The sequence below is a fragment of the Melanotaenia boesemani genome, chromosome 15, assembly GCF_017639745.1.
Source record: "Melanotaenia boesemani isolate fMelBoe1 chromosome 15, fMelBoe1.pri, whole genome shotgun sequence".
Classification (NCBI taxonomy): domain Eukaryota; kingdom Metazoa; phylum Chordata; class Actinopteri; order Atheriniformes; family Melanotaeniidae; genus Melanotaenia; species Melanotaenia boesemani.
Genome location: NC_055696.1, coordinates 5,236,608 through 5,380,786, shown reverse-complemented (window position 1 = coordinate 5,380,786; position 144,179 = coordinate 5,236,608). Strand labels below are relative to the sequence as shown.

The 144,179-nt window shown below is 37.5% G+C and overlaps 1 protein-coding gene across 4 annotated transcripts; it reads right to left on the bottom strand.

Moving 5' to 3' along the window:
* Positions 1–41,440: 41,440 nt before the first annotated feature.
* pcdh1a (protocadherin 1a) lies at positions 41,441–122,034 on the bottom strand. 4 transcript variants are annotated; one of them, XM_042009219.1, is made up of 6 exons: positions 121,994–122,034; positions 121,229–121,441; positions 113,002–113,816; positions 110,024–112,210; positions 63,429–63,648; positions 41,441–45,419 (listed from the first exon to the last, which is right to left on the bottom strand). In XM_042009219.1, the coding sequence occupies exons 3-6, from the start codon at positions 113,794–113,796 to the stop codon at positions 45,049–45,051; spliced, it is 3,573 nt and encodes a 1,190-aa protein (XP_041865153.1). In that variant the 5' UTR covers positions 113,797–113,816; positions 121,229–121,441; positions 121,994–122,034; the 3' UTR covers positions 41,441–45,048. The 4 variants fall into 4 exon arrangements, with proteins under 4 accessions (XP_041865153.1, XP_041865152.1, XP_041865154.1 ...); XM_042009218.1 differs by lacking the exon at positions 121,994–122,034 and having other exon boundaries at positions 121,229–121,748; XM_042009220.1 differs by lacking the exons at positions 41,441–45,419; positions 63,429–63,648; positions 121,994–122,034 and adding an exon at positions 89,210–89,288 and having other exon boundaries at positions 121,229–121,748.
* Positions 122,035–144,179: the final 22,145 nt, after the last annotated feature.

The following is a 144,179-nucleotide window of genomic DNA, read 5'->3' as shown; positions in this document are numbered from 1 at the left end:
GGCAGGGTACACCCTGGACAGATCGCCAGTCTATCGCAGGGCCGGATGGTAAAGTCATGGTTGACTCTGCCATTCTTGCAACAAAGGCAATAACTTCTCAAAGTACTTGCTTATTATTTCATTGGCTCTTTGCAGCTGTACAAATCTCAAACAGAAAGTAGTTCCTCCAATCTGGGCTGTCTGGCTTCACTTTTTTTTCTGACTGCAGAGGGTTCTGTGAACATTCACAGAGGATATTGCATGCAGTAACACTGATGGGCTCATGAAATGTGAAAATATATAAACATTTTGACAAGAATGAAAATGAAAATATTATCAAAAACAATCATTTGTATCAGAAGGGGTTTGTAACATCCAATTTGTAAGTGTCACAACTCTGATTGTGTCAACTTAAACTCCTTTTACATCCTCCTTAACTTCATCGGGAAGAACATATTCATATCATGGCAGTTCTTTTTGCCCCTCTGTTTCCCTTTAAGCTTGTCTAAAATGTGATGCGTGTCATTTTCATTGAGCAATGTGGTTAGATTTCAACATTGATGTGCCATGTTTTGTAATCCTGACATCACAATTCAAGCATACAAATGACACTGCTGAGAGATTACCTCAGAGTAAAATCTGAAATTCATAGGCAGTGGTTTTATAAATAAAAAAAAAAAAGCAAGAAGGTTGCAGAAATGGTTTTCTTGGTTAAAATAGCCCAGGTCCTTTTTTGCAGAGTGACTTCACTTCAGTTAAATGTGGAATAGATATATCTCAATTATGCCACTTATTTTATCTGTGCAATCGTTCAAGAGGTTTCACATTTGAATGTCTTCTTGGTGATGCTTGAATGCCTAGTTGAAAATCATTCAGTGTTTTCAAGACACACTGAATAAAGTTCTTTCAAATACAATGTGCTTCTTTCAATTACTATACGTGTGTGTGTGTGTGTGTGTAGTGTCTAAGTGATCAGTAATGCACTGATTAATAACATTCATTCAGCGATATTGTTAATTTATCTTTCAAACTAAATAAATAAATTAATAAAAAGTGTGAGATGTTATTGCCATGTCTGCTGGAGTTGAACTAATTGTGCTATAGCTATGCTTACACTACAGCCACATAAAAAAAAGAAAAAGAAAATTACTTGTTACCTCTCTAAGGACACACTTCGGTCATGTAAAGTTCACACACAGTTCATTTTTAAGGAGATAAAGGAGTCCTTAGACGGGGTGTAACTACTCTTTACGATCACCCTCAACCCTATGAAAACATCAGGCACTGATATGGGGAATTGACTGTGAATATGGTGGGATTGGAAATTACATATCTAGTTTACTTTAGCTGAAAGGATTTAAATAAGATTTACTTCTACTGTTATTTTTCCAGCTTTACACTTTAATACAATTGAACTGAACTGGAAATGGTGTCTTTGGAAGAGTCCATGGGACAAAACTCATAATGTTTAACTGGAAATGTAGCTTAAATTTTTGGGAAAAGCACCAAAAAGCTGTCACATATGTCATTTTTAAAATATGAACAACATTTTAAAACTACTTTTTTTTTTTGTTTGACCTGTATTGATCTTGTTAAATTGATCAGTCCCATCTCTTTAAAATATGGGGCTATTTCATGTTTCTGGAAACCAGAAATATGTGCAGCATGCACATATTTCACATGAGTTTATTGTGGTTTGTTTTAAATTAATAGTTCAAATTATGGAGGGGCCCAAGGGGAAAATCAGATAGCTCCCCAGAAATAAAACATCTGAGAATTTTCCACTTTTAGGTTCCAATTATTTAATTTTCCATAAAGTTCCTGTGTTTCTTAAAGTAAAAGAACATTAATTAGTTCACGCTGTGTGTTTTTTCATTTATTACATTAAATTTCCTGAACATATTTCTTGATTATTTCAGACGATTTTGCAATAATTCATTCTTTGGTCATCCTTGCGTGGTGACACTGCACTCTAATTACTGAATTTATGAAGCCACACAACACAACACGTATTACTCTGGAAAACTAGAAATGAATAAATGAATGAATGAATAAATGAATAAATAAAGTTTTACAGCCCGGGCCATTGTGGCTGCTACTAACTTAGGGTAGACAAATAAATAGGACTGAGCTTAGTCCTGTTTAACATTCCTGTATTTTAAGATTTTTATGGTGATGTGATTCTCACTGCAGAATTGTTGGTTCATTGTGTGCAGTGACCACTTAATTTGTTTACTTTTCATGGTTTTGAAAATAACTTTCCGACCCCTTATTCAATTTTTAATTTTGTTGCAATGGAGTGGGTAAAAATGAAATTTTCGGAAAATGAAGGGATGATGACATTAAACAGCAAAGCAACAGAGGATAGTGATGGACAAAGAAGGCTGCTAACTGCAGCTGCTTTAGTTAATAATTGTTCAGACATTTAAGAGATGTGCTGTTCATGAAGACCTGCAAGGCAGAAAATGTTAGACTACATGTGTATTTGCTCTGTGGCTTTATATTTGCTTCAGTTAAACTATTGACATTTTAGAACATTTTTTATCAGATGATTCCTTGGAACTTTTGTTTTTATTCTTTATCCCTTATATAATATTTGGGTCAAATTTGACCTGTTTTGACATCTGACAACAGTTAAATGACCATAAACATCATATAAATAGCAACCTAAAAACATAGCCATGGGGAAAAAAATGCTTTTGGACATTGAGGCTGCTTTGGGTCAAATTTGACCCATATCTATTTAGATGGATTTTAGATGTGCCAGCGTGGGTCACATCAAGGAAAATGATGGTTTTAGGGAGTCTTCAAACTGTGAAACACTACAGGTCATGTGTGCCATGGTTTGCTCTGGCAGTGTGTTTTGGTGTTTTTTCTCCTGAGATTCCAGGTGAGGCTAAGCAGGTTGCCATGGAAGCTCAGGGTGGAGTCTGGAGTGTTGATTACACTCACCTGCAGCTCATTTACTCTGCTACTTAAGGATCTGCAGGAGTTCCTGTCTTCGCCAGATTGTCTCTCTTTACACCGTGCTTCTCTGTGTAGCCTCAAGGATCCCTTGGATTACCTACAAGCTAACTTGGGATCAGGACTTCCCCCATTTGCCAGCCTTGCCTCCAGCTGTTTGCTACCTGCCTGCTCACCCTGCCTACTGCCAGAAACGTACCTACCACAGCCGGAGACCATTCTCTGACCATTCCCCTCCGTTATCTGACTTCATCCAGATTTAACTTCTTAAGGCCCAAGCAGTTTTTTACATGCATTTTTTATTTCTCTTTGCTATTTGGGTTTGTTTTAACCCAATTAGAATAAAAACCAAGTGTCATGTTATGTACTTTTAGAGGAAAAATTATGTCCACGTATGTGGACTAATGTTCTGAATTTCCATAAAGTGCTGTCCACGTATGTGGCTGCTTAGCCCTAAGAGGTTAAATAAGCCACAGACCTTGCTCCTTGACTCTGCCTATCATTTCTTCCCAGATCCATGTTAATCCTCTTCCCTTTTCTTAGGAAGCACTTCCTGGACCAAGAGCCAGCTGACTCAAATTATCATTTGAATAAAACTGTTATTCCTTCCTTAGTCCTTTAGTGTCCTCTGCTTTGGTATCTGCATTCTTGCTATGGTTCTTACAACTGTGACAGAATTATTATTATTTTTTTTCATGGAACAATGGTGACAGTTCAAAGGGGACCTGGACATTCACACAAGAACTGCCTTTGTGCATATACAAAGGCAGACCTGTTGGTCTTTGTTAATTGCAGGTTGGTGTTTAGCTCAACCGGTTGTTCATGTACTGAGGCCAGTTCTTCCACAAAGTAGCCATTAACTGCATGTCTAACCCTCTCTCTTACACCCTCCTTTATTTCCACTAAGCTTGTAATAAAGGCCATTAGAGCCAAGAAAATCATTGGAAAAAAGATACTTATGATTTCTTATAGACAGCGTTCAGTAAATTCTGTTTCGGGAAAGTTTGTACCATTTTAAAGTTATTTCTAATTTGTTATGGCTTTTTTTTTTTTTTTTTCTGTATTATGTAAAATGGTGCATGATACTGTGTACTAATGTTTCTTTCCAACAATGACTGTTATAAAACCTAAGAAATCTCTCCCTGCTCTCAATCATTTATTCAGGATAAATCATGCATTTATTAATGTGAGAAAGGCTACTTAGAGATTCTAAATAGATCTGCCGTTTAAAATTTGATATAGACACCTTCTATAAGGGAATTCTTGGTCTATAAAGGCACAAAATATGAACAGTTTATAAGGGGTTCCAATACAAGTTTCCACTTTTATGCAGATGATTATTTATACTCTAGCGTCTACACCTAACCTGGCTCACTTGCAAAGTGCTTTTAATATAGTAGTGATGTTTTTAATTGTTTGAAACTAACTACATCTACTCAAATTTAAAGTCAAAACCACAGAACCTTCCTGAAATCACCACTTCTCACAACAAACACATCTAAGCACTATGAGTACAGATAGGTATTTTAATAGATGTTATAAGATCAGAGTTCACTCCCACGAGCCGATGTCAGTTTCAGACACCGGTTGGCAGTGGTAAATCATTGCTATAAAGTTGTTTCCAACCACCCAACACGCTCTAAACAGCCGCATACAGTCTCTATTCAGAAGCTTGCGCAGTTATTGTCTGCATATACATAAAATGGGTATGGTGCACCATAGGTGGACCACAGCGGATACAGCTATTCACAGATCACACCCTCCCATCCAGGAACTAGTCTTATCATTTACGTTTATTTAATGGCTATTTTACTAAATCAAAATTAATATTAGTTTGTTTTTGCTCTTTTGTCGCTGAGAAAAAAAATCTGAGATATATTAAATCAAATCTAACTTTAAAGCACTTTTCATGGCAAAGGCAACACAAATAATTCCAGCAATGTGACAAGACCTAGCAAGATAGCAACTGCTGCCGCAACCACAGGTGTGCGTCCCTCCTTGTATTTGTCTGCAGCTGGATTAAACTCAGTTTGACTCATCCTTACTAAGTGTTGTAAGTCACAATAACATTGACATATTTTAATATTATTAGGTTTTTGTATGTTGTGGGTGTTTCCTTGATGTAATATAGAGATGAAGTAGGCTAAGTTGCACAGTATTAAACAAGATCACTTTGAGTTCTAGTATCCTTTTTCCTATAACCTGAACTTATGCAGTACCTGTACAGGATAGTTACCAAGCCTTCCTCAACAGTTCCTCTTTGACTGGATGTAGAAGTTTTTTGAGTAGTAAGAGCATAATGAAAACATCTGCACTGAGCGTCTGTGTTGTTCCGTGTGAAATGGTACTGAACGTATCTGTCATAATATTGCGTTTAGGTTGTTTGAACTGATCTCAGCCTCAGACAGTTTGTCGCTTAGTTATAAACTCTAATTGTTGGTCATTGGTTGAGATTACTAGACTAACTTTGCTATTCATCAATGAAATGTTAAATTTCCTGTTATATCTTTTGGTCATAGCTTATTTCAGCTGGACCCAATTTTAGGCTGAGTGTCAACAATTTATTTGTTTGTTTTTTTTTTTTTTTTTTTTTGGATAGAGCATCAGAAATCTATGGAAGCCCATTTCCGTCACTCTGATGAAAAAAAAAAACATAGTATCTCATAATTATGACTTAAGTATCTCATAATAATGAGATACTATCTCATTATTATGAGATAGTATTTCATTATTATGAGATACTATCTCATAATTATGACTTAGTATCTCATAATTATGAGATACTATCTCATTATTATGAGATACTATCTCATAATTATGACTTAGTATCTCATAATTATGAGATACTATCTCATTATTATGAGATACTATCTCATTATTATGAGATACTATCTCATAATAATGAGATAGTTAAGTCATAATTATGAGATACTATCTCATTATTATGAGATACTATCTCATAATAATGAGATACTTAAGTCATAATTATGAGATAGTATCTCATTATTATGAGATACTATCTCATAATAATGAGATAGTATCTCATAATTGTCCTAACAAGATGGCGCCGCGCAAGTGGCAGCCTGCAACAGCAGCTCCTGCTCACCGTTGAGCTTTTTCTTACTTTTCCTACTTTTAAATTATTTCTTTCTCTTTGCTCTTATTTTTGCTCTTGTGTGCTTTTAACTCCTCTTCGTCATGCACACAAAACTTGCGGAGTTAGCGCTGGTGGCTCTTCTGGTTTTTGCCCTTTTCACGGCTGTGTCCGGAGACCGCACGCGGAGTCATGGCTCCATTGTTTACAGCAGGGATCAGCTGTTAGCCCTGCGCAGCGCGCCGGTGCTATCTGTGGAGCGGCCCGATGTTCCCCCCGAACTGAAGAGGAGGAGACGGGGACGCCGGGCCGGAGCCGAGCGCCGCGCTAGGAGGAGACGCCCGTTCTCCCGTCCATCATCATGGGGAACGTAAGATCTCAACCAACAAGATGGACGAGCTGGCGGCGCTGACCCGGCACCGGCGTGAGTACCCGGAGAGCAGCCTCCTGCTGTTTACTGAGACGTGGCTAACTGCGCTGGCTCCGGACACGGCTGTGGAATTGGACGGATTCAAGCTACTACGGGCAGACAGAAGCAAGGAGAGCGGTAAGAGGAAAGGAGGAGGGCTGGCAGTGTTTGCAAATGATAGATGGTGTAACCCTGGGCACATCACTGTTAAGGAGCAGCACTGCTGTAAGGACATTGAACTGTTGGCTGTGAGCATGAGGCCCCACTACCTGCCGAGGGAGTTCACTCATGCCCTCGCTGTGGTGGTGTACATCCCCCCCTCTGCTAACGCAGATGCAGCCTGTGATGTCCTGCTCTCAGCAGTGAGCAGGCTGCAGACACAGCACCCTGATGCCCTCCTTCTCATCTCTGGAGATTTCAATCATGTTACTCCACCCTTCTCCTCACTGCCCAAATTCACCCAGTATGTCACATGCTGCACCAGAGACAATAAAACACTGGACCTGTTTTACGCCAACACCAAGGAGGCATATCATTCACTCCCTCTTCCTCCCCTGGGCCGTGCCGATCACAACCTTGTGCACCTCCTGCCTGTGTATAAACCTTTTGTGCACAGGCAGCCTGCTGTCACCCGCACCGTTAAGAAATGGTCCGAAGAAGCCGAGGAGGCCCTGAAGGACTGTTTTCACACAACGCTGTGGGGTGTCTTCAGTGATGCCCATGGGGAAGACATCGACAGCCTCACCGACTGCCTGACAGACTATATTAATTTCTGTGTAGAAAACACCGTACCAACCAGGACTGTACGGAGCTTCTCCAACAGTAAGCCCTGGATCACCCCAGACATCAAGGCTCTCCTGAAGGAGAAGAAGAGAGCCTTTCAGTCCAGGAACAAAGAGGAGCTGAAATTTGTGCAGAGGGAGTTGAGGAGGACGATCAGGAGGGGGAAGGACAGTTACAGGAGGAAGATGGAGTACCAGCTGCAGCACAACAACATCCGTGATGTCTGGAAGGGACTGAAGACCATCTCGGGCTACAAGGAGCCAAAGTCCCAACGGGTGGGAGACCAGGGCAGGGCAAATGACCTGAACTTATTTTTCAATAGGTTTGATCAGGCACCCGCTCTTCCATCGACCCAGTCTCCTCTGCTGCAAACCCCATCAGCTTCTACTGCCTGCAGCTCCGCCTTACCCCCCTCTCCCTCTCTTACAATCTTTGGCTCACACACCTTCACTTCACACTCTGTCCCGTGTGCCCCTCCCCCATCAACACCCCCCTGCTCTGGTCTGTCCTTCACTACATACCAGGTGAGGGAGGCCCTTAAGAAGACCAGGGCTAGGAAAGCTGCAGGTCCGGACGGCATCAGCTCCAGGCTCCTGAAGTCCTGCACAGACCAGCTGTGTGGGATCTTTGGGTACATGTTCAACCTGAGCCTGAAACTGGGGAAAGTGCCAAAGTTGTGGAAGACATCCTGCATCGTGCCCGTGCCAAAAACATCGCACTCAAAGGAGCTCAACGGCTACAGGCCAGTAGCTCTGACGTCACCTGATGAAGGCGCTGGAGAGACTGGTCCTCGCACATCTGCGTCCGATGGTGAGCTCCTTCATGGACCCGCTGCAGTTCGCCTACCAACCTGACATCGGGGTGGATGATGCCATCCTCTACCTCCTCCACACCTCTCTCTCTCACCTGGAGAAGGCTGGAAGCACTGTGAGGATGATGTTCTTTGATTTCTCCAGTGCATTCAACACCATCCAGCCCAGGTTGTTGGTGGACAAGCTGCAGCTGGCTGGGGTGGACCATCACCTCACCTCCTGGATTCTGGACTACCTTACCCACAGACCACAATTTGTGAGGGTGCAGGGCTCTGAGTCGGACCGGCTTCTCTGCAGCACGGGTGCACCGCAGGGAACGGTTCTGGCTCCTTTCCTGTTCACCCTCTACACCGCGGACTTCGCACATAACACACCATCATGCCATCTGCAAAAGTACTCTGATGACTCTGCTGTTGTTGGCCTCATTACAGATGGAGACGACAGGGAGTACAGAGGACTTATTCAGGACTTTGTGGACTGGAGCCTGCGGAATAACCTCCAGATCAATACCAGCAAAACCAAGGAGCTGGTGGTGGATTTCCGCAGGCATAACAACTCTCCACCTGTACCAGTGAACATCCAGGGAATGGACATCGACCTGGTGAGGTCCTACAAGTACCTGGGTGTTCACCTGAATGACCGTCTGGACTGGTCGGACAACACCAACGCCCTGGTCAAGAAGGGCAACAGCAGACTGTTCCTGCTCAAGAGGCTGAGGTCCTTCGGAGTGCAGCGCCCACTCCTCAGGACCTTTTATGACTCTGTGGTGGCCTCAGCCATCTTCTATGGGATAGTCTGCTGGACCAGCAGCATAATGGACAGAGACAGGAGGAAAATGGACAGACTGGTGAGGAGGGCCAGTTCTGTCCTGGGATGCCCCCTGGACTCAGTAGAGGTAGTGGGAAATGAGAGGATGACTGCTAAGCTGTCATCCATGTTGAACAGCCCATCCCACCCCCTCCAGCACACCCTGACAGCTCTGAGCAGTTCCTTCAGTGAGCGGCTGCTTCATCCTCGCTGCGTGAAGGAGAGGTACCGCAGATCTTTCCTGCCTGCTGCTGTCAGGCTTCACAACAAACTTAATGCCCGCTAGACTGAAGAATATAACGAACTATACGGACTTGTGCAATAACATATCATTTATCTTACTGTCCATTTTTCACTGCTGTTTTTGCACTACCCATTACCTTGTATATACATCCCCAGACACACCCCCTGTACTGTGTACAGGTTTTTTATTACATTTAGTCATTTATTTAACTATTTCACTTAGTTTTATTATGTTTAAGTACTTACATTTCTTTTTATTATCCTCTTAAATTGTACCATTTGTTGTCTATTGCGTGTCTTCTGCTGCTGTTGCGCTGCAATTTCCCCGCTGTGGGACAAATAAAGGTTATCTGAATCTGAATCTGAATCTGATAATAATGAGATAGTATCTCATAATTATGACTTAACTATCTCATTATTATGAGATACTATCTCATAATAATGAGATACTATCTCATAATTATGACTTAACTATCTCATTATTATGAGATAGTATCTCATAATAATGAGATACTATCTCATAATTATGACTTAACTATCTCAATATTATGAGATAGTATCTCATAATAATGAGATAGTATCTCATAATTATGACTTAAGTATCTCATTATTTTGAGATACTATCTCATAATAATGAGATACAATGGGTTTTTTTTTTCGTCAGAGTGACGGAAATGGGCTTCCATAGAAATCTGCTTTGCTATAGGTCAAATATTGAATTATTAATTACTGCAATCAACTGCCCACCCTGCTACTGCGTCCTGGTGCTGTGGCTAAATATATATATGGTATACCATACCATATTGTAAAATTAATTAACAGAACAGCTGAAAACAAAAGAAGAAACACAATAGCTGGATTTGGTCAATCATGTCCGCACTCAGATGCTCAAAACAAATTCAAGATACAAAGATGTTGGTGAATGCCACAATCTTCTTCGTTTAAAGTTCGTAGGTAGGATTTAAGAATAGATTTGTTCGTTAGAATGGTTGAGCCCCACATTGTTTTTTGTAAGATTGTGTTGGCCGGTCTGACATTTTCACAAGAAGACTGAAGCATTGGTATGTTCATATTTGTAAATATTTCCTGGGTCCACTTCCATCATATTTTATGAGTGTAATTATCATGGAATAACTTAACTAGGTATAAAAAAGTCATCACCCTTATCATCAAGACTTAAGTAGGCAGATGAGTGACAGTTCAACAGAAAGTGCATTTTTCATATTACTTCAAGCTGTTGTCATTCCTGACAGTCAATAATAATGCAGATACAAGCACCAACTTAACATTTGAGCAATTATCAATTTAACACTAAGCAAACAGCAGTGCTCTGTATTTATACTTTCTGTAAACTATGCTATAGTTTCAGGAAGAACTATTGATAGGGAGATAACTGTGTTATTCCGCTGGCTGAAGATTACAAATACAACCCAACAGCCATATAACAACATGAATCCAACATGGTTTACTTCATATTTGTATGTCAGGGACTCCGAACCTTATTCACCACTAGCATGTTTATTCCTGGTGTGTCACTCATGCTAGCAAACACTTGTTTTCCAAGATTGTTTTCTTTACGGTGTGCTGGAGGTGTGTCTGTAGACACTTTATATTTATTCTTTCAAACAAGGAAATCCTGCATTCATCACTGTGTGAGACAGTGTAGGACAAATAGTCAGTAAAGCCAGCACATCTGTGTGTGAGCTTCAGAAAATCTTATAGACATACATTCAGAGAACTATGCACAAATAAAAAATGAGAGAAAAATACATTGTCTCACTGCAAGTGATGTAAATTACAGTATAAGCACTAGAAAGTAGATAAGTGCAAGACTTTATCAAAGATATGTATATATATATATATATATATATATATATATATATATATATATATATACATATAAAAACATACCTAAGGCAGTTGAAAACATTAAACAGTAAAACAAATCTTGTGAAAGGTTTCTAAAAGAGAAAATAAGTTTAATTATCTTGTCTTAAAGGTGTGTTATGTTTGCTGAAGGAGCCTAACTTGTGTTGTTATGGATCACAAAGAGGAGGTGGGTATGTGCTGTTTGACAGAACCATGTAATGTTTCATAATTTAACTGTCAGCTGTCAAAAGGTCCTGTTGACATAAAGGCTGCACCACTTTTCACATAAAAGCTGGCTGGCATGTCAGTCAGATGTTTAACATTTCAGCTGGTTGGCTTCCAACCAAAAACAAATTTGAATGTGTAATATTTAATTTTGTATTTATTTGTTACTATTGTTCATATCTGTCCATTCATTTCCAGAATGAATGTAAAAATAATGATTTTCAGGCCTTGAGATTTGAATGTGTGCATATTTTTACAGTGACATATGTATATATAACCTGCAGCAAAATGAAGAAATGAATGTTCACTCTGGGTTTGTGCATATACACAGTTGCTTAGCCTTGAAACAGTGATGCGCATCTTTTCCCAAAGGCTGTAAAGAAATGTGTGCTGCATGAGATGAAGCATTAAAGAGGACAGTGCTATAATAATGTTTACTATATGTTTTAAAAGAACATTAAAATTCTAATCAGCAAGGTTATGAAGAGACTGAATGTATTTCTATATTACTGTATGATGTATGATTATTGGTAAAATATTCAAAGCATTCTCTGAAACGTAACAAAAAGGTATAAAGAAGCATGTATTTATCATGAATTTCTATTTTGTATTCAAATTACAATATGCTCGAATGATGTCTGCTGCCCATTAGCAATCAAATACAACTTAAAAAACAGGCAGTATATTCCACAACTTGCAAAGATCATTTTTTGTTTATCTGACTTCCAGGTCTGGTTCCTTTGTCATCCATCTACATCCCACATTTTCAACAACCCCTATATAAGTCTTAGTAAATAAAATAGTTTATTCCTCATGCTCCTGCAGTCAGCTGGGAGGACGGAAGAGTATGCACTGCCTTTGTTGCCTCAGGATGACATGCACTCATGCAAGTAACTCATATATCAGTGCTCGGTGGTACTGCGGCATGACACTATAAGTGTATTCAAATATCATCATATCAGTAACTGTAGACTTTAACAGGTAATATCTTTATAACTTGAGTTTATTGTCACTTAAACAGCCTCTTAGCTCTCAGGAATGTGGTTGATTGGGATTTTGCACACATACACAAACACACACAAGCACAGAAAAAAAAAATCAGAGAGCAAAAAATAGAGGCACAAAAATAGGACCGAAAGTCACTCAAAGAGACATATTAAAGCACACTGTTTCAAGAATTTGTTTTAGAACATCCACAAATTCAACACTTTGAATACCTGTCAGTGATTCCGAACTTCTGCCTCAGGGAATCAAACTCTCCGTCTCGAGCTGAATCTCTGACTTTAAAGGCCCAGCGTTCAACACTGCACACTGGTAGACAAGTGACAGTAAGGAGTAGTGTTAAAAGAACAGATTGTTTATGGTTGCATGTCATCAACCTTAGGAATGTTTATCAGTTGAAAATAGTAAATTGTTATGACAATGCTTTTTTTTTTTTCTTTTTTTAAATCTCATGCATTCAACCACAGTGCATGCCGATTCTTTACCAGAAATGCACTTTAAAGCATCCTCATACATAATGCTTATTCTGTTATTATGTTTAGATGTTATGAATGAGTTATTAACTATGTTTCAAGCGTTGCCTTTATTTATTATTGAACTTCTCTGTTCCTGTGCATTCTGTGGGGAAGAGAGCATCATGGGGCTGCCTTGACAAGCTCATCCATCAGCACAGCATGCCCAAGTCCCCATCAAATGCCTGCACCATTCCATAAAGTGGAGGAGGAGAGGTGTCACTCCCTAAACAGGATATATAGTCTCTCACTGAGACACAAATTAGACAGTAAATACATTAGAGTGGAAGTAGCCTCTTCCACTGCAACATGTTTGTACTGCTGCTGTGCCAAAAACAACACTGCAGGAATATTAGATGTGGATGCTTGACTGCCAATAGGACGTACACATTTCCATTGGTTTACCTCCAGAATCTCACTCCCATCAGATGGGAGCATCTCCACAGTGACATTCATTACCATCATGCAGTGTCCAACACAAATCAGTGATTCACTTTGTAAGATTAAATCACAAATTTGCTGTTAAACATTATAATTATAACTAAATAATAATGAAACTTTTTTTCCTAATTGTATTTTCACTCATCTTGATGATAATCATCATTTCTGAACACTATATTCCAAGGTACGACCAATTCCCAGCACAGGTGTCTCTGCTGCCACCAGACACATTGATTCTACTATGCACAGTTTTGCTTTTTGCAACTACCAGTGAGAAACTGTAAAATGCACAGTGTGAATTTGACCTCCCACCCCAGCATAGCACCCACAGACCAAGAAATCTACAAAGACACAATCCCCCATTGGTTACCCATCAGTGAACACAGCCAACAATGTTTGGATGCCACAACTGGGGACTGAGCCTACTGGTGTCTGTAGTGGAGTAGGATGTTTTTTTTTTTTTTATATTTTATATTTCTTGTACTACACAGCCTCTAAAGCCTGTGCATTGATGGAGACCATTAAGCATGTAGTCAGCAACAGTATGTGTCACCTGGACAAACCAAAAAGGAAAAAAAAAACTGTGAAGCTGAAAAGGCAGATATATAATTGGACTGGAGCATGCAACAAAGCAGAGCACGGAGATGTTTGATTTGCTGCATGTGGCATGGCTCAGATTCTGTGAGATGTGTGAGGAAATTACCAGTTTCTGGGCCAGGAAGTGAAATGTTGTTATGGAGCTTGAGGATGAAAACCCAGAGAACTTGTCTTTTTTCTGTGTGATGTAACAGTGTATTTCAGTGCCACACACAACTAAATGTGAGACTGGAAAAATTGCATTCGCTGGGAAAGCTATTGTGCGACATGAGTACAAAGTACAAATTTGGGAAAAAGATTTGCAAAACCCCATGCATATAAATATACTTTTGAAAGTTTTACAAAATATATTTGTGGTTGATGTGGAGATTTCCAAAAAAAGTGACACAGAACTGAATTAATTATAGTGGAGCAGGGAACTAAGGGCCAAGTTTGAATCCCTTGAGGCAAAAGAGTTTGCCCCTTTCATCTCCAACACAATGCCACAGCTCCGCCTTTTGGCTGCATGTGTGCTGAATACCTTCAGAAACATCTATTTGTGTAAACAAATGTTCTCCGTGATAAGGTTCAACAATCCTCTCTTAGGAAGACAGACCAGGTATCTTATTTTTTTTTTTTCCAAAGATGTCTCTTGTTTGACAACAATGTATTATTTCGGTAACAGCTTGTACATTTTCATTGCTTTTGTTTTTTGAGAATGTGTGATCACAGTCAAGTCTGTGGAATAAAACTAGAAGGGCAGCAAATGCAGCATGAATAATATCAAACAGAAAAATTGTAGCAGCTCACAACCAAAAGCAGACAGTTTTCTTTTTTTTTTGAGCTGATACAGATAGGGAAATCTGTTTGGCTTAATTTGCAATGAGCGATCCAAAACTATCCGTTTCAACTAAATATTGGCTCTGCCTGTCAGAATGTGTGACATGAGGGAAAGGTCATAAACATGACTTGTGTCTTCTTGTTCGACAAAAGGTTAGTGACTGTGTCAGAATAGTTACAAGCTGTCAGTTTATAATCAAATAACCAGCCCATTTGAAAATGTCACAAGTAGGTTTTTATCAAGCACTGAGACTGAAAAATGTGTGCTTTGTTTATAAAACCTTTCTTTTTCTTAGCATCAAATTGACAGTACATACTCTTTGTGCTGTGACAGTTAAATAGTGAGTTGTTTTCTGCTGTTTCAGTTGTTGTCAAATCTGACAAGAGTATTCAGAATATTCAGAGTAAAAGTTTCTGTCAACACTAAAACAGACAAAAAGAAATGAGCAGAGCCAAGATAAGAAAATCATAAGAACCAAAGTTCAGTGCATGTCAAACAGCAGGTGGACACACCCAATGTGAGACTCTAAGAGCAACATGGGTATAAAATGCCATTTTGCTTGACATATTACTTTATATTATGGAGTTTAAATGTAGAAAAATATTACAAGGAAAATGTACATGCTGCCCATCTAGAAGGAAACACTCCCAAACAATAGCATAAAATCTGAATACAGATTAAAATAATAATTTTCCACGAATACCTCTTTTCATTAAGAGCACCCCATCAATTTTGAATTGCACTCATACAGCATTATTAGGCTCTCAAGAGACAGTTTAATACATTTAGTGGACAGCAGGACTGAGCTTTGATTCTCTTTATCTTCCTTCAGAATTTCAATTTGATTAAACCCATAGTTCTGATCTTAAGAATTACATATCTTGCACACTGAGATAAATCACAGCGACATTCTTTAATGACTTCAATTGGTAGGCAGTAATATGTGATAATAATTCACCATTGCAACCAACTGCTGTACTTCATGATAGTCTGAGACTTAAAGAGTGAAATTTCCTGAAACAGTGAGGCCTTAATAGATCCTCACATTCAAAGCATTTACTGTCATATTATAGCACTGACAGGTCACCAGGGAGACTAAAAAATTAAAGGGACAAGTTGTGCAACAACCTGATCGAAAAGAGAGCAGATTTGAACTTTATTACATTGACCTATCAGTCCATCTGAGTAAAGTTTTGTAGACATCTTTGTGATACAACAGACACCATGGTGTTGGTGATTCATGGAAACAATATAGCTCTGCAAGCAGTAATTTTTTAGAGGAACATGTGTATTTCTGTTTTGGTCTGATAAATGATATTTCAGACCTTGTATTGGATAACTTTTTATTTAGAACATAGAATATTATGAAATACTTTGAAAATCAGAGGAATACACATTAAACCAAAGGAGTTAGGTTGACATGACTGGAGTTCCACTGTCCAGACAAGTCAGATTGTAATATTGAATAATAAAAAATAACTGGGAAATCAGAGATAATGTTCAGATAATGTTCAGATATAAGGGCTAAATGTTTTTAAATTAAAGAGCAGCTCCTCAAGTTCTCTTGCACAAATAGAGGTGGAGCAGCAACTGATATTTTTCCAAGAGAAGGTTGGTCCTCTGAAGAACTAAGACTGTATTTAATCCCACAGGAACATCGCGGCCAGTCTTTGTTTTGTTTTCTCTCATGGTTTGGAATATAGATTTTAAGTTGTTTTTCTTATTGTATAACATATTGGATGTTGGTGTGTAAATAATCAATCTTTTCAATTTTTTTGACAAAGCGGAGAAAGTATCACGTTCTTTCAAAGCATACATGAAACCACAATGCAATATACAAATCATCTTCCAAAATCTTTTACTGATACTATATATATATATATATATATATATATATATATATATATATATATATATAGAGAGAGAGAGAGAGAGAGAGAGAGAGAGAGAATTTATGCCACATAAAGAAAAATATTTTTTGACAGGCTCAAAAAATAATGTATTAATATTACATATTTATACTATATAAAGTTTTGAATGATAATGTGATGCAGATGTGCCAAAAGATTAAGTTTCTCCTGGTTTGTGGAACCTATGCTGAAGTACAATTTCATGAAATGCATGGCTCTAATTTTATCAACGTTCATCTTCTAGAACAACTGGTTAAAATTTTATGACTTTTTTCTCATAATATAATGAGATTTTTCTAGTAAAAGTATGATTTTCCCCGTAATATCACAACTTTTTTGTCATAAAACTACAACTTTATATATATATACTCACAGCAATAATGTTGCTGGTTCGTGCTTTAATGGCTGGATGGAGGTTTGAACAATGGCCTTTCTGTGTGGAGTTTGCATGTTCTCCCTGTGTATGTTTGTGAGTGGTTGTTTGTCTCTCTGTGATGACCCTGCGATGGCCAGGTGATCTGTTCAGGGTGCACCCTGCCTCATGCCTGTTAATTGCTGGGACAGGCTCCAGCTTCCCCACGACCCTTAATTGGACTAAGCAGTACATATCAATATTTTGAGTTGACAAGTGAACTATCTTTCTTTTTGTCTTTAATGTTATGAAAAAAATAGTGTGAAATGATGTTTAAGAAAATATCAAGCATGGCTGGTGCTAGGTTTTGTTAAAAAACTACTTTATCTTGAACTTTCAAGTTAGTAATGCCAAAAAATAAGCTCAATGTGTCGATTATTTTCTGATGGCTTTGTATCTCATTCCAAGCATCACTAAAACAGAAAGTAAGCACTTAAATTGTGTCAGAATTATTTGCTTGAAGCACAGCCATAATATCCTTTACTACTTTCACAGAACATATGAAACTGTTTGCTGGAATACAAAAAATAAACACAGATGGATGATATGAAACCACCTCTTCCTCCTCCGTTCTTCCACTGCATCTCCCCCTTAGCTATACCAACAACATGCCAACACACAGAACAAGAAAGGGGTCATTTTATCTTTAGCCCGCTGACAGAGTCAAAGACCTTGAGGTAGAACATCTCATTATAAAGCTGCACACACTACAGTTCTTCTTTTAAACTATGTGAGCAAAGTGAGCCTTTTAAAAAAAATAGACAGTTATCCCAAAGAAAAAAAAACAAAAACAAAAAACTTAAATTACCTAAATTTAAGTATTAAAATTTTCAATGATACTGATAAGATTTGTTTAGCAAAAAGATAAATACTGTATACTTTAAAGATTTTTTACTCTAAGAAGACTCAGATTTTTCTGCTCTGTGAAATTTTGTTGTGTGAAACCCTGTAATGTATAAAATAGCAACATTTGCTCCTCATGCATCAGTCACATTTTGTTCCCTTGCTGCAGATTTTCTCAATTTGTTTTTAACAGGCCTTTTCTCAGTCTTCTTTTGATCCTAATTATTTGCCGTTTTAGATATTATTTTTAACACTTTAGTGGATATTTTTGTTCTGTTCAGTACTGCTTCTTCAGAAAACAGCCCCTTCACTCCTGATATGCATCTCATTTTGGCAGAGAGGTAGCACAGCTTTGCATGATTGGTTATATTGCTGTCCTCCCACACTCCCACAGACACACATTTGATTTGTCAGCAGCATCCGAAGTCTTATCCAAACACTGCAAAGAATCTCTGAGTAAATGTTCCCTGTTGGCGCATTTCAACAGCACAGAAACGAGCTATTCTTCTAAAGGATCCTCTAAGAACCTCTCTCATGAACGGAGATTAGAATGCACTGCAAAATAAAGAAAATAAAAGAGTTGAAGATGACTTAGCATGTAAAAACATGTGGACTATGGTACGTTATTACCATATGATAAGAAGGCTGTGGAAAGTTTTTATTCAATCCTTTCTTGTGAGAGGAGAATGAAAGAAAACAGGCAAAACTTAAGTAATTGGCTTCAGAAGTTGCAGCTTTGCTGTCTTCCATTGCTGGGCTGAGGCAGAAACCTGCCAAGCTTGTCAAATCTTCTTGTCTCTTAGAGTGATGGCCAGAGAGAGCAAAAATGGCCTCCATCTGTATGAGTACAAGGGGAAATACAGGTTTACTTGAGTGTGGAAGAATGTCTTATTAAGAGAAGTGAAATATGTGATATTGGCAAACACTAAAACCACATTCTTTTTAAAATCACTAGTGTTTTATACTTTCAAAATAACTAATTACACCAACATATATTTGTGAAGGTAATTTACTACCTCATAACAGGAGGTGTTTCAAATAACAGTATATGTGGCAACATATGTGAAACATTTTCCCTCCGGTAATGTGTCATGTGGCATGCATGTAACAAGATCTGATTTATGGTCAGATGACTGCAGAATTAGAGTTAGCACTGATTTGAGACAAGAACACAAATGAGCACAATGACTGAGGAAAGATTACCTGCAGTGTTTCTTTTTTCTTTCATGTTTTTTTTTCTTTCAGTCATGAAAGACTTTAATTGGTCATGCAATCAGATGCAGTGCTGTAGGTAGTTAAAACAAAGGTTGCGCTGTATTGTTTTTCACTTTCTTGTTTTTTTAATTAAATTATAACGTTAAACAATAACACTAGCTGATTTTGATGATATAAAACACACAAAAGAGCCTCCAGAAATAATGTTTGGTTTTGTCTTTTCCCACATCATGATGCTAAATATTGCAGTATAAAAAACTGTGCAAAAGTCTAAGCCCTGATTTCTCTATATTTTTATTCCAAGGACCAGGCTTTTGTGTTGTCTTTTAAAATGTTTTATGTCTTTGGACAATGCCCACTTTTCTTTTTTTAAGTAATGTTTATGTTTAGTCATGTCCTTGTACCTTACCATTCTTCATTTAGTTTTAGAATCCATTTTAAAATTCTTCTTTTAATATATAAATCATTGAATAGTCTAGCTTGAAGTGTCTTACTCTCAGCATTTCATAATTAGAGTTAATTGGAGAGTGCACAGATTGGGATTATACTGGGCTGCAGCTTAAGCAGACTGCAGTTTGCTAAGTGTAGTGAATTTTAGACTCCATGTAAAAACAGGCCGATGTAAGGCACACTCAAGTTTTTACCATATAACGTGCTTAGTGTCTTGGGTGCCGTAAAGACTGGACTTCAGCACACAAACATTACATATCATGTGTCTCCACATGATTGGCTTACTCAGGACTGAGGAATGTCTTTGTCTGAAAGGGATATAAGGGTGCCTCACACACGTGGTTTTGGGTTTCATATTGATCCGCAGACCTTCAGTTTTTTCTGCAGAAATCTGTTTAAGATGTCACTTCTTGTAATAAAACCATTCTTTGTTATTAAACATCAAGCTGACGTCTGGAGCTCTTCTTTTACCTAAAAGTATTTTGCCACACCACTAGCTTAACGTTATTCATTACAAAATAATATGATCCACAGGAGAAGATCTTCATATGATCACAGCACAACCCTATTTATCTGACCTGCTTCAACCCTACACTCTATCACGACTTTTAAGGTCTGCTGACCAGCAGCTCCTGGTCGTTCCTAAGATGACGCTGAAACTCATCAGAGTTTCGCTGTGGCCTCACCGAAGCTGTGGAACCAACTGCCTTCAAACATTACACAGGTTTTAAAACTTTCCCTAAAACCACTTATTATCTTAGACTTTTAACAATGATTGAGGCGATGCTTTGATGATTTTAAAGGTTTCATTGTTTTTGGTCATTTTATAATTTTTTGTCTTGACCTATGTTTTACTGTATTTATATATTTATATATATGTATATATATATAATATATATATATATATTGTGTGTGTGTGTGTGTTTATATTTCTATGCATATATGTGTTTTTTAATTTAGTTGTCATTTTATTGGTCAGCACTTTGGTGTTGTGTTTAAAGTGCTCTATAAATAAATTGGATTGGACTGGATTTGTTTGGTAAGCTCTTTAACACTGAACTCATCAACTCATGAATCATTTAAGCATAAAAAAAAGCACTAATCTCTCACACGGTAATCTCAAAAGATGAATCACTGTTGTATTTACATAGAAACACAACAATTTTAAATTCTATCCTTAGGAACTCTGACAGTAACAAACTGTCTCCAAGACACATCATTTATTCCTATTTCTTTTGGACACAGGACCTTATAGCAAATTAGCCAAGGACAGTCTAGACTGAAAATCAGTGGCAAGTGATGTTATGAAGTGATGAATCCTCCCCAGAGGCCAGACCTCAACATTATTAAAGCTTTGTGGGATCATCTTAACAGGGAACAGAACAAAAGGCTGACAACATCTAACAAAGAGCTTTGAAATGTCCCTCAAGGAGCCTAGAGAACTGTTCCTGAAGACTACTCAAAGAAATTACAGGAAAGCTAGGAGTGTTTTCTTTGTCTTAATGAATAAAGGTAGTCATAACAAACATGTCCATCTATGTTTGCATGTTTCATTAAATTTCTGCATGATTTTTTTCTTATTTTATGGTAATTAATAAAGAAATAAAGGGTGGGTTCAGGCTTTTGGACAAAGCTATCTATCCTTGATCTCTTGAGAAATAACCAGTAATTCTGCATCTTATGGGCTTGTGAATGTTGGAAATTTAACGCCAATATCATGTAACATTAAATATGTCTTTCATTAATTTTTCACTGTGGGAAATTAACTTTCATTGTCTGTGTGTATGATTTTGCCTTTACAGACATAATGTTCTTTCTGCTAACCTGCCCACTTACCAGGCAAACAAATTGAATTCAGACAGCATTCTGCAATCTCAGTATCCATAAGCAGGAATTGTGGTGAAATGACTTAATCTAAATTCACATTATAGCACTGTTTTAAGATTACCTTAATGAGTTATCTTCGCCAGACTGAGCTTTTGCCAGCGCACGTAGGACTTCACATTTTTGGCTTTTATTTCCAATAACTCTTGTAATTAACTGAATCCTCAATTCCAAAAACTGATTAGCTGCTGCCACTCAGTGTTTGGCAAGCAGTTTCCCCAACTGCTCAACTTTCAGAGCACTGGCTCAAGCAAAATATGTTCAGATTTCTTCTTCAGACATAATAATAATGGATTAGATTTGATATAGCGCTTTTCAAGGCACCCAAAGTGCTTTACATTGTGTATCCATTATTCATCCACTCCTCACTCATACCTGGTGATGGTAAGCTATGTGTGTACCCACAGCTGCCCTGGTGCAGGTTGACGGAGACGTGCCGCGGCCTCTCCGACCACCACTGAACATTCATCCACATTCATTCACCAGTGATGCCAACACAAGAGGCAAGGAGGGTTAAGTGTCTTGCCCAAGGACACAACGACAGTTGACTGTGGGAGTGGGAATCGAACCGCCAACCTTCCGGTCATTGGATGACCTGCTCTATCGCCTGAGCCACTGCCGCCCCACATACCATACTCCAAAGTTTTACTCCAAATATTTAAAGAAAGTCTGATTGTATAAAGTTACCCCTGGTGAAAATGCAAAGGTAGCATCTTTATCCTGGGTCGTTAGGCAGCAAAAAGTCTGTATTCCTGAAAATTCCTTTGAGAGGAAACATCAAAGGTAAATGTTTCACTTGATAGCCAAAGAGACTTCATGACTTCTCTGAAATACTTACTACCCTGTAGGAGATATACAGGCAAGCTAGAGAATGTGAGCAGGTGCAACAGCTCAACATTACATTCTGATACCACTATAACCCTCCCCCCCACCACCAGCATCACCATCACACTCTCTTCACCTGCACAAGATGAAGCACAAAGCTCAAGGGAAAGCTCCACAGTAAAGGAAGAAAAAAAACATGAATTAGTTTTGGCACAAGGTCAGAAGAGTGGATGCATTTGGAAAATACCACTAAAAGTACAACATGACTTCTTTTGATACACATTTTTAAAACAAAATGAGACTATCAAATCAAAAACTGTCAAATCAAAGTGTCTTTTGCAACCAAATTCAATATCAAATCAATTGAGACACACTATACTTTAAAATAAAAACAGATTTGTACAACTGTGCACCAGTGGTTTGTAGAATAACACCACTGTTTTTATATGACTATATTAAGTTACATTAATATTTTATTAACAGTCATATTTTAAAGAATACTATGGGATATTACATTGACCATCAAAAAATATGACAGCAGAATCAGTCACTCTGTCAAGCTGAATTCATATGGTCTTTTTTTTAACATTTCAATACATAGATACTACATCAAAAATGAACATGCGTTTCCCTGTCCCCATAATCAGTGGACATGAAAGCCTAAATCAACTCCAGATTTTTACAATTACAGAATTTCACATCATATAACATTGAAAGAAAAATGCATCCTCCATTCACTCTGTTATTGTAGTGAATGCTCGACTGGGGAAAAGCTGGAGAAGATAAGACGCAGTCTCAGCTTTCTTTGTTGAACAGATTTGCGTCCCATATGTGTAGGGCAACAAAAGAGAGACCTCCTGAGAGGCAACCAGAACATTCAGTGGTGATACAGGAAACAGATGAGATGTTGAGATCTTAAACATCTAAAGGAATAGGCTAAATTCAAAAAAATAAATAAAAGAAATAAAAGAAAAGAGAGCTGGGAAATAAACAAGCTAGAAAATCCTACAGGCTAGATGAGAGGTGCATTGAAGAAGCAAGCAGAAAACTGAAGTCCAAAAGAGGGAAATGGTGCTATTCAGTTACTGATTTTCTAATTCACAACCAATGTTATACAGGGGAAAGAAGGGGACGTGGCCTATTTGGTTGGGAGCACAGGGAGGAAAAGTAAGTGAGAGTTTTTTTTTATGTGTATTTGGCATACAATGTGACAGAAAGAAAGAGGCCTTTAATTAGACAAGATCATCAGTGAGAGGTTGTGAAGTCTAATTAGGTAAAATTGAAAAAAAGAGCCGTTTTGAAAGTGAGATCACCCCACTGAATGAGAGTGTCCGTTAAAGAAACCAGAAAGGTGAAAGCTGGATGGCATATTTTCTTTCTTACTTTTACCACTGTGGATAACATTTTCGATAACAAGTGTTTAGCTCTTTAGCTCTTTCATTAGCAACTGAATTCCCAGTGAATGAATTTTTTGTGATTCTTAAGGCCATAGTTTAATGCCCAACAAAATAAGGCTCAGTGACCTTGTAGAGTTAATGGGCAGGTATCTTCCTGGCTGTTAAAATTTGGTAATCTTCTTTGAGACATCAAAAGAAGCCTAATGTTTGAGATGTGCACTTAAGGGAAATGTCGATACAAATTGAGCAATTTGGCATCAAATATTGTCCTCAAAATGCTTTAGCACAAAGACTGCCTTTTTTTCTCTTTCTGCCATGGGAAAAAAAGCTCTCAAAGGGTGTATCTTTGAAAGACTGGTAACAACTCTGAAGATAGTTTACATATATCACTAATACAATGTCATTAAAAAGAAATTTTGTGTTAAGATACCACAGAAATATGTTTAACAAGTCAGATTTTTCCTGACTGTTAAACAGTTTTAGCCAAATTGTCATGAAAATATCAGTGTTTTAAAAACTGATTGATTACATGACATCATTTTTTATTTATTTTTTATTTAAAAGCAGTATGCTGAGCCACACAGGTTTTCTCATAAACCTGAAGAGAACAAAACAGTATAGATACCGTATTTGCAAGATATACATTTAAGTTCCAGGTTCCAATAAATAATTTTTTATTAGCCCGTTTTGTACACTACATCAATATTTTAGAATACCTTTATCTTTTTTAAACAATGAACCTACCGAGTACACTGCTTACACAGAGTACATTTTTAAATGGATACAGTCAGTTTAGCAGTTACAAAATAACATCAAGCCTTCCTCTTTAATGTTTGTTGCATCATGGGAGAATGTATATTAATCTCTCCATTATCTCTGTTTTTGTTCTCCTCCACCTCTATTTAAAGAGCATGTCTGATCATGGATAGCTGTAGTGTTGATCTAAATGGTCACATTTCTGTCATCATTTACTTAAAACAGAGGAAAACAACAAAATCATCAACCAGAAAATTGAAACTAGCAGAGAAAAAGAAAAGCTTCTTACTTAATCACTTAATAGACGTATTGATTATTTCAGGTCTAAACTGATGTTTGCTGACTTCTATATGACCAGTTCTGTCTCTCACTCAAGTAAAGTAGTGGTTATAGGCTACATTACTGTCAATGTTTCATTAAAAAAAAACTATCCTGAACTGTAACTAGAGTCCTACCATGGAGAAAGAGCACACTTTGAAAACTCTTTTAAATGGAGTCTAAAAAGTTTTAAGACAGTTCAGTAAAATGGTTTAATAATTATCAAGTAAAATAAATTAGTTCATGTTTCCCTTGGAACCAATTTGCAATTCAAAATATTTGAACCAATCATTATCTGTGAATAAAACATATCGCCCCATTGTAATTTTAAAGCAGCAGCTTTAATACATTTGTTTTCCTATGAGAGAGAAAGAAATCTCAGCACTGTTTGCTCATTTTTTTTCTCTTTCTGCTGTACAGAAGCAACAATCTGCCTGAACTTGTTGGAAGCTGCAAATTTGGAAATACCACCATCGCTGCAAGCCGTGCAGTTTGTATTCTTGACAGAATTCCTCAAAGGGCCTCAATATATCGCTCACATAGATCTCCAGATCAACACAATTTTCAGTCAATATGTAAGCTACTACTTATTTCTCTCTCTGCGTGTACAGGGCTGACTCATCCTGCCATGATCCCACTGTGCTCCCAGGGCTCCATTCAATATTTCGAATGAGGATGTTCCACTCAGACTCATTTTACAACCACAACTTGCCCATAGCCAAAACTAAAATTAGATAAACACATGGATAGATAAATAAATACAACTGCATAAATGTAATTTTAACAGAAAAAAATATGATTTATTGATAAATAAATAAATAAATAAATAAAAATGTAAATGCTCAGCTTTTCTGTTTACATTACACTTTCATAGTCCCAAATGTCCTCTTCCTTAAAGGGGTTGACTCTGTTGAGGGAGGACACAGACATGCTTTTTGCTGACATGAAAGCAGAAAATGATCCGCACAAATATGTATTTACACACTCTAGTATATCACCCCAATGTATACAACTGTCATCTCTCTTTCTCTCTTTCTCTCTCTGGCTGGAATTTATTGCCAAAACATGTTTCCACTGCATTAAGTCTACAGCCAATTAATAAAATCAGGCAGAAAATGGCTGCAGCAGAAACACATCCACTGCAAAGTCCTTGAAACTAGTCATAAACCACTGACTGCAGCACCAGAAATAAATTTTCTGATCACAGGACCAAGAGTAAACAGCTGACTACACAACTGGAAACAAACAAGCAGCAATGAGACCAGAAATAAATGACTGACCCACGGAGCTGGAACTAAACTGGTGATCACAGGAGGGTGGATAGATGACCAATTATCAAGCAGCGAACAGGCAAAGCTTCAAGGGGTTGACATTCATTTGCAATGTGCTTACCAACAACCCCCACCAACCCCACCCCCACCCCTCGACAAGCCGGTGCCCTTTCAGATGCCTCTTAAAAGACTTGTTCTCTGTGAATTTCCCGTTCACGCTGATTGTTCCGGAGGAGATGGATCAGTTCCTCTTATATTCTGTCACTTTAAGGATGAGGGTCAGCTGTTCATGAAGATTACAGTCATCTGGTGATGCGTGGGGATGGGAGACGATGGATCATTAGATTTTAATTCAAGTCTCCAAAATGGGAATACTCATATTTTCCTTACTCAAAATTAAAGTAGCATCATTAATCCTATAATGCTGCATGTATCATATTTCATACATGAAGTTTCTGAGACATTTTACATCATTTTATGGTAAAAACTTTGTTCAAAACCCTGTTGCACAAAATCTGATACTTCTCTTCTGCATCTATGGTGGATACTAAAAGCCAGAAGACTAGACTATAATTATTTAGACATATTACATAGTAATACATGTTTAATATACATTTTTTTTTTTTTTTAATTCTCCCCCATTTTTTCTTGGGTTAGGCTTTAAAGGGTTAAGTTGTTTGTCAGAGAAAACATGAATAGCAATAAGTATTATTTGTTCTTTTTTAGTATCTAACATTGATGACTACTGAATGAGAACATAATGCCAGTCAAGTCAATAAATTTTGGATTGTATTTGGTAAAACATTCAAATTCTGGAAGATATTTCAACCAGCCCAAAATAAGAGTTCTTTGTTGATGTTTTGACTCAAGGTTTAACAGCCACTCTCAAAGTAGCCATTAAATTACAGACAAAATCAACAGTGTTGCATATTAGTCATGAAACCAGTAAGCACTTTCAAATTAGTCCAACAAAAAGCCCCTGGTGAAATAATGGGTTACTGTAACCAAATAACATTAAGCCTCACACAGAGAAAATATAGCGTTAGGGTAATGAGCCAATCAATTATTTGGATCTGCTGAAGATGACAGTTGGCTCTCACTGCTCAGCAAAGTCAACACACTGCTTGGAAATGCCACTGGGTCTTTCTATTTTGCTCTTGATTCCACCATCACCTAAACCAAAATACCTTGAGAGAAGACGATGCAGAACAAAGATGAGCTAACATCTCCTTCTGAGAAGAAAGTGAACCACAGCCAATTATACCATCACCTAAAGGCCTCTGTAAAAGGTTGACAGATTCTATGAGGCAGGTGATTAGTTTTAAGTGTCAGATGATTGGGCTGTGAACTCTGCACTTAAGGAACTATTACAAGCACTAATGGAAGGAAAGCTAATATTCCCCCCCGAAAAACTCCCTAACAAGCTTTCTCTCACTTTTTTTATTTAAACATAATGAAGCACTTCAAATGTTGGAACCATTATTTTCTGTCAAATACCTAGAAATCCCTTTTTTTTTGCATTGCAGTTGATGCAGCAAGCTTAACAGTAGATGGAGCAACCTCTGTATTTATATTGCCAGAAAAGCTGGATATTGTTAAATCAAATCTACATTAAACTCAGATTCTGCGAACTGCTAACAAAGAAACATACAGCTAATTAGAGTTAATATTTAATTACAAACCATGGCCTGTAAAAAATATAATAGGCCAACACTATCTTCCAACAGCAGCCTGTAATGCCCTCAGGCATTACTGTGTTCTACACATGGCTCTTGGTTAACATTTCATTTGCTGTGAGATTTCTCACATTTTTCAAGGGAGTTCTGATGTTTCATACTGTGACCTATTTGTGTGTGTATATGTTTATATAGCTGCAATGTGCAATCCTGATTTTGACTCTTTTAGTGTATCATTTATCATCATCATCATGTATTCTTCTTCACAACAAACACTTATTTTATTCCATCTTTCTACCCATGCTCTTTTGAAAAGCCTATTCTAGCCACACCAGCTCACATTACACACTTCTCCCAATCAATCTTCTGTTTATTTAAGCTTACCTTCTATTCCAGTCTCTACCTGATTTGTACTGTGTGACATCAGTCTTAAAAATGTTCTTCCTGTAATTTCACTTGACAAACAACCTGCTGGCCCAAGTAACTGTTTATTGACTTGTCTCTCTACAGACCAGTGCAGCTCCTCATGGTGCAGCACCACTGTAGTTGTTAGAGACGCATGTAAGGTGCTGGCTTGCACCCATCCCTATCCAGGTGCCACAATGTGTAAATGCAATGATCGATTTCAAATTTCTTGTGAGCTGCAGGGTATGCCGACGGTAACACAGACTGTTTCATAACAAGAAAATCTGAGCTTATATCCCTTCAGCATTTTCCTTCAGCTCTATTGGGTAATGTTTCTTCTCACTTTGTTCTCATATTCAGTGTCCCTCTGGCAGAAGCAGCAAAAAAAACTGCCAAAAAAGTTGAAGAAAATTTGTGTTTGGAAGCATCTACATATAAATAGTTGTCGTTTAGACATCCAGAATCATCTATGTATGTGGTGAATACATATTATCCACATGCAAACTGCGTTAATTCTGTTTGGACCTGTAGTGGTGGCTTATTAGATTTCTGCATAAATGTCATGTTTATTAGGTTTAGAGATGTAAATGGAAGAATTAAATGGATCTTTTAAAACTACAAAGACTTAGTGAGCAAGTCCTGCCTGGCAGGCAGTGAGCTTCTGCAGAGTTGGGAAGAAAATTTGTGGCTGACTGAAATCCAATGCTGATTTCTACTGGGCCACATGCCTTTGAGTGTGTGGGTGGTTTACATTAAGCTAAGTGAATATTTGGTACAACAGTCAGCCCAGACAGTATTTGGACAATGAAATACTGTTTGAATTTTCAGCTCTGTTCTCTTTCTAATTTAAATGTTCAAACAGATGATGTTAAAGAGGTTAGTTGGTTTTTATTTTAGAGTACATTCACATTCAAATTAATATTCAATGAAGCGCTGGTTCTTTTCTTTTTATTTCAGTGTCGGAGCCATTATGTGAATGCAGTGCCTGGAGACATAAGTGGCACTCCATAAACAAGGGGCTTGTTGTGAGACGAGGCCAGCAGCTCTAAAGCACCGATCACCTGTTCAGCCCAATAGCCAACTCTTCTCCTCTATGCCCTGCCAAGCTACACCACAACCAGCTGGTGGCAATCTTCAATTACAACACCTGAACTGCATTAACTTGTCAGCCTCGACCCTGTAAACCAGCAGGTGTGTGAGGGAGAATTGCAGAGGCTCTCTGGAAAATGTGGATTAGACCTGGCTCATGTCAAAGGAAAGAAGAGATGTTTTCATAATTTTTGGAGGTGTAGACTCCTGCACACTGTATGTGCAAATTTAGAATTAGTTCAAAGAAATGGAACACTTATAGGAAAGGCAGGAGCTTTTCAGCGTAGAATGATGTGTGGAACATACTGTTAACACTGATGATGTTTTAATGTGGCAATAAAATTATAAACCATTACAATTTGCTGCCTCTGGCACAATGATAATGCAAATTTGGATATAATACAAAACCCCATTGATATAATAGATTCCTGCTACTGATGTGGTAAATTTTGACCTAAAAATGGAACATTAATAGATATTATTGCCTAAAGAAATGCATATTTTAACACTTCAAAGCAGTGTTTTATGTTTGTATAGTAATATGATTTGGGGGTTATTTGTTTAGTTTAGTTCTTTGCATTGGGATTTTTTTTTCCCCTAAGAAAATCTTTTGGGGGGATATATTGTACATTTGCACACTCACACAAATTTACTGGCCACTTTATTAGGTACAGCTTGCTAGTACTATGACAGTTCCCCTTTTGCCTTCAGAACTGCCTTAATTCATCATGGCTTAACTCTTTAATAAGGTGTCAGGGATTTAGGTCCATGCTGGCATGATAGCATCACGCAGTTGCAACACATTTAATGCTTGTACATCCATAATTTGAATTTCCCTCTTCCGTCACATCCCAAAAATTCTTTATTGGACTGAGATCTGGTGAAGTGGAGGCCATTAGAGTAAAATGAACTTTATGTTGAGTTCAGTAACCAATATGAAAAAAAAACTGAGCTTGGTGATATGGTGCATTATCCTGCCTGAAGTAGGCGTCAGAAGATGGTACACTGTTGTCATACAGAGATGGACATTGTATGTTAGGTTCTGGTGTTTAAACATTGCTCGGTGTGCCAAGAAAATATCCCCCACACTATTACACCACCAGCACAGCCTAAGCTGTTGAAACAAGGGAGGATGGATCCATGCTTTCATGCAGTTTATGCCAAATTCGGATCCAACCATCTTAATATTGCAGCTAAAAATGGAGACTCATCAGACCAGGCAACATTTTTTTAAGCTATTGTCCAGTTTTGTTTAGCTTGTGTACATTTTAGTTTCAGTTACCTGTTATTAGCTGACTGAAGAAGCACTTGGTGTGGTCTTTTGCTGCCCATCTGCTTCAAGGCTGAATATGTTGTGTGTTCAGAGATGGTATTCTCCAAACCTTGGTTCTAACTATTGATTATATGAGTTACTGTTGCCTTCCTATCAGCTCAGACCAGTCTGCCTATTTTTCTCAGACATCAACAAGACATGCTGGTTCAGACAAGTAACACTCACTGGATATTTTCTCTTTTTTGGACTCTTCCCTGTAAAACCCTAGAGATGGTTGTAAGTGAAAATCCTAGTGGATCAGCAGTGTCTGAAATATTTATAATATTATATCAGCCCGTTTGGCACCAACAACCATGCCATCTTAAAAGTCATTTAAATCCCCTTTCTTCCACATTCTGATGTTCAGTTTGAACTTTAGCAAGTCGTCTTGGCTATGTCTACATGCCTAAATCATAAAAGGGGGGCCTTATAAGAGTAAATTTTTTCACGTTTAATTTGACCTGCTTTAGCTTTGATTACGGCATGTATTCCTTGTGGAAACAATTCAGTAAGGTTCTGCAATGTCATTTCTTTTTGTCCAGAGTTGCATTTACACCAAGAGAAGCTTCCCAAAGATTCTCAATGGAGTTAAGGTCTGGACTCACAAAATCACACAATCCATGTGTGAACATGATGTCTCATGCTTCCGCAATCAATTTTTCACGATTTGAGCCAGATACATTCTAGCACTGTCATCTTGGAAAAGGCTTGCACCACCAGTTTGTTCCACTGATAGAATAACTTCTTCATTCAATACATTCAGGTTGTCAGCTGATCTCATTCTTTGTGTACATAACGTTGCTAATTCTAGACCTGACCAAGAACAGCAACCCCAGAGCACTGCCCACACAGGCTTGTATAGTAGGCACTACGCATGATGGCTGCATCATTTCATCCTTCTCTTTTCTTACCCTAATGCTCCATCACTCTGGAACAGGGTAAAACTAGACTCATCAGACCACATGACCTTCTATTGCGCTATAGTCCAGTCTGTATGCCGCTTAGCAAATGTAACCTTTTTTTCAGATTAATCTCTTCTCTTTTCTTAAGGTTACACAGCTGTTTAGTCCTAATCCTAATCATAGTGTGTGTGGAAATAGCCCTCAATTCTATGATGTTTGTGATTTGATTTCACCAAATGTTTCAGTGATCACTGATTACCATTACTTAAAACTTTTTACACCCATATTTCTTCCTTGAAGATGGTTCCCCACAATCCTTCCAGATTTTAATAATGCCTCGAACAGTTCTTAACCCAAATTCAGTATTTTCTACAATCTTTTCTGTGCTTGATGTCAATAATTTGAACCTTCTCAAACAGATTAACATCTTTTCCACAACCACAGGACATGTCTTCTGAAATGAGAAGCTACTCACCGCATCACTTTGGGAACTTGCTGCCAGCTGAAACACGATCATCCATGCAGGAATTATCCAGTGAAAGGCTCTTACCTATTTGCTAATCCATGTGGGGTGTTTTCTTTTTTTTGGGAGGGGGGGGGGGTATTGTATTTTAGGCTGCTTAAAATTTCACTGCTATGAGTTACACTGCTGCTGTACAATTCATATACCACTGTGAACTGTTTTGGAGATATGACCTGCCATCTGCCCCGTTACTGTTGTCACAATGCAATGAATACTATAAGTTGTTAAAAAGATGTGCTTGTTTAATTCTTATCCCTAATTAAAGTAAACCATCTTCCATAAAACCTTGCCAGCCTTATGGTTTTTCATTATAAAACAAACTATTACAAAAAAATTCTTAATTCAGTCTCTGCAGCATTATAGCAGTTTTCAGTCTCGGTGGCTGTGCGCTTCACTGTTTGAATTCATTTTGAAACAAGCTCAGCCACCAGTTTTAATTAGACAAATTTGCTTAAGTGAGGTTTTGAATCAGTCATTCATTTTCTGATATTTTCACAGAGGGACAGAAAGACAACTAAATATTTGTAGAGTAGATTTGGACAGAAATAAATCTGGCTTCTGTGTGGTATAGATTAAGTTTATCTGTAGCTCCAGCTGGTTTATGTCCTCAAACAACAACAATTGTGAAAATGTGCGTGGACGGTTGTGTCTTGAAGATGTATAGCTTGTACTTTGTGGTTTATGGAAATGTTTAAAAGTCCATATGATTTAAAACATTCATTCAATGGTTATGTTTGATCTGACAGTTGTAGAAATCATTGCATGATTTCAGAGGGTCCATCACTGCAAATTAAACACTTGAATATAATTCAGCAAAATGAGAGCTACAGAACATTTGTGCCAATAAGACCTAAGAGAAATTCTAGAAAGACAGGTAAGATTTTGAGAAAATAGAATTCTATGAATGAATCTGAAATGTAAAACTTGACAATAATTGTGTGCTTTTAAACTTTTGATGATCTGCTGCTTTTTTTTTTTGTTGTTTTTCTGTTAACATGTCCGCCTGTTTGCAGCTCTCTCTGTTTCTCCTTCACTGATCAGGCTTTTCATCTCTCTGTTGGCCTTGCGGTTACACTGCCAGCTCTTTATTTGTGCTGCCTGACCTTGGTTACTGTTCTGACACAAGCTTCTTGAACTGACAAGTTTAGTTTGTTTGTTTTCTGTTCCAGACGTTAAGTCTCATTGGTTGGTAAATTTTTAAGTTTTTGTCTTTTTGGACAAATCAGAAACAACTACACTGCCCCTTGAGCAATGGAACACAGACTAGGTGTACGGGGAGAGGAGCAGAGCATGCAGGTGACCGTGTCACCACCCGAAGCAAATCAGCGTAAATGGTGCAGTAAAACATCACAGAATGGCACAAGCATGACTCACACAGACTAAAACTAAACCCACACAAGCAGGCTGATGGAGGGCTGCATATACCTAGGGAGTCCTATTTTACTATAGGCTAAACAGGAAATGTAACAGGGTTTTGACAGGGTCGACTAATTAGTGTATTATTTCAGTGTTTACATACGTAATTTCTGTACTTTTGTAATATTAATGCCTTTATATAAAAGTGCATGCACTTCCCTGTCATTTAAATGCATAGAACTCTTCCACAGATGTATATATTGGCAATTATCCTTCTGCACCATAAGTAATCCACCATTTTCCACAACAGTGAGCAGCATCAGTAAAAGTTATTCTATAATAATGCCTTATCAAAAAAATAGCGATTAATCCAGAAAGAAGTCTCTAAGGACTGTTATAGAAATCTGACTGCTCACCATAAGACTAATGCTAAAGTCCACCTATGGCTGCTAGTTTTCACTGTCTTTTTTTGAAAGAGTTTGTTTATTTATTTATTTTTTGATTTGTTTTTGTTTTTTTTTTTCTATTGCATCACTTAGGTATGCATTAAAAGTACTTGGTTTAATATTTGACATTAAAATGTTTAGGTTAGGGTGAGACAAAATGTGGTTAAACCTAAAGGATTGAAATAAGCATCAAAACACAATTTGAAAAAGCTTTGAAGACATTCTCCACATTTCCTCCAATTTCAAACAAACTACTCTTATTAATCCAGAATTAATTTCTATTTGAATTAACAAATAATTAACCAAAGAAAAGTGTAGGTTGAATCCACTGCTTATCACACCCTCACTTCTTTACATCTAAATAGTCCAAATGGATGCACGTCGCTGACTAATTTCAACAAAGCAAAAATTAAAAGAAAGAACTCCACAAGTTTACCCTCCAACAAATATACATCTTCTGTTTTATGACTGTCTTGGCCCTTGCCTTCTTAAATAAGTATTTTCCTCTGAGTTCATATTTCTTGTTTCTAATTTCAAACAACCTCTGGATGCAACATGGAAAGAGATTATTTTATGCTTCGTGCATTATCAGTGCTGTACTGAGCTCAACTCAATGATGAAATTTTAAAGCATAAAGTTTGATAAATATTCCATCAGTCTGTTGACTAAAGCTTTCTTCTTTCTTCTTGCCTCTTCAAACCTCCACCCAGTAGCTTATGTATGGAACTATTATGGAGCAATACAACATTTATAATTATTTTTTATTCCATTTATCTTTAATTTTATGTAATATTGCAGTGACTTTTGACTGTCATTTTTTAATGACATTTTATTTTGGACTTCTAACACAATTTAAAATGAATTAGCAAATCTAAGAATGTGGTTTCATACACTCTATTTCAACATAATTTTTTTGTGATTATGACCTTACTTCTTGTCATTTTTCTATTACTAAATATTATGAAATTTGTCAACAAGTAGCGAATGATCAACCTTTTATGTTTGTGTTTTTCAAATCTTCATTAAATTACTAAACTGGGGTTTATGAACCGACTTTACAGATTATATTTTCATGTTTGGTAAATAAATTTTGGGGTGCTTTGGTATTATTAGTATTATATTATATATTTTTTTTACTATAACTATGTATGTTATTCTAAAATGAGAATTTCTGGAGGTAAATTATGTCTTTCATAATTAATGTCCAAGTACTACTCTTAAAAAAAAAAATAAAAAAAAAGAATCATATTGAAAGTAATTTCCTTGGCATTTAAAGAATTAGACCAGCTCTAATCATGACTGCCACTTTAATATGTTTGGGTCATTTCACTCTATTGGAAGCCTGCCAAAGCAAAAATGAATAGATAACTAGATAAAAGAGGGAGACCAGTTGACTCCTGCCCTTGTCTTTCAAAAACTCATAAACCAGTGGGGACAAACATTGAAAAAACTGTCAGAACTTCAAACAAAAAATCAAGAAGCACAACTGATAGAAAAAGTTTCTGTCAGCGAGGTCAAAAGTTTAAATGGTGAAAGAAGCAAAGGGACTTGTAAACAAATTGACATATTACTATGACTGAAGTTTTTAGATTTACTTTTGAGATTACTTTTACTCAACAAAAGTGAGAAACTCAGTGAGTTTCATGTTTCCTCTTGTTTTTGTATTATGTTGACACAAATCTAGTTTCATAAAGCGTGAGCTCAGGTGGGAAGTATTACAGTGGTAAATGATTGATGCACAGTTTCAAAGACTGACGCAACGGTTGCTTCAAGTGCCTGCTTATGTACTTGCAGTGTTTTTATTTCTATATTTTAGTCCCATATGTGTGAGGGCAGCTGATGGGCAAGGTTAAATTAAGGATGATGTTTTACATGAAACGTAACAGGAGCACTTTTCACTCAAAACAAATAGTCACATAATAAAAGCTTCAGTTTACTTAATCAATTTTAATGCAGAAGTAACCAATTTGTTTGAAGTAAAAATGCGGTGAAGAAACACAAAACACTAAAATGGTAATTCATTCAAGCAATGTTTGGTTATCCATCATACATATAGAGATGAATAAATGAGCAGAAATGCCACTTTGTATTCCTTTGTTGTAAATTGTTTAACAGCTAAGGATGTAGACTTTTCCATGTCCTTTTCTTTTCCTCTGAAATAACTATGACAATGTATAGAACATTGTTTTGCTTATTTGAGTAAACAGCTCTTTTCAAAGCCCATCACAAACCTTGCAGTGTTTGATCTGTGTTATATCAGTGCAGTACATTGTAAGACATTTTTTATGTCATTCATTAGTATGGCAACCATACTCCTACTCTTTTAGAGGCATATAGGTCCCAGATGCATGGTTTATTATATAGAGAAAGCTTGTAGCTTAAAGAAACATTGCTATTTGAAAGTGTTTAATTGGAGACTGCATTTCAAGGCAGCCAGCCCAGCCGCTGGTTTTATTCTAATTGCCAGCAGCAAACGCACTTAATGAAGCGAGTGGTGAAGAGTGTGGGTAAAAGAATGAGAGTGACCAGGTTTCCAAGGCAACAGCAGCAGTAGCTGAGTAGTGGTTTCATCTTTAGGAAAAGGCTAAAGTAAAGCAGTGTCTCCCTGCAGTACTTCCTACAGCTCTATATTGCATTTCTGTACAGTAATATATTTGTAAAAGTGTTACAGTGTAAAAATGTATGTAAACCTGTAGAGTAAGGCCTCTACAATCCACCAGAGGAGCATTTTTTTCTCCAAAGCCCAGACTTGCATAGGCCACTTCTGAAGTGCACTAGTGGCCTGGCTTAAAAGAAACTCTGCTGGGACAGAGCTTTGCAATCTTGCTGTCTTAAGGTTTGAACAAAGACACAAGCTAGTTATTTCTTTTTTTTTATTTTCATTGTTATCTTACTGATACATATTTCTCATGGGCGTTGCAACTGTGAGTAATGTGGGTGTTGTAACACTCCCAATTTTGCTGAAACACTGCACTCCTCTTGCCCCAACCCCACTTTTTTTGTGGGATTAAGCAAAACTAGAAAACCAGTCTCATGTAGGAGCACTGTATGGGACACACACATATAAGTCAAGCTAGGCTCAACCATCTGACTCAGACATGTAGAACAAGCCTTACCTCTTAAAATCCTGGGGTAGAGACATGCTGACAAGAAGCAACAAACATCTTCTTCACTGTTACCAGAGCGATGAGTCCCACCCCAGCAACTTCAGCAACTACTAAAATATTTTCACAAACTTAACCCCTTGATGCCTGTTGTCAAAAATTTGAGACAAACCACTTCTATTGTTTGTTTATTTAATTTCTTTTTATCTAACTAATAATTTAATCTATTTATTTTGTTTTCTTCTCAATTGTATTTACTTATCTTTATTAATTGTTGTTAATTAATTTAATATTTAATTATATTTTATGCATTTTTTTTGGTTTGAATTTTATTTTTATGTAACTGCAAATAAATTCAGGCACAAATTGAATTGATTATTTCTGTAAAATGCTTTGAGATGATTTTGTTTGATGAGATGTAAATTGATGCTATACAACTAAAGCTGAATTGAAATATCCAAACATTTGGATTGCAAGTATAAACATGTCCTGAAAATATTATTAAACTAAAATTAAACATGTGAATAAAAAGAATTTAAAGGTCTAATAATAATAATAATAATAATAATAATAATAATAATAATAATAATAATAATAATAATAATAATAATAATGTCTCATGGCTGTAAGTCTTGTGAGTTTCCCCTGACTCCCTTTTACCTGCCTTATAAAAAACTTCTTAAATAAACACTTTAGAATAATGTCAAGAGTATTCACTGTTGGTATCTAATGCTGCTGCAGGTGGTTCATCAGGGCAACCAACCTCATGATGACACCTTGTGCACATAACAGAAATACTAGGGATTTTGACATTCCATCGCATTCAAACAGGTAAAGCTCAAGTGTAGTCCTTTGAAAACATCATGAAGCACTAAACTGTGTTTTCTTTCTTTTTGCCAACAGTCTGCATCCACACAAGTGTTTCAAGTAGGACACACCATGCCCAGCAGCAAGGGAGAAAAGGGGTGAAGTAGTCAGTGTGTTGTATTAGCTTGACAGTCATTAACCGATAAATAAAGCAGAGAAACTGCTTAAGGGAATGAATCAAAATCCACATTGAATAAAGGAAGGCTTCCTCACCAAAGGAACATGATGACCTTGTATAATTTATGATTTTGCCTTTGCAAAGAATTGCAAGTTCTGCAGGGCAAGATGCTAGCATCCAGCCAAGATGGATCCAGTTTGTAGAAAAGGAGTCAAGCTATGGACAAACAAGTTTTCCAACCAGCTTCGCAACCACTAACTATTACATTCAACCTGATTGATCTCTCATCTCTTTAAGAAGTCTACCATGGTTATCGGGAATTTATACTAAAGGCATTTTATTCTGCGCCTTGTAAAAGCTTTATTGGATTTTCAATAAGATTATTTCCTCTCAGAGCTAGTAACAGCATGGAACATTATATACAAATCCTTTGTAAAGAAAGATATAATCATTGTTGGATGATCAAATTTAAGTGATTCACTGTAAGGACAGTTTTATAGCCACATTTTTTTAACATTAAACAAGCTTAAATGCTATTTAAGTTGATGTAAGCCAAGTATACTGTTAAATGAATATGATCTGTAAAGCTGAATTATAAGTCAGACTGCTCATGAGATATGTATGGAATTATTGATTCAATTTAACATCTTCAATTTATCGTCTTCCTGGCCTCATCTTTATAGGGTTGTCAATTATGACATGATCTCCAATCTCACACCCCGTTTCTAGGTGACTCCTCTGAATAGCAAAACACTTCCATGAGTCAAAAAGCAGATAATAACCATAATACTGAGACAGCACATCCTTCAAGTTAGATAGTCTCCAGCAGAACATAGATGCATTAATAATTGATAGACAGAAACTCAACATACAAGACAATGCTGAAAGGCCCCATACCTGTCAGTGGAGAAGTTCCGAGCAGCAAATAGGTCCTGAAAGGTGATTTTTTTTTCCCCCCACAATTCTGAAATGAACAAGTCAAATACATTAAAAAATGTAGCCCCATACCTGAAGGTGAAATTCAGTAAAGAGTAAGTTGTAATTCTTAGGGAAAATCTGTATCAGTATCATTGAGATTACAAAATATCTGTGAGCAATAACATATATCCCTGAGTCAAAATTATTAGAAATTGTTGTTTTAAATGGCCAAGTAGTCTTTTAATTACCATTATTCTATTCTATTGAGAGTAGAGACCCCCCCACCCCCCACCCCACCCCTCACTGTGTTTGAGCTCCTACATGCAACATCAAACATTTCATATTCTATCATAGCAATCCCTGTCCAGTGGTAACATTAAATGCTATCGATAATATTGGCTTTTTCTCACTCCACGGGATGCAAGTAAGGCTAAAATTAGCAGCAAGTTAAAGCTTGGCATCACAGCTGATAAACTCAGTGAAATTACTCATGCAAGTTGTTTCACAAGGAGAGAATTGGAGGTGAACTTGGAAGTGGTCTGTTGGGCCCTTTCAAGCTCTTACAGCACTTTCACCTCTTGAATGCTTAAAGATGCCAATTAGATAAGTTCAGCTAAAGTTATAAGCTAAATTGTCATTGATTTGACGTTTCTGCTTTAACACTGATTTTTGTGAGTGATGCTAACAATTACAATATGTATTTATAGTAGTTTTTGTCAACTTAGGCAGGACATTTTCTATTGTTTTATCTTACTTTTTGCCAAAATCAGATTTTGCCACTGCAACAACACATATACACTGTCTAGTCTGAGTTCTTCTTAAGCTATTTTCTTTTAAAACATCGGAAATAGTTTAGCAAGGCAGACCTTTACTCTTTTGCTCTACAATCATGTAATAAAACTCATTTGACTCAACTGGTGATCTAAACATTACTGTGACAGGACCTATCTTTCACAAACAGAAGCACTGGAGCTATCTCAAGTCCAGGATGGTTTATTTGGATACTTTTAATCCTGCATATCTCTAAGACAAAAACATACATTATGCTTATGCATTGAGCTTGACAAAACATGCAAGATGCCAAGATCTCTCTAAGGGTCTGTTTTCACTCTGGTTGGAGACAGCCCTTCGCCCACATTTGCAGTGTGCATTGTTTTCAATGTTGCACATCTCTCTGCCTCAGCCTGCACTAAGCACCAATGTTAATGCCAGCAGGAGCAAGAGGCCACGAACAATACCCATATCCAAGAGCAGTGCATTCTCGGAAGACCTGGGTGCGCAAAGGTCCTGTGCTATATGAGTAAATGATCATTCAGGCGTATAAAGGCTTTTAAGAATGTGTGTGTGTGTGTGTGTGTGTTTACTGTGAATATTTTCACCCTTAACAGTCATATTTCAGCTCCTCTCTTGTAAAATAAAATAAAATAAAATAAAATAAAAAGAACATTTGCCTGCATTTAAAAACAAGTGGAAATTCTCAGGGTGTCTGGTTGACTTTTGAAGTAAGTATACAGGTGCATTAGTAGATCTACTCTTAAAGGGGTTTGAACATCATTCGCAAAGACATCAGCACTGAATGTCAAAACAAAGGTTTTTAGCAATGCTGGTAAGTGGACAATGATGGTTGTTGGGTCTATTCCTTTGATTAAAACCAGAGTAATTGCTAAATGAACCGAAAAAAAAAAAAAAAAAAAAAAAAAACATAATCTGGAGGTAAAAAATGTATTTCTACCAAATTCTATGTATGGATTAATGTATGTAGTGTAGGATTAATGGTGTGTTTAAAATGAGCTATGCTTTCTATATTAATGCACCATCAGTACCATCACAGATGTTCTGCCATTTTGAACCATGGGATGATAACAAGTGCAAATGTTTCGCTAATATTTAGGAGAAAACCTTCTCATGAACAGTTTTCTGCTCCATCCAGTCAACATTTTTCTCTTTTCTACTGAACATGTTTTAATATTTTGCAAATTGCTGGATTGTACGGATTTTAAAAACATGAAATTTTAGATTATACATTCATGTAAGAAAGATGAATGTTGTAGAAGATGTCAGTGATAATTCAGATAAATTAACAAACTATATCTTGTCATGCTCTTTTTCCTTTGCAAAATCGAGCAAAAGAGTGCAAAATAAAAAAAAAAAAGGAATAATGGCCTGCAGATCTATACTGCCTGATTTTGAGATGGAAATTGCAGCATTCAAGTGTTGGTATTGGATGGCTGTTAAATTGTTTAATCACTCATTTTACATTACTGTGGTTCACACATGATTACATAATGTGGAATCTGTGCAACAAGGATTAGGTCAATTAAGTTCTCAGCTTATGCACCAACAATCAAATATAGCAGGAATACTTCAAGCGTATAAACATCCAGACACTGAGTGAGTTGTCTATGAATGCTTTCAACCAAACACAAACAAAAAAAAAAATCTGTCTTTAAGCGGAAGCACATAAACATCTCAAAATTAACACCACAAGACAGCAGTCTTGTAAGGAAGCCTGTGTAGCACTGCACAGCTCATCAGTCCTTTAAATAAAAGTTGTTTGTTGAGCTAAGAGCATGATGGCATTGTGTGCTTCTGGCAAGTTGTTTTCCTAGATGAAGTGGTGAGCATAGGTCCTGGGACTCTTCTATTTCAATCCCTGAATGGTTCTTTTTCAACATTCTGGCGCTTCCTGACTCAGAAATGAGGCGCTGGTGTCTGCATGACGAGCATACTAGTTTGTTTTAATTAGCACTAGAGCAAAACCCATTTTAAAAAATGTAGCTCCAAGGCTGCTAAATCTCTTAAACAGAATGTAACAACCAACTAGTCAAAAGTAATGAATAATAATAGAAAATGAAAGAAAACACTGACAGCTTTTCTTTTTTTCCCTGAAGTGATTTTATTACAAAGTTCATGAGGACTTACAGTATTACAAGAGAATTTGTCAACATGCGGAAACAGAACAAAGCAGAACACAGGATTTTAACAAACTGGTAAGATAAGACAATCCACTGTTCACAACAAACAAAAAACTGATTAAGTCCTCAGGAGGTGAGAGCCGGTGAATGACTACAGTGCAGGCATAGAACGGCCACATTCACACTGACTCAGCAAAGGTCAATCCAACCAAGGCAAGATGTGCACATCTCAAGAAAACATGTTACAATTTTTATATGCCATCGGCTTTTCTCAGAACTTTTAGAAAGCTTCACTTGTATGTACATAAAACTGTACAAAAACATGGCATCACAAGCATTTTATCCTATATAAATATACCAACGATTAGGATAACAACTAGATTCTCTCTTGCAAAGACATATTTTCAAGGCAATTGTCTTTGTTCTAGATGAACTGTGAAAAAATTGAAATGTTCAGTCAATTTCAGTCCATTTGGGAGCGGGCCTTTTGAATATGAACCAGCACTGACATTTCAGAAAGTAAAATAAAAACAAGTAAACAGTTTCTACCAATCATCTTTGGAATTCATGCTAAAATCACTGCCTGCTCAACAGCAGACAGGGGGTTGTGAAGATCTATGTACACTACACCACCAACAGACTTCTCTATTTTTTCGCACAACCAGTTTGCTGAGAGTCTTTGATCAGTGAGAAAAAAAAAGAATCCCTTGCCAAATTTCATTACGGTTACTTGTCCATCTGTCCACAGAAATGATCACCATACAATACACACTACAGAGGCAAAATATACTCAAGTGAATTCAACATTAAATCAATGTTAAGTACAAATTAAACAATATTCATCACACTTCAGAGCGTATTTAGGTGCTTTGTGACGTCCTCTTACTCTGATCAAGAAGAACAGCTCTGTGTTTGGGAGAGAAGTAAACACAGTTCATTCAGCATGAGTTCAAAAGAAAGGGCAAACACGGTGATATATTCTTCCAGAAGTGAGCAGCAGGAGGTCATTATTGGCCGGAGCAGAAGAGTTCGAGAGACGGGGGAGGGGGAGGGGGGCAGGCCCAGGCTTGTTTTTGTTTTGCAGACTATTTAAATCAACCTCCTGTCATTCTATTTGCATCTAAACACAACAATTATGACTTATCTGCTAAGAATCACCCTGCTTATTTAATGTATTTGCCATCAGACACAAATCAGTAGACGCATTCTGGATTTACTTAAGTGGCACGTAGGCTGGAATTGGGTTAAGATTTAACCCCAGAGTTGAAATGTGGAAGCAAAGCAGTTGTGAATCTGAATCAAGTCAAAGCATTCAAATAGATCAAGCTGTGATTGAGCCTATGTGACACTAGTTTTATCACTCATTGCTATCCTTCTCACTTTGTCATTAATTCCAGGTCAGTGATCTTACCCGCTGCTCTCGGTTGGTGAAGCGGCTATCTGAAGCTCTGAGATGGGTGCTGTGTGGGGGTTGGGTGGGTGGGTGGTGGTTTTGAGTTAATCACAGTGTATCATGGCCTATTGTTGAATTTTATTTCAGTCGCTAAATGGCTTTGAAAATGGCATAATGTGCTTTTGTCCCCCTCAAGGCAGGGTATTTGCCAAGCTTATTTAGTCATGGCCATGTCCAGTAATTTCCATATGGTTTCAGTTTAATTATTCTTAACGTAGGTTTAAATGGCAGCATGATGTGGTAAGTGCTGATAAAAATACCCTTTTTAACTGATTGTAGCTCAGTGGGTGGATTTGCATTATCTGGTGGGTGCCCTGTCCTGAGGGTAAGCTCACACATGCCCCAGCTCAGGACTCATTACTCACCTTAATTAGGAAATGTCCATTCTACGCTCTTTCACCCTCACTCAGAGACACAATCTCACTATGGAAATACTCTGCAGAGGTGAAAGGTATCTACAAATCTAATCAAATCGATGTTTAAATCAAAGACACCTACTAGCGCTACAATGTTGTAATGCAGGCTAGTGGAGTCATCATTAACATCCAATTACTGACTAATACATAGTGTCCTTCATACATATCCTTCAGATTTACTCAGGGAAAATCTTTGTAAAGATAAACGAATCCCCAGGGCATGCCCTATTTTTATTCTCTGTTCAGTAGCCAGAGGAAGAAAGATGCTTAATAACTTATTAAGCATGTTGTCCTCAATACAAAGAACATTTTATTTAATTAACAAGAGCTGCAGAAAACCAAGCCTGAATCTCACTGTCAAACTCTCTGTTCAAGCTCAACACTTGTATTTGCAGGCATCACTTTCTGACATGAAATCAAATATTTATCTAAAATATTCTTGTAATGTATCTTCTTAGGTCCATATTGTTAATTCACTCATTGCAACATATTTTCTATTGAATTAACCACCAAATACTTAAAAAATATATCAATCTGAATGTAGAGCACCTATCCACTTTTATATCGGCATGATCAAAAGTTCCATAAGTACTCACTCTCTCCAGTGGCCCTCAATACTCAAGTGCCTTTCATTTAAACAGTTCCTCGGGCATTTATTAGATCTACATCAGTTCTTATCGGTTGTGAGAGGAAAGGACTACAAGCTGTGAAGGAATGGATCCCATCTGATTGTCACAACAGAGAGGAACTTTCTACACTGGTAAATTTGTATAATCTCATACAAAGTGAGAAGCCAATCAGAATGTGTCTGACGTATACTCTGTGTCTGGTCATCGTGACCCTGAGGTTCTGTGGCCAAGTCAACTGTTTTCATGATGAACGACAGGTCACAGTGCTGCGAGTCAGTGGAACATAATGTCAGTTTAAATGCTGCCACACAGCTCTCTCTGCCAGAGGCAGAGCTCTACAGGGAGCAGAGGTAAAGGCCATTCTACTATGATTAGGGGTCAAAGGTGTGTGTGTTTGTGTGTGTGTGATAGTGTGGAGCAGATAAATGCCTTCCACAATATCGAGCTCCACTCCAGGAGATGGTCTCAATCAAGTTTAAACAGCAGCAGTAAAGAAAAGCTTAAATATGCTAAAAGTCAGAGGCATTTTTTTCAGCTTATGCCAGAGAAAAATATATGTAAAACACACCATTCAAATGTATTTACAGCTCTGTACATTAAGAGTGACCTTTTCGTTTGATTCCTGGTCAAAAGTGTTATGCCCTCTGATATGACTAGCCTGGCTGTCTATTAAATTATATCTAGTAATGGCACAAGAGCACTGATCACAACTTTCAATTTCAAGAGATCACTTCACAGAATGGGACTTGCCTAACTACAACAAGAATTAGTTACTACTGAAGTAGCTGTTTCCATTTACATTTCCTTTTTATCTTTATGAATTGGATCCATCGAGAATTTTAATAAATAAATGAGTGAGTGCATCAACTAACTTTGTGGGATCATTCATAAATATGCTAATGAATTTAATAATTTAGGTCGGAAATGATGAAAACAAGTGTTCATGCCAGTGATTGAATGAGTTATCGCCTATTGTTACCTACAAAACGGCTGTTGGCTTTAGCTCATGGACAGCTTGTTCCTCCTTCTGAAGTGCTTGTATCTTTCCTTCATTTGTGGGCCGATCAGAGGAATTTGTTCCTCACAGGTAAATTTCTCGTTTTGGAGTATGGGCGGAAGGGGATGTGGGGGGGAACTCGGAGGCTACGCTCAGGGGCATTTCCTCTAAGGGGCAGTCCTGATTGGCGTCGTGACCACTGTTGGAATAGGCACTGCGGGAGGGTGGAAGGCGCGGCCGGTGCTCCTCGCCACCCAGCCTGGCGCTCCCGTTTGCCAGGCGTCCCAGGCTCCCTCTCTCCTGGTAAGGCACGAAGGTGGAGAGTTTCGGGGGGTTCCTGGTCTTGCGTATGGGCGAGGGATGGCCAGGCATCCAGCAGGCGTCTGAATGGCCCAATTCGCTGCACTCGGTTGTGCAGTTTCCAGTCATTGCCACATCAGGGAGGGAGCGGACATCTGTGGGCAGGTGAGAGGAAACAGCATCTTCAAAGAAAGCCTCATAGTGATAAACACTTGAACAGAATTCACCAGATAAAAAAATAAAGTTATACAATTGGCATTTTTAAGCAGACATGGTGTCATCTGAAACAACCCATGAAACCCACCCCCCTCCTTGAGGTCTTTGCAGCTGTTGCTAAGCAGTCAGCAGCAGTTGCTATGTAGCTGTCGCTATGCACTGTGTAATGAGTGCTAGTGTGTGTGTCTAGTCCACAAGCTGGTGTGGTAGATGCAAGAGACAGCCTGCTGTGCCTGTGTCATTTAGAAGTATCTGACAGTAGCTTGTCTGACATATTTGTAATAAATCATCTTATTGTTAAAATTTTCCAGAGAAATATATTTTGATTGCGCAAAATTTACATGCTGTAGATGATTCATGAAATGTGTATCCAAAAAAAAAAAAAAAAAAAAAAAAGACTCAACAAAGCACAACAGCCACACACACTAGAGGCATGCAGGGTTAGGATATAAAAGAACTAGCTGGAACCCCCTGGGCAAAAAAACCATTGCTGGATGAGTTATTGATTGACAGTGCTGAAATGAGTTCCCTGCCCTTGATTATTATCCATTTTTTATTCAAGTGTTCCTAATTAAATAAATGGGTCTGTGACCCAGTGACCTCATTTTAACGAACAAGCGGAGAATGCTCCAAAATAACTTTGCTTAACCTATCACTCAAGAATATCATGCTTCTAAAAGCATTAGAGAACTGGTGTTTGTTCACCAGAAATATGCAGCTGGCGGCCACCTGTTGACAAGCTAAACATACAGCCTAGATTAAATGGAAATACCACTCAATTTATCTTGTTATCCCTTCAGACTCATACGAGGACAGCTAGTTTAATGAGAGAGGAGCATAAGACTAAGATCTGCTTCTCTGTAATGTCACTGACATGTAAAGTTCTGATTGCTGTGATGAATGCATTACTGTAATGCTACAAGGCTGTCCACACCATGAGAGAACATGTCCATTACGGATGCTCTATCTTGCTCTGTGGCAGCAGGGTGGTGTGTGAATGAGAGTAAATGTATTCAGAAAGAGGGGCTAAGAGCTCAGTGCTGTACTCACACACACACACACACACACATACATCCAACGAATGGAAAGATGTTGCTGCATGTGAATGATGCTACCACAAGAGATGACGTATCTGAGGCAGTTGTAAGAGTTCACAGTTAATAGAGAGAATGCCAGCTTGACAGTGAGCCTATGAGACATACCATCAGTATTGTGCTCATGACCAGTGGCAAGATAATTAGCCCACAAAATGTCAGACCTTTGAGGGTGAAAAAACTGCATTCAGTTCATGTAGGCTTCAGTCAATCAAAAGGCAAAGTGAGACAGCGTATGCGTTAAGACTTTCAGCTGCTTTACTGTTAAATGAAACAGAATGGAGATTCACTGGTTACCTTTTTCCCTCATGGGTAATCCAAATACAATTGTCCTATTGTTTATTGCAGTAATTAAAATTGGATGGAGAATGCATAGCTTGAGCTATTGTTGCAGTTAATCTCATTGTTCCTGTAATCCTAAATAGCTAGATGTTTAGGCTATTTAATGCATTTATTTCACAACTGAGCAATATTCTGCCTTATTCATGCCTAATTATATCATTATGCTTAAGTAAATTATTCCTTCTATTTACTAGGTCATTGTCATTCGGCAAAGATTCTTTTCAAATGAACGGATGGTACTTTTTCTGCCTAATTTAGAAGAAGAAAACACAAAATAGAGCTACAAGAAAAAGCGGGCAAGAGATACATGTGTGTCTGAGTGTGTGCACGTGTATCATCTCATGGATGACAAGCAGAGCTTTATTTTCTCAGCACTCCTAACAGAGTCGTAGGTGTGCATCACGGCAGCAGAATGGACTCTAGCTGCAATATATGCTCACGGAGAGTCAGAGAGAGGTTTGAGGAGTACGCTTCTAAGCACAAGCACAGCCATGTAGGCATCTACCCCAAAAGGATTTCACACTTGATTAAAACCTCTCCACAGCTTTCAGGAGGTTTACGCCTCACCAAGAGGCATCCTGTTATAATCAGCACAGCTTCACATCTACAGTACAAATCAGAGTACAGGAAACAAAAAAGTACATTTAATGGAGGTTTTTTGAAACATTTCACATGCCACATTTGAGGGTGTTTCTGTCTTTATGAATTAGAAATTGCCATTTAATGTGCGCATGTGATCCGGTATGAATGAATAGAAGCATGCCCCACTCGTACTTAGCTACTGAAAAGCACAAATTTCTCTTTTAATTCTTCAGTTTTGCAAAAGAAACAATGAAAGAATGTGAGGTTAACTGATTGCCATATCTTGACTAACTGTCAGACTGGTAATTTACTTCAGGTTGACTGTTTTAAAAAGGATAACTTGGACTAAATCTAAATGAATGCCAAGTAAAAGAAAACATGTTATGAAAAATGACACCATGCGCCAGTGACAAGAATCCGAATTGCTCATTCTGAACCTTCTTCGTCATCATCAGGGGCCATAAAATCAGCAGTGACAGCTAAATACACATTTAACATGCCAAACCCATGTCATTTTCCTCCATTGGTGCCAAAGCGCATATCCCACGTCATCTAGAGGGAACATACATGCTCTCCTGCCAGCAGTTTTAGTAGGTCATTACCTTGTCTACTTGTTTTCCATCCACATTTCATTTGAGGTTATATAAAATGTTGCTTTAAGAATAAGCCGATAACAGACCATTCCACGGATGAAAAAAAGTCTATCTTTAACTGCAACCTGCCGTGTTGCTGCATCTGTTTATTATCATCCTTTCATCCAGTTATTTCTATTCACAGGTCAGCTCACAGCGGTTTTTCCCAACATGTAATAATGCATTTGTTATTGTGTTGTTCTGACAGCATTTCATGATAGGATGTATCTTTTGTGAAGACACAAGATTTTACATTTGCTTGGGCTGACCTTTCTGTCACGTACAAATCCATTTCCACACAAAGATCAATACTGATAATTATACTTTTGTGTCTGCCTTTTGCTGTGGCCATTAGCCATCTGTAGCTGTAGTGCAGACCACTTACAGTGTAGCAAACTCCTGTCCACTCTGCAAATGAAAACATACTCCCACACCAAGCTGAAATGATCGTTGTTTGAATATGGATGGTGGATGTGATGAAGCAAATCAAACTTGGGCTGAAAGACCAGCCAACAGCACTGTAGGAAAATTGGTATTTTCACATATACTCTACCCTTTATACCTGCTGTACCTATATCTGAAATAAATCTGCTCACACTCTGGAACAAGCCCTTTAGAGTTTATAGTCTTTTATGTCATGGATGGATAGTCAAGGTGGGCAATGGAAAACAGATGGACTAACCACAGGACTATTACGCCAGCGGCTGAAATAGGCTGCCTGGACTTTGAGAGCTTCTCATTTGGTTTTGAAGAGCAGTGACTCAATGACATTTCCTCCTCTGCCCAGCAGAATTCTTCTCCTGTCTACTCGAAAAATGGACTGCACCTGCACCTTTTGTCCTGTTATTAGGGGCAGTCCTATCTACTTGCGTAAAGCAATACTGCTAAAAAGAAAACCAGAAATTTCTGCCTTTTCGCACCTTCAGCACTACAGCAGCAACTCACAGTGGACCTTAGGAAAAAGCTTCTGAAAGTACCTTAGCTGCAGTAGCAAAACATGCACTCCACAGTGCAGTTACAGAGTAGGGGTACACGCAGAGCTTAACCCGCCGGCTGACAGATACATGTGAGGGGTGGGTTTGCATGCTGCTTGCATCAGGGTGCCAGTGGGAGGTGTTGAGTGTCTGAGGCAGGCTTCCTCATCGTCTGATCCCCTGCCCACGGGCATGGGGGAAGCTGCCTCTTCCTGAGATTTCACACTGCTCCTCTCTGTTTGATTGCAAATGCTGCCTCTCCCCACCGGCTGCTTTCCAGTGTGCATGCCACACCACTATGATCGATGGCGAACAAATATGAGAGAGCCACAACTCATGGAGGGATAACAGGGGAAACGGTCACTAATGTTTGGGAGAGGGAGATAGATGCAAATTGTGTATCTGTGGCCCCTGTGAACAGTTTGTGTAGCCAATGACTAGGGAAGTTCCAAAGAACATCAAACAAAAGAAGAAATCTTCCTATCAGAGCAGACAAGTCGTGTCTGTGGTGGCTATCAGTATAATAACTGGGTGTGAATGCATTCTGTGGATGTCATCCTCTGTAAAGAAAAACAAGGGTTTTGTATTTATTTAGCTGTGACATGTCAAGTCTTGTTATTCAAGTAAGCAGCATGCAGAAGCAACCAAAAACATTATTTATTCTCTTCCCCCCTGTGGATGGGTACATGTTTTTTTAAGAAAGAAACTTGCTACATGTGCATAAACATAGTGTTGACATGCACATTTTCCTTGTTCATTGTAACAGAAAACAAAAGAACATTGGGGGGTGTTTGTAGCTGTAGAAATGCACTTTAATATCTCATCAGCAACATCAGAACACGTAGGCGACTTTGTCACCTTATCTAGACAGAAAATGGTGTGTGAGATAAAAAGCAATCAACCATTGCTATACTCTTGTGTTGCTCAATAGATAATTGTTTTATATTTATTCTGAAGGCTGCTTTGTGTTGAAAAGTCTGTCCAAAGCAAGACTTTCTTAAGTCTTATAGGCTCTACAAAGAAAATAAAAACAGGGTGGATCCCTTTATAAGCCATAAAGGGAATTCTTGTCTTCTTGAATTGCAAAAGGTTAAATGTTTTGTTGGACACAGGTTAATCAGTTCTCAGTCAAGCTGTCCACCGAAGGTGATGGCAGGAAAAGAATTGGTTTGAAGCATAAGTGTCAAAGTCTCCATCAGAGACTCAGTGAGATCTAAATTCTTGGCTTCCTGAACAGGCTAGCCTCTTGCTGACAACAGTTGAAGAGTGGACATGTCGGCCAGAGGCACATCAGGAAAAGATGCTGTAGCTGCTTCAGTGGGTGCCGGTGCACCTCCTGTCAGATCTCTTGCCATCCACCATTTTGTATTAGAGTTCTTTTATTTGAAGTCTGCCTTTTGTATCACTGCATTTGACAAAGCCTTAGCACCTGCTGACAGATCACGCTATGCACCAGCTCCTCCAATTGAGAAGCTGATATGCAGTGTGATATGTCAACCAACACTAAGGCTTTGTCAAACTGTGACAAATACACAAGGCTTCTTCAGATAAAAGCAATTCAGAAACATCGGTTGAGGACTGAGAGTCAAGTGAGCTAAATGATGATATAGTATTTGAGTAATGTAATTGTTTTTCAACTGGTGCGCAGAGTTGTTTGTGAAATGCATGAGTGGAAAGCAGCTTCATGCCCCTGACCACGGTTATATGTTTGACTTGTAGGCCAATTACTGAGTGGAAATTGCATTCTGAACCACCACAATACAATATTGATTCAATGTATATACTGATGGAGGAAAGTAAAAATAAAAAATAGTGAATTAATTATTATAAACATTAACCTTTCAGTGTTATAATTTTCATTTTCAAATCCACTTCAAACAATGTGGTAAAGAAAATAGACAATAAATAATCTCATTTTCAACGCATACCTTGGCATACATATAATTTCAAAGTTAAGCTTGTGAAGAAACTCTTCACAATTGCTTTACACAAAGCTTTCCTTGGAACAGCTAAACAACCTTGTTCTTTATGAGAAGACTACAGAGACAGAGTTAAATATGCATATTGAGCATGAATAGCATTGGTTAGCCATCAATGCTTCACTCTAAATGGAGAAATTTGCATTTGTTCTTCGGGCTAATGCAGGTATTTTATTAATGCTTTTCATTTAAATCTTTACTGTGGGCTGCTCTACATTTGATAATGGTTTAATACTAAAAAGAGGGATCTGATTAGTATTAAAATGTAGTATTACACAGAACATCTAATGTTTCATTTATGTTTTAAATTTAATTGAAAATGAAGCTGATCGATTTAAAGACAACACATTTTTCTATCTTCTCGTCACTTGGCATTGTCATGTAACACCACAACAAGGTGAGAGATCTTACAAGGTAAAAATGATAGGAAAGGCAACGTTAAGTGGCTAGTATTCTCTTTTTTTCTCTTTTTTTGGCAAAAGGTTTTCACAGTCTTATAATATATTTACACTTGCCTGTATAATCACATTTAAACCCATTGAGCTTCTTCCTGTCTGTGTTTCTCGCACTCCTGAAATAGGAAACCTTGTATTTCCCCATTCAATTTTCTGTGTAATTTAATTAGAAAAGCTCAAGGAAATGTAGTCTGAATCCCTGTGGTGTGGGATTGTAACTGGACGCTATATAGCTCTTTTTTTTTCTCGCCAGGTTTGTGCTTTTTTTTTTTTTTTTGCACAGGTTAACCCCTTAACGGCTGAAATTTTTACAATGATATAAGAGCATATATATATATATATATATATATATATATATATATATATATATATATATATATATATAAAACAAAATAAAATAAAAGGAAAAAGAGTGTCATGTAATTAATTACAATTAAATATTAAATAATAACAATAATTTGATAAATATACAATATAGAAATAAATAGATAAAAACTGAAAAAAATTATTAAATAGATACAGTAAATAAATTAATAAAATTTAAAAAAAAAATGGAAGTAGTTTGTCGCAAATTTCTGATACTACGTGTAACAGGGTTAAGGAAACATTTTATTTTGAAATAAACATGGTTATTTTGTGGCTCTTTGAAGATTTCTGATGAAAATCAGTTTATGTAAAAGATGCAAGATTAAAGGCAGTGGATGTGGTTGGATGTGAAATATCATTCTAGGTAACTAAACACTAAATATAGTTTTAAGACTGATTTGATAGAATAGAATAGAATAGAATAGAAATACTTTATATAGGAATCTAAACATGATTATTATTCATATTATTATTCATTATTATTCATGATTATTAAAGCAGCTTTTTATCACCCAATCCATTCATTTGATTATTTTGTAACACTTGAAGACCGTCCTTGCCTTTCAAGCTTTCTGCCTGCTTTATATGTAGGACAAAAACACCTAAAATTAAAATAAATACTGAAAACTCCTATTTATTCACTTTTCTATATAATTTTCAGTTTAATTAACTAATTAACTTATTTATTACCAAATATAAAAAATAGCTTAAACAATAGTAATACTTGAAATAACAAAAGCTAAAGCAATGCACTTTTAATTGTAACATTGTTATTGTCCTCATACCTTTTCCATCTTTTTTTTACACTCTTCTTTTAAGAAAACTAGTTCCTTTCAGAGTTATATGCACTAGATAAGGTATATTTCAGTCAATAACATTACTTATTCTTCCACCTACATTGGGTGAATGATTTTTACCTGGAACATTTTCAATACTTAGTCTAAGAGTTGTAGTTTCTTTTTAGCAGAACCTAATGTGGACAAGGTCTCTAAGAAAGCAGTGCAATCAGCTTTTTTAATCTCGGAACTTACGAATCAGAAGCTAACTTCAGCATTGTCACAGGTGCTGCAGTTCGCCCTGTAACATTTTGTGAAACAAACTAGTTCTTTTTATTCACTGAACTGAACTGGATAAAGCGAGTACAGGTAAAGGATGGATGGATAACGCTGCTTTATAGTGGTACTAAATTACCAAAAGTAGAATCCGTTTCAATATGTGCTTTTTTGCATTGAGAAAACTTCTCTCTCGACATATTTGCAAGTCGTGTGTTGTATATTTAATCAATGTGTGCATGTAATCACCTATTCCTGCTATAACTTAAAAAACATAATGCCTCCTTTAAGTTATCGCAATATTTGGAGCAAATTCAATAACTGGAATCAACCACTTCTAGCAGTTTGGATGATTCCAACAAGCTAGAAGTGCATGATGCCTAACTAGATAGTAACCATAGCAACAACAGGTGCATGTGTCCCATCTTCTCATCTCCTGAGGAGGCATCATCTGCAGCTGGATAAAACACAGTCTGACTCGTCCTTACTAAGTGTAGTAAGTCAGTGCCAGTGCCAGTCAAAGTTCTTTTTTTTTTTTTAATTGTATTCTATACCTAATCTGCTTCAACATCTGTCAAATAAGGGCTTATTAAACCAGAATTTGTCCTCTTATAAAGTCAAAATTAATTTAATAAATGGGGCCTGCCCACAGTGATCGATTGCTCACCCTGGTACTCTGAGCTGGTGCCGGAACTGGATTTAGAGCTGAAACAGACTGGAGAAATTTACCAGAACCTCCAGCAGTTCCTTCATTAGTTGTGCATGTCTGCAGCTGGAACATCCTCTCAGTTACTGCATCCACACCAAACAGTAAGCAGCCATCAATGATTGTGGGATTTCTAGCTAAGAGAGCAACATGCTAAAGTTCCTGTTCAATCTCCTGTTGAAAGTCAGCCATTTCTGCAGAGTATGTCCCGTTTAAAACCTCCTTCTCCCTCCCAACTTCAACGTTGAAAGGCCGCCCCCCTAATTTACATAATAAGGCAGAAACATATACACAAATGTGTAAGGAAACACATAAATGAATGCTAGGAGAAATACAGGAAGAAAATGCAAAATTGGAAATAATGAGGATGCAATTATGAATGAATAAATAGAATGTTAGATGGAAATAAGGTACAGAAATAAATAATTTTGGTGATAAAAAGTAAAGTCAAATATTACAGAAATAAACACAGGCATTAAAATAAAGAAAGGAATAAAACCAACAAAACCAAACAAATAAATGAATCTGAAGTTGACATAGAAAAGTAAATAATTAGGCATATTAATACAAAGTTAAATTAAATCACTTGAAAATGACAACAGAAATATCAATTTATGTCACATTTTGTAGGTTTCTTAGTGGAGAAACAATTTTAAACAATTTTTTGTCTAATTTAGTGGCATATCAATTTCTTTTTTATAATTCTGCATTGTTTTTTTTTTGTTTTTTTTTTTTTTTTTTTGTTTGTTTCATTTGGCGGTTTAGGTCCTCCATAGATTTAAGCCCTTTCTGCAGCACTTTAAAAGTCAGACTTTTCAATGTCTTTCTGTTCAAGGTAGAAGATGTTTCATTTAGCAAAAGCTAAAAGAAATCCTGAGGATTCAGTCTCCAGTCTGTTAATGTTTGTTGTATTTAGGTATTTTCTTGAAGTGAATTTTCCTTGAGGCATTTGCAGTTTTGTGCTTTTATCATGTTGCGTACCCAGTATGCCAAAGGGAAATTTAATGACTCTATCACAACAAGGAATTATATTGGAAATTTGATTTTCATCATTTTAAAAAAAAGAAAAACTTCCTCCTAATAGTGATCTCCATCTCGTCTTATCAAAGAGTAAATAATTTTCTTCCCAGGATTTTCCCCAAGAGTATATTCATACACATGCTTTTCATGCTCAATATCTTTCATCGACTGATCTTATTGACATGTTAAATGGACGTCTTCCACGATCCATTTGTTGTTCTTCTTCCCCTTTCGATCGAGACGTTATCTCGTTGCTAATTCTGCCTTTGATCTCCAAAGCCTGCTATGTGCAACACTGGAAGTGCTAACATTAGCTTCTAATTACCCTGAACCTTCTCAGGATTCTGAACAGAACATAGATGTAGTTTCAAAGAGTTGGTCTGCTATAAAGCACCATAATTTCCAACTCTTCTAAGCTACGCAATCTGGCCTGTGGCCGTGGTGTTCCCATGACAGCTTTTATCATTTGGTCATATATCACATCCTTCAGCCAGAAACCAAGTGGTCAGGTTCAGATTTATATCACACCACTGTGCATTCTGGATGTATTACAGCTAAAATGCATGCATCAGCACAACTGATAGCAGGAGATAACTGTGGCTAAATTAATACACACAGTATACATTTAGATAATACTGTCACAGGAGATAGATAATTCCCATGCCCAATATGGACACATATCAACATAATCTCTCAAAATCCAATCTTTAGAGTCATGTAAGCAGCCCATGCAGCGACTAAATAACCACCCTGGAGAGGAAAAGCTTTATTTGACCATTTACTGCAGATAGAGAGTTGCTGCATGACTGACAATTCTCTGGGAAAGTCAGCACACTAACGCGGTCAGATGGAAAGCTCCCTTTCCACAATGCTCTGAACAATACAGCTATGTGTTTGGAGCAGGACAATTCAAATTTACAACATGATGGAATATGAAAATTGCCTTTTTTTGTAGCAGAGAGGCAACAGGAAAAGAAAAGCAGCAATCTATCTATGCTGATGCGTTCACTATGCCCTCTGCCAGGCAATAGCTTTTCTGTCAAGGCTTTGATTAGGGGAAGGGGAAAATAGCACATGGGATCAAAAATATCCTTGAATGTGTAATTTTAAGGGGAACTGTAAATTTTAGCCTTTAAAAAATAAGAATTTAAAAAGAGAAGCACAAAACACAAAAAGCAGCAGGGGGTCATCGAGGCGGCTTTTCAGGCCAGCATGATTCTTCCCGCCTCCTCGTCTTCCTTACCAATCTCTTGCATTTTGTTCTCAGCATTTGGTGGAGAATGGTTAACATTCATGTTCTTTGATGTTGTTTAAATTCTCCAACAGAAAATCATTCAGAACAGTTGTACTATTTACTTAATATTGCACTAATGCGAAAGGAGCGTTGGGGAGAGGTGGGAACACCACTGACCAAGAAAGACCACAACTTCACTTTACATGAGCATTAAGACAGCAATAAATGTTTAATTATAAATGTGATACACTGACAGAAAAAAAACAAACTACATTATAAGATGGTAAAATTAAAATTTTATGTACTTATGTGGAAATTGGGTCAAGCAAACAACAGTTGTCTGGATTGGTTTAAACCTTTGGCTCCTTGTTTGGCAAACTCACAGAGCTTTTGAAATGTTATGCTTTAACAACACTGCTCTTTTTCATTATGTTTTGCTCTGCCATGTGAATATGGTTCGCTGTGAGCTGAACAGTGGTTATCAACTGAGGAGACCAAAGCAAAGCAACAACAGCAACAGAGTTGGAAGCTTATGCACAGCAAGATTAAAGATGGGTGTTGTTTGTTTATTCTTCTTTTCTTTTTTTTTAATTCAAGTGTCTTCTCTTGCCATCTGTTTTTCCAGTGCCTGTGGTGGCAATATGTTTGATGGGTACCCTTTCTCTAGGCTAGACACGTTTCAGTTCACAGCTCATCAGGAAAACTGACAAGTGTTGGGGCCTTGCACATGGCATGACCATCTGAAAGAGGGGCACCCAAAGGGAAAGTGGAAAAATAAAAAAATTAAAATAATAATAATAATAAATTGGTATTTATCAAAAACTTTATTAGACCCCCCCCAAAAAAAAATAATAATAATAATAAAAAAAAATATCTTTCTCAACACAGCAGGCCAGTAAAATGCCCATTATGTCACCTAAATGCATAACATTGTAACATGCTTGGCTGTGAAGAAAAGCAAGACTAATTCAAGTCATTTTTATTTAGCTTAGGGCATGCTGACTATTGACTGAATTATAAACTATGTTAACACAAAACTGCAAATTAACAATTGATTCTTTCACAAACAGGGATGGAGGAAGAGAAAAAAAAGTACTCCTACTTTCCGTTATGTTGTTAAGAGGACATTTAGTTTGACTGGATCTAGTCCTCACTGAGTTTGTAAGGTCCTTAAACTGCAGGGAATTCTCAGATATCTGCAAGAAAGCCTTAAAGCCAGAGCGGCTCCATTCCTCGGAGACTCTGAAAATAAGGAAATGCGTGTCAGACCCATACAGTACAATTCTAGTCCCTCAAGTGCCATCCATCATCGAAGGGCAGAACACTAGTTAGAGGGAGGTTCAGTGGCTCACACTATGATGGAGAGATGACCCCCAGGGCCTTCCTCTGACGCTGGCTCAAGCAGCCTGACCAAGTATGGTTGAAGTGGAACTGGCCCCCAGCCAGCTAGCCTCCCAGATGCACAGTGCTCTACCTGCTCTACGAATCACATCTGGGGTGAGACTGGGTAAGACCCACTGAGAGCAACAGAGCTCTACCTCCACTTCCTATTTCTGCCTCCATAATTATCCTTAAAGTTTCAACCCAAGATCCCTGGACATGCCGGTGCATACTCAGCTAAAAGAAGCATCTCCTGCAGATCTGAGCAGCAGCAGGCTGATAAAAGAAATTTTATTCCATGTGTCTTTATAATCTAGTACTTTCAAGCCCAAATTTACACACACATTACCACCTCCAAACCTGCTGCTTCAGCACGATGCTGCCAAGACTTGCTGGCATGGTAGGAGTAGAGAGGGTACTATCCAATTTTTGCCCAAGTACAGAGAGCCATTCACTTTTGTTAGCCTAATACATGAGCACATCTAAAGCTTAGGGATACTGGCTTAGGCATACCGGCTCACTCATTCATTTTACAGGCTTAGTGTTAACATCGGACATGTTCAGTGGTGGCATGGTGTTAAAAGCATTATTTATGGAGCCTAATGTAAGCTTATATGCATGTACTTTTCTGTCTGTCCACAATTCTAAACCTTTTTTCTGATTTTTCCTCAGTGTTACAGCTGGACAAGGTCTGAGTAGCTTGTGAATGTCTCAATAAAACTGACAATAACAATAAATATGTTGTAAGAAACTATTTAAACATCTTCTGCTTTATTCCTTGTGATTTTTTCTCTAATATTTCTTTTTATTTTCTTCTTAATTCAGATATCTATTTGTGCTTTTATATCTTAATAAATATGTTGTCCTCTTTTCATTTTTTATATATATATTTAAAAAAGTTTGTAAGAAGTCATATCCCAGAAGACAGCAATAAAGAAAAATGGCCAAGCACATGATTCAAAGTGGAAAATATTAATAATTATAAAGCAAAAAAAAAAAAGAAAACACTGACAGATATCAAGACTGCTATAAAGCCCAAAATAAATTTCAAGTTCAGACAAAAGCATCCTTTTATCAGTGATGTTATCACAGTCCTAATGTTAGCTGGACAAAGTGATGAAACTGCAGAGAAATCACTTTTATGTGTAAAAGATGGTATGAAATGAAATGAGAAGGGGAGATTTATTGGGATAATGGGGCTTGTACTCTAGTTCCATTTCAATTTCTCATGTGGCTGCAATCTCTACCACACAATAATTCAGTTCACTGTGAAAGACAATAAGCCAATTCCATACTTTGCTGTAGTTAATGGTCTGAGATGTGATAACATGTCACAAAGCGCCTTTCATAGATCTGGCCCATCTGCTGTCATTTGACAAATACTCTAATGCGTGTGGCCTACGATAGGTTTGAGTGCCTTGGTGTCATTGTTGGTGATCATGCAAGCGAAAAAACACAGTTTCTACTTCAAATTGGGCGAGTGGAGACACATTCAAAACTATGACGAGTTGACACATCATCAGTGCCACTGGATTCAGTGGCTTTGTCCCACAAAGTTATTTGTAAAAGGGCTATAGTTTACCACTGTTTGTGGTGTCAAGCTTTATCCAGGTTAGAGAATTTAATTCTGCTCTAGTTAGGCTCTTCCAGTGACCTATTTGCTCTGAAAAAAAATACAAACAATCGGGTGGTAGCAAACAGCGACAGCTAATGTGAGCAAAGCATAATGCTAGAATAAGCACAGGATTACTGGAGTATTATTCATGGCATTTTGCCTTAGGGACCACTTCTAAGGACCAGCAGAAGCCTCCATAAAACGGCCAGTCGCATGGCCTGTCCCTTCTCTAGGTGGTGGCAGCTTTGGTCATGTCACTGGTTCAAGTTTACATAGACCTATTCATTCCATAGTGCAAACAGCCAGTCACACTGACAAGGTACAATTCCTACTGTTTGAGGAAACCCACTCCCCTGCATCAACATGCTGTAATAGCACCCCGGCAGTGACCCAAGCTGGCAGTCATGGAAAAAAAAAAAAAACAAGGCCGATTAGGTTGGCATTCTGCCACTCAAATTCTACAATACAAATTCTTTCTTTAAGTCTCTGTTTGTCAAAATAACTCCTCATACTTTGAACAAATAAATGTTCACAGGAACTTCATAATTCTAGCAGAGTAATGGCTAGAATAGAACCCTGTCTGATTCTGATAGTGGCAGGGGTTGAAAGCAGAAGAAAACCCCTGATGGGAGTTCAAACGGGACAAATATATGATGCTACAAGCATCATCTGCAGGATCAAGGTAAGGGAAATCAGACAGCATTACTAAAGAACCTCATTATCATGCAAGTGCCATGTATTCCATTTTATCTCACCATTCTCAATAGCCCATATGGCAGTGAGTCCGCACAGAGGAAGAAACAGGGAGAGACCTCATGCTGGGCAAGCAGCCACATCAAAATTCCTCCATCTGTGGTTGATTGAGTTTTATATGTGTGCGAGTGTGAGTGCATGTTAGTACCTCTCTTCAATACACCTGTATCAGTGCTAGGGCTCACATCAGAGCCAGGAAGACTAACCACTAATCCCAGGAAGACTGATTATTGTCAAACTTGAACTGGACTTCTGGTCAAACTTGCCACCCAGGAATAGAGAAGAGGGACATCATAGGGGTCAGATGACTCATATACAAAGTTCTGGGACAGCAGGAGTTTAAACTATGCTATTAATGTTGTGTGTTATGTGACTCCCAATGTGTTCTAATGATCGAAATTCACTCACAAGCCTGGGCTAATGACAGTGTTGTATTAAAGGTGAAAAAAGTGTCATCAGAGTATTCCTTTTAATACATAATTGATAGAGGCAATTAAAAAAACTGCATGGCATTAAATCAAATCACCTCTGGCATTAATGAAAACTGATACTGTCTGATCAACTTGTATAACTGATGCTTTTGATAATCATGTGAATTTTGGGTTTTAAATTCTACATTATATAAAAATAAAATCTGCTAAATAATGCTAAAAAGTATAAACTGCCACAATTTCTAGCCAAAGTCTCACCAGGAATATAGTAGATGGACAGATGGGCCAGAATGGTGTTGTTCTGATTTTCCTGTGCACAACAAGTCATGCATCTTGACAGCAACCAGATATACAGTATAAGATAAGCAGTTTTCATGCTGTGTGAAGCAATCAATTTAAAGGGAATTACAGAGCTCACTGATTATGATGAGAGTCTATTAAAGTAAAATAGCACTGTAATCAAAATGATTTACAGATTTAGGTTGTGATGCAACATCTTCCACTGCAAATAATAAACACGTGAATTCTTGCAGGCTTGCACATAAACACATACAAGCATGCATCCAATGGACATGCAGTTTTGCAAGCTACATGCGTGAAAAAAGGGTGGAAAATAAACACGGAGAGACTGAAATGGAGTGCACTCCAATAGCCTGGAGATAAGAATTAGGAAAAGTGGGAGGAGGGAGCAGCTGCTCAGGCACTCGAAAAAAAAGGAACTCCAGAAATTAATTGCTGCGGATCAGGCAGCACACACGTCATATTTCAGAAATTTTATTACTGTAGTTTGAATTTACTCTTACTTCCAAAGCCAAGAACCATAACTGAAAATGTTGATGTCTACTTCAGTGAAGCTAAGAAACTGTTACAGAGCACACACACACACACACACACACACACACACACACACACACATATGCACGTATTTCTCTTTTAAGTTTACCAAGAAACCAAGGTCATATTATGTAAGTTTGCAAAAGTCTTCAAATGAGAGCAAACACAAGACTACATTTGCCTCAGAAAATCACCATTAGATAAAGATTAACTAATAATGTATTAATAAACCACTTCCAGAAATAATATTTGTCATAAAAGTTTGCCAAAGATTAAGAAGTTGCTCAGACCATTAAGCCCAAGAAACAGCCATAATCTGTAACCACTATCATAAAAAAAATAAATAACCAAACTAAAATGGATTTTGAATCACGTTTTCTTCTTCAGTCAGTGAAAATCTCTAAAAATGTAGATTTGCTAGTGTCAAATTTCCACTGATATGACAAAAGACACATCCATGTCGATATTTCTGGGGCCCAGTGATGCTAACGCTGACAGTCTGGGGTTCATACGTTGCGTTTTATCCAACTTAAATGGAGTGACACATTATGCTCACCTCCCCATTTTTTGCCTGTCAGTCATCTTTACTGCAATGAATAAAGCTGTGCAGCGGTACTACCTGTCACTCTGCCACTCAATTGCTTAAAAAAGACTTCATGTCACTATTCAGGTAGAGCTGGGGAGGAATTCCTCTGTCTCATTTGATTTTTCTGTCTAATCCCTCACTTTATGTGGTCTCACTGTTATTTCCCTGAAGTAGGAATCATATTTTAATGAGGTCTATCCATAGTTAGTAGTTCATCTTTGCACCTCCCTGTCCTACGTGGCCATCATGTGGGCTTTGCTTCTTTGTCAGAGGCTTTGAGTCCCTGCTCCCTGTCACATCTCCCCCATCTTGTGCCATCTTTTCATTCTTTAACTGCTCCATCTCCACTCACAATCTTGATCTCCTGCTGCTGACAACAAAGGGCACCCAGCTTCACAAAAAAAGAAAGAAAGAGAGTACTGTGTTTTGCAGATGGGAATAACACAGTAAACAGCCACAACAACAGGAACAAAGGAGAGGAAAATAAATGTATTTCTCATCCTAAGAGCATGGAGAAAATGGAAATGGTCAGCTAGTGACTCCTTAGTGACCAACAAGCCTGTATATACAATGACTAAATCTATTTAACCGGATGTGAAGCAATCTCTGACCTCTACAGGGCCTGAGGGAAAGGCATTATTGGCAAGACTTATCTTCTCCTGCACACCCACCACTGGTTACATTCTTGAAGCATGGCACCACTAATTGACTCAAACAAACATTTACAATAGAGATGAATAAACTAACTAATGAGACCCAACGCAATCGTCAAGTAAACAGGCGATGCATCACAATGCAAGATGCTATACTAATAATGGAACACTGTCGTCTGCTGTTCTGGCATCATGATTAGACATTTTAGCTTCTCATCCTAAGGAGGCTGTCATTGTTCCTCACTTAAAAATAAAAAAAAAATTGTCTTTGCACTCCCAATATGCAGTAAAAACCCAGTAACGATAGAAAAATGCGTATTCTTTTCAACCACAGTGTGACAACATTAGCGTTGATATTGAGCAGCAACTTTATTGACTCCTTGCTGATATAAGACTGTAAGCCTTATCCTTAAATCTATACCTCCTGCATGAAAAGCTAAGCCCTGCATGCTGTTGAGATAAAGCTACATTAATGCAGCTAATGATATGCAAATATAATGAGAATGGTCAAGACATTCCTAGTGAGCAGCAAAATATCACAGAAGAAAAAAAAAAGTTTAGTTCAGAAAGCAGGTCAATATGAAACTACTTTAATGAATAGACATACACCTTATGCATTACTTATCATAGCGTGTTACAAAACAGGTAATGGATTATGTTTGGCAGCTTAAGGTAGCAAAATTGTTATTATGATACACAGTTCATAGAATAGAAGTTTCGATTATCCTAAAAATGGACCTCTGCTGAGACCATCAGCCTGTGGATGGATTACTTTGGAAGAAATTATGGCATCTGCAGACTAAGCTGCTGTTTAACCTGCGTCCACCTACAGGCAAGGAAATGCTTCGAGCAAACTCAGTGTTGTCTGCACAGATGTCATGGTTCAGATTTATTTAGAGGGCAAATGCTCCATTAGTTAGGCTTTTTAATTAGCGCACTTGTGAAAGAGGGTCATTAAGGATGTCTGACAGAGGACCTGCTGATGAGGGGGATGGAGGCACTGCTTACTCTGGCCCCAATTCCACACACACACGAGTAGATTTGCTTAAAAACCAATAACATTTCACACAGTCATCCACAACCACAGCAAGTCAACGTCGCAGGTGCCACAAAGTCTCTACTGTAAAACAGCCACACTGCACAAATAAATCTCTCCCAAATGACTTTATTACCAACAACACCTCACAAGAGCTTATTAAGGTCATTTACATATAAATGCATATTCATGAAAACAAGCCATAATGGGGATTGTTACGGTACCATTTTCTGGATGTTCGGTTTCTCCAATGCTGCCGTCTGGGGTGGTTCTCTCATAGTGGTCCTCAGGAAGGGTCAGGGGTCCGATGCGAGGACCAGACGATGACTTGCTGCTGGGAGTCTCCGATTCCTCTAAGCCGCTGTCATAGTAGCTGTGCTGAGAGGCATCCTGCAGGTCCTGCACGGGGTTGGTGGTGGAAAAGGTCACTCGACGATGGGGATGCTGAAAAAACAGGGACAGCAAATACATTTAGTCAATGTCAAGAAACTTATTTACCAACTGCATTTTTCAATTACCTTTCTTTTATGTTTGACAGTAAACAGCACAGCATAAAATGTATAAGTTTAAAATTACTGTCTGAATAATGCTGGCCCTCTAAAGTTCACTCTTGAAAAGTCAGAAAATAGAATGAAATATTAAACACCTTGAAATATTGAGTAGTCTTGCACAATTCTGAGGATTACATAAGGTATAAATATATAAGAAGGGAGAGGTTATTGATTTTTATAATATGTATGTGCAAATTGGCAGCAGCAAAAAGAAAAAAAAAATAAAAGTACAAAAAAATTCATGCTGCATCATAAGGTTTATGGATGCTTTATGTATAACAAATTAGATATCTAATAATGCAACAATCCATGTTTAAGAACTCATAAGGTTTTTTTTTTCTCCCCCAAAAATGATTCTGTAAAGTTGTGACATCAAACTATACTACACAATCTTATTTATTATTTATCTTATTGAGATGTTTAGTTAGAAATACAGTCACTGAGAAAAAATGATAATGTCTGAATGCATTATTGTCATTAATTTCAGCAATTTGGCACCTGGACAGAAGCAGTCTATGTGCATACAGCTTGTATAATGAAATTCCTATGTATGGAAACAGTGGCTATTCATATGTATGAATGTGGATGTGAACATGACAAAACAAGCATCCCAGGGGGTCAAAGGCATTGAGAGTGTGAATCAAATTATTATTGTGCTTATTATTATTATTATTAATCAGACAGAAGTTTCATTTTCAAAATCTGTCACCACCAAATGAATTCTGATGACAGTGATTGGTGCACTAATCAGTAGCCCCAGTGAGCTCCTTCCTATCTCCATATTTTAATATTTCTCTTTCCCTAGCATTTGATGTGCAACCCAGCGGAAAGCTAGACAATATTTTTGCAATTTAACTAAAAAGGATTCCCAAGAAGATCTAAATAAGGCTAACAAAAGGAACAAAACAGCTCTGAGGAGATTGTTTGGGACAAGCATCATTTTGCAAGTATTATAATATGCTATTAGATGTGCTTTTGCTGTTTTATGTTAATGAGATCTGATCAAAGAATATTAAAAAAAAAAGTAAACGAACGATTGAAAATGCTGATGGATTCTTGAATTTGATTGCTAGAAGGGAAGCAGAGCAGCATGTAATGAATCACTGGAGATCACACCCTTTATCAAATTGAATGGCTTGTAAATACGGTTAGGAGACCATTAAATTTCCTCATCCAAAGATCAGTTTACTAATGGCTACTTACCACCGATCCACAACAGAAAGATGACTCCTTACAATGTACGTGCTGCCTCACTCCTCACCCCACCCCCACACACCCGCTGCTCCCGTAAAAGTCAGGAAAGCACTGATACAGCAGAACAGGCCTGTCTCTGCAATACTAGTCAGCCCTGATCAATACAACTGGCCTGCGCTTTCTACCATTCAACCACTTTTCTAGCAAACATAAAAGAAAAGATATGCTTTTAGAGCTTAGGTAAGAGCTATCAACACCATAATACTTCACAATGTTTCCAGAAACCTGTTCATCTCCCCATAATCTCAGTCCATCATATTTTTTTTCACCGCAGTAATGCAACTCTCATACTTCCATTCACTTTTGTTATGCTTTCTTTTATTTTTTTCACCCTCCCAGCAGCACAACCAGATTGCTAAATCAATAAGTCTCACATAGTATAAGGTAAAAAAAGAAATAAATAAAAATCTGTGTTGAACTTCTCAGTTATCAACAACATTTAATGGAACTAAAGCAAAATTTTCAAACAACAAGAGTCTTTTACACAAACCAAAACTGTGACTTTTATGATGATTTTGACAGCACAAACTATAAAAACAATTCAATGGCAGATTGTGTTTTCGTTCCATTAAACATGCCCTTTGATTAGTTCATTTAGACATAAAATATGTTCAACTATAAAGTAAGCTTGTTAGTTCTGCAAATAAAACTGAAGAACACACTCTTTAAGATCCCAACGGATAACATGATTACTTCTTATTTATATAAAAATACTACAGTGCAAACTAGAAATAGTCCACTTTAAACTCACCCACCACAGTATATGAAAATAAGTTTCTTTATTATCTCTTCTGTAGTATTTCAGTAAATTTGCAATTGACTTCAGCAACTTCACCAAATTACATATTCCATTGATGCTTTCTTAGAGCGATTGGTTATCTTTGAGGCTCCACTATGTTGTACATGCAAAGGGGGCATTTTAGTTTTCCAAATATGGATTCATGCTTAAACTTTTCCTTAAGGCATAACTCCAAGAGTCAGCATGATATGATAACTAGCTAAAGCTGCAGAGATGGGAAATAGATTCCCCTTTTAGTCAAGCAAAAATCCTTTGCCAGGCCTAGAGGCTGCAGGGATGCAGCAAGACGGAAGGATGGAAGGGGAGGCTAAGCTGGAGTGGGGAGTTGGTCAGGCAGACATGGACGACACTTTGGCTGGAGGGGACAAGCAGACGGATTAGATTCTGGGAGACTGGAGGCGGGCGAGTGAGATTGTTTGGGGATTGTTGTAGGAGTAGGAAGCTATGAGGCTGGGAATGGAAGAAGGGACATTAATTATGACATCTGAATGCATTGCTCCATTTGAAGAGGGCTAAAATGACCTCATTTATTACAAAGCAATCCCAAAGCAGATGGAAAGATACAGCAGGGTTCTGTCTTCACAGGAGGAACAAGACTCATTTTAATACGACAATAAACAGAGTGTATTCACTGTGTACCTACAGCTCTTTGTTTCTTTAAGACTGCCAGAAAAATTATCTATAACTCACGGCCACAGAGTAATTTCAAGCCTATTCAGTTAGAAACAGAAGCTGCCAATTAGATAACAATGTTATTATTCCTTCATTTCATTACCATATGCACAAAACTATGGTCTAATCAAAAGTTTACAGTAATCTAGGGCACATTTTGTTACTTGAAACTTCATATTGGGGAAAGTCAAAGCTAATCCTGCCCAATAGATGCTTTTTTTACACTGGCCCCACAACTGTCTTTATAACACAGTTTGTCCGCCTCCAAGAAAAACTGAAAGGAATCTATTTTAACATTTTACTGAATGCAACCTGCAAGTCCCCCTCCTCCTTCTATAATGCACTTCAACTCTTCTTTCAAAAACTCCTCCCTATGGAGGAAGCTATCATGCTGGTAACCACAGATATGGTAACAAACACCAGGTAGACACCCATCTGGTTGTTTTCATCGGTGGATGAGATATTCTCATATACCACTGTTGATTGTTTTCAATTTTTGATTGAAAATAGTCATGTTTTCTGACAGTGTTCTGCCTCACCTTTGTTTATTTTTGCTGGATTCTCATTTAGTCTAGACTTCTGGAACTTTAGATGACAATATGCTTAATTAAAGGGCTTTAAATGAGGCTTTAAAAGTCATTTAATGTCTTTTAAATTACACACAAAGGGCAAAAAACAGAAAAACCTGCTCAGGAATGAAAAAAAGCTGTTTGCAAAAGAACTATTGATTAACTATTATGTCTTTCATTTATATGCAGAACAGAATACAGTGTAGCGAATGCATTCACAGTAGATGTGGTAGAGTGAGTGATAGAGTTTTAATAGCTTTGTTTTCTAAAAAGTTGTTAAATTTATCAGATAAAGCATATCAGATATCAAATAAATTGGATACAACACTATTATTTCATAATGTAGCTTGAAATGAGGACTGGTTTTGTAAATTGATAAGGAAAAAATAGAATGAAGAAGGTAATTGCAAGTGATGTCCAATGTGAGGTAAATCAAAAGCCTGGGTTTAAGGAGGGAGAAGCCTGTTGGTATAAATGTTGGTATAACATGAAAGTATCTTTCATGTCATTGTGAGACTGGCAACCTAATACATTTTCTGCACACTGAAACTTCAGAGTAAATATGTCACTTACCAAATCAAATTTAAATCCAATTCATGAGAGGTCTGGTATCCAATATAAAAACTGGCTTTTATACTATCCTTTGCATCACTTTCCACTGGACACATGACAATGAGGTTACATTTAGAGAGCTGTTAGCCCTGTTAGCTAGCCGCAAAGGCTGCAAAAAATCATACAGTATATATCAGCCACCTGTATCATTATGTTTGTCTGGTGTGATGGAGGACACTGCACTGGAACTAGATATCACTTTGGTGTGATTTGGGAAATGATGATCTCCAGTTTTTTTTTTTTTTACCAGGTCTTTGGCTTTCTTTATTTTATGTAATATTCAAAATTTTTAAATATAACAAACAGGTATTTTCATGCAGCTTGATTTAGTAAACACAACAACATTATTTTGCAAAAAAAATGTGCCTGAGCAAGAAGGAGAGGATCTTGATGACTGTGCAGCATCTCTATTACAACTGATGATTTGCACTACTGATCCCTGTCGGGACAGCAGGCTCCCACTACTGCTGTGCTCTCTCATTGCATTGAGTTCCCTCTCTATTCAAATTGCCCTGGAGTTACCGGAGACCACTCTGCCATCAGGTGCCCTGTCATCCAGCCAAGCCCCACTGATTGCCAATGTACAGGCCTGCTGGAACTTTTGCAGATGGAGAAGCTTCTCCATTCTCTCAGCCACTTTTGAGAAGAGTCCCAGCAGAATCACAGGCGAGGGATGCAGCGTCTGAGTCTCTGTCTTGTTCCTCCAAATTTGCAATTGCTTTTTCACTGATCTATGAATAAACACTTGGTGATCAAGCTGCTGACTGCATTGTATGGTCTTTTACTACAAGGTACTGTATTAAAGGAGGAAGCTGGTTGATGTTACAAATCCTTAAGGAGTTGGAACACTGTGTAAAATGTAAATGAAAACAACTCAATTATTTGTAAGTCTTATAAATCAATATTTTCTTCACAACAGAACATGGGAAGCATTCAACATGTGGAACAGAAGACATTTTACTATTCCATAAAAATTATTAGCTCATCTCAAATCTGATGGGAGTAACATGTCTAAAAATGGAGTATATAGTACTGCTAAAATAGTATGGTAGATTTATCTTATGGCTGTCATTATTATTAAATAATAGTGGTGCAGCTACACAAGTACTGACAGTTTTTTTATGGATTTTAATGACCACATATCCTTTGACATTTAACCTGAGTTATAAAGCTTAATAAAGCATCCCATCTTTGAATTTTTAGCCAAAGTGGTTACTACATGTTTTGCTATTCTGAGTGCTTGTTAAAACATATCTGGATGGTAGTCAAAAATTGCATCATCCTTTTGAATTTATCTTTAATTAAATCATTTAAATAATCCTTTTTAATCAGTTTAGCAACCCATTTCTGTGTATAACAACGTACCAAACAGAAGTAGAGTAAAAAAATGGATACCACTTGCAGGAAAAACCTAAAGTTGTCCGTATATGTTCCATTATAATATTGAGAACAACTTATTTTTCCAACAGCTGAATAAAGAAGGTCAGGAATTCAACATTTTATGTTTAGGAGAATTTCTTGTTGTTTTTGGTGTGTGATGAGTAATGATGTACCTGACACAGTTAAAGCATTGGCAAATGTTTTCAGTTTAATTTTTCATTACACAAAGGTGTTTTTTGAGATGACTCAGTACGGCCAGTGAAACATGCTGAACCTTCACAATCTCACAGTGAGGAGCAAAAAGTCTGAATTTTATATCTCTGAGGAGGATAAGAACAATACTAAACAATACCACTGCTACTTTCCAACATCTTGGGTGCAATTTGTGAGGTAAAATAAAAACTTTTGCAGAAACAAACACATAATGCTTTCTTCCAATAACGGTAAACTAACAAAATAAGAGGCTTTTGAATATTTCACACCAAGGTGGGTGAAGAGAAATGAATGGTTTTAACCAGTAGCAAAGCCAAATGGCAGTGGCACAACACCTTCTACTTTTCAAACTGCAGGTAACCCATGTGGCCCTGTTTATCAATAACTGAGTTGAGGTATATTGTATGTGTACTGATGCTGGAAGCCAGACTTTTCCTACTGAATCACAGTTATGTGTCTCTGATATTATGAAATGGGTTTTCTGCCCATGTTAAAGGAAGCGGCTGATGTCTCAGTGCCCCTGTGATATGAAAAATTCAATTTAAAAGGATGAGAGAAAGAATGGTGCACGGCCTATTTTCATTCCCTCACACTGCGAGATATGAGAATGATGTTCTATTGTGTGGAGGAAATGATGCCAATCGTACTGCTGAGAAATTCCTTCATAATTCAATTCAATTTCTTCTAAATCCCAATGGCAAGCTCCTTTGCCAAAGAGAAGCTGAGTGACAGAGACAAAAAGGGAGGGCTGCAGACTAAGATGGAAGACGAGGCACTACAGATTGAGACTGAGACAATGGAGAAATGGAAACCAAATCACAGAGAGCAGCCACACTTAGCAAAAGGTAGGAGGAGGACACAGTGAAACAAATCAGAGAAGAGAAGCATGGAAGAAAAATATTTGCAAAGATTCATTTTGATTGTGGTGACATTTTAAGTTTAGCCAACTAATATTCTGCAATTACTTCTAAGCAGCTTCTGAAATGCACAAACAAAATGACTGTTGAGGTCTAACAGGACAGGATTACAATAAACCTATGTGTAATGTGTATGAATTAGCTACACACATATTTAATAGACTAGGTGCCCCCCACCTAATCCCCCTACCTGGTGTAGGACCCAGAATTTCCATTTAGTTAGTGTTTGTGAGTACAACCTGGCTCTGGTATTTTGGCATGTATGCAGGAATCAATGAGCTGCTGCCTCTGAAGGCACAGGAAAAATGAGCTGCACCAACAAATATGACAATGAAGAAGTGCACCTCTCAGTTTATGCAGCGAGCATAAAACCATAAAGACTGAAGCAGTTGCAAAGGAAATGCATGTGAAACTGTTTTTATTTCCCATATCCCCATTACGTCCTCTATTCTCATCCCATATACTGTTCTTTCTCTTTTTACACACACACCCACACACACACACAGTTGTTTTTGTAGGTGCAATAGCTCCGAGGCAAGCAGCGTGGAATTGGAGTCTTCAAAGAGTCTTGGATTATCAAAGAGACACAGCTACCAGAAAACTAGGGGACACGCTGGAGAGGGGGAGGGATGAACATAAGCGTGAGGTGGGGAGGGGGAAAGTGCATTGGAGTCAGCATGGGTTTGGGTGGAGGATGAAGTGATCAGACAGGGGAGGGGCGGGGGTAAGGGGTGGATAAAGACCAGAAGTCCCTTTGTGCACATACTGTAAATGGAGAGAAAAAAGGCTAGAGTGAGCGCATTAAAAAACAATCACATAGACCTTAATGGTCTTGATAGGCAAGACTGGATTTGCATTTTTCACTGTAGTTTTTTTTTTTTTTTTTTTTTTTTTACCCAACATGGAGAATTTCATTATAATGGGAGCACTAGCCTTGAAATACCATAATGTTGTCACAGTAAAACCAAGCATTACTGCATAAGGACCTACCAAGTGTGAATATAGCTGCCACATCTAATGACAAATATGACTGTTCATGCAATTCCATGAGACAGGATGTGGGAGTGTTGGGGTGAATGTATCACCCGTTGACAAAAAGCTTGCAGTCAGCCTCTATGTCCCACAATGAGTTATGAATGCCTTCTTTTTTTTCCTTTTTTTCATTATAAGAACACTTCTCGCCATAGAGCACCTTTCAAGTCAGTGTATTAAACTGATTCTGGTTGGTTCACTGCTGTCAGCTGCAGGGCATTCTCCAGGAATTATCCTGTCCCATTGCCACAGCTAGCACACATCCACCTTCACTGACCTGGTTTGAACCAAATTTTGTTCCGTTTGCTTCTTATGAGGGTATAAAATGCTTTGAACACATAATTTCAAAAGCAAATCATAGTCTTAAAAGTAATCTCCGTCCCTGCACAACTCATCCTGGCAAACTTTAATCTTGTGCGAACAAAAATTCCCCCTGCCTGCAACCATTTGGTAATTTTGGGACGTGCCAAGACTGTGCTGGTGGTGCAGTCATTTGTTCTGACAAAGGAGGAGGTGTGCAAAGAAGAGTTGTGTCTACGGAGAACAAATTGTTGAACTCCACACATACATGTGAAGATGTGCTGTGCGGTTTTAAAGTTCATGTAATATTTCGGGGTTTTTTTTTTTTGTATGTGTGTGTGTGTGTGTGTGTGTGTGTGTTCCTTCTCCATCATTGTGTATTATAGCTTTTAGGGACTGCAAAGCCATCGTGGCCAAAGTCTACACAAAAAGTGGTTATCTCTCACAGGACCTGCTTTCAGTTTTCTGAAATTTTTCTTTCCAAGTTTTTTTTTTTTTTTTTTTGTACTTTCATATAAGTACAATTCAACATGCATCATTTAAATAATAACTCACTAGTCTGGAAAGCCTGAAACACACAGTGAACAGATCATTCCCAATTTGTAAGAAATTGACTGACAATAAGAGCAGTAGGGACAATAACAAGCCTTGAATAGAACAGTTTCAAACAGAAGGCAACAAAAGGTGCCGCAGAAACGATTATGGCCCTGATTTACAAAGATTCCTGATAAAGAGCACAAAATTACCTGCACAAGCAAAGGAATTGTACATGTTGTCTGTTTATGGTCTACGGTTGATTAACTACAAACGTCGGCACAATTGATAACAGGTGCAAACAGCAATATTCAAATGAGGCTTTCGCGTGTGTTATGGTTTCGCCATGGAGAGTTTAGAAGCAGAGTGCGAGGGTCACAATACAAAATGAAATTGGACCCAATAGAGATACAGATACTAGTAGCCGAGGCAAAAAAAAAAAAAAAAAAGAATTGCTGAGCTCAAGTAAAGAAATCAAAATGTCACCAGAATTATTTGGAAGAGTATTTGCTAAACAGTAAATGAAGTTGGCAAAACCCCAAGAATACCAGATGAGGTTAAGAGGTGGTGACAGGATATAAGACGAAGTTCCTTATAACAAAACCCTGGCAAATAAGACGTATGTTTGAGGGGGGCGGCAGGAGATGCCCCTGACCAAATTTAGCAACTGGTTCAGCTCCCTTACTGTGAGGAGCAGATGACTGGAATACTGTGTTTGACACACTAGAGATGGTTGCGGAACAAGGTATGTGACAAAAATAAATAAAAATAAATAAATATTAAAATAAATAAATAAATAAATTAAAAAATGTGACAAAACAATAGTTTTTATTGACAAAATTAAACTTTCAGCCCAAGACATACTGATCAAATAAACGTGCCTCCTGTGTGCGTTAATGGCGGCGCATTGCTCATTCTGCAGCTGGTCAGTGCTGTATCTGGACTCACGATTATCATTAATGCCCTTAAGAGAGGGATGGAAGATGGGGTACAGACAGTGTTGACGGCTCCGAATGCCAGCAGACCCAGAGCGCAGCAGCAACAACCCATCCTGTGTAACACAACATTCAACATACCAACACAGCCATATGTTTAAATAATCTTTGCCTCTGGCATTCCAAAAATATTTACACAATCAGAACAGATATGGTCTCTCCGTCACCTTTGAGGCATTGCCTCCACCTTGCAACAACAACTGCAGCCATTTCTGCGTAAAGTTGTGCTGGTTAATACCTGCCTTTCAGACGAGTTAAATATAGATGCAAAATTAGCCAGTGCAATCAGTTTCATAATAATAATCATAATAATATTTTGCACGTTCAGTAGAAACGCCTATGCTGCACATTAAATGCAAACACGTTAAATAGATTGTATGCATTATTTTGCCCATTTAACAGACTGGTTAAATGCAACAACGTTTTACATTTGCTATCGAGTTTGCACATGATTTTATACACACAAACCCTTAGTAGATCAGGCCCTATGGGTTTAAGAAATATTAAAGCATTAAAATATATTCTAGAAGACATCTAATACAAAATAATAAACCTATAAATGTGCATATAATGGGCTCTTAAATGGTATATGCTAACTGTGGCAGGCATGTATTGCACACAGACACAGATAAACTCACTGCTAAGCCACACTTTGCGATGTAACAAAGCTATTTCTATCATTATAAGTATAGCGACTACATGGCGGTATTTGTTTTAACTGTGCTTTTAATCTTTCTCACATAATCAAATACTTCTTTTGTTTGTGCTTCTGGTAGATACAATCAGTAACAACCCATTATTTGAGCTTCTGTGGGTGTTAATAATAGATTCATAACATGCACATAAAGTCGGAGCTGGGTTATAATGCACATAATGACATAATAAAATAACAGGCAGGATTGAGAAACAGAAATGTAATATTCTTTGGTGTCAGGAGAGATTTGGAGGCAAGGGATAAGCTTTGGGGAAGCCAGAGAAGGGATCAATGGTGAAACTTAATTGGGAAGGGCAGAGGATTAAAGTTTTGATTGGTTTAGGGTTTAAAGGGTAAAGTCTTTGTATTGACACTCTCATTGTCTTAGACTGCACAGACTACATGTGCTAATATTAATCAGCTAATAGGGCAAAAGGCAATTTTTAGAGTTATGAGTTTGCAAACAAAGTGCTATTGGACAGTTTAGAAATTAATCCATGCCTACAAATACAAGTAGCGCAAAGTAAGTAGATTAATTGGATGACACAGTTCAGAGAAAGGAGGGCAGAAAACATAAAGGTAGAAACGGTGCTACTGTTCATCATACATGTAATTTTGAAAATAAGGCTTTGAATAAATACAAAAGTGCCCATATTAAGAAATCCTGTAAATCATTTCCCATTTCTCATTCATAACATCATAGCTGATCCACTGACTGAAGATAACACTGGTTTGGAGGCTAAAGAACATTTGCAGACTAAATAATGTACAGAAACCACAAAAAAAAAAAAAAAACATTGCATTTGAAAGAAAATTGCTCTGAGTTGGAGTGGCCACACTATACCTTGGGAACAGGCCAACAGTAAATGAGATGTAGGGGAGGCTCTAAGAAGCAGAGAAATGTTTAAAAACCTGCACTATTTGGAGTAGAAAGGTTCGTCCTCATTAGGACGAAGGCTATATATATATATATATATATATATATATATATATATATATATACGCTTGTCTTTGCTTGTTTTTCTTTTATGTACAAATATAGTATATTCTTTGCTACCATTGTGTCTCTACCTGTGTATTTGAAAGGAAAAATCATGCTTGAGAGTCTTGAAAGTATCCCAACTTCATGTCTACAGGTTCACATCAGTGCACATGAAAAACACTGAAGATGATTTTAATGCTCACAGGAATTTAGCTTCAGCTTAAAACCTGACAACATCTGACCTCAGCAGGATATTTTGGGAGGCATATATTTGCACTGTGCTACTCTACACCTCTGAAACAAGAACATCACTTGGTTCTTTTGTGAAGCTTGACTGGAGAATCACTGAGTGCTCTAGTGCTGAAGAGTTCACTGCTTTTCATAAGAGTGAGAGTAGCTGCTTTCAGCATTGAATATGATCTGCAATTTATCCTAATTAGGCCCTTGATAGTGTACTGCAGGGTAAAAAATGTTTGCACCACTGGTTATTTAATGTTACAAACTCACGCCAGCACCTGGATTCAAACTGTGGAGTTTCTAATTTTCAATGCCAAAGGCAAGGGAAAACAAATTTTACATAACTGTCAGAACTTGGCCCCAAAGTTTGTCAGATCACATCTGGTCATACTGGTAATGATGCTGAGCAGACGCTTTGGCAGCTTTGCAAATTGCACTGGCTGTGTATGTTTGGCCTATGGGTTCAGAGCCCTCTTATGGTCAACTAAAGCTATATTTCTTTTCTGGAGAAATGTTCCAAGGTTAAGTTCTAATTTTAATATTAAGAGAAGAGGTGCTAAATAAAACAGAATTAAGCAAACACAATTTAGAGGCACTATTTTAACAGAAAGATGTGAAAAGAACTAAAGCCAGCGGACACATTTTCCAGCATACTAATTATAAGGAGAAACAGGTCATAGCAAGCAGCTCATTTGGAGTGTTGGCATGTATGCTGCTGAAATAAATATCTCAGCTTTTCAGTCCAAGAAATGTGGACTTTTTTCAGTAGCAAATCACAGCCTTGTCTGACATGGATTATGACTGATTCTTGCACTTTACAATACATTTTCTGTTTTTCTAACCTTGCAAGAAGTTGCTTTAAGCTCTGAAAAACTAATCAATATTTACTGTTTTTAAGCCTGGAGCAAAAGCTGCACAGTCACCACACCTTAATAGCTGCCTGTGGGCCAGTATTAACTTTTGTCATTGTATCCATGTCAGCAAGGACTGTTATGCTCAATTGCAAGTGGTTTATATCAAGAACTCAATTGATAGAAGTTTAAGTACACACTCACGGTAAATTATAAATGACTTGTTGTGCTACTTTAGATATCTAATTTCTCCATTTGATAAAATGGGCTATACTTCAAAATACAGATAGTTCAAACTGTCACTCTAAGAAACATCAGGAGTTGTTAATGCCAGAGGGGAGAGACAGAGAAGAAGATTGGCTGATTCGGAAGTACAAAATCAAACATGAGAGAAATTAATCCTCAATATCCACTTCCTGCTGGGCACCTTATATCCTCTCAGACTTCCCATCTCCAGAGTTAATATCTCTATTGCTGCAGCATCTGACTGAAGAGCATGCATATACTTCTATTTGTCTGACATGGAGCATAATTGGATTGGGGACAGGGATGAAAAAGCTTTCAACCATACTTAAAACTTCCTCTAATATGTACACAAGAGTGTGCAATTCGGTATTTAGGCATGTGTGTGTGTGCATGGACATGTATACTCTGCTATTAATAGCAACTCTCATGGTCTCGCTTGTCTCGATTTGTTACCTCACATTGGAGATGTCCCGATTGGCAAGACATTCAAAGCGCTGGATGATTTCGGAAGAGTGTCTGCATCTCATCCTTGCACTCCTAGTAATCTTTTCGATGCAACTGTATGAGGAGTGCTCAGGAGCCGCCATCTTATCAAGGAACTGAAAAAAATCATGCTTAATTAGATTCATAGTGACCTTTTTCATCTCTGGCTACAAGCGCCCAGTCACTGCCAAAGCAAAATGTGTTCTCAACATTGATCTTTCTGCAGACCGGGGGATTGAGAAGACCACAGCGCAGTGAAACAAGGCAGAAAAACAACATATCAAAAACCATCAGATGAAGAGATTACTCTGTTTGAGAGAGCTCCTCTGTGTGTTGAGGCCTTCAGGAGTTGGAACGTTTTTTTTTTTGTTTTTTTTTGTTTTTTTTTGCAAGAAGCACTCTGTAATCCACCTACTGAATCACAATCATAGCGCAAACAAACTCTCACACAAGCATCCAGTCTTGCCCTCTCTCTCATCGCTCATTTTGCCAGACATGCACATGTAATCCTGCAGCATTTCTCATTCTCAAATCCTACCTCCTATCCCATCTCCCCATGCATCCTACATTCTACTCCCTGGCCCCCCCACCCATTTCTTTAACAATAGGCTGCCAGTGAGCAGTGATCTTCCTGGAGAGATCAAACTGGGGATGACTTATAGGTTCAACTCAGTAAAAGACAAAACGCATGAGTTGCTTCCAAATTTCCAGCCTGCATTTAACCACATATTTAAGGCATAGATTGCAGCGGCTTGGTGAAGGTTTTACAGATTAAAATGTGAAGCATGTAAGCTAAAAAAATGAAGCATGTTTCATTGAGAAAACATATAACATATATAACAACACTGCAACACTAAATTTCCCCAACGAGGGATGAATAAAGGTCTATCTAATCTAATCTAATCTAATCTAATCTAATCTAATAAAAGAAAAAAAACATGTTTGCATCACAGTCACTCTGCAGCATTGGTGATACTGTGGGACAATACTCAAGACACAGTTGATAGAGATATGGAATGATATTGATGACAGGTTTGATTAATCTACTGATGAAAATTTGGTTGAAAGCTTCACAATGGAGTTTGGACAGGGCCGCGAGCAAAATATCTAGTATGAATACTCTATTGCTATATCCTTTCAGAGCTCATTTGAGTCATATCTGACATATTTATGGCTCATCATGTCATATCGTAGCCATCAAAGAACAAGCACCATGAACCATTTAAATACTTTGGGCAATGCTGTCATCTCCTGTTAGTAACATATTTCTGATAGATGCATAAGAAGAGGCACTCAACTTGATTCTTTCACTGTGCTGCAAAGATACTGGAGCCCAAAGTTGCTGAATTTCCTGGCAGAAACTGTTTCTTTAAGGATGCCTATTTAGTCGAATGAATAATTGACCGCTTTGCTGTATATTGAATGGGAAAAGGTATGGTGGAAGCAGAGGGAAGAGCTACAAACAGATGCTTTATCAGGATACAGAACGCTACAGTGCCTTTTTTTTAAAGAAGTACAAGTTAACAGTTGCACCCAAGAAATCTATAATGATCCTTTGTGTGCTCCTTAACAGAGTTGCCTGGCAACAGAACTAGAGCTCTGCAGTGAATTAAAGTGTCAAACAAAATACATTTGTAATCCAAAGGAAACATGGATTAAATTTTAGACAGTAGGTGCGCCTCTTGGACAAGATTTCAATAGCTAAAATGGACAAAGTGAATTGGAAAAAGGCAAATAATTTTCTCTGCCTTGATAACTGTCTGAACACTGAGTCATACCTGAATATTGATTCTTGAATGAGCACAACATAAGTACAACTAATTAACAGTATAGTTTAAAATGCTCTGCCTTAATAGATGCCGTTATTCATGTGCCTTCAGCTTGAAATCTATGGACTGTCACAAGGCTGGACATAAAGCTTATAAATCATGATGGCACAGCGATTAGAGCCATACCTTTTCCTATGGGGTTGATTAACTCATACACAAGCTGCTGTTTGAATAGTACATTTCCTTGGCGCATTTGGTAACTAAAAGCCGCATGATGAATATATAAAAAACTGGTTCATAAAAAACAATAGTTATAATATCCTTTGTGCATGAACAAGATGAAAAATCTGCAAAACAGTCTGTCAGGCCCCTTATCCCCTCCTCTGTCTGAAATGCCACACACATACACAAATAAGCAGACTGCTTATTTTCTGCTAAACAATGTTAAGCATTTACACAAAGGGACCCAAATGAGCCACTGATTGAAGATAGAATCAGTGCCCGAGCAACCCATCACAGAGCCTCTCAATCCCACATATGCATGATTAATACATCAAACAACATCAATTCTCCTTCCTCTTCTACTTGTCGATGGGCATACATGCGCTTGTACACGCCCACACACACATCGTATACACACACACACATGCTCACACACCGACACAATATAGCCAAATCTTTACAGGACTGCGCATGAACACGCAGACACTGCCCCCTCCATCATGGTTAATACATCAAACAGCATTAGCTTCCTGGATTCCTGAAGCTTAGACAGACACGGTTCTGACAGCCCATGATTCCTCACTGGCTGCTTCCCCCTCCAGCTTCCCCACGTTATTTATTCCCTATGAAGTCTGTTTGGGTGGTTACAGAACATGCTGCCAAAATAGATTCACTTACATATTACCTTTGCTTTTTGTAAGCTTGTATAATGTCATGTTAGAAAGCCATCTTTACAATGAGATGACACTGCTGTGGAGCTTAAGAAGCTTGGTAGATGAAACAATAATCACAGCAAGCCCTGACCACCAAATTCTTTATTTTATATGATTTCTGTATTACTGCTGACATGAGTAGGTATTTATATCTACAGATATCCAAGATCTACTTTTGTACCTGCATCGGTTCATGTAAATAAAATGTTGCCCCAGATCACCATCAGAACAAAGAGGGCATCAAATACATTTAAATCTAAGCTTTACAATTCAAGTAGGTTTTATTCATTTATTTATTTTTTGGCTGGTCATTCGCTAACATCAATGAATCCTCACTGAATGAAGAGAGCAGGTGGCTTACTGGATCACGGTCTAATAAAATGGACATTCATTAGTATATCTTTAGCATAAAGTGCTGTGTAATTACCATAAGAGACCTGCATCTTTGCAGTGCAACCCTGCATACAATTTCCATTTGATTTTATGGTGGGTTCAGCAGGATATTGATTTGAACTGGATTTTAGAGATATGGGCATAAATTAGTAAACAGGGCTCTTTGCATATCCTGTACTGAACCTCAACCACAAAGGAAGCATTAGGAATAGTCTGTCTTTCTAAATGCTATTGACAAACTGTCAGCTTTTGTGATGCTTTCACCCTCAGATAAATAAACATACTGTTCCCTCTTGTCTCCATCTGATTCAAAGACTCTATGGGACTCGTACAATTTCTGAAATGCTTTATTTATTCTAATACAAACTCTGACATGCTGTTATCTTTAAAATGTTATCTAATCTTTTTTTTTCTTCTTTTTCTTTTTGACTGAACAAGTGATTTATAAATGAGCGTCTTGGGTACAAAGACAGATTCGGCCTGGAGATTTTTCCACAATGCTTTCATTGGCTTAAAGTTGTAACATTAAGGCACTTAGCAGATTGCTTCATGAATTTGAACGATATCCAATGTGCATAGCTCCTCAATAAATGCGGAAACAAAATGAAAAGAGGTTGTGTGTGTGTTATGGATAGCCTACTGAGCTGCTGATAGTGTAGCTTAAGTACAGGGAGACTCACATGTGATCCGCTATACTGCAAATCCTCAAAAAGAGGATAAAGAGGCTTTAAAATCACATTTACAGCACTGGGGCAGCATCCCGCTGATAAATACAGATCATGGTGTTTGACCCTGTCCATCAGCATACTGACGGAATCGAGGCTTCCACACTGTAGAGTCACAAACTAACCTCTCACTAACAGAGACATGGCTACACTTCAGTAACTCTAAATAATAGCACCGGATCGTGAGATCCAAAGAGCAACTCGGGACAAGTCAACAAGGAGTCCTGAATTTTCCAGACTTTGGCTCAGCTCTTTGACACTTTTTGATGTATCAATGTGTAAGAATGTTTTTAATTTCAACCCTCAACACAAAAGACAGACTTGGTAAAATATGTTAGTGTGTCACATCAATCAATAAGCTTAGTCAAAGCCTGCATGCTGCAAGCACTCCCTTATTACATTCAGCAACAGCCTTAAATGTCAATACTGATCAACATCTGCTGGCCATTTCCAAAAGTTTCTGAATAAACTTCAGGAGATTACAGGAGTCTAATGGGTGAGGGCATGGATTGTACTCCTCTGGTTCTTGGTAAATTATTATTGCTGGAACTAACAGTATCCAATATGTCCCTGAGACATAATCAGATGAGGAGGAAATATGATCTTTATTGTGATGCTGTGTCAAACTCTTTAGTTGTGTCTGTGGAGAGAAACATAACATGCTGATAGGTGAGTTTGAAATATTTAGTGACTCTGTTCATGAAGAGGGTTTTCTTGGGGTGTGTAGTTGTTTCTCAATTCCCAGCTCTGTTTTGCTGGAAATAAACCATTCAAGGTTGAAACAGATATGATTAATGGATATGGATCTGACATTTGGAGTTTTATAGGCTTCAAAGTGACTTGGATAGAGATTATTTTATTGTCCCCAGAATACACGAGGAGCTAATCTGTGGACTAATTGTCTGTATCCACTTGCTGAGAACATTAATTTATCTGGTTTTGGCTAAACAGCAGGAGGTAAAGTATAGTATGACTCTCAACAAGTTGAAACATAAGACACGTGCTGGATGCTGTTCTTTTATAGTATATGCAGGGACACCATTCCTTAATGTTCATATCATGGAGATTGTCATTGGGGAATTAAATAATTAAAGTAGATGGGAAAACATTATACATGAGCTAACATGACATGTTTATACATTTATGCATTTGACTGAATCACAGAAAAAAAATCACTAACCAGAGTGTCGTCACACTAAAGTAGCATTTACATGATCTAGTTTGCAACTTCACCTTAGATGTGTTTTAAAAATTAATGTAAATGTAGTGCAATAAAAAAAATGAATATTTGATTTTGCAATACAAAAATGTAAATAAAAAACAGTAAGTTAAAAATGTAAAAGAGTTTCAAACTGAAAGAAAGTAGGCTTGAGCCTCAGAGAATCTGTTCTGTTAGTTAATGCATTATTGTATTTATGTTATGTTTCTATATTTTTTATAGTAAGTTACAAATATTGATCATGCAGATTTGAGCTGGAAATCCTGGATGTTACACCTTGCAATATTATAAGTTAATGCATAAATCTATACATTTAGGATACTAAGTTTCCAATTGCAGTATCAATGAAAGTTGTCATGTTTAATGTCCTGGAAACATATGAGTAATTAGATTTTATGGGCTTACTATTCAGAGGCTTGTTTTGTTTTTTGGTATTTTTTTTTCTGTTTCTTACAGATCCCCTGACCACACCAGCTGTTTAGCATAGGTTTAAAGATGCTTTAAAATGCTTAAAAGAACAGCATTTTGTGCTTCCATACTTTGCAACAACTGCTACAGTGCAGCATACCACGACATATTTGCTAATTACAGAAAGCTTCAGCTAAACTGACAAACTATATTCTTCTTGTACTGAATCTGAACTGATTTACTGTCATCAAAATCCAAATACCGTGGATCATCATAACCATGTTATTTGACTGAGATAATGAATAACCACTCTAGGAACTCAGCGGTGTTTTCTTCCTTCAGACATTAGAGGCATATAAGGAAAAAAAAAAAGCTCTATTTCCCCGGTGGCATTTTAGTGACATTTTGATGAGAAGCATCTCTGGTGAGCTGGGCAGAAAGAAATGTACTATATATGTTAAAAGAAAAAAAAAGAAGTTCTGTGCATGATAACCACCAATTGTATCATCTGTCTAAGACTGCATGCATACCCTTAATCAAAACAAGTAAAGTGGGTGTTCTGAATCAAATCTTCTTAGATGTCCAAATAACTACAGCATGTTTCCACACTGTGATGGTGCCTAATGCTGCTCCTAGGCTTATGGAAGCAGTGATGGGAAGGTTAAGTTTTGGAGTAAATGTAGCCGTGTTTTCAAAAAGGTTGGGAGCAGTTTGCTGTGCTGTTCCCCTTTTCGAAAGTGAATGAAAGCAGACCTGGATGACTCATTGGCACTACAGTAGTAGGCTCCTGCTTTATTTATGAGAGCTGGTGGTTTTCTCCTGTGCGTCTCCTAGGCCTAGTGATTCATGAATGGACCAGACAGCCTGAGCCTGCAATTGTGGAGGTGCACTGGGAGCAGTGGATATTGAGGATTAATTTCTTTCGTGTCAGGCTGTTATTCCCAGCCACCATCAAATCCATCTCTCTCATGCGTTCCATCTACAGCCACTTTCTCATTTCTTTAATAGTGTCAAGCACAATTATTTGTCAACTTCCTGATAAATGGTCTAAATATTACTATGGAGCATCCCTCAGATATAGTGTAGTCTATATTATGCTGTTCATTCAAGTAATGATTTAGATACCATTAGTCAAAATCTAGCTTGTTTTTAGATACAAATACTGACGGATTTCATTACATGCACTGGGAACCAAGTCTGATTAAACAGTTGGCCTATTATTCTCCAGGATGATGCAACTGACAGTTCAAAGAGTGAATGAAACCGTATATCTGGCAGTACTAATGCAATAATGCTTCCTTTTGTCCTACAACAAGATCATTTTTTGGCCCCTGACTACATCACTCTGTTCTCTTGGTGATCAAATGGGGAATGCCCTTTCATTTAATTGACCTAAATGCTAAAAATCATGCAATATTCAATCACAGCTGGGAATGCTAGAACATTTGAAATATGCCCTCTGTCTTCAGTTTCAGTGACACAGTAGGTTTCCAGACCCATCTTGGAAATAGATGAATATGTCCTGGTTTCAACACTATGTGTCCCCAGATATTCAGTTTTTGGCAGACTGTTAAATATTCCTTTCTAAGTAATGTTCTTCTGCATTCTGACCCACAAAAATCAAACCATAAAACAAACAGCTTTAACCCCATGTGGGGCTATTTCTGCAGCTGCTGATGGTTGCTAAGCTGCTGGCATTGCCAGTCAATCACAACAGGAATAGCTGAACAGTCTTCTTAACATTGGTTCTGAAGCAACTCCTGCTGTCTGACAGCTGACGTTGCTGACAATCTGCCTTTCACCTCACCAAAGACAAATTGTTTAACAAATTGCTCATACTTAGCAAACAAATACAATTCAAAGGGAAAGGAAAGGGAAGTGGGTTATTGCCTCTTTGAAAGTACACAAGATTTGTGTAATGGCTGCTTAGCTGTTTATTAGTTGTGTCCTACACAGCGGTAAAATGAGATTTTTTTGTAAACATGTGTGTAAAAAAAGTTATCAGTGCAGATGCCCATGGTTAAACTGCAACTCAACCAATGAGATCTACAAGAACAAAAGGGTTATATTGAACCAAAATTGCATTTGCATAAATTATATATAAAAAAGAGCAAGCACAGCAGACTTTAAAAGACTGATGAGACCATTTCCATTGCCCCACTTTGTGTTGTTACTAGATAGCTTCCTAGCTGATCAATGTGTTAATTTGATTTATAAAGAACAAGATGTATTGAACTTGGCAATTACTAAAAGCTGTACAAAATGACAGCAGAGAAGCTCAATGCACACCCACAAAAAGCCATTTTCTGACTCAGTGTAGCTTTGATCTATGAGAAAACACATGCAGATCTGCACTTTACATCCTAATCCCATTTTGTGGTATAATTGGTTCCTGCATAGTTGTATCATAGTTTAGCTGTCACTGCTAAATCTTGCTATTTCAACTTAAGGTTTATCATGAATCCAATGGATCCTAAAGTATAAATGATGAAGGTTGCTTGCCTTGATTAAGCATAGTCCTCTCTGACATTTTCCCGCAAGACTGCATGTCACCGCAACAGGCTTTAGAATGTGAAATGAAGTATTGAAGCTTTCTGATACACCTCTCTGCCACAGTAAATATCACAAGATAAGCTACTGGCTTGTAGCAGGGTGGAGTTAATAACCCTCCAAAATAATGCATTATGGCCTATTTCCTCATGCTATGCTGGTAAAAGTGGAATTTAAAGAGGGCTCTTTTGCTGGCGTGTGTTGCATAAATGTATTTTCTGCCATCACAAATCCTGACCTGGTGTTTACTTCTTTATTACACAGTGAGATTTGACAAGGCAGGTTTAATTTTCATAGAAAAACAAAGGAGCAATAAGATGGCTGGGTTATATATTGCTTAAAGACCAAGAGACTAGAGAAGGGAATTTTTAAGTTTCATCTTCCAAGTTATATATCTTTCATTTAATATGACTATTGTGATTGGTGGATAGAAGCTCTGATGTAGCAGTCCTCTACAGGAAGTTGTTCTCCAACTCTCAACATGTTAGTAAAGTAAATAATGTAATGCTTTAAGAATAAAGAGAATGAGGGCATCGATTTGGGTTCCAGTTAAAGAGAATTAGTTTATTTGCCTCTGTTAATATAGTTTTGTGGTCCCAAAAACATAGCCTGACATTTAGATTGATATAAGTGTAATCCAGATAAAAATGAATGACAGGTTGGCTGCAATACGTTTATCTAAAAAGGAGTTTTTGTTTTGGGTAGATAATTCCCAGCTGAGAGAACATAATGCTTTTCCGGAGTTTCCAGTCAGATTTAACTAAATAGCCAGGGGGGTTATGATGAGAACAAAACCAATAGGACTCAGGTAGCCCTGGAGCCAACAGTGAGTATATTATCAGATAAATATTAGAGGAAAGAAATGGAAAAACTTCACATAGCTCAGTGGTAGAAGAACAACATGACCCATCCACTCTTTTCATCATGGCATCTTCCTCTAAACAGCCAAGCAAATATAAGAAAGTGTTTCCTTTACTTTGCTTTCCATCCTTCACTTTTTTACCCTGGTGCTCCGTCACTCACTGTCTGCGGTCTGCTGGGTGTAAGAGCATGTCTGACACATTTCCATTAGTGGGGAGACTATTCAATTACCATAGCTCAAGATATTTAAACCTTGCCAATTACTGAACATCTCCTCTTTAAATTATGCATACACAGAGCTGATAAGGTTGTGTGTAGTGATTTCTCCTTTTGACACTTGGCAGAATGTTTTGCTATGTCAGACTTGCCTCTTCAGAGTCAATGCAACCTATTTTGTTTATGTCAACACGCCCATAAGAACTTAGATATTACACTCATACTGGAAAAGAGCAACATGAATCAACAAGTGTAGCCTGCATTTGGTAAGTTTGCAATGTAGTTTTTCCTGTGTTGCATGTGAGGATGATGACATTTGCCTTGCTTTACAATATGCTGTCCATGTTTTAGGGTAGTAAGACCCTCATTTCACAGTGGGTTTTGTAATCATAACATTGCTAATGTTTGATATTTTTCTTTTAGAACAAGTACTAATCTTTGCCTCTATTTTCTTCCATGGCCACATCTAGTTGACAAATTGCATGTGCTCTCCAAGCACATCTGATCTTTTCCCTTGTATCCTAGCAACCCCATCCATTTTAAACGCTACGGCAACATTCTCACATGCTCCTACTTAACAATCCCACACACTGCTTCCTGCCTTCTGTTTCTGCCTTTGACCTGACCCCATCCCCAGGTGAGTTGCTAACTCCAATCTCATTCTGGACTTTTTCCAAACCTTTACCCTAACCCCTTTTTGTTCTGCAGAGGAACACACAAAGGAAAATAAAGGGAAACTTGAATTTTCATGTGCTTCTCTCCTTTCTTTCTGTCGTTTGTGCATAAAATATATAGTTCAGATGTCTAAGCTATGTGCACTTTGACACAGAAAGTTCAGAAAGTTATGCAGTTATTTATTACTCACTTCGTGTATAGGCAGCTTTTGTGAAATAGGAAGAAATACAGTTCTTCCTTTTGTGCTGTTGTAATTAGTAGTTTCAATTCTCTCCTTTACCAGAGGATGACGGATAAGATAAGCAAAATTGGTTTATTAGAGAAACTGTCCACAGATTCTAAAAGAATATGTCTTAAAAGTAATGTGTAAAGGAAAGAACTGTTGAAAAGGTATATACTAAAATATGAGGTTTCAAGGAAACATCATATGAGAAAAGTCACATCTTTAGTTTAAATAATGTGTTTTAATGCCTTTATAATTACAAATAAAAATCACATTTAAAATCTAATATTTTCAGTTAAGCATTACTCATTCTTCTAAAAAAAAAAACTATAAAACCGTTGTCTTCTTCTTATTTATCTCTGGAACCATTCAGAGATAAATAAGTTATGTTTAATATTTAATATTTTTATATATACATCTTAATTAACAGCTGTTTAAAGATGATCCTATATATATATATATATATATATATATATATATATATATATATATATATATATATATATATGTATATGCAGGGATGTATAACAATATCGAGAACAATATACAAGCACATTACATGCTGCATTTATTTGCACTTGGGTATCTGATATTTACTCAGGTAAAGGTCAGCTTTCACTGAACAATACTTGGGGTGACACCTGGGGGACCAGTCAGGTTCTAGGGTGGCCCATGTCACACTAGACTATCTCTTTAACATCACCCTTAACACCATTATCTAGGCACCGCTGCATCTACATTTGTTTTAAAAGATGTAAAATTCCCAAATTATAGTTAAAATGTGGCATTCTAGATGCACCTGTATGACTAGTACTTAAAATTTAAGTACATGCAATTGGTTTTGTCTAAAACATGTTTAATTCAAGAAGCACTTAGACAAGACATGAAAGATCAGTTATTTGGTACCAGGAGAAAAAAAAAGAACTTAGTTGGATTACTGCATATCTATTTCTCCCAGAAACTGGTCTCCAAAACGTTTGTCATTTGATTTGTAAATCGTAAGTGTACAACCAATGGTTGGTGAAGCTTGACATTGTTTAACGTGATAGAATGCTGATGTCAGTTATACAATAGTAATGTAACTAAATGCTAATTATATTGAGAAAACCTCATAAATTTTGGTTCCTGCATGTAGCAGTCTTCTTGAGTGTTGCAGGTTTACATCATGTGTTTACGTAGAAGCAAACAGAATGTGTTATGCAATACATTATAAATAAGCTTTCATCATTTTGACATTTTATACACCATAAAAAACACTTTGGTTGCTATATCAATGCACTCGTCTGAATAATTAATAATTAACTATATGAAAATCAAAACTAGATTTCTCATATTTCTATAGCCCCATAGGTCCTGTCACCACAATCACACACACACACACATACACACACACAAACCTTGGCTAGATCATGTGTGTTTAAATAAAGTAACACCAGGACATAGTGGCCAAATGTTTCTGTGAGATCTCCTTAAGCTCTGGCTTTCTGCTGTAACCTAAACTGTTTAATCTTTACAGGAAGCCTTCAACATCAGAGAAAAAGGCAAACTCCTTTAAGTTTTGATAACAGTGCTGAAATGAACTGCCCAAGGCAAGCCAATTTTCCTGGATTCTTACAATGAGAGAACATTTATGGCCAAAACTGCCCGGCATCACAGCAACATCATGTAACCTCTGATTTGATCCTGCAGGACATGACATACCAAAGGACCACTTTGATAAGAGGAAAAGGCTGATTTTCAGGGAGGGAAAAGGCTAAGCTGATGAAATATTTTTACCTTACATCAAATGCTGTCACCCTGAATCCATCATTTTAATCAGCTCTTTAAAAATATTTGATCAGTGTGGGTCTCTTAACATAACAGAAAATATCATCAAGATATAGATTAAAGGTGTTACGATGTCTGCAATGGGGCTGTGGAGTGTTATTTAAAACGTGTCAAATTTAAACTGAACAAGCCAGGCGCATTCTCTTTCCCAACCTATTCAATCATCATTATTGTGACTGGCAGGAGAAAACCACTTAAAAGGGATAGAAGCAAGAAAAAAGACACACACATGATGATATGGAGTGCACTTACTTTGCTGTCTTACTCTTCACCAGACATTTTGATAAACAAAGTGAGGTCTCACTGCAAACTCATGAATCATTTCAAATGATTGAAGAAGATTAAGGAACTATGTTTCCAGGAAAGCAGGAAAACAGAAGCCAGAGGCAATGCTAGTCTCCTGTGAAAACCTTATGTCTTTTATAGGAGTGAGGAAAATGAACTTGGTTATGCATTATTACTTAGGAAATGAAGGAAATTAATTGAATTATTTTCAAGTCATAAGGGTAATTGTTTCTGAGTCAATGGCTGTTTCCGACAGTGAGGCAGACAAGCTGAAAGACACAAACAAGCTTCCAGCTGGAGAGATATATCCACAAAATCATGGAATCAAGCTAATTGCAAATTGTTAGAATCAAATACAAACCAAGCTGTATGAAAAAAAAACATACTGAGCTGAAACTACACACTTATTTTATCTAGAACCATAAACCAAAAAAGGCTGATCATCACAGTCTAACATCATATACATTTGATTTTTAAATTTTACTTAGCTAGAAACAAAAGTATTACATATTAAAAGAGAGAGATAGAAATTATAACCTAAATCATCCTTGATGACTTACAACGGGTTCTGTCTTACCTTGTTGTACTGTTTCAAGTGCAGCTAAGTCCCCTCTCAGTAAAGCCCACAGCCATGATATGAGAAACTGAGCACTCTGCTACAAACAATAATCCATCAGCTTAAAGAAATTTCAGCAGAGTTAGGGACAATATCGCAGCATTACATACACAGAGAACACAGGATCAACGTCATTTACTTTATGGAGGGCTGCAGTCAAACGTAAGGCTTATCACACACTTGCAGCACATTGATTTAATACTGTTGCTTATCCAGCCCATGCAGAATCACTATTAAATGCACATATATATATATATATATATATATATATATATATATATATTTTTTTTTTTTTTATTTTTTATTTTTTTTTTTACAAATACGTAGGGCTGCTCTGAAATGTTCAGGATTCTGTTATGTTGTATTTGAGCTTATCCATCTCTGCAGACTGTGTGCTACCCAGTTAAGGTGCAAATACTCAAAGGAAGCACAAGAGTGTGAGGGGATCTATGCAGTTCCTGTCAGATAACAAATGTGCTGCAGTGAGTTTGTATCATCTGTGCAAATCCAGTAACCACAGGCTTGTTTTTTTTTTTTTCTCTCCAGTTACCAGCTCAAAAGTAAAATATTTGGGTGGTAGATTCACATTTAAGTCTTGAGAAGGGTGGCAGTGCCTGCTTTCCTGGAGCTAGTAAAATGTATCCAACAAATAGTTGGTGATATCTAAGTTTTCATTATAACTACTGTACTTTTGCATATTGTCTTTGTGCAATTAAATAATGGTTGTGTAGCTGCAGTTGGAAGGTTATTTGTTTACATCTGCTTCACAAATTGTGTACTTCACACATATCTCACTACGCTGGAGAGCCAAAGGGATGACATAGGTCAAATTTAGACGAGAATTTACAAAAAAATTAACCCTCTCACTAATGATGTGATGCTTGATACATGACATTTTAAGAATAAGGTGTAAAGTCTTCATGCAGTTGACACTTTTTCAGAATTTGTTCCTTTCAGAAAGCCTTCTTTAGATTGAAAATGAAATCTATAGGTACTTAAAGTCATATTCAAATAAGAATTTGGTAAATCTTTAGTTTTTTTTGTCTCATAAATGGCTTGGACGGCAGCAAAGTAAAGACCATTTCTTTTGTGTTAGAATTCCTTTCTCCTTCTTCTTCACTGAACTTGAATTTCTGGTAATGTAGAATGCCTTTTGTGGTTGTGAATGCATTTTACATGAGTTCTTAAGTAAAAAAAAAAAAAACAAACAGCAGCAGGCTTCTTCCTAAATTAACCCTTTAACAGATATAGTCTCCATTGGAATATATAGGAGTATATTTCTATGAGGACAATCAAAAGTGTCCTTTTGTATGCAACAATGAGTACAGCTGCAGCAGATTCATATTATCTGAATTGAAGTGGAAGCTAGACCATTGTCCTACTGTAGGGTGCCCCAGAGCTTCAAATGTGCATTCATGGAAACATCAGTGTGCTACAGTAAGCAAAAGAGGCCTTAGATGCAAACCTGCTCCAGCTGTGCCACCAAACTTCTCAACAGCTGGAGTCCAATGTTCAAGCCTCAGCAGATCTACAGCCTTACCAAACCTTTGGGGTATACAGTACATATGTAGGTCTTTCTTAAGTAGTAGGTTATGAAGGACATGATACTAGATGATAATTATACGTTAAAGTTTAAGAAATTGCAATCTTTTGATTATTAGTTTTTGATAAACAAGCAATGGATGGATTTAAATATATAAAATAACATTTAATACTTTATTTTTTTGTGATACAGGAGATGTTTTTTCTTTTTCTTTCTCTAATAGCAAGTATACACTGAAACCATGTGCAAGACTCTAAATTGACATGAAAAAGGAGCATTTCATTATTTTGGTTCCTAGCTACCCTAATTGCATTGAAGGATTTTGGTATAGCAGCAAAAAAGTCAGAAATAAAAAATGGACAAGTGCCTGAGGGAGTGCTCTAGAAAGACCCACATCCAAAAATGAGCCAGATGTCTGCAAAACCCATGATAGCTGCAAATAAATAAATGAACAGATGTGTTACCAAAAGAGTCTTCCCACAGTTAGTGAAAGAATGTTGCATGCTGCTTTTTTTCATATGTTAGAATAACAGGTTTCTTATAAGTTTAAGCAAATGCTTCTGGAAACATATTATTGCATTTTTTCCCTTTTCTATTTGCTTCTGTGCACCACAGAATTGAATAAATGCACAAAAAAGGATTTGATGATATCTTAAAATGACAATGTAGGACTCATAAATAAAAGAAAGAAAAAAAAAAACAAGTGAGTAAGCTGCTTTGTGATATCAACAACAGTGTGTACATTCTCGGCCAATGACACAAAATAATCAGTTTAATAATATAAGAAGGCTGCCAGTTATTCTGACCCCGAGACAGCAGAGCCTGCAATAATTCTTGTGGCAAATAATTAGTTTTATCACACAATGACATGGGTCACCCGTAAGGGCTTGATTATAACAAGAGAACAATATAAGAAAATGTGCGGTTCAGTGGAGCTCTCAGAGGGGATTGCTTCTTCATATCTTGTCAAATTCCTGATGACATTTCATATGACTGCCAACCAGAAACAATCCTTCCCTGTATGAGCTGCTGCTGCCTCAGAGAGTCATTATGTTGAGAGCTGAAATTCCACACTGCAATGCTTTAGTCTTCACTCTGAGAGCTTTGTTTGTACTGACACTTAGAAGAAAGCAGGCGGAGACAGAAATCAGATTTAAAAATCAATGCTGTTTGCTGGATTTCTTTAAGTAATATATGCAAAAAAGTGAACAGAAAAAATGGAAATGTTATAACAACATAATGAGCTGCCTTGTTTGCTGTTAATCTTTACCTCTAATTGATTGGCAGCACTTACTTAAGGTTGTATTATTCATCACACTTTCCATTACCCATGGAGACCTGTTCTCCTAATCATGCTACATACTGTGGCTGTTTAAAGGAAAAGGTGTGGCAAACATGCACATTTTGCTATTTTATTTACTCAGTCCAATCTGTGCCATATTGACCATATATTAAATAACAAAGCCTATTATTTGTTATTCCAATTACATTCAGAACACTGTATTTTTTAGCTCTGCTTGATGGATTTGCACCCATCTAATGTGTGCAGTGTACTGCTGCTTAACAGACTCAGAATTTGCATTATAATGATTTAGAACACCAATGCATTTTTAATGCTCATAAACAACAGTGTGCACTGTGCCTTTTTTTTCCACAGAAGATATTCGCCACCATTTGTGTATAGTTGCAGCATTTTGTAGCTGCTGCTCAGAATGAAACTGGTCTTGCTTTGTACAAGACTAATCATGATAAAAATGTCTTTGAGCACAGACACAAAGACAGATGTTTAAGGTGTCTCTGGGGTGAGATGCAGCAGTAAATTACATTGATTTTGGGCACAGCCATGTAGAAAATGTTTTAAAGCTTGCATCTATGTTAAACTTATAATTGTGTTGTCTTTCATCACAGTGAGGGGGTCCCGATGTTTCAATACTGATCGTTTTCCGAGTCATGCATATTACTTCACCTCCTGATTGGCTGGAGAGCCACTGCAGTACTTTACATCTTGAAACATGTGGTTTTGTGCTATTATACCTTAGATAAAATCTATTAAGATTTAATAAAATAGTGCATGTTATTAATGCTTTTGGTGTTTTTTTTTTCAGTTTATATATTTGAGGGGAAAGCTATCAGGATTAACCAAGTTTGATGGCAGCCATATCTTAAGACAGATATTAATCAGCTGCACTGCAGTTTCACCATGAATCCCATAAAATGATACAGTTCCAACACTTGCTCCCTAAATAGACATAAGGTTTTATTCATCACCACATCAATATTTAAAGTTATCAGATGTTTTTCTATGTTTTCATAATGTTTCCTATACCATAATGTTCTTATTATAAGTCATGAACCAGACTAGTCCTGCACAATGTTTTCTGTAGGCGTTGCATTTTTCTTCTTTTCCATCCCACTCCCAAAGCCTTACTACTACTTCACTCTCACCCATGAATGGTAAGGGATAGGTGTTAACACATATCAGGTCTTCCTGATAACAGTATTAGTGTTATAAAAATCTGCATGGTTTCAGCTTACATACTGTACTCATTTATGGTCCATGTCATACAAAAGCTGCTAAACAGAAAATGTTTTTTAAATGAAATTGGACTTCTTATGAAATTTGACTGGGTACAAATATAATAATGTTTGTCCTTGTACATTTCTTAAAATTCCATAAGGAAGGACACAGATGCACGATACATTTATATTGTCTCATATCTCATAAGCAAATATGTAGACAGGTATTTATGTTAAGTACTGAAGAGAAAAGCTGCAGAGACAGAAACAAATTAAGGTATTATTGTAATGCCCTGGCATCTTATCATATCCTGTTATTTGCATTTAAAATTTAAAAAGGTTAAAAAAGTTTTGGTGCTGCCTTTTATCAACACATTATCAATTCCTTACACCCTAACTTTTATTTCTTGCATTTTATCTGTCTTATTATATTTTAGCTGCTTATTAAATTTCTTTTATTTTTTTAAAGTTTGTTTTAATGTACTTTTTAATACTTCCTCTGCAACCCTCTTTAATGTTGAGTTGTCTTGTACATGAAATGTGCTATACAAATAAACCGGCTTTGCTTTGTTTAAATTGAACCTTTTTATCAATATGTATATCAAATAGACAAGTTCTATAAAAGTAAAATATAAGAAAAAACTATTTCTGAAAATAAAAAAGACTGGGCATTGTGTCTTTTTGTCATCAGCGAAAACAGCCCCTGCAGAGCACCAAAATATCAGGTCTTTCTTTCTATGAAGTTTAACCCACACAATGAACCCACAATAAAGAGAAGATAGTCAGACGAGTGTCTTAAGGTATTAGGGTGGCCCTAAGCCTGTATATTATCAGGTTTCGGTCCAATACACAGGAGAGGAGGGCGGGAACAAAAGGAAGCCAGGCAATTAATTGTCTTCTCTGCTTGGCATCTCATTTCAACACTGCAGAAGGTCTATTACACGAGCAGGACAGTCATTAAACCTCAACAATAATCACTGCTGAGCTATGCCTTCATCCTTCATGCTACTTCAGTGTCTCCTGTTTAATAGCACCCAGCTATGACAATTCTACTCAAATGCAATAAAAAAAAATTGATACAAGTGCAGCAATTTTTAGTATTTAAATGCCATGTTAGGCACAATGCTGACATGAAGTAGAACCAGGGAAGTAATTATGGTGTTTTAGAATCAATCTATCAGTTAAATGGACTAAATAAATCCACTTAGATTACTTTGTAATAGAATGTGGTGGGACCTCTTTGGATACAAAAATCTCCAACACTTCTAAAGTAGAAGAGCAAGAAGAATAGGGGAGATAGTGGGGGGGGGGGGGGGGGGGGGGGGGGGGGTGAAGAAGCAAGCCAGAATCACAAACAGAATAAAACAAAAGTACAAATATGGGATAGGAGAATTTCAGGCTGAGAAAGAGCTTGGTCGGTGTGACTGAATAAGATAAAACTTGAGGATACTCAAGGAAAAAATAGATAAAATAAGGAATGTGGAGGAATGTGGAAGAGACGGAGGGTGAGAAAGGAGTCTGAGAGGCATAAAACTGGCAGTTGGGGAACAAGAGATGGTTCATTTGTCACTGTCAGATCAGTTTGTTTCTCCTTCATAACTGCAAGGACGAGATCTGGCCCACAACCCAGCCCCAGATCTTTTCCCTTCCTAAGCCAACCGTCCATCACCATCTATCCTCCAACTTCTGCCAGCACCTGCCCTCACTGGAGATGAGGATGCAGCCATGCTACAGTGCACACTGCAGGCACACAATGTTGCCTGTCTGTGTGGACATGCTCACTGAGCTTAATCAAATGTTTGCCCCAGTAACAGTTGCAACCTATAGCCTCAAGTAAAATCCTCTATCCACAGGCATGTCTAAATGACATTAGCATTTTTTTCAGACCAAAATTTACAAGTCATGAGACATATCCATTCAACTGTGGTCTTTTACAAAACGTACTTTCCATGCAGAGAACAAATCTTTGATTTAGACTCAATATAAGACGAATACAGAACAGCCGCTTATAGCTCAGCATGACCATGGCCTCTCTTTCTTCTCTATATGGACCTCCTACAATGAAGTGAAGGCAGCGTGCTGATATAGCACTCTTGGATGCATCACAGGCAGAATTCAACAAACTTTTATTGGCTGAGTGTCTACCCCAACCTGGGCCCTGTAATGAGTACCGTGGCGGTGCTTCCTCAGTAAAAATCTCTCAGTTGGAGGTTAGAAAACACTTTCTTTGGCTCGGAAAGCCTGGTGTGGTTGGCAATCATATTGCATGTTCAGTCCCCCGTGGGTAATGTGTGTAAGCATCCTTCACCAAGTGTAATTAACCTGATCTGTTAGGGGTGTGTAGGTAAGTCTGCAATTACTGCACCTTACTGTGAGATGTGATTCAACTAGTTACTGAATAATAGGAAAGAAGGTGATTCTTTTCATGAGGATCTAGTCTAGTATGCTCTGTTTTACATATAAATACATGTGTTGCTGTACTTAAGCTTTATTATTTTCTTATATATTTCCATTATTTGTTAAAAAAGTTTAAAAACTTTCTTATTATGAATTTCTGGTTTGTTAAAGAGAATATGACCACAGATATCAGTGCAAGGTTCAAGGTTTGTCTAAACTTATGCAAATATGATGTTAATACAATTTTAAAAGTTTGTAAGGTACTCCAGGAGACTAGAAACACCAACAGTTGTTGAAGGATGGAAAATTAGCTTAATGTAATTGCTGTATTACCTCTTATAGGCATGTTGGATTTGTTAAAATGCCCTCTATAGAAAAGAAAGCTTAACATTATCAGAACTGCCATTCAGTGTCAGAAATGTTAATGAAATTCTTTACTGTTCCATTAATTAAATGGGAGCTTTGAAAAAAAAATGGATGTAATCTTTTTGATTCATATGTAAAATGTCAAGCACATCAAAATTAATGAGATTATTTCTTTTTGACAAGTTTCTGCTCTTTCCCTTGCTGTTCTCCCTTGCAAGGTTTCTAATCACAATGCTCACTTTACTGTAGTCATTCCCCCATTCACTAACTCATAATGCTTTTAAAAAATCTTCTTGATAACACCAAATTACTCATTCTCATGGATGAGATGCTGGAATAAAAATCAAGCCCATCAAGACCTTTTTTACATAGCCATTCTTTAATGTGCTAAATTTCCAGGTCAAACACAATGGGGTTTGGATCACGTCATCATTGTCTTTTTTAGGCATCTTATCAGAAAACTCTAAACCAACAAAGGATGTAATAAAAGTAACAACATACATAATGACGTCATTTCACTGCAGCTGTCACTGAAACAGACAAAGTTGTAAATTGGAAAAAAAGTAAAAAAAAAAATGTCACTTTTAAGAGTAAGATAATGAAAGTTTCTCAGCATATCAGCCAAAGTTGGAATAAACCTCATTGGCTCTGGGGATAAATTTGTCACTGGGTATTTATTGACTCCCACTGTGCATGGCAGATTTCTACAGGAGCCCAGAGAATAACCAACCAACTTGAAAAAAAGAATAACTAGTTGAATTAGCTTTTTTTTTTTATTCTTATTTTAGTTTCCATTAGTGTTTGTGTTGGTCTGCTGTCAAAAACAACTTGAATATGTCAATTTGCAGTGGATGGAGTATGTTTTTCTTTGACTAATAAACAGCCCGTCATTCATGAAAAAAATTAAATGCAAAACCTGGCAAATAAATAAATAAATAAATGGTTGGTTGCAGTCTCAAGTCACCCCCTTCCCACAAAGATGCAATTTGAAAAAAAAAACACTAAATCCATATGGCTAAAATGTCGCCACAGGGCTGGCTATACAAAATAAAGAAACTACTGTAGTTTAGATCGTGTTGAAATTTAGATACACTCGAATGATGTGTAGCAAACCTGGGTCTTCTGAGATGGACTCAAGGCTGTTGGCAGCCTTTCCCAGTTGGTAATCTAAATATCCCCCCAGCAAACCTCATAAAAGGCTGCAGTCATGCGGTGAGAATTTAAAGCAAGAGAACGGCAATAACCAGCTCTTTTTTTGCTTCACGTGTCAAAGTATTATTATGTCTTCAATTAAACTGCAGATGCACAGCACATAAGATTAAAAAAAATGTGCTCATTAGAACTAATTTGGGTTTGTCACTTGCTGTTGCTGAAGTTAGAAACAAAGCAAAAAATATGTAAAATAAATGATAACTCTACGTGGTAGGTCACAATAAGAATCATTTCTAAAATGCTAATTAAAACTATTCATTAGGCAATGTTGAATGTGGCAAACGTGTTCTGACAGGCAGATGTTACGCTTCTAAGCACGCACACATCTGCAGTTAATGTTAAAATCATTAAATGTCATAAAAGCCTCCAAAAAGACAAAGACGTTTCAAGTCTTTGTCACAGCAGACCTGTTTCCCACAAGACAAGAACCAAAAATAGCAGCATGTGGCCAAGTCATAGTGATTCACCTTTGACTTGATTTAGGATTTAGAATTTAAACGTCGCTATGAAAAATGTGTCTGGCTCTGGAAGATTTGGGTCAGGCTCATCAAACATAATAAGCGGCACACTAATCACATGAGAGGCAGTATGCAGAAACCTCCCAGCTGTATACAACTGTTTCAATCGAAGGAGAGTGAAAGAGCTCCCATTAGCTAGAAAACACGTTCAAGCAGTTAGAAAAGCCTTAGAGGAATCTCAGCTGGGATCTGTTTATGCCCAATAACGCCTATGTTAGTTCACATTTGTTATGATACTGTGCATCGTGCACTAGTTTTTAAACTAGAAAAAGGAAGATGTAACTGTACAGGGCAGCTGCCACCAAACATCGGTGAGTTCAAGGATGGTAAACATCAACTATGCAGCATAGCAAATCAAATATACTTGTCACTTGAAGCAATGCAATTCCTGTAATCATATCTGACACTGAATGTTTTCTAAGGAACGCATGGTGTTTTAATGACAAATCAAATGAGTTTTATACCATGTGTAACTGGGCACCTTTGTGGCTGACTGGCCTTAAAGGTGTCTGTGGGCAAGAGCACTACCCTAATGGATCTTAATGGGTTTTATGGTGCGCTTCAGGCTTCTAATGGGTTAGTATGTCTGATGGGGATGCTGCTTTCTGGCCCCCCTGGGTCCTGTCTAGGTTCCTAATGTGACCTGAAGAGAATAATACATTATGTCTTGCTGTTTGTCTAAGTAAGAGTTATGGAAAGTGGAGAATTTTGGGCGCTTTAGGAGGGGGTTTAGAATATGTAAGAGCAAAAAAGAAGCCCAGGAGTTAAAGCAGTGGGGGGGGGGAAGAAAAAAAAAAGAAAAAATACCATGGCATATTATTGAGGGACACTTTGGTGCTAAGCTGCTTATTGATAAAAGCACTAATCTGCCTGGCAGAAGGTAAGGAGGCTGGCTTGTGTGGTGATATAATATCTTAGCTACAGGCAATGCCATCAGGGAGCTGAGCCTCCACACAGCTTTACCTAAAGGAGTTATTTCATTTTATTTTATTTTTTACATAAAAGACAGAATCTGACCGTGCGCCTCTCACTGACAGCGCATGAGCCCTAGGAAAAATGAGAGCAGATCATTGTGAACCACTGATTTTTCATCAGACATTTCACCAGACTTGATGGATAGGGAAAGACCATCACTTTTTAGTACATGTATAGACCACTTGCATTACTTTAATTATTTTCCTTCTACATCAAAGAGCAAGTCAGGCTTGCTGGGCTTTTTGATGACATCAAGGGAGCTCATGGTTGGCAGGACTAGCTGCACAGAAAGTTCAGTTACAGTTGCCATTCAGAAGAGACTTTAGTTACAGCTTCACACGCCCTCACTAGATTTTTGCATTATTAAAAGTATCCAACACATTATGACCATATTAATGCTGGCATAATAAAAACAGTACTTATAAAAAGTCCTAATACTGTTATATTAAATATTTGCTGTGCATGGCTGAAAGCTCAGATGGATACAATGAGTAATTATTTAACTAAGACTCATGATGCTTTGTATGCTTGAGGATCATAAGACACAGTGCTAAGACATTTATCTTGGTTGGAGAAATACTTTATCCAGCTGTTGAAATGTTAATCACCTTGTCGAGTTGCATCAGTCCTGCTGAATGATGCCAGTGAAATCTGTTAAAACAACAAGCAAACTGGAGGTAACAAGTGTCACGCCTTGTTAGCACACTTCATTGGCACATCTTCCAACTTTAATAATATCTTGTCTGTGTAAAAGACACCTCCTGCTTCTGTGGAGGACGATGTGCAGACACTTACTAATTTAAGTCTTTGTAGTTAAAGCAACTGAACACAAAGGGATCTTAGGAGAGAAGTTTACCTGCTCATTAATAGTGCTGTACACAGTGAATATTTGAATCACTCCATTCAGCAATTGTTTTTCACCCATTATCCACACCTGCCAATTCTTCATCAAGACTTCCGGCCAAGTAACCTCAAAGGGCCAACACTGATCATTCGGTCCAAGAATGAGGCGTAAATTAAATCAATCCTCGTGTCCTACTTGAATGTATGGCTTACTTATTAAGACAAGCCTGCTAATTGAAGTCATTTGCATTCCATCCATCTCCTTTGCCCTTGCCATGTCAATCATTCCTCTAAAAATGTATTATAAGTATCTTAAATATATGCTTCTTGTGCAGAAAGAAGCCTTTAAATGTTACCTGCAAAGAATTTCTCATCTCTCTAGTTGTTGTTTTTTTTCTGAGGATTGAGTTAATTTATGTTGAATATGTGAGTTGGAATTGATTATGACTTCTTCACTTTATTTTGTAGACGATGCAAATTGGAGGTAAGTACTGCTTATTTTTACTCTCTGTTAAAAAAAGCAAAATCTTGCTTGCTACTGGGGTTATGTCCTTTCCAAAAGGCCAACACTATCACATATAAACACTAAATACATTATACAAATAAATACAATAAAGAATCCAAATTGATAAGAAACCCAAATTTATCATAAAGTATCAATTCTCTTTGCAGAAGAAGAAGGGATCTAATTCCACACTCATTTTAAATCTCAGTCATTTTTAACTTCTGCATCAATTAGATATATTGTTCCTTACAAGTCAATTTACACTTTTCACTGAAGGCCCATAATAAGCAGCCTCCTGCCAGATGTGCGCTTGAGCTGCCGAATATACACGAAGGGTGTTTCAACTTTACTTCATGAATCCATCGATTCAGACTTTTAGCTAGATAAAATTTTAATAGTTTCTCGTTAACTACTTGAAACCCACCAACAAGTGAGGCACTCAACTGGTCAACAAGTGTAAAGCCAGAATTATGCATTTTAATGAACATCATGTACACTAAGTATGTTTTGACTTAAACCACAAGGAATTGGAAAAAATGGCATCAGTCCAAGTTCTGACAGCTGATCAGCCTTTTAAATAATTAAGATGTTGTGGAATGTGGCAATCTTTAAAAAAAATGTGCAAGAAACAGACACCATCAGAGGGGCTAGGGGGAGGGTGCCAAGAAATTGTAATTGTGCTGAGTACAGCAGGTGATGTATGCATCCAGTGTTTCTGCATAAACCTTGATTATTGAGCTGTGCCATCTTTTATACGGTGCAGAGCCAGATTGCAAAGCTGACATCCATCTCCGTCTACTGTAACTCAAGGTAACACACACTTTCTCCATCCTGGCATGATAGCCTACTTCAAAGGATGACTGCAGATGCTATGTGAAAATTTCTGGCTCCTGTTTCCTCCTGCTTAGTGCAGTTTTTAATAGCAATGAGCAGATACAACGATGAAGACACAAATGGGTGGAGTTTAAGAGTGTTAGACAACAGACTGCTATATTTACACAGTGAGGTGATTATTTAACATGCAAAAATATAGTAACTACATTTCTAGTCTATTGCAGTTAAGTCACAAGAAACAAGTGTATAACTTAATGTTGCACACACTTAGCTTTACTTTTCCTCATCCTAAACATTTCTGAAGCAAGTCTTTTTTTTTTTTCTTTTTCTTTTTTCAAAGGTACTGCTGAAATTCAGTGCATCTGGGTTTTTGGATGAGATGTGCTAGTTTGTAGTGTTGCCTCTGGTGTTGTGATGTTGACTATTTCTGTCAGCAAGCTAAATATCAAAAAAAGATGCCTGCCTGTCTGTTATGGATGTTCACAGATTTGGCTGCTGGAGATATATAGCAGCAGTTCCAAAAGGAAGGTCAGGGACAAACTTCGATTTAAAGGAGGATGTGAAGAAAGTGAGTCAGAAAATCAACTACAGAAACCCTAAATACAGCACATGGGATTGTAGAATGAATTGTCAAGGGGGACATATGAACTTTGCTATGTCTATATTATAGCTAATCTGCAACTGATAAATAATTCTACAGACCACTGGTATGAATATTTAAAGAAAATGTTTCCATCTCTCTTTCTTAATAAGATTAGCTATGCCCCTAGTCTGGAACAGTGCTGAACGTTCTTTGTCTTTAATGTCCAGCAACATGCAGTAATTACTAAAAAAGTAAACCCATAATGTAAGAAAGTACTACAGGAAAAGTAAGTACAGTTCAGCCTGACTTGAGATAATTAGAATTGTCATGCTGACAGCTTACCTTGCTTATTTTTTTTCTTATGAATATTCACTTATGCCTGATGCACATATGGCAACATGTAATGCTTGTTCACAACATCCAAATTTAGCAGAAAATAGTCACTACGATGAGAAACTCCAAGGCTGCAAACACAAAAATCTGTAGTCTAAAACTTAATTTAAACACAACCTTTTTACTTGTTTTATTTTTTTAAGTTTATATAAACGTTTTAGATGGACATTTTTCTGTGAAGAATATCCCAAATTGTTTCAGGATGCATGAAGAATACGTTAGGATGCTGTAATTCAATTACTGTCTTCCAGGGGAAGTTGCCAGTTGGGTCTTTGTGCTCACCCATCCCTAAACAAAATGAAATTAAAAGCACATAGTATTTAAATGCAATGCTGCAGCACAAAACAATCAGAGAGCTCTGGAATCCTTGCCATTGTTTTCTAATGGAAAACAAAGCAAGACAGCATGTGCGTAGCTAACATTCAGGAAGGCCTTGTGTGGCATTTAGTGTTTTATTCTATTCAAAACACAACCTGTAAATGACAGTAAGCTTATTGTTGCATCAAAATTGAGTAAACCTACTCTTCTATTGCATATTTTATTATATTTCAGTAACAAAAATACATAAATACTGTATGCATATATTCATCTGTCATTGGTTATCTCACTTTTAAACCCACATAGAAACACAGACACACAAACACAGACAGGATGACATCCACTGCAGCAGGAGTTTTGTGTCATCTTCCTCTCTTTCTATTCAACATCAGACAGACATATTCAGACACAACCTCCTCCCTTTTTCTTGTCTTTATTTGTCATTCTTCTTCTGCCCCCGCTGCAGCTCACATGACCTTATCACCTGTCTACCAGGGTGCTCGTCATCATCAATTAGTCCCAGTTTTTGTAGAGGGCAGCTCACTGCCAGGCTGTGATACCTTTCTGCTTTAGCAGTTTGGCCAGTCTTCTTGTTATATACCTGTCAGTGACACTGTCTGCACAATTTCTTTGTCTGTTTGATATATATATACTGTATATGTCTGCAACAACTACCAGTTGTTGTCCTGCCTGTCTGTCGGTATGCTCTGTGTGTCCCTCCTCAAAGTTGAGGACTATGAGGGTGAAATGTTTTCACCCACAGGTGTCTGCATTCAAGTCCAACTTCCTGTGACAGTCACCTGAATGTTGAAAGCATGATCTAGACACTGTAGTATGGAGCTCAGAGACCCAGTATTTATGGAAGGACGTGGGAGGAAAGAAAGATGATGTGAGGGGCGTCATGGCAAACAAGTATACTGTGTACATTTTTTTTTTTTTTTTTTTGCTCATGTTATGTGCTTTTAAAGCAGAGGGTTCCAAGTTAAAAAAAAATAAATAAATAAAATAAAAAGACTTAAACCTATGAAAGCTTATTCCTTAAAATGTGCTCCTGTCATCGCTGTGACTATGTTTGATCCAGCCATGCCCTCAAGGCTGGATCAAAGAACCACACATCCATTACTTGTAACACAGCCTTCCAGTGTTCATTTCCTTGTCACAAACATCACATGATCTAAGCCTGACTGAAATGCTGCATTTCCTTCATGAGGCTTTTACTTGGTGTTTTAAATGTATACATGTTGCTTCAACTGTACTAAAGTAATTGCATTTTCCAATGTATCGAAATGCTGTGTTTAAATTCAGCTTAAACAGATGATAGACCACACAGTAATTAACGCAAAACCAAGGTAATGTCACTAACTGATTCAGCTGATAGGATATAAATGTGTGAGTTGTGCTTTTCTAAAAAAAAAAAAAAAAAAAATCACAAAAGTGCTTGTACATATTTTTTTTTTTTTTTTAAATACATTTGAAAACAACACTAAGATGTGAAATGGCAGCAGTTTCAGAGACTAAACAATGCATTGCATTCTTTTTGTATAATGCAGCCCCAATACAATATACTGAATCATGCTTTGCCACTATATAACAGTAAGCAAAACAAGCTATGGGCAGGGTGAATTACTCCAGCAATACCACACTTTCCTGCTTACCTTCCCTTTCTGGGTAATCAGCCAGGGGAAATACGTGCCACACATAGAACTGTGAGCCTGCAAGTGTCTGTATGTGTGTCTCATCTGAAAGATACTGGAAGGCAGACTGGAAACAGAGATAGGAAAAGATAGGGAAAATAAGTCTGCACTGAAATGTAGAAGACATATCTTCAATGATTTCTAGGTTACACTGGTCTTGAGTAGAAGTCAGAGAGAATAATGTGTCACATTCTTGTAGAACAAGTGCAAATTTTGCCTCCGGCCTCATCTGAAATACACCTCTGCTGACTTCAAACAGCTGTATTGAACTAAATTGGGCTAATCCCAGCTCAAAGGGATGCCTAAAGTTCACAAAGTGTGGGCCCTGCTTAACAAAGAAGCAGGTTAATTAAGGCTCACACTGACTCACTAACCTTCTCCCCGCTCTTAGAATCCACTGCATTGGCTTTAGGTAACCACAAACAAAAATGAAAATGAACGAGTAGCCCCGAGCAGGACCACAGTTATTCATTGTGGATGAATAAAGCATTTAAAATTATTTGCATACAAAGAACGCATTTACAGCTTTTAAAACTGGGATGATTACTGTGTTGCACACGACCCTCCATGTTTCACATCACTTACTTTTGTCCAAATATAAAACTCTCATTAAGTGAAGGTGTGAAAAAAGGTGTCGGCTCTTAGACCCAACAGGGCTAATTATCAGCTCTAATGATGAAGGTGAGTCACTGGTTTCCTTAACAATCATCCTGCAATATTACAAGTTCAAGGGTGATGAGGGAGAAACTAGAACAATATACACACCTCAGGCTTTCTTCTTCTGCTCAGTTAAACTCAGTTTTTCTAAATATGACAATGCATGTGTATCAACATGAAGCAACCCTATAAAACACACTTTGGACCAGCTTGGATTTAAGGTGGCTGAAAAATCTTAAAGCATCACTACTAAGGAAACACATTAAAACACCCAGGGAACATGGAACTAAAGAAAACAAATATATTGATCTGACAACATTGTCCTGAAAGTAAACACAACACTCACAAAAAAAATTGTCTAGAAAAGTAAATATAAAATCATGACTCAAATAGCAAGACAGCAGGTGCAGTTTTCCTGGGACTTCCAAGGACATGCTTGTTTTTCAGTTCTTTTCAACTTTAGAAGCTATAGAAGTTACTGTCTTACCAGTAATGTGTGAAATTGAGCTAAGTATGAGTGTTTTTTTGTTGTTATTTTGTTTTGTTTTGTTTTCTCATGCAAAAAGAATAATTCATCTGCAGATGTTCAGATGTTTCCATTTATATTTGAACATCATACTGAAGAGTCTGCATTGTAATCATGGATAAGTAGCTTTCATTTAGCCTGACATATAGAAATTTAACAAGTTGTGTCCATGCAGAGGTCATACAATATGTACAGCATACAGCTTTTCTCAAATATAAAATTGCAGGTTCTAACTGCACTAGGTTTGCTCATGATATATGCTTATATTTCCTTTTTTCCATGTCCATGTAAAGTCTCAGTTGGTTCAACTGTTGCAGATTGACTCTAACATGTTCCCTCTTTTCTGTGCTGCAGCAGTTTCAGTAAAAGTGATGTTCAGCATTTATTAGTTTTCCATGAAGAGTTACCACCAATAATTTCCATTAAGGAATTTAGGGGATTTTTTAATTTTTATTAGAAATCAGTAATTGTGACATAGACATACTATAGCACATTTAAAGGCTCACAACAAGATAAGGCACCATGCCAGGCTAACAACAATCAGTTTGGTTGGTTTATTACCTAGTTTTCTGTTGTCTGTAACACTTCCTTTGTTGTCTGTGTGCTTTGCAGAGCTGTTAGTTGCATACAGTTATTGTGCAGGTGTCAAACTGAGGAAAATGCTTTCTTAATTTTCAGTATGGAGGTCTATCTACATGTGCTTGTCAAAGTCTATCAAGCATTCTAAGCCACAATATACTAATTATAAACTTTCACTGCACCAAAGTTGAAAAGGTAATTAGTGTTCACGTTTGTGTACAGATTATGTCTTTACAATAAGTATACCATAGGATGACTTTAATAGGAAGTTTCTTTAATAATACTTTAATAATGCAGGGACAGCTATTACCTAGCTTTGTCTTCTTGTATTAACTTCACAGCACACAAAGCATTGTATATTATAGATTTATTCAGTCCAGGATATTGCTATGCATATTTTTTTCTTTGAAATCTAAATTTTCTTGGATGTAAATCTCTGTCCAGGCTCAATAACGGAATTGTGGCTCACACCTGAGAATGGTTTAACTTGCCAAGACCCTGAGGAAAATTCCCAGTGTCCCCACTTTAATTACAATATTACCCAAACAGGTGCAGGCAGTATGAAAGGAACGGTAAAGACCTCTATTATGATTCAACACAGGAGAGTTACAGCACCTTAGAAATGAGTCTGGTCTTTTTTTTTTTTTTTCTGTGCTGGTTGGTTTTTACTATTTACAGTACTTAACTTTGTTTTGTTTTTTCCTCTAAATTTAGTATCTTAAACATAAAATTTGTGTATAACCCCTGACAAATGACCACAAAGGAACGGAGTCTCTTTACTGGCCTCAAACTGGCACAATGCTTTGCTTTTCGCCTGTGACGCAGAAGTGCTCTATTTGCAAAGAGGATTTGGAGCGGCTGGCAGAAAAAGAACTATCCATGGTACTGAATTTCATTGGTTCTAGACACATACAGTACATGACAACCGCTGGCTAAGTCTGCATAAGACATGCTTTTTTTCTTTATTTGTTGGGAGACAAGGGCTTTATGGGGAAAAAAATCAACAAAATAAAATCTATTTTTAACACATTTTTACTGTAGAAAAATATGTATTTCTCTGACCAAGCTTATTCTACTGTCATTAGGGGATGTATGCTTGTCATACAATATAATATCCCAGAAATGGCATTTTAGGAATCCTGTGCTTAAGTGGGTTAATCTAAAGCAATTACAAAGACGGAAATTTCTCTACAGAGTCTTGGGAGAAGATCAAAATGTTTCTAAATTGATAGCAGAACCAGCTCCCAGTATAGGGAAACAAAACAAAGAAATGCCTTGCACTTATAGCTGGCATGTGCTTTGATAGTACTGTGATCTATTTAGGACATCTTTCACAGCTGTTAGGGCTTAGGCACCCTCAACAATCCTTTATTAGATATACAGTATTTAAATATTCTATTATTTAGCCTTAGGCTGTTCTCAAAGCCAGCATTTATAGGAGGACATATTTTGACACAATATAAATCATTGTCTGATAAAAATTAAATAATTTTAGAATGAAGAACTAAACGAAGAACTAAAAATGCAGTACAAACATGTTTAAAAGAATTAAAAAAAATAAGAACATCACCTCTTTTAACCAATTAAATAAGAACCTGCCAACAAAAAAAGCTACGTGAGTATTTTGCAGCTAGAAACAAGTTATTTAACCCTTACTGATGAGTGAGTATCTCTTCTTTCATCCTGGTGTTGTGAAAAAGATGTTATTATATTTCAGAATTCTTCAAATAAAACAACTTAGAAGACTGTGTGTACAAGGTGGAGTTAAGAATTTTTACTATAAAAATGCATGGAAAGATGGTGTTGAAAAAAAGATTTGAGAATGAAAAGTGGTCAGAGGAAAGTCTTTGGGTGGAAATTAATGTTGTGATATTGCATTAGTAAACTGTAATGATGCCATTGTGGCGAATATTGTTTATTATAAATTTGCGATACTGTAATCATAACTTGCATGACATACTTTTCTGCAACCTTAACTCTAGTTAAAAAAAAAAACATTTGCACAAGAACACATAGATAACAAAGTTACATGATCATCATTTGTGAGGAAACTGCAACTGAAGCTTCAAAAATTTGGAAAAAAAAAAGAAAAAAAGAACAAGCTTTTTTGTGTTCATAATCAGTAAACACATAACTATTAATCATAAAAATATGAAGCGCACTGCTGTACAAACCTAAACATCTGACCACATTCCAAATGAAAAGCTATTGTCGAAAGCAGCACAGTTAATTACAGCAAGGGCACCACTCTACATCTGTCACTTCACTTGGCAGTTCCTTTAATTATATATTTTGGTCAATCTGTTCTTCCTGATGTGAGAGGGGATGCCATACATGAGACAACATCTGCTGAGGTATGTCACATGAGTTTCAGCATCTGTCTATGTTTTTACGCAGCCTGTCAATCATTCGAGTCACGTCTCATACACATTTATGTTATATTGAGAAACTACATACTAAATACTGTCAAGCGCTGAGAGCTTACAGCTGTGCAGCAGTTACAATTAACAGTCTTCCACTAAGCAGCAAGTCCACACACAAATGCTGAGATTGGCACTACACACAAAAACCCAGACACACCCCGTGGCTTGCAGTCATTTTGGTCCCTTTTGCTGTCCGTCAAAAAGACAGTGGTGAATGTTCTCTAAACTGACTCCACCCACAAAGGCTTGTGATCACCTAAGCTGTCAGCTAGCATCTGCTGAAAGTACCAACCAGTCAACTGTAAGACTGGCTCTGAAGATATCTCCACAGAAAATGTGTCACCTACACGTGTTCAGAACTCAGCAGCATGCTTTCCCCTTCTATTTTTGCTAATTTTTATGTGGCAAACGTTATCAGTAAAGCCTTGGAGAGTGTCAAACTGTTTTGTACTAGTGACATGGTGATGTGGGAAGCTTCATGAAAGCTCATGTCAACTTGTGTTGGATGAAAATAAATTGTATACATCAGTGGCAAACATTTTCAGCACCAAATAATAGCCACCCTTTGAATACTGCTGCAGCAACATGAATGTAGAATTGTTAGATCTAGTCGTTGTGTGATTCACAAACATATCACTCAGTGAAGTTCAGAGGTGTCAGTCATGTTAGGTTGCTAATCACACCCTGCATCTGTGGTTGTTGTGAAAAGCCCCGGTGCAATAACAGCTTTACAGCTGGGGGTTCTTTGAAGTTATATGATGCAGATTTGACCTGTAATGTTGTTTTTTTTAATTTATTTATTTATTTATGTTTCATGAGCTTTGAATATATATTTTTTAAATAAATAAAATTATTAAAAAAAAAAAAAAAGGCAGATCAGTTTCAATAGCTCAAGCATTGTGGTCTAAATGAGGGGGATCAAGACATTTGGACATTTTTAGGTATTATATGGCACGTTATTCTATTTAAGGATAATAGTAGTCTGCCTAATCCCCTTCGGCACAACACACACAAAACACACATTTATACAAGCATATTCACACTGTTGTAAATGACACAGAAACCTAGAGACACACTAGCTTTCTATCCCTAGACTCTACATTTTTTCTGTTTGTAATCCCCTCTGAGTCTATTAATATTTCTGTTTCCATGGCGATTTGAGTCTTGCCAAATGCTGTACAGATAAGAGGAGATAAGAGCATAAGGAGCAGAGAGATAAGAGCAAGTGACCTGTGGTGATCAGAACACTGGAGGTCAGGCAGGAGAGAGGAAGTAAGTAACAGAGAAATGGACCTTGCCTGCTCAATTCGACTGTCACAAAAAAAAAAGAAAGAAAGAAAAAGAAGTCTTTAGTAATAAGCCTTTAGTAACATTACAAATGGACACAAACTATGTGTCTAATTTAACCCCCAGAGAAGTTACATTAGAGCGAAGCAGCATGTCACTGAAATTAATATCAGGAGACAAAATCTATGTCATCGCTTCGGTATTTAATTCCTGTTGTGTTTTTGTTATTCAAGTGTTCGTGTTCTGTGGCATCCAAGAAAATGCTGTTTTATATCAGCTTACATATATTTAAGCTGGGAGTAGATATGGTTTTCTCACACTGCAAACTGTTCTGCTATGAATGACACTGAAAATAAAAAAGAAATGACAGTAACGGATGTGCAATAAATTTTTAAGTATCATTTAGCATTTTTACAGTCCAGACTGATGGGACTACTGTAGAAATTTTATACTGTTTCTATAATTTAAGTAAATCAGAGCCAGTTATTGGATCTGATAACAAAGTGCCAAGAGTCGTTGTCTCTTTTTTCTCTCACCTAAAGCAATGCAGCACCGTAAACATCATCTACTTACATGACATAACCAGTAAACAGCAGCTGCGTTTTTTATTTTTGGGTTAACTTTACCTGTTTGTTGTTATACTTCTGTTGGCTGGTCTTATAGCTGTAATCAGAGTACTGGTCTGAGCCGGTTGAGTTGTCGTCTCCTCCTGTTCCTACAAAGGTGTTGGCTGCGGGGAGGTCCTGGACGGCCTGGTGCTTCTGAGAGGCTGATGGGGATTGGGCTTGCAGCTGGATGGATGGTAAGGGGGAGTTGGAGCGGTAGTGCCTGCCTATATCAGGGCTTCCTGGTGAATATGTTAAGGGCAGGTGTATCCTGGGGCTATCATTGACTCCATCAAGGTTAAACTTGAGACTTTTTTGAAGGCTGACCTCTTCATCTTCCCCTAGTGGTTTGGGGGATTTCTGAGGTTTGCCTTTCCTTCCTCGCTTCCCTTTAGCATTTTTTGGTGCCTGCTTGGGTGCATACAAGTCTTTTGTTTCCTTTTTGCCAGCCTGATAGCCACTCTTTGTTTCTCTTTGGATACGGTGTCGGATGAATACCACCACCAAGATCAACATGACAACTCCTGCCACTCCGGCAAGGCTTCCAAACAAAATGTTACTACGCTGTGCAGCAAAACCACTGTCAGGATCACCAGCAATGTCTCTGTCTAGTGGAGTGTAAAGACTGTGTCCAACTAAGGCTTCTACTAAGCTGACATTTGAAATGGTTTCATTGACATAGATGTGAACCAGGGCAGTGGCATGGCGTGTAGGCTTCCCCCTGTCACTCACTCGAACCACCAGACGATGTAGTCCACCGTGCTTGCGAGTCATCTCCTTTGCCAGAGTGATCTCTCCGGTGGAGGGGGAGATGCGAAATAATTGGTAAGGGTTTCCTCCAGCAATACTGAAAATGAGCTCTGCATTAGGTCCACTGTCCAGGTCCTCAGCCTCCACTACCTCAACATGGCTATCTGGGGAAGCAAGCGGTGACAAACGTCTGAAGGAGGAGTTAGAGGGCTTAGTGATGACAGGATCATTGTCATTTTCATCCAATACATTGATGGTAACACCCACATATGAAGATCTGGGTGGTTCGCCTCCATCCACTGCTTTTAGACGGAATGTGTAGCTACTTTCTTTCTCCCTGTCAAAGGAGATGCTTGAGAGAATGGTGCCAGTTCCATTTTGAACAACAAACTTGCCCCCATCAGGTTCTACAGAGAGGTGAACTCGAGCATTCTCACCCTTATCCATATCTAGGACTGTCACCATACCAACTGCACTGAGGGGGGGCATGTTTTCCAAAACTGAGAAGCTATAGCCACTAAGCATGAACTTGGGGTCATTGTCATTGCGGTCAAGAACTTTTATCACAACAGTTGCTGTTCCTTTATGAACAGGTGAGCCTTTATCTGCTGCAGTGACCCGAAATTCATATCGCTCTTTATGTTCACGATCAAGCGGGCTTCGGGCTCTCACTTCACCTGTGTTTGGGTCAATCTCAAACAAACCTTTGATGGTTGAGTCTGCCACAATATTATAGAGAAGTTCAGCATTAGTGCCGCTGTCAGCATCTGAAGCAGTAACGTCCAAAACCTTTTCCCCTGGTTGGTTTTCTTCAGCAAAGTCAACCTCAAACAAGGTCGGGGAAAATATTGGGGAATTATCATTCATGTCAGTCACCTGCACTTTTAAGGAGTTTGTACTGGAGAGTGCTGGGTTTCCAGAATCCACAGCAACAATCTCTACTCTGTAATCCCTGACTCTTTCATAGTCAAGTGGAGTTGTGGTCTGTAGGAAATATTTCCTCTTGTTGTCACTGGTTGAGTCGCTGGCCGGGCGTAGCTGAAAGGGCACATCTCCTGCTACCACACAAGTAACCACAGCATTTTCTCCTTCATCTTTGTCAGACACTTGCACCAAAGCAACAGCTGTCCCTACAGGCATGTCCTCTGAAATATTAGCCACTCCTTCACTGTGAGTTACAAGACCAATCCCACGGATCTCCACAGCTGGAGCATTGTCATTCTGATCAGTCACCTCAATGGTTACAAATGTCTTAGAGCTTTTAGATTGTGGACCCTTATCCCTCGCCACCACATAGAAGGACAAGCTGTTGATTTCTTCCCTGTCCAGTGCTCCTTTCACATAGATAATGCCGGTAGATCGATCAATTCGTAAGAGTTTTGGCACCGGGTCTACTGCTTGGTGAAGGGTGTATTCAATTTCTCCGTTAGGGCCCATGTCTGAGTCATCTGCTTTGACCTGAAATCAAAACACAGTCTGTGGTTAAAGGCGTGAATTACATGCAGCAAATTGGGGTTAGATCTAAAGAAAACCCATGTAGGATTTTCTGCACTAATAATTGGTCACTGAATGAATGAATTATTTAATCAAGGGGAGTCTGATCGCTTCAAAGCACAGCATGCTCACTTTATTTAGGAACATTTCTTTATTGCCTTTCCTCTTTGCTTCTGATAGTTATGTCACTGCTGCCATTCCTCTTTTTTTCCCTCTCTAGATTACCAGGAGAACATATGGGAAGATATTAGGGATGCTATTTTTTTATGACAGTTAGTGAAGATTTCCCAGCAGTATGCTGAGAAAATCCTACACAGAGCATCTTACACCCACACTGTGACATTGTGTTACTTACTCTGTTTCGCAAGTATAATAGCACAAAAAAGCAATAAGCAGCTTAATTACCTATAAAAGGATAATATGCTAAATCTCTGATACTTATAATCTAAATTAAAAATGCATGCAAGTACTAAAACAACTTGCATATAACTTTTTTTCAGAAGAAAAACAGTGAGCCCACAGTAAGAATGGCTTTAGTTTTTTAAAAACTGCACTGCTGGATATGAACATATCTTTGAAAAGGTTTTACACACTGTCACTTCCCAAAGACTATATTAATGATAGAAAATGGAATATATAAAAGCCATAATTGTAAAAAAAGAGATGAAAACAATCCTAAATTTCATACATTGACAAGGAACAAAACATTTAATTACATTTTACATTTGCATTTGATGTCATGTTAAGTATCTTACCTGCAGCACCGAGTGGCCTACTGGACTATTTTCCAAAACTTCTGCTTCGTAAGAGGACTTTTCAAACTTGGGGGAGTTGTCATTAACATCAGTCACAACCACTCTCAGTAAAGCACTGCTGTAGCGCTGAGGGTTCCCTCCATCCACTGCTTTGATGGTGAGGTCATAAGAATCCTTTAACTCGCGATCTAGGTTGCCGAGGACAATGAGCTGTGGGAGCTTCCCTCCCCTGTCATCAGCCACTTGTAAACCAAATAGGGTTGCTGCATCTGGCCCTGCAGTCAGTGCGTAGTCAGCCACTCCATTCCTGTCTGAATCCCTGTCTGTAGCTAGAGGTATGGAGAATAATGCCCCCATGATTGTGTTTTCAGGGACTGAGATAGTGAGCACAGAAGAGGGAAACTGTGGGGTGTTGTCATTGATATCCTGTACCTCAATGCGTCCTTCAATAAGTCGTGGGCTCTGGTTTTGTATCAGATCTGTCACAGATACTTCAAATTCCAGGTAACAGGGCTTGCCCTTAACCAAGGAACGGCAGTCCCTCAGGGTCTCTCTGTCTATGGGAATCTCTGTTGTGAAAATGTCTCCTGTCTTTCCATCAACGCGAAGATAAGGGGCGCCCACCTCTAGCTTGTAGAGGTGACCTGAATCTGGCAGTCCCTGGTCTGCAGCCAGGCTACCAATAAGAGTGTTGGGAGGCTGCTCCTCCTGGACTCGGTACAGGATACTGCCTTCAGCAGGGCCACAGTGCAGCACCACGACCCAAAACAGTACTACTCGTAAATTTAGTTCCATTAGGTCATCAGACGATCTGCCTGTAAAATGACAAAAGAAAAACAAAAAAAAATCTGGGTCAAGATAATTACAACTCCTTTTAGAAAATCTTCTTCAAGACCTCCTAAAACCCAAGTCCCACATCTAGCAAGTTCCACTGGCAAAGATAACATAAGGTTTATATTAAAGTAAAATCATGCAGTCAACAACAGCAACTCTTGGTGAACACAGATTAGCATTTATTAGTCATCAGTGAGAGGAAAAAAAAGAAAGAAAAAGTTCATTATATTGCTGTTTTGTAGTTGTGCTGCTCTGAAATGATTTATTTGGTCTACAAGTTTCAAAAAACCTACAGCAGGCCTCAGGGCAACAAAAAAGAGCTGCTTGAAGAAATAAAAAGAAATGCAATAACAACCAGATCCCACCATTTTTTTTTTGTTGTTTTTTTTTATTTATTTATTTTATTTATTCATTTTTTGCTTTCCCGCTTCAAGAGTTTCAACAAATATCTCTGCTTTATGAATTTCATGCAGGAATTAATGTTGGAACATGAAATTATATCTTGTGAGCCCCCACATAAAGCAAACTAGAAGGCCAGTGTGGATTGTTTCAGCTGAGTAATCAAATAAAAATGTAATACAAAATCTTACAACCTAAGAGACTCATTATTTCTGTATTATGCTATTAGACACTGAGCATGGAAGCAAAGCAACTCTAAAATAACCTATAGTATAAAATCTACCCTGAAGAACAAATCCTTTCTAAATTGCCAAGATATTGTCCGTTCAGAGAGATTAGCTGTTTCATGCATTTTGTTACTAGAAAGGCCTTTAAGGGCTTGCATACTATTTTTTATTTTATCTTATTTTATTTATTATTTCTCTTTTTTTTTTTTATTGGAGGGGGGGGGGGGGGGGGGGGGGGGGGCTTGTTTACTTTTTCTTTATTAAAATTTTGCAGCCTTGCCATTATCATAACATGCAGCCTTCAACAACACACAATGCAGAAACGTATATCCACGCTCCGTTGCTAGTGTCCAGCTCCAGCTCTGTAATCATTATGTTTGATTTTAAACCTTTCAACTCTGTAATTATGAGCCATTATTTCAGTGTCTTCTTTGATCTGTATCCCCTCTTGCTAAAGATTTTTGACTTTTCTTTTTTTTCACACTGCAACGATTTTATACTATAATTACTGTATTTTTACTGAGTGTGTGTGTGTGTGTGTGTGTGTATCCGTGTGTGCAGAGTGTTATCGGTAATTGAAATGGGAGCAAAACACTGAGGTTAAGTATCAAGGTCCAGTGCTCTGGAAAAACTTAATGCTGGAAACATTTTCAAACTTTTGCCTGTGCAGTGCATCGGGGAGTGAAATAACAACTGTAATCATATATTATGATGCTGTCAGTGCTGCTTTGTTTGTGTGTGTGTGTGTGGGGGGGGGAGCTTACTGCACAGGTTTGTGTTAGTGATGCACTGTTTGAATATACTAATCGATACTGGCTCTTATGGCTCAGGGATTAGTCAGGCTAAACCCATCTATATTCAATAATGTTTCTTAGCCACTGTCTTAATAATGCTACAATGATTCAATTTTCATTCTTTGACTTGCATCAATAATCTAAATAAAAAGTACATTTGCACAGCCTGTTAAGTGTCTTAATGGAGTAACTTTTTTTACTTTCTGCTAAAACCTAATTGAAACATTGCATTTCTTTTACCAAAAGTCAACAGTGGGATTTGCTTCCCCACAACTTTTAGGTAAAAAGAAGGAAATAGAGGAGCACAGTTTACATACTAGAGACAGAACAAGCTAAACCAAAACACCCTTAGTTAGTGTGACTGAGAGCTGATAGAGGTAAGCCTGAATGCTGTACGTGCAAATAATGTAATTCAGAGCAGAATAAGTAAAATGTGCATCTGCTCACATGAAACAATGTTCCAGAGAGGAATAAAGCATGCATAATAGACAGTGAAACACAAATATACAAAAATTCAATGAATACATTAAAACTGGAAGAGCAGGTTATTGATGCACTAATTGCCCTGCTATTGATGTGCCCCCTTTTACATTTTCAGGGGGAAACCTCTGGTCAATGTGGCATGAACAGTGAGCGTGCTTTGTGTCCATGTTTGCAAAAAAAAGGGGCAGGCAAAGCCAGATACATAATCACCACATAAACACAATTTTTTATATCTGAAAATAGCATTAACATCCCTTTAGCTTTGTGATGTCATGTCTAAATCTCATCTTCAAGATTGCATTTTGCTGTAACTGTGTTTGCACAAACCTTTTACATAAAGACATGTAGATACTATCAGTCACGTTAAAATGCAAGCAATTTACTATATTATCATTTGAAGAATATAATTATACTCTTCTTACAAAATTACAGAGTATGACACATACGTACATCTCACATTATGTTCTTTACCCTACTTGACACATGGATCTTTTTCCATCTCTTTCTCTTTATAGTCACAGTTGAATTCGACTTATCTTCACTAAATGGCCATTTAAAAATAAAACCCATAATTTATTGCATAATGTTTTGTTTTGTTGGGACTGTCCTCCTGCTATTACATCTACTTCTACAGTGAACAGGCATGCTTTGATAGTGACATGATTGTTATGGTTGATGACACTCATGACTTAATGTCTTCCAGTTGGCCTCATGCCTGTCTTCCAGATGGCACTGTGCCTGGCAGCCCAGTGCAATGGTGCTCTTTTTTCCTTTGTTTACATTGACATTAAAATTCATGCTCTTAGAGAAATATGCAATGTGCCACCACTCACTATGGATCTCTTATCAGTTCAACATTTGTTGACACCATGCCTTTGGGTTTTTTGTCTCATATTCCACTGGTACAAATATTTTATCAAAATCTTGATGTTTTTGAATTTCTTTTTTTTTTTTTTGCATCTCAAAGTACTCCAAGATCATGGCTGAGGGGGACTGGTACTGAGATTTGTCTCTGCTGGATCATGTAAGTCATCTGAGACTGCTGTATGTCTCACAAAAGTTCCTACCTGAGCAGCAAAATGGATAAATTAGAACTGCTGAACGCAAGTAGGAGTGACATTTCCTGCATCTCAGCACTTTTTCTAAAAAAAAAAACTTAGTTATCATCTGTCATCCCAGATGGTGTGGTATACCCATAAGAGTGCAAGCTGATTCAGGCAGATCACAAATCAGCACATATCAAATGGATGGGGAGCATGAGGTTAGTTATCCCAGTAAGTGTACATGTTGGTGTCATGTTAGAGTTTGGGTTAAGAGCCTTAAAAATCAAGTTTTTTTTTTTTTGTTTGTTTTTTTTTTGGGGGGGGGTGGGTTAAAGAACAGGTTCTGTTCCAAAAATGCCAGCTAGGTTGGCAGATATATCCACTGTAGCACTGAAATATCCAGGAGGTGTAAGACTGAGATTTTTTTTTTCTTTTTACGGCTATCAAAAGTCAACCGATCAACACCCAAACACTGAAACAGCAAAGGCAATCACTTTCTAGACTTTCTTTCTTTATATCTTCTATCTTACATCTTCAGCATGTTCAATGAATAACCACTTATGAATTGAAATTCATATGACTATGTTTTGGTGTTTGCGCAATAGAAACATTTTTACGTCTTCCTTGAGCAGCAGTTTGTGTAGATGCATTTTAAAAGAGGTCTGCTTAATGGAGAGCTAATAGGACATATCAAGAAGATTTGTATTACACAGGATAGAGTTCTTAAAAATGACCAAAAAACAGTCTGTTCAAACACATTGAGCTAAACACCTAATCGAAACACAACTGAAGAATCAGTGCTTTAAAAACGACGGCATCCATTGCTTGATTGAGGCTAGAACTCTACCAATGAAGACATGCAGCTTGTCATACACTGTGATCATTAGGATAGGTACAACATTGAGAAAAAAAGAATGGCAACCTGTGTTACATAATGGAAAATTACCCTTAATGGATGCTCCAAACTGCATGATGGGACCGCCTGTTGTTTGTCTTATAAAAATGTTTAACGTTACAACAAAGAGTGTAGTCAATAAAAGCCTTTTGCATGAGACCGGAAGGACTCATTTAACTGTTGTTAGGATTAAATGCTAGTCATCACAACAGAATAAGTGTTTCTTGACCCAGGATCAGCATGACCTTCCTTCCACTGATTAATGATTTACTAAAAAAGATCATCCAATTACCAGATAACATAAAACAAAGAGAAATCTTCCTCATGCTTACCAAGTCTCCTGAGTGTCTGTTGTTGCTTATGTTCAAGCATCATAGTTGTATAGATATCTGACTACATAACTATGGGGTTAAGAAAGAAAAAAGAAAAAAACAAGACTCTCCAACTAACATTGCTGTTAAAAAGAGAAAAAAAAAAAGATTTCAGAAAAAGACAAAAACAACTTAGATTATAATAGGTGGAAACTATGCTAGTTCTGAAAACACTTGCATGCCTTAATCCATAACAAATCTCCAAATCTCCATGAAAAGAGGAGAGATAAACAGCTTTATGTAACCACAAAGTTTCTTAGTAATTAAAGGAAAGTGGCTCTGGCTTGCTGGATAAACAACACATGCAAAAGAGGATTATTGGAAAGTTGCAACAGCTCCAAAAGAAAGAGAAAATAACTGAATTTCAACAATTGATGCAGGATAGGTTGGTGTCTCCTAACATGTATCTCCTTTCCTGTTCCCTCTCATCTCTTCTTTAACTCACAAATCTACCTGTTCCTCCACAACCTTATTTAATGACAGTGAATCCTCCCCAGCAACAGCACCTTCTCCTGAAGGCTCGGCAACCACAGCTGCTGCTGCTGTGTCTCCCCATGAAGGAGAAGGAGAGAATCCTCAGTGGCAGCCAAACACCAGTCTAACCACAACTCTGATGGAGTCTCTCACAGTACCCTCACATAGGGCACCACCCAGATGACCCCATTGTTCTAGAAAACATTTCAACTTCCATGTGTCTACAATAAAAATCATGGCTGATGTCAAATAGTGCAGTTGCTCCCAAAGAAACACTTCTCTGCTCTAATGAGGCCAGAGTTGCTGAACTCAGACGCAACAACAAAAAAAAAAAAAAACCTCTGAAAAACTGAAAAACTGGCACCATCTGAGCTTACAAACCAGACTTCCACCTACACTAGCTGGAGGAAAATACAGAAATATCTCTACCTGCTGAGATTACCAAATAAACTTTAGCACTACAGGCACATGTCGATCTCATGTCGTTTGTTTTTATTATTATTATTATTATTATTATTATTATTCTAAGGACAAATGTTATGAAGCACTTATCAAATTAATTCAATATACAGCTCAAACCAGCCGATCTTATGTTATCTTATTATGGTGTTATCAGCATTTATGATAACAAGGGGTCATATGAGGTAGAATTATGTAAAATTGCTAATTAATTCCATCAGAAACTCTGTGGAGGAAATATAATATTACATTAAAAGGTACTTAAGTAGATCAAGGTTGTTTTCTTATTTGGGTGGTGAAGTCAAAAAGATAATGGATGGTTTGGCTTCAGATGTGAGAGTGTTGTATCATAATACATATGAAATGCAGGTAAAAACAAAGAACAATGTAATTATATTGCAGGGTGTATGTGCCTGTTTTGGTTGCCATAGTGACAGACTGTTGGACTGAGTCAACTCAGTGACTGGCTGGATGACATTGGCTCTTTAAGTTAGCCACTCCAAAGGTCCAACAGAAATGACTCAAGCATAGAATTAACTGGGTCATAATTATAAATTACTAACATATGAAAGGTTTAGGAAGGTGTCAGGAGAAGAGTCAGTCATTATCAAATAGATTATTTTGCACTAATTGCTCTATTCGCAGTAACTACAGAAAAGACTCTGAGCCTGCAGCGCCACCAAAGCCCTGCAGAGCCTGAATTTTCACCTGTTACCGGCCACAAATCAAGTTCTTGAATTCCTGCTGTAGGCTGTGCTCATTGTTGCTTAGCTAGCATGGAGAGATAACGGGTGATTTAATGATTTTCTCAACTGATGTGATTTGATATATCGGCTGACTCTGCGCCTTTAGCTAGTATAACAGGTAAAACCCATTACCCTCCCACCAGCGTGATTTATGATGGGTAGTATCCCAGCTATGGGTCTCCTTACACAGCTGATCTACCAATAGAATTTATTGCAAAATGTTAGGCTGCACAGTTCTACTGACTGCAGACTCTGGCTAGTGGTAATGAGAAAGCAATGGCCTTTGGTTGGGAACATTTGCTAAGGGCACGGCCATTTCATTTAGCTATATGTAGGGTGAGTCACAGAAAAACAGTGATGGAGGGTCACTGCAATTACACAAAAAATCCCATTAACTACACTGAGATCAAAGAGGCTGTATTCAGACATTACCAGATTCTTTAGAGGGAGGAATGTGCATACTGACAGGACCCATCATTTATATTCCTAGATGGTTTAGGTCCCACACACTCACACAGAGCAGAGTTTAGCCAGTTTTCCATAGATAGATAGATAGATAGATAGATAGATAGATAGATAGATAGATAGATAGATATCGATCTTTGAGACAGTTTGTTGGGGGGTAAAAGTGGGTTACAGGCTTGCTTTGATCCCCTCTGTCTTGACGGCCCTGTAGCCTCGCCTACAGTTCGTGTGGGAACTTGGACCGCCAACACTGTGTAGCGCAGTCTATTAAAATGTGCCTGGTGGTCGGTGGAGTGTCGAGAAACAACACCCCAGAATCTCACTGGGGAGCACAAGAGATTACCCATGCGGATGCGCTGATCAAAGATTTTTTCCTCTCCAATTAGAAGCCCGAGTCTCCCCATAGGAGAAAAAAAAAATCATTAAAAAAAAAGAAGAAAAACTCGACAAGTTATTAAAGGCTACGTCAGAATTATTTGCGCAGAAAATGTTTCGCATTAGTAAAGAGCGTCAAATAAATGGCGATTAGTGTGATGTTCGCAGCTGGGATGAAGTGAATGGCGAGGAAAAGGGGGGTAGAATTGGATCGCATTTTCTGCTTCGCAGAAACATAATGGTATTAAAAAAAATGCAATTACCAGATCGCCAGGACAGATCAGACTGAAGCGCTTGCGCTCGCGTTGTTGCTAAAGTGCACTGATACGCCGAGTTAATGACTTCATGCCATCACTCACCCAACTTCAGTGTCCTCGTATGTGTCTTGATTGAAATGCATCGTCTAATCAATCAAGCAGCGCATCCTTATTGTGGGTGACATATCTGGACAGCCTCCCCAGCACGGTATCCTATCAACCTGTAACACCTAGCAGCTGCTGCCTGTTTCAGTTTAAGCTAAAGTTGTATGAAAAGGAATACAGCCTACACAGCTTGTTTGAATTCACAGCGCATCAGACAACATCGACATGCTGGGGGTTAAGAAACTTCAGTGACAATTAAAAAAACAATAATAACTTTATTGCAAACTGAAATTTTCGTACCTGAGCCAGAGACTTGAATTTGAGCGCTTTTCGCTTCCGAAATGTCCACCGGTGCCTTCCAGAGGCAGGTGTCTAAAACCTCAAATCTCCTTCGCACTGCCGTCACCAGAATCACTCCAGCAGCCACAAAATCCACGAACAGCACTGACAACTTTCTTCATCAAATTCAGGGTCCTAAACCCACCGTCGTCCGAGCAGATTGTTTTCTTTCAGCTGGAAGTTAAAGGGCAGTTTGTCTGAGATTAGGCTGCTTTAGAAAAGAGCAGGAAAACGAAGACTGTTACTCCATACTGGGACCCCACTGTGTGCCATTTTCAATCCTCAAATAACTGATCTCTGCCAAGATATTGCACTCGCTGTCGCATCCCTTTTCTCCAAGTTTCTCCAGCGCCTTCCTTGATGCAAGTAGCTTAGAGCGCACTCTTAAGGGCGCACTGGATGTCTAAACGGCAGCAACACAAATGGCATTTCTGCAACGCAAAACGGAACAGCGACAACTGGTCCTAAATGAGGAGCCCTTCTGAAGCATTTCCAGAGAGCAAGTGGTGAGATACTGTGAGGAGGTTAGTTGCTCCCCCCTCTCCGTCTCTCTCCCTCTCTACTCATCAGAGCGTGGGAGGAGGTGGGGCTCCTATCCACCGCAGCGCACAGCAACTTCACACTCAACATCACATTATGCCACGGCTCCTTACCGGAAAATTGTGTGATTCCAACAGTTTAAGAATATCTCATCAAAATAGGTCACATCAGACAGTGGGAAAGCACCTTATTTAATAAGCGCATCGTGCAATCTCTTGTGCCCGTTTGCACTCATCTTCTCCTCGCTGCAAAACGATCAGCGTTTTTCTGTTGTTCGAAATAACAGACTGAACAACCTGTCTAAATTTGATGTAACAGGTAGCCCACACTGACAGCTTACTTGTTGATATGCATTACATGTAGCAAAATGAGTGGCCTAAAATGGGAGCTGTTTGGCCACTTATTTATTCATTTGGCGCCACCCTCAGGCGGTTAAAATAAGGCATGGAAGTGGCATCTGCTGAGGAAATTAGAGGGGTTGAATGTTAACGTTGTGCTTGTTGCAACAATGCACATTATAGGATAATGTCTCCTCGCCACTGAAGACTATCAAAGAAAATAATTGGAATGCACAAGTCATAGCTGACACGTGTTTAAAACTACAGCAGTGTCATAAAAGAAAAGAAATAACTAAAACAATGGTTTTTGCTCAAGGCAATAAATCAGCAAGGGCTCAGCAGGGAGTGAAATCCATCCCATGCTACAGTGACTCTCTTGCTTTCTTCCCATAAACCCTGACGCCAGTGATCATAACTGCTTAAGCATAAAGCAATGGACCAGGAGCAATGAGTCAAGCGCGGGGTTTGTCACAGAGGGAAGCCTTAAGCAATGCACACCCGAGAAAACTTGATTTCCTATCTTCCCCAGCCATTCTCTCACGCAAGAGTTTATCAGAGTGTTTCCAGTCTGTGATCCTTTACTCCTCCCCTATCTCTCATTAGCAGCAAACACACAGCTGTTGGGTTACCTCTCCAGGGCTCCCATTAAGAGCTGCCACTCAGGCTTACAGTGTCCCTGAGCCAATCATATTAGAGTACCCGCCCACGCGCCGCCACTGCTGTTTCTCTTCAAGAGCCATTCTAACAATATTTAGGTGTTTTCACAGGTGGCCCAGAGTCGTCTGAGAAGTAGGGAGAGGGTAAAATGCTCAAGGAACACAAATTATTATTTCATGTCAACAAATAATAGACAATTAGGGAATAATTAGGGATTCCTGAATGAGCGCTGGCATTCCAACAGAGTGACCAACCGAGCTGAATAAAAATAATGAGCATCATGTGTGTGGTGCAAATGTCCTGGCTCTAAATAGAAATGTTGTTTCAGCTTCTGCTGTTTGATTAAATATCGTGCCTTTTAGATTTACCACATATATTGCAGCTTTCATCATAAATCAGACAGCAGAGGCGGACCAAGACTTCCAATCCACAGTGGCATTGTTCGCTTCAGGTGAGTGTGGCTTTATTAGTTACTCTAAAGAGCAGGAGCTGGTTTTGATTCTCACTCATCTCTTCCTGGTGGCCATATTTAGATAAAAGATAAAAAAAACAGGATAAGACAAGGGTAATAGGTAGAAAAAAGATCAAAAGAAAGGTGGAAAATCACCTCAAACTCCTTTAAATTACTCAGAAGAGTCTACCCATCACTGTGCAGGGTCTGGCCAGCGCATTGTCTGCAGATGCTGAAAATTACAGCCTCATGTTTTTACTTAGGATTCTTCCAAAGCTGACCTAGTCCAGCCAATACATTCAGCAAGCATCAATTTGGTAGGCTTTCACAGAAAAATAAAAAAGTCTTTTTGAGGCCTGTCTTCATTTACGTATGTTGCTGAAAACTTTGAAGCTCAGCAGGCTTGAAGACTGAAGGCAGACTGGGGAATTCTGCACTCATGGCTTGTTTTCTATTGTGGCGCACAGCGACACAGCATGTGAATGTGATCTATATATATTTACATTATTTTGCTTATCACGCACCCCACATTGCATACTCTGTTTCTTAAGTTAAGTCTCCTTATGTGTGCTCTACTGTATTTTGTGTATGTGTATGTGAATGTATGTATATTTTAGTCTATGTCTCTGGTTACATACATTTTTTTTCTAGATTTATGTATGAATGCATTATGTGTCACTTGTTTATTTCTCATGCTTTTAGTGTTTAGCATGTTGGGTTTACATGTAAAACAAATGTACTATAAAGCCAGTAAAATTGCCATGGTCATTCATATCAGTAGAAAAGTTTGGGTTTTTTTATAGGAAAGAAACAATCAAACCTTGAGGCACCCATGTGTTTTCAAGCCTCATGTATCTAACACACACAGATGGAAATGACAATGTCTGCCTTCTCACTTCCAAGGAATATTGAAAGCAGCATTTGACAGACGAGAATGCCCACTGTGACGTCACTGAGTGTGGACAGACATGCAAAGACATTTAAGCCCCCAGGCTTCAGTACAGCAGCAGCTCTCTGCCATAAGTGATCCAGTGCAGATTTACTCTTTGAATGTCACCAGTGACCAATAGATAGATAGATAGATAGATAGATAGATAGATAGATAGATAGATAGATAGATAATGAAAATGTGTAATCTGATTGTTTTTGTTGTTGTTATGTGCACACATAATATTTCACATTTATTTTAACCCTGACTCTTCACAGAAGGGAGTGCAGTGGAAAAGAAAGGGTTTGTGTGTGGGAGAAAAGTGGAGCAGTGCAATGCCCGTGGAAAATATTGTGCAGGATGAGTCTCAAAGTAACAATCTGTTGCATAAATGTCCATGAATTAGCACCTTCTGCTATCCCCTCTAGGAACACATATGCAGACTAAACTTACACTGCAGCTGTGTGTAGGAGAAGAGTAAGGAAATTTTAGTGAAGGGGCAATTTTAGATTCTTTATCGGGATAGTACAAAAATTAAAAGGTGTGAAACTTTCAGCTGCTTTAAACATGAATTGTTACATTTTCTCTTTTACTTCTGCTGAGACCTTGACCAGCTTGTGCAGTTGGAGCAGCTACAGATGTTGCAGAAGTTCTATTTCCACAGCTTGATATGCAGCCACTTTGTATGAACACCTTATTGCTGCTGAAGCCAACTTTTCAGTTATTTGAGAATGTAAAGAAACAACATATATGCAGCGTACCTATATATTTTTCCAGCAGGTCAAAAGAAGTTTCAATAAATCAGTATAGTTAAACAAAAGCTATTTACTTTAAAAACGACAAAGTAAGAGGGATGTATACACATTTAGCTTGAAGTGGCAGATACATCATGAAATAGTCAAGAGTAATGAAGAAAATGTTTTATCATATATACAAATTCAGATGGAAACAACTGTGTAGCAAACTTAATGTAAAACAATGATTTAAAATGAGTATTGATTAACAAACTGTATAAATGATAGGAAATAGTTCTATCTTGCAGTTGTTTCTTACAGCAGAGCAGCTACAGTTGGCAGTAAATGTAAATCAATGAAACCAGCACTTCTATTGTGTCAGAATGTCAGGGTTATAGTGTTCAGTAATTATTGTTTCAAAAATATTTATTTACCTCATAACGTTTGATGGCGCTCTGGAGGGCAAACTTTATACAATATACACAAAGAAGATGTTTGATAGATTGGGGACCAAAAAAGCTATCCATCATCCTCAGTGTTAATTCTTAGTTTTGATCTCTATGAGTGTTTATCTACATTTCCTTAGATTTCATCAGCTGTTGCAGTTTGATCACAAAAGCAATTCTCTTTTGAAACCTGTCTGAGTTCACAATGCCATTTTCTCATTTCTGCATTCATGTTTTAGTGATCAATGCAGCTTTTAATTTCATGATGTTATTATTCACGGTGAAACTTATTTTTTCCCCTCACCTGATCAAGTTTATTGCAAGACTTAATTTATATTAGATATCCAAGATTCTGTGGTGGGTTTGCTGAGTAAGGAAGGAAAATAGTCAGCCAGCTTGTATAAAAAGTAGAGACAGCCGGTTTGCATTGTGGACCTTAGAGGCATGAATGATATAAAATCACTGATTTATATGAAAACTCCAGGTGATTTGCTTTGTAAGACAATACACAGCAAAACTCCAAATAAACAAGCAAACAAAAGAGAAGCTATCCATCTGTGAGAGCTGATGTGATCTAACAGCTGAAATGTGTTAATGGACATCAGATTTCCTGGTGGCAGACAAGCATCTGAGGAGATTTAAAAGAGGTGTGCTTATAAAGCTGTCAGCAGCCCATGTACACTCACCATCACTCCTGTCACGATTTAGCTTTGGGTATGTGGGTGTGAGTGTACATATTCGTGACAGTGTGTGTGTGTGTGTGTGTGTGTAATTGCAAAGGCTGAACGTTTTCCACTAATATTTCAACCAGCAAATGCCAAGTTTGCTATCCTTTTACAGCATTCACATTTATCTTTTCTCACACTTGAGAAAGGTGAGGAAGTTAGCAGAAAGACAGGCACTGATGCATAACCAAAAAGAAGAAATGACATAAAGCAAAAAAGCCAAAATGAGCTGAATGGTTATAAAGTGAGGCTGTAATTTTCCTTGTACATTCTTTTCTACACTGCAAGATCCAATGCCTATCTTCCCTTAAACCCCCTCAAATATGGCACATGTTGGCATACATCTCATGTGCTTCCTCCTTTGCTTTTTATTTAATGGACTGGATATACAGTGAACTTCAATCAAAACAAGTGAGAGAGCAGTTGGACTTATGTTTGGCCCCATGTGGTTTGGTTAATTAACAGAATGGGCTCTCCAGCAAGCAGGGTATTAAGAGGTGGGAGGGTCTGCATCACTTTTCCCCCTTGTAGAAAATGCAATTTCTGAATTTATAAAAACATGGTGCTTTGGAAATAGCTCCTTCATCTTCACTAAACTGGACTTCAAACAATCAGCCAATGAAGAGATTATTTAAATTATTGGTGTACCACAGAAGTGAGTGCAGTGAGGATATTGCTCTGTAGGGAAAAATAATCCTGTTAGTGACATGTAAACATGTCTATGTCTTATCACTTGCTTCTCCCATCTTGTACAGTGCATTTATTCTAGGTTGTGTGAGCCAGTGTCTGGATGTCAGGGCCGTTCTTATTTGGGTTAGTTGGGTTGCAGTGTGATTAGATATACCAGAAGCTTACAGTAGATTGCATTTCTTTTTTCTTGCTCATTGTCTATGTTTGCCATTGGGCTGGGATTATACTCACATGGTCCTGACAGTTAGGGATGCAATAGCAGCAACAATAACATGTCTGTTCGTGAAACAGTAGGCTTTTAAAGCCCCTGCTGTCTTTTGCTGCAGAACACAGCTGTGAACCCTGCACCCTCTACAGAAAGTGGGAAAGAAAGGAGGACAGGAAATTAAGCTACTGAGCCTTTTAGTCGTGCTTTTTAAAAGATTAAATTCTATACAAAGTCATAAATAAGTGTTATAGATTTGAATGGATTAGCAAATGGTAGCATTCATCTAGTTCCTCACTCTGAATCGGGTACTTACTAATTGAATTGTGGATCAACTTATTTTGTCAGAATATCCAAACTTCTATTCTTTGTGTGTTGAGCCAAGCCATTCAGTTGATTACAAAGTTGCTGTAATGGCAGTGAAACAATTTCAAGGTTTTAATCTTCTAGTTGATGTAATTGTGAGTTTATAAGCTCTTTGCTATGAGCTTTAATATAGGTCCACTATCACCCACATAGTTCAGTTATAATAGGTTGCATCTGCAACGTCTTAGAAGGATACAGGCATTTAAAAATAAATAAATAAAAAAATAAATAAGTGTACGTGATAGGCAATACAAGTCATCTTGTTTTAGATATCTGTTTTGTCATGGTAGTCCAAGCTGAATGAATAGTAAAGAAAAAGCCAAGGAGGACTGTTAATATTGAGAATATATTACAAAAGTACATATCATGTTGGTGTTTGAGCTGTCTAGTTAAGCTAGTTAGCATGACTAGATCATTACTTGTCCCGTGTGTTCGGACAGATTTTGTCGCATCAAGACAGGATTTATTAGATTTAATTCAGTTTAAGCCACATTCTTGTGCAGAAGCCGTGCTGCATTGCACTTCTTCCTCACGCAATTCAGGTTGGCCCACCATGAATATGACATTATGGAATTAGTGTGTGATAACATAATTATCATGAGACGTGTCCATATATTTGCTTTGATTTTGCTGTCATTTCTTGCCGCAGTGGTTATATCTTCTCGTCCACTCTCTGTGCAGCAGTTTCACAGTGGGTAGGGCTCAGACGGCTCCTCCATACACCCACACATACACACACATAAAGCACGCATAAAGCAGCAGCAATCCAGGTAAAATGAAGATAATGTTATTTGAGGCAAATGAGTGTTTGCCTGGACTTTTCCTAAGTACTAATGCTAATGCTCAAATGCTAATGCTATTGCCCTGATTTTGAGCATTAGTACTAATGTACTGATGCCCACAGTCAGGTGCAGACTTAAGAAGGCATTTGGGTAAGGGCTACAGCTAAAAATTTGTATTTTTTTTTTTATCATTTTTCTATTATGAAAGCATAGCAGTATTAGAAAAAAGAAAAAAAAAGAAAATGGCATAAGTGTGTAAGTGCACTATTGCAGTCACTGTCACTGAGGCTGTTGCAGATGTCATCCTGAGTGCAGTAAAGCAATGCTAATAGATGAGGTGTTTCTTTGAGAACAACAACTTTTAGACTAAAGTTACCAACAAAAGAAGTTATTATTAAATGTTACATCCACTAATTGCTTTAGTCTGTGGATATTATCTGAATTGAGAGATTATCTGCTGAGGCTCACCCACACAACTTTTCAAAGGCACTATCAGATGAAGGTAACATTATTTCACTCACACAGCTTCTCGGTACACTCCTCAGCTTCATAAACTGAAATCCCATAAGTGACAGCTTGAGAGACCCTTCAGGAAAACTGGACTTACAGTCCATCTTGAAGCCTACAAGGACTTCCTTTGTGAATCCAATGCTGCTCTCACTACTGCTCAGTCCAGCCACTACACTCAGCTCATCCACTCTGGTTCCATCACCCCAAAGCTCTCTTCACAACAATAAACTAGCTCCTCAAACCCAGCAAGACTTGTTTAATACAGACAAATGCACTGCTGAGTTCTGGTTCTGTTCCTCACTCATTTAAACTGGCTGCTGTCACCCCTATCCTCAAAAAACTCAGCCTCCACCCAGATGTCATAGACTTTCAGCCATTTTCCAAACTATCCTTTCTGTCAAAGATCCTGGAACGTGCCGTTGCCACCCCACTCAAGTCTTACCTCATCAGTAATGATTTGTCTGAAATCTTCCAATCAGGCTTTCGCTCCTATCGCAGCACTGAAACAGCTCTGTTTAAAGTCACAAATGACCTCCTTCTTACATCTGACTAGACATCTTGGTATCCTCCTCAATCTCACTGCAGCTTTCAACACTATCAACCACACCATTCTTCTCAATGAATCCTCATTCAACATCACCGGCGCTGCCCTTTCCTGGCTAAGATCATATCTTTCCAGTAGAGAACAGTTCATTCATATTAACAACTCTTTTTTAACTAACTGCATCACAGAAATGAACTCATGGATGCAGGCCACCTATTGGCAACTCAACTACAATAAATCTGGCATGCTAATAATTTGCCAGAACTGTCTTCCACCTCAAGAGAGTAGCTCGCCTCCAACCTTCGCACTCCCCCTTTGCCACCGAAACTCTGATCCACACCTTCATCACCTCCAAACTGGATTCTTGTAACTGGATTCTTCTATGGTTCACCCTCCAAACTCCTCACCACACTTCAGTATATCCAGAACTCAGCCGCTCACTTCTTACCCATTCCCGTAACCATGACCACGTCACCCCTATCCTCCTTAACTGACTTCCCACCCCTCAACGCATTCAGTTTAAGTTCTCCTCCTCACTTTCAAAGCCCTCCATAACCAGGCCCTTTCCTACCTGACAGACATCATCCACTCCTACACTCCATCCTGAAGCCTCCGGTCATTAAACTCCAACTTCCTCCACCCTCCTGTCAGAACAAAGCACACAACCTGGGGAGACAGAGCCTTCTCCATTGCAGCCCCTCTCTCTGGAACACTCTGCCACCTCTAATCAGACACTAAACAGAACCTTCCATCTTCAAATCACTGCTCAAAACTCATCTTTTCAAAATTGCTTTTAATGCTTAATATCTGTCATTTACTCAATTTTAACTTTTTGCTATTTACTACCTGTTTTATCGAAAGCATCTTTGAGTATTATGTAAAGTTATCTATAAATTAAATGTATTATTATTATTATTATTATTATTATTATTATTATTATTATTATTATTGTTAGTATTATTATTATTATTATTAGTAGTAGTAGTAGTAGTAGTAGTAGTAGTAGTAGTAGTAGTAGTAATTATAGTAGTAGCAGTATTACCATTCGTCTTTTGAAAAACTTTTTAAAACTCAATCTGGATGCCACAAGCTGTTTTTCATGCTAACTTAAGTTAAGCACAGGTCAACTAATTAACTACAAGGTGCAGATGAAGCAAATTCAGATGGTTGCCTGAAAAGGTGTTATACTTGCTACACAAATTTGCTTAAAACTGAAAACTGTGTTGCACAGAATTGCAAAGTCAGATGTTTTTTATATATATAAATTTAAGATTTTTTTTTTTTTTAGAATGGGTTAGAAATCTGAGCTCCTACCGTTGAGCAAGTATGTACTGAAACTAAACTGTAACCTGCAAAGTTATAAATAGACTATTAAAAATGCATCATACATGAGAGTCAGTTTTGTTCTCTGGCAAAAACACCAAAGCAAAACTGGGTATTGGTTGGCTCTCATTCGTGAGCACTCTGTAAGAAAATACTGAACGATACCAATACTGGCCTTGGTATCGATAATCCCGATCGACTGGATTGATTCGCCCAGCCCTACTGTGAGTTACACCTCACAGATTTGTTTTGTGAAGGACCAATACAACACCTCATGAGTTAGAGCATTGTACACATTTCTGAGAGATACAGAAGTAACTACAGTCACTAGATGAAGAGTTGATTAATTTTATGCATAACCACACTGATAGAGAGATGAGGATCATTGCCAGAGACAGCTGGGATTAACTGATTCATTACCTCAACATCCAGATTGACACTCCCTTTCACTCCCCCTGCTACCATGTTCACATAATGCCAGCAATATCTGCTGCATTGTTAGACAAGGCATACCCACTATGTCATGCAAGCTGCACAATTTACCCATGTTGATAACTACACTCACAGTTGGAAGGTGACCAAATTTTTTACATCAGCAGTGTGTGTGTGTGTGTTTATTCACATCTAAATAGTTCAATTAAGTTAGAATGGCTCAGCTCTGTAGGTCTTTAAGTAGGTCTGAGATCTGTCAATTATTGCCTTCAGCAGATGGGTCCCCAGTGTCTAAGAGCAAACAGTTTTTATGGTTAGCCACTGTTATAATCATTGTTTTATTTTTAATAAGCAGATAAATGACTTCTGCTATGCAACAGATTTTTACATATCTATTTTTGCTTCACTTAACAGAAGTCTTTTAAATACATTTTTATTTATGACACTTTTAGAACTTCCCTTGAAGAGAATAATAATAAGCGTAAGTATTTTAATTTTATTTACTTTATAATAATTGCTCACTTATCACTTTATGTAGCTATCTGTTATGCAGTTAAATTTTTTTGCATTCAGAAATCATTAAACTGACATGCATACTATCTAAATAGCATAGAAAAAAAATCTAGTGTGTTCATTCAAGCTATACTACCATGTGCTCTCTTGTAATCTATTTAAATTTTTTTATATCTATTTCAGCTCTCACTGAATTATCTGAAATAAACATTAAGGCAGAATTAGATTGCTAAGGCTTAACATCAATGTGGATATAATCATTGTACAGTCTAACTCACTGCATAACAATATATTCAAAATGAAAACACTTTTTTCTTGGTAATATCTACATATTCATCCATAAAGTATTGACCTTTTTTTTCAAATTCAATTTACTGCTTCAGTTAATGCGCATATAATACAAAGTGAAAGAGTTTATAAATTATCTTATACTATTTCAAATAGATCAATTTTATCACCACATTTTTTATAAGACTAATTGGGAATGGCCATCCCACCTCTTCTCCCAAATATCTTCATTTTTTTTTCTTTATTTTCTTTTTTTTCTTTTCTTTTAAGTACCATGTGACTGTTATCTCTTAATTGGGCATACAAAGTGTATTCAAATGCAACCCAATGAAACTGTAGAACCACGTGGACTTCCTCTCACCAGTCATCAAACATCAGGCAAATGAACACATTTGACATTTGTTGGTTAAATTTAACCAGATTCCATGAGATCAATTGCCCTTCCCTTGAAACCAAATGTTTTGTAGGTAGAGTCAAGTTTGTTTGGATTAATCCTACACCAGTTGGAAGTTCAACTGGAATCAGTGCTTGTATCTGAAATTATACAAGCATCACATAAATAATTCCTGGATTATTCAACACAATCTTTATTTTTTTTAATGTTGGTGGCCTTTATTTCACAGAGACTTGACAGGAAAGGGGGTCAAACAAGAGTGGGGATTGTCATGCAGCTTAGGGCCCTAGGCCAGGATTTGAACCTGGACCACATGAAAAAAAAAACACTTATTTTAGAAGGAACTGGTTTACATAAAGCCTGTGTTGCAGTTCAAGCTCATAGAGAGACGACATCAGGAGGAGCACAGATGGTAACAGCCAAAATGTAAGGTACAGTTTTGATTACATTAAAGGATTAACAAGACAAAGTTGAACATGAATAAATAAATAGATAGATAGATAGATAGATAGATAGATAGATAGATAGAGCTTAAAGAAGAATACAAACCTATGAAAGGGAGAATCAACATTTCACATAACAAAATAAATTTGTTATGCAAGCCATGAACATTGACAATGCCATCAACTGTGTTTATTATGCTTAAATTATAGTAAGAAACTCACCTTTGTATTTATTGTCACTATTATTTCTTTATGTATCAATTTCATCTACAATGTGAGTCATGGAAGCTACATGAGACATCTAACATCTTACTCTGATCATTTTGCATTACAGAGTTGCCTATGGGGTTACACTATGGCAGAAATAAGTTAAGCGCCCCCTGGGTGGCTTGTAGCCCTGAAACACAACCTCAACACCATGTGGTTTCATGTCATATGGGATGGAAATGCTACAACTAAATGCAACAGCTAAAATAAGAAACTCACAGCTAAAGAAGAGTCCTTCAGAAATCTGGTCTGATCTTGTTGAGGCCAGCTGTTGTTTCTGTTAGTATTCCCAGTTTAAATGCCCTGGCTTGTTTAACTCTATACTTATTGCCAGATTTTTGTTGTAGCTACACATTGTGATACAGTTCACTCTTCCAGTTCAGTTGCATAATTTATTGTCTTCAATAACCTGCCTTACAGCACTTTGTGTTACTATGTACGCTTTCAATAAAGCTTATTTTTGTTCTACATTTGCCTACCAGCTGCATTTTATCTGCAGCTGTGCCCAGCTTCATGGCTTATACCAATACAAACTAATGTCTAAACTATAGGTTGAACATAGGGATGCAATCTAAGTAAACGGCAACAAAGCAATAAAAAAAAGCAAGTAAGCAAGTAAATTAAAATAGGAACATAAACATATCCCTAAAATTTGTGTTTCTTTTCCATCATGCTATAAGTAAATGGGAGGCAATGTCATCAAGAGTCTATCCTCACGGCATTAATGGACATTTCAGAAGAAAACATGAAGCAAATAACATTTATACAAGAAAGTATTGGCTGGAAATGAAAGATAATTTTATTTCTTTATTGTGAATCCAAAAAGCCTCTTGAAAAATGTAAAGGCTTCAGTCTGCCAATGGATACTTCAGGGAGAATAGAGAAGGGAACATCTGGCCTCCAAATTTTAATTACACTTACCACTGGGATTTCTTTCATTTTACATATTTGAGTAGTGTTTTCCCTTTACAATATCTATCTATCTATCTATCTATCTATCTATCTATCTATCTATCTATCTATCTATCTATCTATCTATCTATCTATCTATATATATATATATATATATATATATATATATATAGATAGACAGATAGATTTACTTATATATATATATATATATATATCTTACTTTAAGTAAGATTCCATTTATCTTTCTTTATTTACAGAAAACAAAGTTGGTATACATGATTTGAGGAGAAGGAAAACTTAATTGTACTCTAAAGTGTATTTTAGTGGACAGGCCTGCCTTTGCAGCTCACGAGGCTGTAGCTTTTATATTTAAAAGGGAGCACTTTTCTGGCTATTATTCTGGCCAAGATGAATTGCTCAGCAATGTGAAATCATGGAAGTTTTTATTTATTATTTTCTTTCTGCTGACAATGTTTCCATATAGAAAGAAAAAGACCTTCATTCTCTCCTTTCTGCCCTTCCCTAGTCACATGCTATGATTGTGTGACTTTGTATTTAAAGAATATATGGTAAAATATGAATCTATTATTAAGACTTTAATTCTCTGAATCTTGAAATTTTGATTAAATTAACAAATTTTATAAGAGATGTGTTTATATTTTGGGTGCTCATTTTTTTTTACACAAACACCATTAAAATCTGTAACAAATTCATATAAAAGAAAGTTAGATAAATTTGCCCATTGGGATACCGTCCATGTGTTTACCAAAATATGTCTCATTGGTTTTAGCTAACTCTGCTGGTATAAGGGCTGGCACTAAATACAGATGGCTGGTCCATCTGTGATTTGAGCCCTCCTGAAGTTGATCCATGTTGTGATTGAAATTACAGGGTAGCATAAGGAATGCTGAAAGTGCTTGTTTACTCTTTGCAGCGAGTTTGGGCAGTCTAATGATTTGCCATCCTTTCTGGACCTAAAATGAGTAGAAAAGTAAAACTAGCTACCAGTTGGAATGGTGGAATTCACTTTTGTTAATTCACACTTTTTGAGCAGAGAAAAGCCTTAAAAGCCACGTAGGACTTATTCAATCCAATGTGTTGATTGAGAGATGTTGTTGAAAAGTAAGGAAAACATTTTAACCTTTGCTTGAAAGATACGATGGGGTTTAAAACGCACTACATGGCTTAGTTAAAGTCATCTGGAACTTATGTTGCTGCTTCTATGGAAGATCCATGTATATGAGGAAAGTAAAAGAACAATGCTGCAGTTTTATTCATGTTTGTAATTCTGTGTTTTGTAGCATTTAAGTTCAGTCTTAATTCACCACAGAGACAACACACAGTTCATCATGAGACAAACCAGTGTAAGGAAGTTAAAGTAAATCTCTTATGTGCATGGTATTTTTTCACACAACCCAGCAGAAGATGTTACCACAATGTGCTGCAATCACCTGAGAATGAAAAAAGTTCTAATCTAGACATTTACAGTCTCACTCTAATTCATATATGAAAAGTTTTGACTATGATGCTCATGTTTTCTGAGGGTAGAATTGTTAAAAACTCTTTGTTGCTGCAGCTCTTCAAAAATGGACAAAACAGTCTCAAGAATGCATTATGCAAACAGCTTATAGTGCATTAATTCTAGTTCTTCGATTTTCATCAAGCGTCTGAGAATGAAAAAATATGCATACCTGTTAATGAATCTGTGAATGTAGATGAGGTATTAAATTTTATATTCTTGATGATAGTTTAATTTGATGATGTAGTTGTGCCATGGGGAATTGAGAAATTTCTTTAGGCAAGGGTATAACTGATTATTTGTAACATGCACATAGAGTGAAGTGTTACATTATTCATAAGTACCAGTTTTAAGACATTTGTACATGTCTATATTGTCACATTGATCAATGTTTATCCTGATAGACCAAAGACTGTAATTACAAACCTCTCAAAGTGAGGGAAGTCATAACCCAGGGGTGGGACATTACATTTAAACTTTTAGTTTTCTTCAGAATCTATTTAACACTGTAGTTGCTATTTTCCGATCAAGCAGTCTGGGTTAAAATTGGTGATATCCTCATGAATTGCTGTCCATTCTCTAATAAAGAGACCAGTTTCATATCAAACAAAGTAGGTTTGAGCCAAGGTAACCGAGGTTTGCACATCATAGTAAAATATTTCTGAAATGCTGTTCAGAATAATTACACTATGAGTGCTAACAACCTTTCTATTTGCTTTAGTTTACTTCAATTAAGATAATTTTCATATCAAATTATAATTATTACATTCTTCATCAATTAAATTTTTTTAAAATTAAAGATTTTAATTGAAAAAGTAATTTATTTTTAGACTGTCCTCCTTCCTAAATTGTACCTGTATGGTGTCAGTGCATGCAGACACATAAAGACTGCATTTACAGTGAAAGACTATGTTATAGAAGTCATGTCAGTCACATGTAAATGTGAACAATGATGTCCATGACAGTGACAGTCAAAGTGCAACTTAAATGTGTTTTAGCTCTAGCTATGATAAATTACTAATTATAACCAAGCAGTTTACTTTTGCTAACCCTAACCAATAAATGGTACTGCCTAGCCAAGGAGGAAATGATGAAGGTCCAGTGTAATGTTTTGTATTTACATGGTACCTGTGGATATGATGGTCAAAATATACAAATGATGTATTTTAATACAAGCTAAAATGCAGCATTCTGCTGCTCTCTTTCCTCCTCGTGTGGACTTTGTAGCTGTTAAATGATAGACGAACCAGTGGTTCCCAATAAATAAAAAAGTAACTATCTGGCCCCAGAATGAATAAATTGAAATCTTCAAAATATACACTATTATGAAACATAGTTTATATTCTTCATCAAAAATACAAACAAATTAAAAAGCTATTTAGGAGTCTGCACCTTGTTCACCCAGTCAAAGAGAAAGTGGGGCTATAGAAGGGGAATAATAGTTACCAGTTTTTCCTAGTAACCTTGATTTTTCCTGCATTGATATATTAATAAAACATGTCTGAGAGATTCCAGAGTGCAGATGATTTGGCTCTTGTTATCTGTTGAAAGTTATCTTAATGTCATGTTTTTTTTAATGGACAGGGAAAGACTCAGCCATAATGAAGCTAGCTGATGAAAGCATAAAGCCAAGCATGGATTCAGCTTGTGGCAAGATGGGGCCATGGGTTTTTGGTGGCTGCATTAAGGAGTCTTATAAATAGGTTTGCAACAACTGGACAAGACAATGACATCTGCTCCAAAGTGGAAACTATTAAATGAGGCATATAGATTTTTCAGTTAGAGGTTGGAAAGAGACAAATGCACTGAGAGATTTGAGACTGAGATATGAGATTTCTGTAGCTGTTTAGAGACTTATATACTGTATATCATAATGTCACCAATACACAATTTACAGTTTGATGAAACTGTAATCACGTTGTCTTTTGTCGCAATGATACGTACAGTCTGAATAGTATCTTGTTTGTCACAGTGGTGTGGTGGTCAGACTTCCTACCACAATCCAAATACATGCATGTTAGGTTAACTGGTCACTCTAAATTCTCCCTATAGTAAGTGTGAGTTTTCTTTTTGTGTTTTTTTTTGTCCATCTTTGTTGACCCTGCAATGAACTGGTGACCTATCCATGGTGTACCCTCAGCATGCTGAACAATCTTTCAGCTAGCTGTATTGGCTCTGTATCCAAGATTACAATGTTAATGGGAGGCCGAAAAACAGAATTAAGATAATAATTATTAGCATTTTTACTTATAAATCCCAACTGGGAAATTAGGCTATGCATTGTACCCATCTCTAGTAGATAGAAGAGAGCTGTGGTCTGCCATGTGTTGGTGCCCTTTCAGAGCTATCTTTGGTGAACCTAGAGGACACAGATCAGTGAATTTGTGAGCAGCATGCTTTTTGAAATCCAGTGCTGGAATCCTCAACCACCCATTGTGACACCAGAATCTTTTAAAGCACAAGCTTATTCCACAGACTCAAGAGAGGAATACTATTAATTCTGAACATTAGACTCTATAAAAAAGCAGAATTAAATTGTGATTCATGTCACAAAAAAAAGAAGTGATTTTTAAAAAATTTCTAACCCAAGTATTTGATCTTTTGACATTGTCATATTTAGAGGCGAGACCGTGACTGAGATTTTCAATACAATGAAATCTGTCAGTCTGTGGTGTTTTGAAGTAGATACCACGATATGGAGGAAATGAGAGGCTTTTCATGTTTAATTAATAATGCTAATGAAACTTAATTAGAGCAGCTTATGAAAAATGCATTCAAATGAGAGATGAGCTTTATCCTTAAATAACAAGCCTCCTGTGCTGGATTTGGTGTCCTATTACATGCTAATTAGACAGCACTAGGGACTGTTAATGAGCATAGATCATTTCATCTTTAGCACAGCTTGGTCCTCACCAACTGCTTGTGACCAACTAAGTAGAATTTTTTTTTTGTTATAGATTCAGTTTACTACTGCTTTATCATGTGCATAAATTATTGGATCTACTTTTGTTTGCTGGCTCTTTCTTCATCATAAAGAAAGGAAATGAGTCAAGAAAAAGTTTAAAGTAACTGCTTTTGCATCTCTGATTTATGAAGCTTTTGTAAAGTAATATTTTAATTCTAATAATTTACATTTCCAGCACTGAAAACAAGCAGCCTCAGAGCACATGGGCATCCTAGCCTCCTCCGGGAGTGTCTCTTAAAAAAAGCCATTGAAGACTGCAGGCAATCAATTCACAATTCAGTTTACAGAAAAAAAATGTATTCATGGTATTCATTCTGTGCTTACTGTATCAAATCAAAATGTACATTTCTAAATGTGTTTCAATGTTTTTGCACGCGATTTAGTATGTTAGTCATGTTGATTATGCACATTTGGTGTTTTACACATTTTTCTTAATGCAAAATGTCAAAAGTAATAGATTTCTAATACTGAAAACATACCTTTTGAAGTATGCTGTATGCTATAAGTACATGGATGGTCTTTGTGAAGAGACTGGTGAACTGACACAGTGTGTGTCATCTAAAGCTTTATAACAGCTTAGTAACATCACAGCTCAATTGCTGAAAATGCCTGTATACCCTGCAGGTGAGGGTCCATTAAATCCTCCTACACTGTGATCCTGCTCCCACGCGTGATTCTATCTCAACCTAAAAGGCTTTTGGTCACTAACACCTATTGCAATTTGCTTCTCTTGATTTCCAACAAATTAACCCTTGAAAAAATAACAAAAGCAGTCACAGGTTTTTTTGTTTTTCGGTTCATATCATCTAATAAATTATCAGTAACATATGTATATATATAAACTAGTTAACTATATAAGCAGTGTCTCCTTGCTGAAGAAAGAGAGGGGGCTGGATGAATGGGTGGATGTGTGCGCTCTGTTTTACACTGTCAATTTGGCAGACGCCTGCAGGGGCTGGTGTGTTGCCATGGTGATATGAGCTAGGCATGAAAGAGCAGCAAGGTTTGCCTAACAGAACCAGTCTTATAAGGACTGATAAAATGAGAACCTTTCTCTAAGCACCTCACATCCACTATATGCCTATTCAAGACAACCCCCTAGCATTTCTATTAACCCCAACAAGATTTGTAACAGAACTGAACCAGAACATTTGTTTAGTGGAGGTAAAATGCAGCTTTCACCATGGTATTTAACACCTGTTTTTAATTTTATTCTTTATGAAAAGCCTGTTGTTAGAGGATTAAGCTGACATGAGGAGGCCAACATCTTTGGAATGAGGATGCATAATGTTCATTGATGAAACTGGAGATTTTCTCTTTTTTTTATTTTTCCACTGCTTTCATTGTTTTTATACTGCAATTAGGTACTTGCACTCAAGTCCAAACTTTTTATTTTATTTTATTTTATTTTATTTTATTTTATTTTATTTATTTTTTTTTTTGAGAAAACAAATGAAGAAGGTATTTCAGAAATAAGGTGCATTCAAATGTGTTTTGGGCAAATTCACACATTTTGGGTCCGACTGAGAACTGTCTCCTACAGAAGCTTGATTGGCTACTATCCTTTTTATGTAATATCATGCTATAAACTAATTTCTCTAAATGGGTATTTAGGGATACTTTAAAAGTCACATTATGTTTGCATAAGTATATTTATGAAAGGACAATCGAGTTTTTGCACTGTTGAAATTGAGAATATTTGGTCTTTTTCAAAATGTATCATAAGGCGTTCCTGTAAAGATACCTGATTTATTCATGCTGACTGACTATTACAACAAAGGAAATTGTGTCTGACATCTTATGTCAAGGAAGCAGGTCTAAAATCTGAAGCACTGTTGTATCAGACACACTTGCAGGCAGAGACTTGTTAGATTGAAAGAATGAGCTAGAGAGATGGATAGTACAGGCACAGGCACAAGGGACACATAAAGGATGCCTTATCATTCCTGCTGGGTGGCTCTTCTTGAAGCTAGTACTATGTTTTCCTGGCACTATGCTTCAGGTCATTGTCTTGTTCATTTGTAAAATTTTGCAGCAGTGTCTGGTCCTGAGCACCGTGGTAAAGGTTTTATTTTATTATTCCCTTCTGTCTTGACTTGTTTCACAAAAACTTTCTTGAAGAAAGCATCAAAGAATTTTGCTGCTATTACCATTTTTGGCGGTGGGTGATGCTCAGCACCTGGTTTCCTCCTTACACAGAAGTAAAAATTGTTGCCAAATAGTTCAATATTTCTTGAATCAGATCAGTAGACTACCTTTCATGGTCTGTGAATCACAGAGGTGCATTTTGGTGAACTCCCATTCGGCTGTCATGTGCCTTTTAGTGAGAAATGGCTTCTGTTTGACCACCCTACCATAAAGGCTGAGAGTTGTTCTGCTATAAGGCTCTCCCATTTTTAACAAAGGAAGACTGCATCTCATTCAGTTATCTATATAATCAAAGTCTGTCATCCCTGATTACTCAGTTTGGCTGGGCAGCCACATCTAAGAAAAATAGTTGGTTGCTCCAAACTTAATCCCTTTGAAAATTATTGAAATTACTGTGCTCTCAGGTACTTCTGCCTACACACACACACACACACACACGCATATATATATATATATATATATATATATATATACACACACACACACACACACACATATCTATATATATATATATATATATATATATATATATATATATATATACTGTATATATATATTAGGGATGCACCGATACGAAAATTTTGGCAGATACCAATATCCGATATTAATATTGTTGTTATGGCCGATAACCAATATTTACCTATGTCGATATATGTTTTTTGTTTTAAAAGGTTTAAGATTATCAAATTCTGTACAAAGTGAAAATAAGGCAAACATTAGGGGTGTTAGCTTCCCACCATTGTTTGTGAAGTTCTGGATGGCAGTTTTTCAGATGACATATCAAATTTGTGGTGCTGAACGAGTTGACACGGCATCCTCCTCGCATTACTTCGACTTTGCAGATATTGCATACTGCTTTTCGAGTACCTTCTTTCTACACTGTAAAAATTACCACACAGCTGAAATTGCTTCTTGCTTCAGTTACATCCCACAATGTAGTGCTGCATCACTGTCACATGTCCAAACATGGCTGCATGGCCAAACCTTCCGACACGTAGACAATCAGCAATTACATGAAAATAAATATCGGCTGTTAATATCGGCCCAGTTTTGCTCATCGGACCGATACTGATATGTTAAAAAATGACTAACATCGGCCGATACCGATATTAATGCCGATATATCGTGCATCCCTAATATATATATATATATATATATATATATATATATATATATATATATATACTCCAGGTGTATGCCTTCTGTTATCTGATGTATGCATAATGCTTTCAACCCCATTGCTTGAGTTGGACTCTGGAATACAGTAAAATTTTGAAAGCTATAGACAGGTTTAAGCCTTTTGTAATAATGTCATTGAATTCTGTTACATACTGACAGACTCAAGCCGAAGAGCTGTTTGAAGGACAACTGAGAGAACTGGGATGTGCTGGAGCTCCAGGGTCCTAACAAAGGCTATAATTCTTTTTATGTTTAAGAAATACATGAATGCCAAATGTTTAATAGCACTTTTATGAATGCACTGATATTAACTTTCAGAAAGCTTGATTACTATAACAAATGTTGCTGAACAAACTACTAGCACTAAATATCAACACACTGGGACAACAACAATGGCAATGTATAATGCTGAGGTTTAAATATTCAAATGTTAGATCTGAGTATATATCAGATAGGCTATCGAAATGAACTGCAGCTGAGTATATGGACTTTAAATCCACATAGATAATTGTGGGCACAGTAGATATGTAATTGACCTGATTATAGTACCCAGCTAGAGAACTGTAGTTCAAACCTGCAGAGTATAGCAGGAATTTACAGATATATAAATACTCATGTGCATGGGTGTACAAATCATGTCTGCAAGTCTGCACTTTCTGCAGACTGCATACTGTATAAATTGCATAAATGGCACTCAAATAAATGGTTTAAGCCTTATGGCCCAGGAGAAAGGATCACAGAATTACAGAGTCAGTCAGGTAGATAATTTCTAATCATGTGTTTCTAATCATTTTATGGTAATATATCTAGCAGTTCTTTCAATATTTGAGTCCTGACTAAAATTGGAAATGACATACAGGCACTGCCATCATCAGGGCCCAACTAATAACAAAGGAAAACAATCTGACTCAGCAAAGACAGCAGACACCAGGGGCAAATGCCAAAAAGAATCCCTTCTGACTCAGCTGCACACTCCCACAAACACAACCAAAAGTCAGTGAGGGGTCACTGCAATCAGGATACCTCCTGGTTGAACACAATTGGTTTTTAGGGATGAATAGTGTGCAATATGGACTAGGTGCTCTCACTCAAGCTCCTAACGTCATTGAAAGATGTGGCAGAAGTCACTATGAGAATGGGCATAGGTGTTTCATTAACTTATAAGGAAATAAGGTTTGGAAGATACCTAATTAGCAAAGAATTCAGGGATCGAGAGGGAAAACAAAGTATTTTAATACAAATTCCCTGCATTTTCAAATTGTTTCGAGCTCTTGGCTGATGTACGATTCAGCCGTGAACTGTCTCTATTGGTGAAAATGACCTGGTTAAACAATGTTAAACCTCCATGCAATCATAATCTCATATCATCTCAGTATATTTATGCAAGAAGAAACTATTTGAATGGATATCAGGATTTACAAAAACAATTTCAAACCCTATCTGTTCATTTTTACACTCAGAATCTGGAGCTTGTGACTCTTAAAAGGAAAAACATGTATATTTTCATGCACATTTCTGATTCGCTTCATTCGCTGTATCATTCACTCTACAAAACATGAGGAGCAAAGTAACTGATCTGTCCTGTAAAATCACCATGTGTATGACAAAGAAAAATTCACACAATAATCAACATTTTTATCTCACTGGACCTAATCTATGATGTTATGCAGTAAGCATAATGCAGCTGCACAAGAAAAATTATGTTGACTTCAGACAAAAAAGAGAAATAATGAAATTTGTTCAGGTAGAAGCATTAGAAAAAATAAAAAAAGAAAAGAAAACAAGTGGAACTAACACAGAATAACCAAAATGAGGTTCATAATATCACCATCACATTGTCTAAACTGTATCAGTTATGTTGCACTTAAGAGGTTTCGGTCTTATTTCCATTATCTGCACTCATCTTTCTCTTGTATTTCTTCACTCCCCTTGTAGCTGCACTAAGCTGTTTTCCCTGAATGCAGTGAAAGACATAATGTTGATGAGCACAGAGAAGCTTTGAGTGTAAAGACATGTTATAGCATAGTTTAAATGTACACCAATATTTCAAGGAGCCAGTGTTACTTTGTCCCCAATGAAATGTGAATTGAAATGATACTGTAAAAGACAGAATATGTTTTACACTGGGACATGAAGCTTCAACTATTTTAGATGTCCTAAATTTAATACTTACATCTCCTTGACCGCTGCATTCTCCCTGCTGCTCTGCTGAGCTAAACCTCTGAAAGGCAGAAAAAAAAGATGAAAGAGCAATAAAATCCTCAGTGGAAATCATTGAGGTGTTAATATAACCCTAAATCAGAGACAGAGTATAACAATTTTAACATAAATACTAATGGCACAAAAAGAGATCTAAATGCTTGTTGCAGACTTGCAATACATTCTTTTTTAAAATAAACTAATAATGGGAGCCATCAAGGCTTCCCCCTGCCTTTAACTTTTCTGTTATTGCCAATATGCTAGAGTAAAACAGAGAGAAGAATGTCAAGCTTCCAACAACTAAGATGCAGAAGATGCCACTTGTTGCTGTACCAACAAAGCCAAAAGCCTTTGATCGGTTGCGGAAGAGACACATCAAGAAAGATCTACTTTCTAATTGAGTGAAACCAAGTG

Bases quoted from the DNA above. Each gene is read 5' to 3' on its own strand.
- pcdh1a (XM_042009219.1), bottom strand. From the start codon at position 113,796: ATGGAACTAAATTTACGAGTAGTACTGTTTTGGGTCGTGGTGCTGCAC. The intron at 112,211-113,001 runs GTAAGATACTTA...TTTTGATTTCAG, and splicing joins TAGGCCACTCGGTGCTGCAG to GTCAAAGCAGATGACTCAGA. The intron at 45,420-63,428 runs GTACCGTAACAA...ACCTGCCCACAG, and splicing joins AACCGAACATCCAGAAAATG to ATGTCCGCTCCCTCCCTGAT.